Here is a 115,670-nt window from a genome sequence, read left to right on the forward strand (position 1 = left end):
TTTTAATAATTATACTTGATAGATAGATAGATAGATAGATAGATAGATAAAAGATAGAGAGAGAGAGAGAGAGAGAGAGAGAGAGAGAGAGAGAGAGAGAGAGAGAGAGAGAGATCACAAAACTTATTTATATTACAAATTTATTTAATATATACAAACGTTTTGCGTTACTTATGTTATCGACATTTCGTGAACGAGGCATGGAATATAATCCGAAATTATGTTACCCATAGAAAACATTCGTAAATTTGACTACGTAGTTCATGTTTATATTTTTTTGTTTATAGGATGCATTGCTTTCAGAGATCGCCTAAGAGCAGACTATGACAAAACAGAGTGAAAACTATGAACAATTTTGTTGTTTGTTTTATAGATTTAAAAAATGGCTTGTCGTATGCTACATATTTGTAGAGTTGTAAATAATTTGATAAAAATGTTTAATCTGTAAATAATGGTAACGCAAATGAAATATATCATTATATGTAATTAACATATATGTATTTAAAATTAATTTATCAATTTAATTCTAATAAAATTATGAAATTTTTTTCAGGTATATATTATTGTTTAATATTGTTTAATTTATTGCTTGTCAGTCATTCACATTTATTAAAAATAGTCACTTTATTAAATAATGTCAGAAACTCTATGTTCTTTGCGAATAGTAAGTAGAACTTTTATGGATATAGCATTTTGATAATAGTTTATATTTACAGTAGAAAATAGTTTGTATTTCACTGTGCTTTTGTTCTATAAGACCTGAAGATGAATTATGAAAGGATGTGACAAGTATCAGTAATGTAGGAAGATGCAGAGGTAGAGCAAGAAGAGTAGTGAAAAGAGACCTAAATAAGGAGCAAGTTATTGGCATGGGAAAAATTCCAATACAATTTCCTGGTCTGAACACTTCTGTGTTTAGAGGAAAAGAATTAATTCAACAGCTGAAACTGCTTGTAAATCTTGAAAGAAAGCAAAAACTTATGGAATTACCACAAAGTCAGACCAGACCAATGCAAATAAAATTATTGCCATTGGAATATGGTTGGAGGAGTGTTACAATGGATGGCAGAAGCATTGAATCAGATCTTATTGGAAAAGGTTAATATTTATGCTATTATTGGATTATAATGGTTAAATTACACACATACAAAAATCATGTGATACGATGTCTATTTTCAATTTTTTTTTTTTATGTTTCAGTTCTAAATATTAGAATCATATATAATTAATATCTTTGTTTTCTGCAGATACATTTGAAAGTTTTGAAACCTGGATTTTGGAAAACAAAATGATAACTTGTATGACCAGTAATTTAGCACGTAAGACTAGAATCAATTCATTTATAGTAACTGGGAATGGAAATGGATTGGCTGGATTTGCGTTATCAAAAGCCAAAGCATCCCTAAAGACGATTAAAAATAGGGCTGGTCAAAAATTAATGTATATTCCTACATATAAGGAACACTGGTAAGAAAATACTTGTCAATACTATATAATATAAAATTTATTTCTTCTCTTTAATATCATTTTGTATTTTTCAGTGTTACATGATTTCTTTACACAGTTTGAGAATATAAAAATATTTGTAAAGAAAATTCATGAAGGATAATGGGCTTGTTTGTCATCATGCGATAAAAGCATGTTGCGACATAATTGGCATAAAGGATATGTATGCCAAAGTACAAGGAGGAATGTAAAAGCATTCTTTGGTTTATTGCAGTAGGTGTGAATATAAAGTATTTAAAGGCATATTATACTTTTTATTTAATTTATATTAGAAAGAAACATTTTTATTTATAAAAATATATATACATATATATATATATATATATATATATATATATATGTTAGACATAAAGCTAAAAAAAAACGTGGATTGTGTCGATTAATTAATTAATTGTTTTATTTAATTATCAATTTATATATGTATATTATTAACAATGATTTTTTGTTTACTTAAACTTTATAAGGTTGTACATAAGAAACAATCTTTTTTATTTAGTATTTCAAGCATATTTTCATAGAACTTTAATTTAATTATTATGTTATTAAAAATATTGAACAAAATAAAGAATTAAAGCTGGCTTTCTCTGTAGTCTCATGGCAGATTATATCAGTAATCATACTTTAATTATTGCAATATATCATGAAACAAATCAATCTCAAAATAATGGAAATATTTGCAGAAATATCAACAATTTGCAGATGAAAAATGATAGCATTTAGTCAAAGTTAAATCAGAAAATGGGAATTATCCAGTAGTACTTGTTTCACCAACGCAAATCAGAAAACCAGAAGTACCGTCCAATAAGTCTCTCGATTTTATGCAGTATGTAATGGACAAAAGAATGGTGTTAAAAAGAAGAAATTACTACCATTCTTTACTAAACTTCCGTCTTACGAAAGAAAATTGGAATGTTGGATTTGAACGAACGAGAAAAATACAATTGTTAGCGAAATATGGAAAACTGCATTTTCTGACAGAAAAATATCCAGAGGCACAAATATTTTATAAACGAAAACCACGCGAAGATGAAACAATAGAATAAAGAAGCCGTATAATCATTGTACTTTTATGTATAAACGTTTCACAAAATAAAATCTTTATAAATGAAGTGTTACATTAGAAATATTAGTATAAAATTAAATATCCATGAGACATTAAATATCCGTGAGATTTAAAATTTTTTGTCCTTTTTTTTCTTTGGAATTTTTTGTACTTTTTTTTCTAAAGATTCTTTAAGCGAGAACTGCTTCTTTCGCACTATAAAACAATTTGATGTTGAATATTTGATGTTTTTTTAGTAGTTTAAATTTCGTGAAAAAATTCGAGAGAAAATTAGATTTTATCGTATTACTGCACATATCGATTAAATGCTATATCAAATATGTAGTGTAAATATTTTAATTTTTTCGTATACGATCTATTTTTTATTCTATCGATGTTTTCATAGTGATGCACCTTGAGCATTTTACTTCATATATTTGCAATAAAAATATATTAAAGCAAATTATTTTGCAAATTTATTATTCTAATTTTTATTTAGAAAGAATAAGATTTAAAAAGACGTATGAATTTTTTCAGATTTTTTTACATATTTCCATTGAAAAAAACGTATCAGATAAAACTGACTTTTCTGTACATTTTAAATGTGCCAAAAGATATGCTCTTTATTCCACTTACTGCAATAATGTACACTAAAAATGACAGATCTATATTAAAAATGATAGATTAGTAGTATATTTAGTAGTTGGAATAAAAGAGAGCAGAAATGAAAAGTGCATCTAGAGAATTTAAAAGAATAAAAAACAAATCTAAAAATAATACATAAAGATTAGTATTATGTATTTTTTTCATGAGGAATGTGGAGCGCATTTATGCATTTATTTATTTAGATGAGATTTACTTTAGAGCACATTCAGTATTCAACTTTAATTTTATTTTCTCTTTCTTATGATATATAAGTATAACATAATTACCTGCAAATGCTATCATTGTATGCTTACAGTGATACAGAAACAACATTACGAGTACTATATTTACAGATAACATCTGTATAATAAAAAAAGCACCAAAAGTCTAATGGTGAAAAAAGGATAAATATTGTAGACCAACATAAGTATCAACCAATTATTCCACCATTCTGTTTCATTAGAGTTGCAATTTTCTTTTATATCATGAATATTATAAATAAGATAAAGATTTCATTACGTTCCAAATAAATTTATATATTTTATGTATGTAATACTGCGCACACATATTAAAAGGTGATAATATCGCATTTATAATAAGATAAAATCCTGGCAATGTAGCGATTTTTGGATTCTGAAAATAATTTAATTTGATTTATTTTTAAGAAATGCGCACAATACTTGAGAGCAAATTATTTTTGTGCCATGTATTACCTATGTAAAATTCCACACACAGTATCATATTGTCTGCGGTATATGAAAAGCTTCATCGATGAAATAATGTGATAATAAAATTCAGATATAAGCAAAATAATATAGTACTTGTAATGAATAATGTTAATGTGGAATATATAAATATTTTATATTTTAATTTTATGTAATCGAGATGAGATAAGACACTCATGATTACTTTAAAAATGTGTCCACAAATATCATGTAACTTCAATAGCTGCACATTCGTCAAATTAATCCTATTACGTTAAATGAATCACAGCAGCTTGTTTTAATTTAATCTAACCTAACCAATTATATTATATGCTCCTCATTAAAATGTGTAAAACTGTACGTCGCACATTTAATACGATTAATATACTACGTAATAAAATGTAATACACTAATGAAATAATTAAATATTATTTTTGAAAGCATGATACAATCCAGTCAGCATACGCTTGTGTTTACATTCGATATCCAAAGACACTGAGAGGTTAGATTAAATTAGGTTAGGTTAGATCAAACAAATTTATCGTTTAACAGTTGGCAGCCCTACGAGGTAGGCTGTGCAGCACTGCGCGCGCGTACAAAATAAATTTCAAATCGCTTCTAGCATAACCATCTTCACGCGATCGACTTTATTTGAATTGAAAAATTGCACCGAATCGAATTATGATGCGGCGCCGATTTGTCCGAATGTAATTCGGAACATCGCGATGCTGTATAAGCGTCGAATGAGCACGAATTGTCACGTAAATATGATAAATCAAATCTACTCACCGGCTGTTCCACAGGCCGCTCCTCCTCGGGACAGTTCGCTCGCCGCAGGACGTCCCATTCCGATCTTGATGCACACAAATTCACACGATATCATCAACGCGAACGCGCGACACTTTATTCGGCACTCCCGATACTCGCTAGCATCCGATAATCATCATCAAGGGCGCGAATAACGCGACGTAAATTCGCTCCATCTTCGCGATCGCGCTATCACTGAACTGTGAAAAACAGTTGTCGCGCACTTTCACCGACATATTATGAAACTCGCACGATCATCCTTGGACACTCTCGACGCTCGTTCACTCACGATATTCGTTTAAAAACGGTTAAAAGATGCGAAAAATGCGGACGTACGACGATCCGTGTAACTGCGTATGACTCCGATTCACGTATGACGCGTATGACGTACTATGACGCGTATGACGTAGCAGTCACGCGCCAACATGGCGGCCGAATCACTGCGCATTCGTTTCTGCGCATGGCCATTCCTGTGCTCAACGTTCGCGCAACTTTGATTTCTGAATATTGTCTACGGCTTTAATTAATAGCACATAATAATAAATATATAAAGATGGAATCAATTAATCATGGTCATATATGTAGACTTGCCCGAAGAAATAGAGAAAAAATTGAGAGATATTTTTAATTTCTTTTTCTTTTAGTAAAGGATGGAAATGTCTATTCATAGGCTTGTTCTTTTTTTCCTCTTTCGCGCAATTTCGATTCAATATATAACGTAGAAAATTCATAGTATATTATGCTAATGATATGAATTACGAATGATTCGATTGTTTTATCGCGCTTTTCCAAAGTCAAATCTTATAATATTTAGTTTTGCATTTTAAAAGACTGAGAGCGATTCATATACAGAGTTTGAAGAGATATCCAATGCACGACAAATTATACTTGCGTTGATTAGTATTCATCAATACCGAACTGTTAATCGCGAATACGTAAAACACTTTCACACATTTTTTTCGCAAAGAACGATATACGAAATGCAATATTTCGCGCCTCGCGTTTCACTCATGCAGCCATCTTTCTTTGCTGTTTAGTATCGCCATCTGCATTCGCGTTAAACGCCAGAATTACGTAGTCCAGATACTTCGACTGCCGGTAAAGTCATCATTTTGTGCATGTCGGTAAATTGTTAGAATCGCGTCGCGCAAGCATGATTTTTTTATTTGTAACATAACAAAATATGTAATTAAAAATTCATGTAAAACATGTGTTTTTAATCAAATTACATATACTTATTCCGTTACTCTAATACTTGTACGTTAACAGATTTAAGTTACACACATTGCATAAAGCTTCCAAAGAAAAATATCCAGAGGCACAAATATTTTATTATTTAAACGAAAACCATGCGAAGATGAAACAATAGATTAAAGAAGCCGTATAATCATTGTACTTTTATGTATAAACGTTTCACAAAATAAAATCTTTATAAATGAAGTGTTACATTAAAAATATTAGTATAAAATTAAATATCCATGTGAGATTTAAAATTTCTTGTCCTTTTTTTTCTTTAGAATTTTTTTATTTTTTTTTCTAAAGATTCTTTAAGCGAGAACTGCTTCTTTCACAAGACTATTGAACAATTTGAATATTTGATATTTTTTTAGTAGTTTAAATTTCGTGAAAAAATTCGAGAGAAAATTAGATTTTACCGTATTACTGCACATATCGATTAAATGCTATATCAAATATGTAGTGTAAATATTTTAATTTTCTTGTATACGATTTATTTTTTATTCTATCGATGTTTTCATAGTGATGCACCTTGAGCACTTTGCTTCATATGTTTGCACTAAAAATATATTAAAGCAAATTATTTTGCAAATTTATTATTCTAATTTTTATTTAGAAAGACTAAGATTAAAAAAGACGTATGAATTTTTTCAGATATTTCTATTGAAAAAAACGCATCAGATAAAACTGACTTTCCTGTACATTTTAAATGTGCAAAAAGATTTGCTCTTTATTCCACTTACTGCAATAATGTACACTAAAAATGACAGATCTATATTAAAAATGATAGATCTATATTTAGTAGTTGGAAAGAAAGAGAGAAGAAAAGTGCATCTAGAGAATTTAAAAGAATAAAAAACAAATCTAAAAATAATAATACATAAAGATTAATATTATGTATTTTTTTCATGAGGAATGTGAGGCGCACATTTATGTATTTATTTATTTAGATGAGATTTACTTTAGAACACATTCAGTATTCAACTTTAATTTTATTTTCTCTTTCTTATGATATATAAGTATAACATAATTACTTGCAAATGCTATCATTTTTGTGTGCTTACAGTGATACAGAAACAACATTACGAGTACTATATTTACAGATAACATCTGTATAATAAAAAAAGCACCAGTCTAATGGTGAAAAAAGGGTAAATATTGTAGACCAGCATAAATATCAACCAATTATTTCACCGCTCTGTTTCATTAGAGTTGCAATTTTCTTTTATAATATCATAAATATTATAAATAAGATAGAGATTTCCATACGTTTCAAATAAATTTATATATTTTATGTATGTAATACTGCGCACACATATTAAAAGGTGATAATATCGCAGTTATAATAAGATACAATCCTGGCAATGTAGCGATTTTTGGATTCTGAAAATAATTTAATTTGATTTATTTTTGAGAAATGCGCACAATACTTTAGAACAAATTATTTTTGTGCCATGTATTACCTGTGTAAAATTCCACAAACAGTATCATATTGTCTGCGATATATAAAAAGCTTCATCGATGAAATAAATGGTTGAATATGATTGAGATATAAGAAAGTACTTGTAATGTAGTAATATAGTACTTGTAATGAATAACGTTAATGTGGAATACATAAATATTTTATATTTTAATTTCATGTAATCGAGATGAGATAAGACACTCATGATTACTTTAAAAATGTGTCCACAAATATCATGTAACTTCAATAGCTGCACATTCGTCAAATTAATCCTATTACGTTAAATGAATCACAGCAGCTTGTTTTAATTTAATCTAACCTAACCAATTATATTATATGCTCCTCATTAAAATGTGTAAAACTGTACGTCGCACATTTAATGCGATTAATATACTACGTAATAAAATGTAATACACTAATGAAATAATTAAATATTATTTTTGAAAGCATGATACAATCCAGGCAGCATACGCTTGTATTTACATTCGATATCCAAAGACACTGAGAGATTAGGTTGGGTTGGGTTAGATTAGATCAAACAAATTTATCGTTTAACAGTTGGCAGCCCTACAAGATAGGCTGTGCAGCACTGCGCGTATATAAAATAAATTTGAAATCGCTTCTAGCATAACCATCTTCACGCGATCGACTTTATTTGAATTGCACGGCATCGCATCGAATTATGATGCGGCGCCGATTTGTTTGAACGTAATTCGGGACATCGCGATGCTGTATAAGCGTCGAATGAGCACGAATTGTCACGCAAATATGATAATAAATCACATCTACTCACCGTTCACCGGCTGTTCCACAGGCCGCTGTTCCACAGGCCATTCGCTCGCCTCGGGACGTCCCATTCCGATCTTGATGCACACGATATCATCAACGCGAACGCGCGACACTTTATTTGGCATTCCCGATATTCGCTCGCATCCGATAATCATCATCAAGGGCGCAAATAACGCGACGTGACTTCGTTCCATCTTCGCGATGACGCCATCACTGAATATCGTCAAAAATCGCTGTCGCGCGTTTTCATCGACACACTATGAAAGTCGCGCGATCATCCTTGGACACTTTCGACGCTCGTTCACTCACGATATTCGTTTAAAAACGGTTAAAAGACGCGAAAAATGCGGACGTTCGACGATCCGTGTAACTGCGTATGACTCCGAGTCACGTATGACGCGTATGACGTAGCTATGACGCGCCAACATGGCGGCCGAACCACTGCGCATTCGTTTCTGCACATGACCATTCCTGCGCGCAACGTTCGCACAACTTTGATTTCTGAAATATTGTTTACGGCTTTAATTAATATTGGTTACGGCTTTAATTAATAGCACATAATGATAAATATATAAAGATGGAATCAATTAATCATATTGGTCATATATGTAGACTTGCCTGAAGAAAGAGAGTTGTTCTCGATGTTCACTTTTAAAGGAATAAAGAGAATTATATATAAATGTAAATAAATTATCCGAAGACAGAAAAAATTGAAAGATATTTTTAATTTTTTAATAAAAAATGGAAATGTCTATTCATAGACTTGTTCTTCTTTTCCTCTTTTGTGCAATTTCGATTCAATATATAACGTAGAAAATTCATAGTATATTGCATTTATTTTTATATATTCACAACTATAATATTCGCACGATCATTTTTTGACATTTACAATACTCATGTGCCTTGTTCTCGATGTTCACTTTTAAAGGAATAAAGAGAATTATATATAAATGTAAATAAATTGTCCAAAGAGAGAAAAAATTGAGGGATATTTTTAGTTTTTTAGTAAAGGTTGGAAATGTCTATTCATGATAGAAATGCAAAGAAAGAAAATTATTATGTTTAAAATAATAATTTTATATGAAATACAACATTAAAAGTTACATTGTAGAACTTGACTTTCTAAAAGCGTAATAAAACAATCAAATAGTAGACAGAGAAAAGACTAATTGTAAAAGAAAAAAAGTTATTAACTTAACTAAACCATTTAACTAAATTATTACCTTTTTAACTGGAATATTTAACTATTATAAATCTAACATGACATTTATTTAACTTAAATATTTCAATATTTTAATTTAAAAAATAATAATTTAGTTAAACGGTTTAGTTGAGTTAACAAAAACTTTTTTTTCTCAATGAACGTGTGTGTGTGAGACTTTAAAAATATACTTGGATATAAATACATTTATATTATTAAACGATTAATACATCTCGTGAGGTTTAATAAATAATTAATCTGTGTACACTGAGAAAAAAAGTTGTTAACTTAACTAAACCATTTAACTAAATTATTGCCTTTTTAATTGGAATATTTAACTATTATAAATCTAACATGACATTTATTTAACTTGATTATTTCAATATTTCAATTAAAAAAATAATAATTTAGTTAAACGGTTTAGTCGAGTTAACAACTTTTTTCTCAGTGTACGTGTGTGTGTGTGTGTGTGTGTGTGTGTGTGTGGGTGCGTGCGTGCGTGCGTGCGTGCGTGCGTGCGTGCGTGCGTGCGTGTGCGCGCGCGCGCGCGCGTGTGTGTGTGTGTGTGTGTGTGTGTGTGTGTGTGACTTTAAAAATATACTTGTATATAAATACAATTCTCACATACGTCACAGTACGCGTTAAATATTTCGGCAGCGAGCTAACACGTCATTCGACCTTGTGACGTCATTTGGTCTTGTGACGTAGCGCGCTATTGTTTATATACGCGACGACCTCCCCTCATTCGCACGGCGACATTCCAACGGAGAAAGTAGCGATACGGACCGCTCCGTATTATCGAATTCTTTTCCTAAAGGTACGATCGCGATTAGATCGAAATATAATAATTCGACTATTACAAATGACAATTAATTAACTCTTATAATAAATGCAATTGTGGCGACGATAAATTCATCGAAACGCGATCTTTCATTATTGCAAATAAAAATTGAAGCGAAAGGGGCAAAAATTACAAATTTTCTCACAATATTCTCCGATTATCGAACTTTACGAATAATAATTATTTCTTTAACATTGCATAGAATTGCATGAAATTCGATTTCGCCCGATGTTTTAAACTTTCCTAAACTGCATGCATATATATCATATTAATTAAACGATTGCTGTATCATCAATTTACATTACTTTAATATTTTAATCTTATGATTCGCGTTATTATGCATATATTATACATCAACAAATAGAAATAGTTAATTAGTGTAAGAATCGAGTGGTGCATGATTTTGGCTTCGTTTAAAAATCGAGCGAATTATTGTAATTTTTGTGTTCCTCTCTTGCAATAATAATAAAATAATAATAATATTATAAAAATACGTATCTCGTATGATTATTTTGCGATCGGGAGTGCCCTGCAAAGTGGAGATCGTTTCTGTATATGACTGAAATATAATTAACTGAAATATAATTGTTTGTTCGCGAGTGAATACGTGACTGCTACGAGGAAACAACAAAGGATGAAACAACAAAAGAGAAGGACATCTGGAAAAGTATCGGACAGAAAGCAGGGAGAGAGGCTGAAGCAGCCACAGAGACATGCGGTGAATAATTTATAAAAATTATTTATTATTTATTATTTATTATTTATATACACTATTTTTAAAATAGATATATTGCTTATTATTTTATTATCGTTTTATTTTTCGATCATTTAAATATATAATTCGGATTGAAATGCAGTAAAACAATCGAATCGTAGATCTAAATAATCAACTTAACAAAAAGATCCATAAAAGATATATTAGTTCTTTTAATAAATAATATCGTATAATTAATCTATATAAAAATGAAATATTATCTATTTATTTCTAAATATTAAATACTATAAATTTAATAGTTATATATTTTGTAAAATTTAATTAAAAGAATCTTTAAGATTTCCAAAAGAAACGAAGAACTTTTCTCAACGTAGAAAAAGTTAATTATAAACAAATTTATATTTAATTATTATAATTAATTTGTATTTAATTTTATTGGAATTTTATTATTAATTTTATTGCATTGTCAAACTCTACGCGATCTCTGTAATGATAGCTATTCACGAAATAGGTACAGTGAAATAATCAATTATTATCGAAAGGAGGCAATAATATACTTTTAAATCTAATTTAAACTTTTGATAAACGATATAAAATTTTTTTATTATGATGAGAAATCTTTATTAAAGATCACAATTGCAAATAAAAATGGAAATAACTTCACAAAGTATATTAATCGTTTAATAAATAATTAATCTGTGTGTACGCGTACGTGTGTGTGTGAGTGTGTGTGTGACTTTAAAGATGTGTGTTTAATAAATAATTAATCCGTGTGTACGTGTACGTGTACGTGTGTGTGTGTGTGTGTGTGTGTGTGTGTGTGTGTGTGTGTGTATGTGTGTGACTAAAGATATACTTGTATATAAATACACTTGTATATAACATTAAAAATATATATTTCCGTTATGTTTTATCCGATGTAATTATCCGTTTTTTATTCGATCGTTTTATTGCGCGTTCTGAATCAAATTATATTTAGATCAAATGATATCAGAGAGAATATTTATTTATTATATTAGAATTCTAAATGTGTGTGTGTGTGTACACATATATATTAGGATAGAAACGAAATAAAAATAGAAGAATAATCATTGTTCGTAAAGATTGCAACAAAGTAATAATTTATAATTTTGATTCCTATCGATATAATTGAGTATCGTATTTCGAGAGCAATCAACTATTTATTAATAATAAAATTGTATATAACTTATGAATATATTCCACTTATTCCGGACGTTAATATCGCGACAACGACGAATAAACTTTTCAAAAAAGTTCAATTCAACTATTTCATATATGAGACAGTTCTACCAATCACTGATACAAAAAACTCGTCAATTGACCAGTTGGTGAAACTGTTTCAGTCCTGAGTATTTTCTTAAAAGAGCTGTTGGCGCACATACATACGTGTATTGTTTACGCGTGTCACGCGTTCGAACGAACCTTGACATTCTCGCGGGTAAAGTCACTAGATTAAGCCCCAAAAATGGCGTCCGATAGTGCAGATAGTGCACACTTCGTGTAGCTATATATACTAAGTGCAATTTTTTTAACCTTGATCCTGGTTTGTCCTGTGTCCTGTTGTGTGTGAGGTGAGAAAACTCCTTCTGTTGCGCAGAAAAAGAAGAAAATATCAAAAATGTCAGGTTGTTGCGTGGAGAAATGCAACAATCGCAGCCTATATCTATACTATCGGACGCCATTTTTGCTCTAGCTTATCTGATTGAAATCAAAATTGCGGTACTTTGTTAATCTAGTGACTTTACCTACGACTTACGCCTTGCGACATTGAAGCGTCATCTACAATGGCAGTAGATTTAATGGATTAAAGCTGTAACTCGAGAAATTGACCAATCGATCAATCACAATCGAGTATTCTCTTAATGCTTGACTGTGATTGGCCAATTCCTTAAGTTACAACTTTAATCCATTAATTTTACTGCCATTGTAGATGATGTGAAAGGCCATTCTACAATGGCCGTAGTATAAGATTGTAAGGCCCTAGTCGTAAGAAATTGACCAATCACAGTTGATTATTCTTCTGAACTTCAACTGGGATTGGTCAATTTCTTACGACTACGGCCTTACAATCTTATGCTACGGCCATTGTAGAATAGCCTTTACGATACGACCAATGTAGATCCGGCTTAATATACTATATATTGTGCGCATGCGTCTAAAAATTCATGATCCAAGATTGCTGATTATTGCGTGCACATACGTTCAGTGGGGTTATGTGTTTCATTAAAAATGATTAGATTTCATACTTAAATAATATATACACGTATTCAAGTAAAACTTATTTAACTTATTTTCTGACAAACGCTTTTGACACGATAACAAAAAAAATCGAACGAATGAGGTCTAAAATAATCTCATGTGTATACCATGTGAATCATACATTGCTATCTCTTTTTATAAAAAAACGTAATTTACAGCAAAACTGTTATAAGTATTACGGAGTCATGCCGCGCTCCTCTACGCACGTGCTCAATATGCAATTAACAAGGGAAAAACTTAAAAAGAAATCTGTAAAATATCTTGGCAATGTAAACGTATCACTACAAGTTAGTATACTGTGACGAATGATATAATAAAAAATATTCCAAAAATTTCTTGGACTCTATTAAATAAAAGTATATTTTTCCTTAAGTTATAATTCAATATTAATATTAATTAATATATGAATTTATTTGTAGATTCTAGGCAGCGGGGCTCGTGGTGCCCCAAGATGTGTTTACTTAACAGCAGGTCATATTAGTTATATTTTTAATTGCGGGGAGGGAACACAGAGGTTAGCATATGAACATAAATACAAATTAATAAAATTGGAACATATATTTGTAACATCAACATCGTGGAATAACTTAGGTGGCATGCCAGGAATGCTTTTAACAATACAAGAAGCTGGAGTGCCAAAAATTGATGTACATGGCCCTAAAGGGACTGTAGAATTATTTGATGCAGTCAAGAAATTTGTGATGTTACAAGCTCTGAAGATTCAGGAAGCAAAATGTGACGAATCAGAGCCATATACAGATTCAGTAATGTCTGTATCATATGTTCCTATTACTAAATCAAGTGTACAAGAAAAAGAGTCTATAGATAATATAGGAGAAGAAAAGATTGATAATATTAATTATTATAACTATACGATCAATTCTAATGGCAAACGAGTATTTGATAACAGAGTAGAAAAAGAGAAAAAAACACAGAAAGTTGAAGAAAAGTCTGAGAAGACAAGGATATCGAGTGCAATGTCCTATATTTGTAGATTGCACCCTCGAGCAGGCACATTATCCTTGGAGAAGTGTGTAGAGAAAGGTGTACAACCTGGCCCTTTATTTGGTCAACTCAAAGCTGGCAAAGATATTACTCTTCCTGATGGTACAGTCGTTCTCAGTAAAGATGTCTGCTCTCCAACAACGCCAGGCCCTGTTTTCTTAAGTATGTTGACAAACGGTTTTAAAATGATTTATAAATAGTTAGATGATTATGTTAAACATTAATTTCTTATTTTTTTTTAAGTTTTATTTATGCATAGTTGTAGAATGCCCATTGGAAGATTATTTGGAATCCTTTGTAAATCACCCTGCTTTTGTGCAACATCAAGCAACAGCAACAATGTCTAACGAAAATGATAGGCCATATTGCATTATTCATTTCACACCTCAGAGAGTGATAGATGATCCTCGTTACATAGACTGGATGAACAAATTTGATAGCAACACGCGTCACATAGTCGTGAATGAGGACAATGAGTGCATGGGTACTGAAGCGATTCACAGGCATCAGCACAAACTTCATATGTTGCACTCTGAAATATTTCCTTTTTTAAACGAAAAAAGTTTTCAAAAAAAAACACGGGTAAGATATGTGAGATATCTCAAAGTTGTTTGTCTTAATCTCAAATGTATCGCAATATTTTTTCATTGCCATAAATACAAATTTTTTTCTTTCAGGCGAACGATTTGCCCCTCATACATCGTCCCAGAACAAATCATACTATTCACTTACAACCAGAAATAAAATATGATACGATGAATGAAGTATCATTGCATCCAGAAGAATATATAAAGGAGGTTTATGAAATCGAAGGTTTTTCCGAAATGTTGAAAGATCTGCAAACAAACATAAACATCGAAAAAGAAAGATTATCTATTGGAAAGGAATATCCAAAGATCATTATGTTGGGCACTGGTTCTAGCATTCCAAGTAAAGTCAGAAATACGAGCGGTATACTCCTAAGAATGGATCAAAATCACAGTATGTTGCTAGATTGTGGTGAGGGCACGTTCGGACAAATCGCGAAAATCTATGGAAAATATAAGATGGATAAAATCATAAAAACAATCAAGGTATACTAATGCTTCTATATATTTCATAATTTTGCAATGATGGCTTTTATAACACTTGCACGAATTATATTTCAGGCGGTGTACATATCACATCCACATGCTGATCATCATATTGGATTGATTGGTTTTCTGAAAGAAAGGAAAAAGATCACGCAAGATCCTTTGTATCTATTCGCGCCGACATATATTGCTATGTGGTTACGATTATATCATATGCGCTTCGAACCTATTTTGCATCAAATGACACTAATTCCGAACAACGAATTCTTCATGGATGTACATGAACCAACGGAGCACAAATACAAAAGTATGTACAAAACATTAAATGTGCAAGCCGTGAAAACGACATATGTCAAGCATTGTGCTCATTCTTTCGGTATTTCTGTAACACTCAATAATGGAAAAAAAATAGTGTACAGGTATGTTTTTTATAAACTTTTCCATATACAATACATTAACTTCAATTCAACTACACATAATGAATCTTTGATCTATTTTTAATTTTAATTTAATTTGGAATAGGTTTCTTTATCATTACTTTTTATCTTAATGTGATATGTGAATTATGACAATGTTAAATTTTCAGTGGTGATACTATGCCATGTGAGAATCTCGTGAAACTCGGTCAAGACTGCGATTTACTGATTCACGAAGCGACAATGGAAGATGATTTAGCAAAAGAAGCGAAGATGAAGTTACATTCGACTACCTCGCAAGCCATACGGGCAGGTGAACAAATGCGATCGAAATTCACGCTATTAACGCATTTCAGTCAACGTTATTCAGTGATACCTCCCTTGCCGAATGATGACAATGGCTCTAAATTAAACAATGTAGGTATTGCGTATGATAATATGCACATTAGTTTGTCACAATTGCCGCTTTTGCCTTTGATGTATCCGACATTAAAATTGATGTTCATTAAACACTACATGGAAGTGGAAGAACGAGCTGCTAGACGTCGAATAGCAATGAACTTATAATAAATATTTTATGCGATAACACGCGAAAAAATTAAGATCATAATTAACACTTTTGTTTTATTGGCATTCAATATAATATTCTCTGTTGCTGAAAGTTCAATCAAGTCTAACAAATGTTAAATAATATGTATAGCAATGGAGAAATCAAATGAAAATGTTACCTGCACTCTTTTAATTTTTAACATATAAAATAAACTTTTCAAACTAAGATCTGTAGATAAAAAAATGATGCCATTAATATATTTCTTATATTTTCATGAAAGAGAAAATCAATCAGAGAAATCTATCATAGAAAATCTGTTACTAAAGTTGAGTACAATAGATATAATAGTAAATTCTTTACATCATTCTGTATATAGTTCGATAATATATACGATATTTGGGAAAAGAATTACGTCTGATTGAATAAACAATTCAACTCAGCCAAAACTCTGATCAATAAAAAATTTTTTATTATATCCTTTAATTTATTACATCCATTATTCTTAATGCATTTCTACCGTGAAAAAGTAGTAAAAGAGATTGCCGCTTACATAAGTATATAAAGAAGTAGTGTATGTGTATGTGTGTGTGTACGCGCGCGGGCACACAATAATAGTCATCGTGATGGATCAAGACATATATTTCATTGACACATCTTATTCAAAGATATAGAATACTCAACGATCACGGTTTTCATACATTTCGCGCCATAAATACGCGTTCCGTTCTCGTAATATATAAAATTAAGTGGTGCGAGGCGTAGATAATATATTATGATTATAAAACAACAATGTTGAAGAGGCAAACGTATATTTACACGAGATTGATTTCAATGTCTTTCGAAATAATCTATCTGACATATCTATTCTCGTATTTTTCATACAATCCTATTCGATATAGTACTATATAGGAATTTCGTAAAACATGAAACATATAACATTGGCGATCCTCTGCCAATTTGTTATGAAAAGTGAAGAAGATTAAGTCTATCTTACTGCTAAAAACGCGTGATATCCATCGAAGTGTATCGTTCTCAATAAACGTAAAAAAAAAGCGAAGAAAAACGCGAATCTGTATACTACTGTAAATCTTTCCATCACCAAGCCTTAGTTTGGCCTTATTTAATATACGCGGTAGGCTAGTAATAGGTGTGTGAAGCATACGAAGAGAATATAGCAAAACTCTTCTGTGTGCGTTTTATTAAATGCATTTTGCCTAACTTACGATCGTAACGGATGTATCTTGGTAATTAAAACTGTATAAAATATGAAATATTGAATCGATAAAGCGGCAGTGGTCGTGAATATTGGTCAACTTGTTGGATTTGGCTCTCTTTCGAATGTATCTATTTAAAAGATAAATTTGTATTCATTTAAATAATTCGCTTAATTAATAAAATGTATTCATAACTAGTAAAAAACTTGATACCACGCTACGAGCATAAAGAAAAATCTATATATTTTCTTTTTTTTTTTCTTTTTTTCACATTAATGATTTACATCACTTTTCTTATTACAAAATATATTAATATAAAATAAGTTAATATAATAACAATCATTAATTTTTTTATAATAAAACAAAAATTATATGTAATAAAAAATCAGTTACAAATAATACACAAGAAAGATATAATATTGAGCTCGCAACGTGGCAAGTTACCTACAATATACAGATATAAAAGTTTGTGTATTATATAGAAAATAGACCCTAGACAGTTATAAAAGTATTCAAGCCGGTCTTACACTTTTGGAGAAATCGTTTATCGCATCAGTCTTGAATATATTGAGGAAATATTTTACTAAGATTTGAAATAATAAAATTGTATATTGAGATATTGTTAACTTTATGCTGATTGCTCGACGCGGTATGCTCGATTAATTAAGTACGCCACAGGGGAATTAACCCAAACTGCGAATCTTTTGTTATTCGAAGGGATACGGTACTGTGCGAGTTACGACCAAAGCTGAGGAGGCAGTGGAGTACAAATCTTGCTCGTTGCACGTTTTTTATGTTATATATATATTGCCCACATTAGAACTCCCACTTCGTAGCGGACTCGTAGTCCGACTCGCCTAAACGCAACGCGCCGTTCTTGCCCGCGGTGAGGTACCGGCCGTCCACGCACTTGATGCAGATCCGTGACGGCTCACGCAGCTCCAGATAAAATCCATCGGATGGCATGTCCGAATCTACGGTAACTCCTTCGCTATCCGCATGCCAGTATCTCCCGTTTTGTCCTATTTATTATGATGAATAAATAAACGATGGATAAAATCAAATCAAGTAATCTGGAGACAAATGTAACAATATCTTATTCTTTTCATATAATATGCGATAAACTAATAGTTATATTATTTATATTATATTATGGAATATGTTTAAAATTTATAATTTAGTCACCAAGAAAAATGATTAACTCAATTTGATGGTTAATGTGAAAATTAAATGGATTATATGAAAGGAAATTACCTTTAAATCTGATCACGCCGCGTTCGCACCGCTCGACACGTATCGTCTCGTAGATGGCCTTGTTGCACTCAAGCTTGGTACTGGCCGCGCTTTTGGGTCCGACGAAGCCCTGTTCGCATCGCAACACCAGCACAGGTCGATTCATCAGGTAAAAGTAGTACTTGGCAGCATCGGAATCATTGCCATTCAACGAGTCGGCGTTCGCGTAGAGGTGACCGGATCGCTTGGTCGCTAGGAACTTGCCGTTGTTTGCGCGCAACGCGACCGTACCGTCATTTGATTGCCATGCCAAATCGAAGAGTGCATTCGACGAGCGCTTGTGATCGGATGCCTGGATACCACCACCGGCTTCCAGGCTCCAGTAACGATCCTGCATCGTTCGTACATACCATCGTTTCGTCACTCGATCAAACTCTAACTGGAATGTCTCATGGCCAGAGATTTCATCTTGATTGGCCGTCACGTCGACGCCTAACCAGAATCGAAATATCAATTTCTGATTAGTAATCTGAATCTATATTTTTATGACAACGAGAGATTGCATTAGAAAAGTCTACCTTGCTTCACGGAAACGTATCGTTGATTTAACGCCGCGACGAATGACGCCTGCGGTAGAGATTCTTCTAAAGAGAAAAGCTCGTCGCGTGTAACGGTCGTTGATCTTGATTTTAAAACGGCCTTACTTCCAATGGGTGCCAAGTATGCGCCATGAATATCTCTGTGAGAGATATTAAAATGTTTAATCGACACCATCTTGTATAAATAATTGTATCTCATTACATATGCAGGCAATTAAACAGAAGGCTCAACGAAATGATTGCTAATTAACATTAAGACAGCTTTATATACATACCGAAGCGCGAGAAGACCGGCGTGAAATTCCGCAGCGTATAAACAGTCTCGCGTGCAAGCGTCCAACAATTTACCGTCACGTGCGAGATATTTATTATTGCATGTATGTAGCGCGTAATGACCACCTTCAGACTTAGCACGATCCTTGTGACTATCGTCGTCGCTCATGGTCGCTGGACGAAATTCCAACGTGAATAGAGTATCCTCACCCCAGGGCACCGGCGCGTCCACATGAATCTCATCTTGAGTTGCGCTCAAATGCGCAAAACGTTTCCTTCCGGCCGATCGAAGATTCACCTAGTCGATTAAGATTAGTATTAAAATTAATATTATATATATATATATATATATATATATATATATATATAATTACAAATTATTAAAATCTACAGAGTGATATAAAAATTTTTTAGGAACAATCTTTCTTAAATTTTAATTTTAAAAACAATCATTTCGAAATATGTAGAAAAAAATTTTATAAGAATTTATATGATTATTTTTATCTGCCCTACATATCCACAAAAGATTGTTCATCTTTATCGAAACATCCTGTATATATTCTTCAAATTATTGAAAAATGTTTTTCAATAATTTTCAAGTTAGATAAAACAATTTAAAGGTATCCATGCAATACAGTATAATCATAGCACAACAAAGCAATGTCGTAATGACTTGAGACTGTTTAATTAGTTGGTTGAGAAAATAATATATAATTAGAGAAGAATTGTGTATAATACATAGCGCAACGACTAGATTAGGTAAACGGAACCATAGTTTCGTAAACACTTTGTTTGCAAGACTTGAAAATGCAACAGGTATTTTTAAGTTGTACCTGCGGTCTGGCGGCAAGATGTACGAGCCAGTATTCCGCCTCGCCTGGAGCTTTAGCGGTACACTTCAATTCATCTTGGCTCGAGCCTAAGAAATAGCCTCTCTGAATATTCTTCAGCGCCCATCGTCCACTGCCTGGAATTTATCATGGTTGCCGTGAAGAATCGCCAAAATATACATATACATGTAAATTTTAATCATTCGTTACAAAGCCTTGATTTTAAGTTAAATATGGATGCTTAGAATATGACTGTCCGATAAATAGTGCAAAAAATAAAAACAGCTATTACGATGTTTCTCTAGTTATAAGTTTATATAGTTTATTTCTAGATGCATATATAACTACAATATATGTAAAATTGATTCTCATATCGAGACATCCGAAATGTTTCGTCATCCGCTCTGTTATGTCTGATAACATATGTATTATCTTTGATTTAATAATGAATGTTTCGTCATCCGCTCTGTTATGTTTGAGAATATATGTGTAATTTATAATTTGATGAAAAACAAGTTAAATAAGACAATTTTAATATATTATAAGTGATTGATGATTTGTAAAAAGGATTGTAAAAGCTCTCTCATGTATACCATCAGAAGCGAGTTGTATTTGAAAAGCACATCCTGGATCCGATGAGTCCTCGCTTTCGCATGTAACGTTACCAAACTGGTCGACCGCTAAGTATCGATCCAAGTGCGAGCGAAGGAAAACCTGATGCTCGCTGCCCTCCAGAGTCCATAATTGCTTCTTCTTCAAACTCGAACCATTGGCGTTGATCTTGAAACCGAATGTCTCCGCCGTTAGATACTTAAACTTCCCGTTTATCAATCCAACCTGAGAAAAATCGTATCAATTGTAATATAATTCGCTAATTTTATTTCCGCCAAATAAATGGTTTAAAAAATTGATTAAATTTATTAAATATAATTAATAGCAATCCAAATAATAACATCATTTTTCTATCGTTATAATCAAGAATATTTAATGATTAATATCTAATGTGACAATTTCAAAAATGAAGAAATATAAATTAGATATCTAATTAATATAAATTAGATTTAATGATCCAAGTTTTTCAGCAATGCCACTAATGTATTCTCACACAGTTTCGACAAATTAGATAGTTATATCAAGCTAATTTGTATCTAATTAATTAGTATACATACTGTCCATCCCGATTTATCGACACCGTTCTCAGATCCTATATTCTCCGAACCGTTGCTCTGCATCGTAATGACGTAGCTGGACGAACTCGGTCGCTCTTACTCGAGTTACAAAATTAAAATAATTTCTCAACGTCTGAAACAAGCACACATACACTAATTATAAAATGATCATTAAAGGTGTCATTAAATCCGCTTATCTCGAGTTATAGTCAAATATAATTATCTCAAGTAAATAATTGTAAAGCAGTAAAGAAAATTTTTTAAGCTCTTATCATTACACTATAACAACCTTCAATTATATTATCAATTAGAAAAGTGTCAAAGGAGAAATTTCACAAAATTTACATTATTTATATTTTATAAATTCCTCATTGATCTTATAATTGAATATTTAATACAGACAAAATAATTAGACTTAAAATAATTATTTTACATTGCGTTGGATATCTGTTTTCATATTTTACGTATGTATTTAATTAAAGCTTAATTATTAGGCCAATTACATTCATTCCTTCCTCTCATAAAATAAACTTCACTATCTATCGAATATCTTTCCGCAATCTCTGTACAAATTATTTTGAAATGATATACATATGTTATATTAATCGTGACGAGATACATGAACGTTATTATAAGTCACATTTGGTGGGGAAAGCACCGAAGAGCATGGGAGGCTTTATGTGCGCCGATTGAGAAATCCGCCACTGCGCGTATTGATCCTCGAGAGAGAGAGAGAGTTTCATCCCAACGCTATCGCCAGCAAACGTCTACTAACGCGAGACAAAACACCGCTATTATTTGCCGGATAAGCGCTCCCTTCCGCGCTTCTCGCTTTATTTATACACGTCTCATCCCATTGTGATTTCGCCTGTTTTAAGCCACGTTGACCATAATTTTATTTCTTCTTTTAATAATCCCAATTATAACAGTTATTGTTAATGTCGAAATTATAATATCGAAAAACACATTCTGTTTTTTACCACTATGATATTATGTATAGTAAAAAATTATTAGAAAAGAAAAAAAGAGAGAAAAGATCGTCGATGACATTGTCCTCTGTAAATTCTTGTTTCCCGTAAATAAAAGAATTTTCGAGATTTAAAATAAATCAACAAATTTAAATAAATTAATTTTAATAAACTGAATAATTTTAACAAACAGTAGACAAAAAACTTTACTTCATTAAAATGTATGAGAATTAATTGCGAAAGATTTCGATCTCTAGACATTGCGTGTAATTTATTTATAGCATCTTATATCAACGATGGGATAAAATTGCATATGCAAATCTGCTTCACTTTATTAGAATTCATATCTTGGCCTATTTATACATCTATAATCAATCTTATACATATTTTTAGAATCTCTCACCGATCCTTTATTATCAATGCCTATTAAATATTTCTATATTTCGCCAGTAATATAATTATAATATAATTATAATCATTAATTATAATATAATTATAATCATTAATTTAATTAATTAAATGAAAACTATTCGCGCAAAAATGTATCAATTTTTTATTACTTCTTTGCACCTTTATCTAAAGAAATAGAAAGGATTATGTATTCGAAGTTTATAAGAATCTATTCCGAAAAATCTACATTTTTAATTTATATCTTATGATCCATTAAAATTTCGCTCTAATTCAAAGAACGTGTCGAATGAATATGCTGATTCGTTTATATATGCGAGACATCCTATATAGGAACAGGCATCTAACTGCAAGTGGCAGATAAACGTAAACGAGCCGTTCAACTTGATGCGGCGTGTCATTGAACCGGTTTTATTCACGCCAATGCCGTAAATCAGGACTCTGAAACAGGACTCTCCTGTTTCGCATAGCGATCGAAGTTTTTTAATCCATATCGAAATAATTATACGCGAGACGCATAAAAGCGATGTTGCGCCACCGATAAAACGGTGAATTGAAGCATTCCCACGTAACACGTTCAGGAAACACGCAGGAATAACAGAAGAAGAGGTCCTTGAACTCGAGAAAGACATACCTTAGTTTTTATGAGGTACCGTGACCGTGATATTCGTAGCTTGACGAGCAAGAAACACACTGTTTATTTAATTTAATGAGCTCAATTAAACTGCAAAGTAAAATTATGTTATAAAGTTATTACTTAATAAGGAATTATTAAGGAATTATTTTTCATCGTTCATAAGGGAAAAACTATATAAGTTATGCTTGAAAATTGGAAAGTAAAATCACTTTATATAATGATAAATATTTTAATGTGTTTTTAATTTTTCTTAATTTGCTCTCTGCATATCTATCATTAAAAAAATATCTATTACAATTTTACATTTTCTCATTTGCACATTTTTTTGGTTGCACGTTTAACATAAGTAACGATTTAACATAAATTCAAAATAATATCCATCTGGCATAAAAATTCAAACTGCACAGAGTGTGAATAGTGAAAGCACACGTCGCTTTGTCAACACACGGTAGATAAAATCGCTCTTAAATTTTCCAGTCACGAATACGAACGGAAGTACTTTCAACGACAGTGAACAAGGACAACGATGCGTTAAAGCGCAAAGATGCGTCGACACGTTCGATTCAGTCGACTCGATTGAGGAAATCGAGCGAGAACTTTCTTCAAAAAATTTCGTAGCCATTAAATAAAATATTATTCTATTAAAATTATATCAAATTTGCTAAATTTTATATAATATTTTGTACATTTTTTTATGTTTAATTTTTTATGTTTTATTTTAAAATATTATGTAAAATTTAGCAAATTTAGTACAATTTTAATTGAATATTTTATTTACATAATTGCTACAATACATGGCAACGAACATCGCTCGTCATATTTTGAAAAAGCAAAAGGACACCGCAGCTATGAAACAAAACAGTAAATAAATAGTCGCCGACGATAAAGAGATCCAAAAGTACCTACAAGCACGTCGATCGGATTTAGAACGATAAATGTGGCACGATCCTGCCATACTCGAACTTGAGCGGCGCGGCACTTTTACGAGCCGTGTGATGCAAGTATCGGTCCAAGAAAAGCTGCAAGCGGGTCTTTGGCCGAACTTGGTCATCGCCGAGGGCACTGATACCATCATCTCGCTCGATTTACTCGATTATATCTCTATTCGGTCTTCTCTCTACTCTCTCTGTTTTCCAATTAAGGATATTCTTTTTCTTCATTAATGACACATAAGAACCCAATACTAATGTCAATAATTAATTCATTAATTTATTCTTAATTGAAACTTGAAAATTCTTTCATAGAGATGAGAATATTGAAGTGAGAATATTTTTCTATTTAATTAGAAAAATATAAAAATATATAAAAAAGTCATATACAAAAATGCTATTATAAACATATGAAATGTCGCATCAGTTTCTAGATATTAATGATGTAAAAAATACAGAAACATATTAATAAAAAATATATTTTCTAAAAAAAGTGCAACAAAATATAATTATATTCATTTATATAATAATGATTTTTTTATTACTACAAGACTTAACTCGCGGCCTGTTGAAAGGACTGATGTTCCATATGTGAACGCTTAATTAATCGCTTCTGCCTCCGAATCACAAAACGACATGGCTCGCGCGTTCTCGTTCCAAGTTATTGACACTAATTGGAGAAAATTCGCAGTGTTTAAGCTCGAATATGAGTCGTAAGTGATTTACTTATATTTCCGACGTGATTGCAACGATAAAGTCACGCGAGCCTCTCTCTTCATTCGAGCTGGCAACAGAATCCGTTATGCGTCGGAAACGCAAAAGATTACCGTGAGATTTAAAGAAAAAAAAATAAAGAAAATATACGAACGCAACACAACCGCAGGCAAGATCCGTATCACGCCATGTTCGACGCGGTATGATGCGAGAGAGGAACAACAAACGGTACATACAAACGTCCGGTACATCGCACAATCGATATACCGGATGGTTCATTATGTGTAATATACACAAGATGCATCATCGCTGGAGGAAATATTGTCACGTAAAAATTCAGTATTATAAGTATGGCACGAGATCACGATGCTGATGTTCCTCAGAAATATCAAATGTCAATTCAAAAGAAACAACAATATTGAATTAAAGTAAAACAAAAGAAAGATTTTATTGCATTAACTCTTATTATTATTGAAGAAATTAGAAAAATAATAAAGTGTCGCTTCTCTCGGGCAATTTTGACCGAAGAACTTTCAACATATCATATATCGTGCACGTTTTTTCCTTCTTCCTTTGTGCAGAGTCGCTCTAAAGCCGCAGCTGCGACTGCAACGCGAAAAGTCGCGACAAGAAACCAGCGCGACACGTGTATGAGCGCAAAACTGTCGTGCTCGCGTTTCTTGCGAGCGCACGTGCCTATACTGTACCCTTTTTATCGCATTTACTTTATAATCGTGAATATTACCATCGCGATGAGACGATTAAGTAGTGCCCGACTGATCACGATACTTATATATTATCCTAATATATTTTTCTCAGTATATTAGTACAATAGCTCGCACACACACATATACACAAATATATATATATATATATATATATATATATATATATAATTATATACATTTATTTATAATTATATTATATTTATAAATCTATAACACATATACACAAATATATATATATATATATATATATATATATATATAAATTATATAAAATATTAATGAGAGAGAGAGAAAATACTTGCTAAATATAACACTTGCTGAAAAAGCAATTCTGGATCACTTTTAAAAATTATAATATCGTATATTGTTTTATGTCAAGCGGAAGAAAGGTGCAAAGTGCACTGCTTATCCATTGTTATGTCGCACAAGCGCATACATAGATCTTCTATTGCTCGCATTTAAATGTCTATAACTACAATCTCACGTCTGAAATATCATTGTCCATTTATATCATCAGCTTTTTTTATTATATTAGATATATACTGGTTTTTTCCGTTCTTTCGTTCACAATAGTTATCGATATAATACAGACTTTGTTTCAGTCGACGATTAAACGCAGATTGATGTGAAATTTCGCTTTTAATTTATCGCGATTGAGACGTCAAGTTGAAAGATATTTTTACTGTAAATTATACTGTATTTTTACTGTAAATTATACTGTATTTTTACTGTAAATTATATAAATTAAGAATTTAATTTTATGTGATTTTCTCTCTTTTTCTCTCTTATTCTCTCTTTATTTAGAAAATCTTTAATCTTAAAACAAGAAAAGCAAATCGAGAGTGCTTTTTCGTATTCTATATTTTTTTTAATTTTATATCTCTCATGATGTTATTCCATAAGAAATAAATCTCTGAGAGAGATATATACAATTATAAATACAATATATTTTACATCATTGTTGAATCGCAGATATAAAATATGGATGAAGAGACATTGTCAATGTAATTTCTTAAGTAGATTTTCTTAATAGAATTTCGGTTTCGTGGAAAACATTTACTCAGGAATGAAAAGAATGCGCGTGTGAATGCACCTCATGTGTTTTACTTGCAAAGTATGCAGCTATAAATAACAGGTCTCTCTGTCGAGGATTTCTATAATAGCTTTCCCACGCATATAAAATCGTTAACGAATCCCCTGCTTAATCTGCTAATGTATTTAGAGCGTAGGATATTTTTAAACTTTTTCTCGTTCTAAACGGCGAAGGAAAAATTCATCTCTCTTTTAGTTGAGCGATCAGGACTTCGTAATTAAAAATTTGTTTCAAACGCTAATTTTTTGCGATCTATATATGTCAAGTCCCGATGAAATTCCACGAAGATAAAATAAGCTCTACTGCGAATATAAATTTGACACCAGTCAATTAAGTTTTACTGAAATTGTATCGAATTGAAGAGAAGAAATATGTATGGAAAAAATAAAATATACGAGGGAAAGAAAGAGAGAGAGAGAAAGAGATTGATGAGGGAGAAAGTGAGGCGAAACTCCGGATACGTCAAGTTTCTGTATACGATACAGTACGCAAACCAAGTTTTCTGCCTCTTCCTGATTATTTTTCTCCAAAATACCGATGTGTCATACCGTGGCGCCCTTTCGTTTCGACCGGGTCCGACCCCACCCAGACAGCAGGCAGGCAAAACGAAGAGAACTCACACCAGCAACCGATTAGGATGACTCACCACCCGCCGCACTCCCGCGAGAGCGAGTGCTTCCGTACGAAATAAAAGGTACACGCTGTCTCTCCCCCGCTGATGCGTCCCTCACGCGAAGGTCGATAAAAATAGTTGGCATCTCCGAAGCGAAGGCCATGCGTCGACAGCGAATTTTCATGCCGCGCGACGAAGCGCTGCCTCTCGAAGGGCTTCCCGGTCGGTCTCCATGGGAACTGCCCCCGTGACGATCCCTTCAAGGTTGCACGAGCTGTCGCGAGGATTGCCAGTCTTGATTGTCTTGCAATAGTCATGTAGCGACAATGATATTCATATATTTTGGATTTTTTGGATGGTTAACTGAGTTCACCGTCTGTCTCGTTGAAGGATAGAGGGTCTAATAAAGTCATTAATTAGTCGCTTTTATAAATCCTAGATATAATGCAGGATGACACACTCACCTAGAATGTTTCAATGTCTCAGTCCTTTAAATTAATCAAGGATAATACATTCCATATCAAAAGAATTTTGTTTCTTTAATAACTTTGAATTTATTTATCTAGCAGATGCATAATATTTAAATCTTAATTCATTAATTTTATATCTTTTAATCCACTTGGATCTTTGCTTAAGAGGAAGGTAGGAAATATAAGGGAATCAATAATCTTCGAGTTACAAGTAATTAAAATTGAATTAAGAGAGAGAGAGATAGAGAACAAATGGATTTATTCCTCGTATAATTTCCTAGATTTAGGAGTAGATTTAACGAGTACAATGTAAATTATACAAGATCGAGAAAGGAAGCATGTTTCGACTTGGTCGAGCAGCAGTGTATCTACCACACGAATTTACATCGCTACGTCATTCACGGCGTGTGTGAACCGAGAGAAACGCTTTGTCCTCGTCGCACCCTCGCGCGCCCCTTGTCGTCAAGGGGTATTGAACCTTTCACCTACTACATAATTTTAGCTCGAGTATCTCGCATATGTAAAGAGAGTGAAAAATATCGCGATGCCAAAAGTCTTCTAAGAGACATTTAAAAGACTCCCCTAGCAACCTAGAGTCTAAACGACGTCGTGATCGCTTCTCCTAATCTAAAATATCGCGTTGTTGGGTGTGCTCCGATGTGTACGCAGGACAACCGAGAAGGACGAAACAGGACGCACGCGAACGTTATCCGAAACCGGAATCGCAACCGTGTTCCGCCGATAATCACGGGACAGGAAGCTGAGGCTGGCTTCTCTTACCTCTCTCTCTCTCTCTCTCTGACTTTCCGCGAAGAAGTCCTGCTTCCCTCAATCGTTGGCTCCTTGACGCTCCGGTCCGGTCGAGCGTATCGATGGCACACACGCGCGCGCGTCCCGTCCCGGCTCGACACTATTCGATCCGACTGGATTCGGCCGCGCCTCGGTCTCGCCGAAGGATGCGTAGGACTGCGAGAAGATAAAGACGGTGCGCGCGTAAGCAGGGAAGATAAACGCAAGTCGCAGGACGAGACAGAACGACGGGAGCAAGGAACCGGCGTACGCGAGAGGAGCGCGAGAAACGGGGACCGCACAAATCGACGCTCGTCACGCTACTGAGGCCCGCCGCGCAACGTCGGCCGCTCCTAGTCCTAGGCAGGCAGGCCCCGCCGCCTCGCGGCGACGCGGGAGCGCGCAAGGGTAGGGGTTGACGGCTGTCGCATCCCCCCTTCTCCCTCTCTCTTTCTCTTTCTCTTCCTCTCCTTCCTTCTCTTTCTTCTCTCTAGCGATGGCGATGATTCCCTCGTGTATTATCCACGCAGAAAGCACTTTATATTCAAGTTAACATTATTCGTTTCGAATATTTTTATAAGCTTTTGTACGAGTCTATCGCAAACATATTACAAGTAAAATTTAGCATTCCAGTTAAGAATGTAATCCAGTATATTAAGTTGAAGGAATTCCATCTGCCATACCGGAGTAGATAAGATATTCTTGAGAATTCCTCTTGAAAACTTGTGACGAGTTTATTTTGCAAAAATTATTATCAAGAAAATATTCTTATTTCTATTCGTTAGAGATGGCCGTGCGAGGGAAATTAAAGAGAATTTCTTATCTTTCTTAGTAATAGAATGATATTCCGCATACGAAGAAAGATTGATATAAAGAAAAACATTAAATTTAATTTTAATCTTCGATATTTTCGCGTAGTAAACAGATGATCGATTTTTACCGATAAAGAACTAGTCCTGAAGTAGCGATGTATTGTGTATAACTAGTGCACGTACATTGATAAAACCTTTTTATCGTAATAGTAAACTGCAAATGCCATGTCTTGATATCTTTAAAGGAGATATAAAAAGATATCCTGATATCTCTAGAAAATACAGATTGCAATATCTTTTTTCGCTTATAAGACTTTTTCACCCAGTTACACTGAGAGAAAAACTTCTTGAAATAAAAAAATTTTATTTAACTCGAAAAGCTATTATTCGGTGGGTGCTAATCACATTATTTACTTGTATTCAAAACGTCTATTAAATATTTATTTACATATATTAAAAAATTTATATGCTTAAGAAAATATAATTTTTAACTATTTTCATATTTTAATTTTACAAAATACTTATTAAAATGCTTTTACTTGAAAAAATTTTGAATTTTTTAGTTTTAAAAAACCATATATTTAATTTAATCAATTATAGTATGTATTTTGTGAAAATAGTATTTAAAAATGTAAATAAAAAATAATGTACTCGATATAATATGCATATTTAATTAAAATTAAATGCCTTTGATTAAATAAAATAAATGATTCCTTTCATTCAAAGCAAAAGTTTCAAAAAAACAAATTTACTTGATTTAAAATAATTTTTCCCTCAGTGTATAAAATCGCGAATTTTCTTCCTTCCTTCTCTCATTTCTTAAATATAAATCAATCTCAAGTTTCAAAATTAGCTAATATCATCCTCTATCTTGTTCATTTTCACCGAGACATTTTCTAAGAAACACTTCTGCGCCTCGCTTGTCAAATAACAGGCCGATTGTGAACAATCTAACAATTAAAGAACAACAGATTAATCGCAACAAGAGCAAATACCTGTCGTTAAACAATCTGTTTCGAAGGGACCAGGCATCGACCTCCCGCGAACAAGTGGCATGCTTGTTCGGTAGGAAGCGAAACCGGTCTGGGCCCATCGCTCGCAGCTGACTCGGCACGAGAGAGTCGCGTGCAGCAGAGGAGGAAGACAGAGAGGGTTGGACGCGAGTGGTAAACGTGCATCGAACTGTCGACGCGGTTATTGTATAGGGGCGGTGAACCTCGTCCGTGTTTTTCGCGTTGCCGGCCGGCCGTCGCGATAATAATTTCGCGCTATTTTCGCGCACGAATCGCGTCCACGTCCTTCGCGGAATCGATACGAGAAGCCGCGGCGTCAGCGAGCGAGCGAGTGAGCGCGACGTGGACCTTTTTCGGTCAAGAGACAGTCGCATACATATTACATGTCATTACATTATGTCATCCCGTACAGAATCTCTCGTCGGATATCCTTTTCATTACATTTTTAATTAAGTCGTTTAAAAACATGACATGACAGTAATTAATTAAAAAATATAAATATGTTAATTTTGTTATTTTTGGAGTTATTTTTTTAAAACTTTGCATATATTTGTTTATATGCCAAGAGATTATTTTTTTACATATTTCATTATTTTTTTCACGAGTCACCTTATTACTTACATCATGATTTTTAATGTATATCATAAATAGATATTGTAAACACGATATAATTACTGTTATATTATAATAAATAATATAATATATTATAATAAATAATAAAATCATTATGCTGATTGCTACGATACAATACAAAGCGCAGAAAAAACAAGACGTTGTGTGTGAATTTATAAAAAAATGTGCAATAAAGATCTTTCTTCTTGTAATAAATGTTCAGAGCATTTCTATAAATATTATGCTAACTGGACCTATTTAATCTCTCCGATTTCTATAACGGAAGCTTTGTGTTTTCATTTAAGCGCAGAATTTCAATCTCGTCTAAAACCACCATCCTCTCTTCCCTCTATTACTTCATTCTTGTCTGACAGTGAAAACACTCTTGTACAACTAGATTTATTTTTTTCTATTTCTGGCCAGCTTTTCGCCGCTAAAATCTCTACTAATGGAAATAGAAATCTTACTGAACTAAATTGCCGGATGTTTAATCAATTTCACTATCTCCCACTTGTGATGCGATTTCTCGCCAGGTGGACTCTGACAGATCGCGCAATCATGATGCCTTTCGCAAATGGACTCAAACTCGATTGAAATAACCCGTGCCAGTGGTACCCGGTGGATCTAGACGATATCGCGTCTATTGCTACCCAAATGATGACGGGAAAGAGAGGGGAAAGGAGGGCACGCGAGGAAATCTTAAAGGTAGCAGATCCGATCTGTTCCAGATCTATAACCGGATCTCTCAGATCCAATCCATCAGGCAAATCTCCTGTTGACTAGACTGATGAGATTAACCAAACCAGTTTGGTTGAGTTTGACCTGACTCGCTAATACTCGCCTAAATAAGCGCACAGGTTTGCTCTCCAATTAAAGCACGCGAGCGATATCGTATATCACTCGTAATAATGACGAAGAGATTTATATTAACGGTTCTCTTCCCCTCTGCATTTCCTGATATCAGTTTACGATTAAAAATGCACGTGTGCACGTGTGTCTGTGCGTATGCGCATTCAACTATCTTTAATTATACTTGTATCTTACTTAGTTACAAGATTACAACTCTGAGTTAATTGACCTTAATATTAAATATTTTTAAAACGAATTAAAAATTTGTCAATTTTATAATATTGCTAATATTATTAATGATTAAAGAAAGTTATTAAAGATTTGCATATAAATGACATGTATAAGATATATTATTATAGTACACATTACTTTCTTTTTTCATTAAGTAGAATTGATATCATTCATTGATTCCATCGAATTTTTTGGTTTTATGATTCAATCAATCAATCAATGAATCATTCAATCATTCAATTCAATCAATCAATTATTTCATCCGAGAGGTATATCAATGACAATTCGAGATTCCGTTACGAGTTTCGCATCGAGCACAATCGTTCAGGCTGAGCGATCCATTAAAAAAGCTATCCCTAATTAGTACTATAGCTACTACTTAATTTGATTTGGCTCGAGGAGCCAGAGACTTTTCCGAGCGTGTCTAACGAGAACCTCTCATATCCGTCCGAGATCGCTTTCCGGAAACGTGCTGTCTTTTTCAACGAGAGAATCTCTCTTCTTCATTCTTATCGTCTCATGAATCGTAAAATACGCAAAATTTCGTCGCCTGTCTCTTATTCTTTTTTAATTTTCTCTTTTTATTTATTTTTTTATTTTTTTATTTTCTAGTCACGTTCTAGAGTTATTTTTTAAACTCTTTATGAGGTAACTAAGGAAACATTGATAAGCTTCAATTATGTTTCGTTTGGCAAATTGCTTTAAATTTCATCATCATGCTTTGACGAGCTCGATAAGCACAAGCCTGCAATTAAAAATTATTAAGTAAATATTTATCGCAATCACAATTCGATAAATGAAATCCAAGATCATTTTTATTTGCAATCATTTACAATGCATATCATTATGCAATTGCTGTCGAGGCTATTGATAATGACATACATCTTAGATAATGTTTTAGTATTATTCATTGCAAGTTCAATACACATTATTCAGAAATCTTACCTTGCAATTCAATTAATGAGCTTGGAGAATTGAGTCCGATTTCCCTACAAACAATACAATATCATTGTTGGCATAATTTATGCTTGTGCTTCAACTTCGAGCAAAAGAAAGGATGCATTAAAAATGCAAATGGAGATATTATTTCGTAATAAAATAAGAGATATATTCTCTTACTTTGCACGTTTAATTTGCATTTTTAATCGTGGACAAAAAAATGATAGTTATTATCCTGATTTTTGAGAGAAGTTCTCTTTGCAGAAAGAAATTTTTGCCCGCTTGTGCAATAAATCATTAATAATTTTTTAATTCTACAGTTATACTACAACTCTAATTAAACGCCCGAAAATGCCACACCCTACGGACCTACTTCGATTTTCCTGCAGCATCTTTCCCACACCCGAAATCCCGGAAAGCAGTATCAATGTTCTCCCTTTTCCCTTACCTTGTTCTATCATATCTTTCATAAGAGCTACTTCTTTGTTACAATAAAATATCTGTCACTAAGATTCTTAATTTTAGAAAAAGATGAAAATTTAACAAAGAAAATTTAAATTATCAGATGTACAATTATACCCTATCTATATACGACAATAGTAAATTAATGTAAGAATTTAATTAATGAATTTATTAATTAATTAAATGTCTCAGAAATTGATCCGAAAATTGCTTTGGAAAATTATTTGAGTCATTGTTATAACTGAATGGAAAAGTGACAAGTGAATTCTCTATACAAAGGTAAATTCTATATAAGATATTCCTACACAATGCGGGATATTCAGGAAAGTGAGAAAATCATCTGTTAAATCGCGCTATTTCATGCATTTATAGACTTTAAATGACCAAAATATCATCGCGCATGTTCGCTTTGAGACTGCGATGAATTTTTCACTTTCCGCGAATTCAATATCACGCTGAGCGCTTTGCATTCTTGTTGCGTCCCGACTCTGTACCCGGCGCAAACGCGTTGCTGATGAACGCGAGTTCGCTGACCGGCTGGCGCGGCGGATGGTGGAGAGAACGCGCGCCGCGCCACGAGAAAGCCCCGCGAAAGAGTAGACCGTGACCGTGGCCGTGACCGTGACCGTGGCCGAGTTGTTGCAATCGCAATAGACATCGCCACCAACCAGACGGCCGCGGCGACGTTACCGAAAAAATATATAAATTCTCATACATATGCATATATAATTATTAATAAATCAAACTATGATCGGTATTCATATTCCCTTTTTATATTTAAGATCGTTTTCAGTGAGGTCTGAAAATGTTACACGACCATTTCATTGGCTGAATGAAGGTCTTGAGGCGAGATCCAAGACTACTGAGGATGATCTTAAATATAAGAACGGATTACATATAAATATTGATGAGAAACTCTAATCACATTAAAGATATATATATATATATATATATATATATATATATATATATATATATTTACACAGATACATACTCAGGAATACATGGTTAAATGTAAAAGTATTTGCTTCGAAATACGTTACATCAGAGAGAGATTATGTTTCGTATTAATTAGCAATATTATATAGGAATGAAAGTATATTTAATGATTTTTTGGAACTATCATTAGCAGAGTAGCATGAACGATCTGAGAGTTCTCTTTCTATTTCTTGCTTTTGTAAAATAAAGAATAAATTTTTTCTATTTATTTTTTTAAATCATTTATTTTTAGATTGCTTTTAGAAACGTTTATGCTACTGCGAAAAATAAATAATGTGTGGAACAAATGCTAGATATAAACTTAATTCTAATATAATGCAAGATATTTGAATTATCAGAGTTTAATATCAACAATTCTAATTCATTTCAAATGCCAAGAAGTATTTATATTGCATCCGGTAATGATTGGCACAATTCTGATAAATATCATATTTCTTTATAAAAATTTATACTAATTTTGAATAGTACGCTTTGCACTATTAGCTTTATTATTATTGAATTTTGAAAATATATCTCGATAACACAATATTCACGTGTTTCAATAATTTATATAAAGATAGAAAGAAATATACGTAAAATAATTAAGCGTAATGTCGGATAAAGAGAGGCGAAGAGATTATTGATGTAGATTGTATATTTGTTATACAGTAATCGCATTCGCCGCATACAATATATATATATTGCGTCACATAATACAAATGAATACGCGTGATATACAAAGTACGATGAAGTACACACAAATCCTAAGCTTAATCCAAAGCTTAATTAATTCCAAATAACTTTAGAAGATTCTCTTTCTTTTTTCTTTCTATCTCTCTCTCGTTACGTATGAAATTCAAAAAATGTACAAAAAAGAGCGATAAAAGAAAACCAAGGATCCACTTATTCGATGATAAAAAAAAGATGCTATTGGAGCTAAAAGGAAACAATCAAAATGACTACTTCATATATGTAGTGGAAAAATATGTTTTAGATTGAAATATGTTTGGAAAAATGCGAAATGTGATTCTATTTTATCTGCACAAATACATATGTCATCAATATATATTTTGTGTAACTTTCCAATGAGGTAACTATTCTCAATCTATTTGTTTTTCGTGAAGCTCGTAGTAAAGGTACAAAATGTCTATACTAATATATATTTTTCTCTTTGTCATCGCTCATTATCGTACAAATACGTGGCATTTCTACATGATTGATCAGTATGATTATCGAAAAAACACCACAGGTTCTAATACAGTATGGTTATATAAATATACAAATTTTTTTACACAATGATTAATTATTGATCGTGTGCGCGTTTCTACATTAGGTAATTAAGGTTTTTCAATGATTGATTGGTGATAAACGCATTCTATTTTTCATGAAGGGTATAGTTGTCGGAACTTCAATTTGCACACACATATACAAGATTTATGTTAATATTATTCCTGATAATAATTCTGATGAAAATTTTCCCACAAGAAGTATGTAAACAGAATACCTTATACCCGAATAATTATTTGTTTCTAAAACATTCAATATTTTTATTATCAATAAGTGCATCTGTAAGATACTTGATTTGAGCCAATAGCTAAATCAATATATTCTCGTCCATTATGGCAACATATAGAAATAATTATATTACAAAATAGATATAAGTGATAGTATCATTTTATCGGACAACGATCAAAAATTGACTACTTATGGCACTACCTATCGATAGGTTTTTTTTTACATCTTTGACCAGAGAAGTCAATCAATTTCATATATGTAAATAGAACATATAAATAGGAAAAAATATTAATCTTTAATATAAATTATATAAAATCATGTAAAGTCATCAATATAGAGTAATTGCTCTATATCTCATTATTATTATAAATAGTAGTATTGCCATAATTATGAGCAAAAATTTATGTCATCTGTTTGCATGATAGATGATAGATTTGGTGAGATCAGTAACTAATTAAAATAAACTATGATATTATGCAGTTAAATATAATCTAATTTCTTAATATTCAAAATTTATATATATATATATATATATATATATATATATTATAAATTATATAATTTACATATATTATAAATTTATATAATTTATGAACATATGATTTATTAGGAATATTCTGATTTAGAAGAATAGAAGCATTGTAACTATTCTATTCTCTTAATCTTTCTTTCACACATTTTTAGATAATATCTTGATCTTTCCTTCATACTTTTTTAGATAATAGATATTTAACATATAATTTTATATAACACTATATATAGGATGTTAAATATATAAATTTATAATCAAGCAAATTCTGATCGTCGTCCGAAAATCATGTACAAATATTTTATCTAAATATTTTAGAGCATTTTCTTTACTCTTAATTAGTATTATACATATATAGTGGCTCAATTGTTGGCTTTAACATTCACTATAAATTTCACTCATGCATCTAATACTCATCATTCCTGGAAACACTGGTTGTCGTGCGTCGCTTAAATCATTAAATCATTACTACTGGTGTCTGCTTTTCTAGTGACTAAAGATTATGTGTACGTATACTTTGCAATTCTTGAGTACTACTTTTTACGATTGAATATTCAATCAATTACAAAGAAAACGCTTAATAAATATTGATTATATTCTTTCTCTTTCTTTTGTTACTTAAAATATCTTATTAATTTTTATGGCAACGCCGAAACCGCAACTAAAGAATATTATAAATCATTCATCCAAATATGTTTTGGCATTTCATGTTCTTATTATTATTTGCAAAGTGTATAAGGCTAGGAATTGTAGATTATCGTCTTCCTCTTATTTGTATCCAAACAGAATAAAAGACGACTTATTCTTTCCAATCCTTCTTAATTTCGAACGCCCATTCCCACTTGAGATGTTCGTGTTTGTCATCGTCTGTGAAAAGAGAACTGACGCTGTAAGACCCTCGCGCTACAACGCCGGATGGCGCATCCTCAGGTGGAGTGATATAAGATTGAAGTTCTGTTTTAGGGGGATACGAGCCTACCATATGTGTCATCTTGTCAACTGAAACAAAAAAGATTACAGATATAAAATCTGTTCAATCATGTTTTTTATATAGAGATTATCGTATATTCTATTTACCCGTTACTCCTAATTTGCAGTTGGAGCATTAACAAGAAATCGAATTTATGGTAATTAAAAATATGACATCAATCGATATTCAAACACAAAATGAATAAAGATAAAAACATACCAGGCATACCAAGACGATATGTCTTCTGAACATATTTCAATCCATGCACAATCTCACGCTGTACGATAAAATCAATTCTGATTTTGTAGCTTACACCTTCCTTGATGACAAATATCTGTTTTTTCAATTGTGCTAAATCACCAGTCAAGTCTAACTCCATATCTGGTCGATCGGCGACACACAGTGCCAATTTTTTTACTATTACTTTTCTAGGATCATCAGGGTCTAAAAAAGCATGCATTTACAAGTATTATTATTATTATGCAAATATATTAAATAGCTCTGCATATTTTAAATGTATTTGCTACATGATTATTATTTTTACTAATGAATAAATAGAGGTAAATAAAAAATGTATTTTAATATTTTATATACAATGACACTATATGATGCAAATATAAAGTTGTATAAAATTTACAAAAATTATAATATTATAAGATCAGATCTTTATGGAATACAAGCACTTTATATATTAATAATAATGAAAAGTATAATGAATAATTAATATTTTAATAAGTGATGATAAAAGCAAATCCTAAATACATTTAATTATATATATATATATATATATATATATATATATATATATATATATTTTTTATTATACATATATAAAAGAAAAGAAACTCACCCACTACGATACCACCAGACTTCGCTTCTCCCAGAAGCGTCTCCTTATATTTGCGCAAACTTTCATCCTCCTTGTCCGCCTCCAGAATCTGCTCGATACTCTTCTCCGGCGGAGGCTTATAATTGGACTCCAATTCCTCTTCCAACGCATCTACATGATCACCCGTAGGGTCAGACATCGCTATATTCAAACCGGGAAAAACATATATATATAAACAAACTTGTGTGAAGAGACAGGAAAAACGTGTTATCACGCGATAAAGAATTTTCTCACTGATGAAAAGTCCAAGAATTTGGCAGGCGGCGCCAAATTTCGGAAGAAAAGCGGGACAGAAAAGCGTGCACGTACCGCGTATATCGGCGGAATATTTTTAGAACGTTCCAAGAGATCGATCAGGCAGCCGCGCGTAATGACAGAAACTAATGAGATCCTTTAATCGGTCGTGCTCTTACCTGCACTTTTTGCACTTGGAGTGAAATACTACATACGTATAAGATTTCAAAAAGTACGATTGAACGATCGAATCTCGAGATCCATTCACCGAATATGAACAACGCCAATCTGTTTATTTCAATTACATCTGTTTTTTTTGCATTTTTCTTATTTATAAAATAATATAGGTACATTCGGGACGAGAGAAAGCAAATAAAATATAGAAAATACGATTAAAAGGAATACAGCTTATGCTTTTTCTACACCTCTCTTTGACATCCTATTATCTTTTCTTCATAAAATCCAAGCGTATTTATTTTAAGCTCGAAAGGTGCAAAGTGCGATATAAGAACATGTATATCTATGAGTAGGCCTCAAAATTGTTTTATTTTTCCGTCTACTTTTTTCCGACTGCCCTGCTTGTTTTCCATTCAATATAGCCAATAATAAAGTGTGAAGCCGGTACGTCAAGGAAGCATAAATTTCCATAAATACTCGAGAGAGAAGTCAATCGTGACATTTTATTTACCAGCGAACGGACTTATTTTCGCGAATCTACCAGTCGTAGCTGAATGAATTGGGCGAAATTTTGCCGGCTTGCTCAATTATTATGTTTTTTTTTTTATCCGAGCGCAGATAAAAAGCACGAGTTAAGAATTCGAGAGACAGAGTTACGTCGCTGGAGAAAAAGGAAAGCGGTCGAACAAATAACTTCGGTTTCGCTGGAGAAGACGCGGCGAGAAACACTCGATCGGGAGTTGAATTGGAGATATTCGCATTTTCAAACACTCACCGTGTCGCTCTTGGGGTGTCTTGACAGGCGGCTTGAGTGACGATACGACCGGTCCTCACGTCCGCGAAAATACGCACCGAATTATCAGCAGACTGCTAATCTCGTTTGCCTTTACCCCTCCGCTTCGTGCTTCGCCGAGCGGAAGGCACGGACAACATGGCGGCTCCTCCAAAAGGGCGGGTACTTCCTGCGACCGCGTAAGCCTGCCTCGCATGGAGGTTATGCGAGCTTCAAGCTTACGTTTGACACTAAACACGTGTTTAGTTATCTCTAATACAGCCAATATCGCCGTAATTTGTCCGATCTAAATTATTTCACGTGAACGTGCTAAATACATCGAATAACTTTAGGGTTTCTTCGAGAATGTTTATATCGATTTTCGTATACATATTAGTATACTTTTTTATTGGCGTAATTTTTTGACATTTCGCGTAATTTTAATAAAAAAAATTGACAGCTATTCATAATTATTTATTTAACATTGAGTCTTCTCTTGGTTTTCTTTTTAGATTTGAATTTTATTTTTATTTTGATAAAGTAACTGGATTATTTTATAAGTTACTGTATTTTGCACAAACATGAAAAGTTGATTTTTCAAATTGTTAATATAAAGTTAAATTATTCATGATAATTATATTAAGAAGTTCAATATATCTAACAAGATGTTAATAAAAAAGTTTATACCTAAGTTTATATCTAATCATTTTTAATCTATACTATATTACTAAAAATCTTCAGAAATGAGTTTAATCTTTTTGTAATATACTTTGACAATATTCCAAAAGTGCTTCTATCCCTGTTTTGTTCCTAAAATTTGGTTGACAATTATGTAATTTTTGATGCAATAATTCGGGATAAATCTTTGCGACACTCTTTAAAGCATCTAAAAAAATAGCAAAAACTATATATTAAAAAATTTATACTAAAATTATTGAGATCTATATTAAATTAAAAAAACTAATTTATATTTATATTAAATTATTTAATTTATATTTATGTTATATTAATATTTATATTAAATTAAAATATATATATGTTACATTAAAAAAAGGAGTATAGATGTAGAAAAAAAAATAAATAGCAGAAGTTTATTACCTAACATTGTCTCTTGGAAACGGGATTCTGGATCATCCAAATGAATAATCATTGTCGTGTATAGAGCATCAATATGACTTCTACTGCCGATAATATCATATTCTTTAGACGCACTGTTCCATATATCAACGAGTGCTTCCACAGCAGCATAGCGAACATCATCGCAACCATCGTCGAGTCTTTTCAATACCACTGGATATGTGCGATGAATATGTTCATCGTTCAAACAGGCTAATCTCTGTCCAACTGTTATTAATAAACAAATAGCACGCATAGAGTACAGTCTAGTTTTCTTCGCTTTATCGTCTACCAAACTGACTAAAACAGGCGTGACTTTATCAAAGATAGATGGAAACTCGTCTACTGTAATGTAAATTTTAGCTTTTTCATTTGAAGACGAGTCGTCTATTTTCTCGCCGGAATTAATTATCCTGTTCTCCAGGATGGCACAGAGGCAACAAACTGCGGCTGTACGAATAGCTTCAGCCGCTCTGCCAGCACTCCAAATGAGTCCAGGCACAACCAATTCCTCGATAATCGTATTCACGAATTTATGTGGATCCTCAATATATTGATTTAAATTCTGATTATTAAGAAAATATTCTGAAAGCAGAATAAAGTGTCGCAGTTTCAATTCAGGATCGGCGTCTTTGCTCATAGTTTTCTTGAGAATAGGTAATGCGAGATCCATATTATGTGCTATGGCGATTCCAGCATGACTTAAGCAAGCGCTAAAAATTTGCGATTCTGCACTGTAAATCGACCATGAGGCACAGTCATCATGAATCGACGTTAACAGCGGTTTTACATGATTGCGAAAAAGATCTTCCTTATCCTTTAACGAGTTTATATCGATGAGCACTTCCAAGAGTCTGTCTGCTTCCTCGCGAATGAAAGACTCTACACTCATCGCGTACACGGTGAATATTACGGTGAATAATGCTTGAGTAATTGATATGCAGTCCTGCACATTCAATATATTATGTCTAAAAATAAAGTACAAGAAAAATGAAATTATATTTAAAACAAACGAACTCATAAAAAGTCATACCTGTTTACAAACTACAAGCAGAGAATCACAGGAAGATAATATTTGACGTTGATAGTTACTCTTTCTGCTTTGGCAAACATATGGTTGCTGTAAAAAGGAAGCAACTTTGTTTAACTGTAACGAAAGAGCTCGCCGTTCGCTGCCACTGATAATCGCCGAGAAGACACGTAGGTGTCCGACTGTTAGACATTCCTCCAAAGTGGGAAGCATCAAATGACAATAAATTTTAGGCTCTACAAAATAGCCCAGATATCGCGCAGCGGTTTCCACACAGCCCACGACTCTTTTGTCTTCGTCATTGCAAGCACTGTAACAAAGAGTATAACTACAATATATACAGTAATTACAATCTTCTTCATTATAACACGGCCAATCATATTTTTTAAAAGTTATATAAATAAAATGTAATTTTGGAGTAACAAATAATTGGTCTTTATATTTTACAATTTTCAATTTTTAATGAAAAATGTTGCAAATGTTGTATTTACCGATACATAGGTGGCAAGAGCTTTTCAATATATTGTGTAACATCCTCTTCAACATTTAATATCAATATGCAGAGTAATTGTGCAGAGCGTACACGTATATCTGGCAACCAATCTCCAAGCTCGACACTGATACCATTAATTAGCTTACATAAATTCTGCTGTGCAATTATACGACATCCTAAATTTGGCCTAGAAACTAGCAATTATAATCTTGTATATAGTATACTTTTTAATCTATAATTTATATATATATATATATATATATATATATATATATATAATCTAAACTGTTTACATATTCTCGTGATTTCTCTTAAATAACTTACTTTCTGGAGGATAATGTTCCGGATCTTCTGTAAGAAAATCCATCTTATCTTTTAATTTTCTGTCGTTTTCATTTTCTTCCATGTATAATCTTCCTGCAGCATCCCACAAATTTGCTGCTTTCACACGAATCTCTTCAAGTTCATCATGCAATCCTGTCAGGATCAATGGAAGAAGTTTGTGCCACCAACCATATCTATCAGGTAATTGCGTCAACCAGTAGCCAGATACCTCAATTATAGCTATAAAGATTCATAATAAGATTATAGAAATTTGCATAAAATAAAAAAAAAATTTGAATAAAAGTAAAATAAAAAAAGAAAATTATATGAAAAATCTATTATACCTTCTCTGACAATTCCATTTTGATCAAAAAGCCTCTGTGCCAAAGGAGTCGCTACTTCTTCCATCGACTTACTATTTCCATGTTGAATAACATCACCTATCGCTTTAACAGCGGCAAGCCGAACTCTGTAATGCTGGTGCGTAAAATTACTTAAGATGGGTTTTATTAAATGCTCCGATTGCGAGTAGAAATGTCTTGGCAGAGTCTTTGCATACTCCGATATACATCTGCAACTCTCCTTTTTTACATTTGGATAATTATCCATAACGGTGCGTGCCAATATTCCTGTCACATCTTGGATGTATGGCACTAATAAATCTTTGTATTTTGCGATTATCATACGCAGAAGAGACACGCACTTCAAACGTACTTCCTCTGACGGCTCGAGCTGCTCCTGTGCGCCTAATCGTCTGGACATTATCGGTATAACATAAATTATGTGCTTGTCGTTGGGTGGCAGAGCTTCGAGAAAAATCTTCAGTATTCCTACAGTCAGATCTCGACATGTCTCAGTATTATCATTCAAGATTCTGACTAGAAATCTATCTATACTCTCCCATATTTTGGCCAAATCGTCGAGTCTGCTCGACATCTCTTCCCGAGATATATTTTTCATTATTTCTTCTAATGCTTGTCTGCGACGATTTTTTTCGTCCGCTTGCAACGAAACGATAATCTTGCTTAATTCAAGATCCAATTCCATGTTTTAATCAGATTCTTTTTCTGAAATCAAAATGACAGTATAATACAAAAAGCATAGAAGTTCGAACTTACAGAGTATATAAGAAATAATTAATATCCGATCTAAATACTGTGTTTCCATGACAACACTCCTGTGGATTGATGATATACGTTCTTTTGATCTCTTTTGATCGCATAATTGCTATTATAAATTCATATATATTTTGCAAATACTCGCTTTACTTTAATATACAATTTCTTTTATTTATCTGAAAAAAATTCTTATATCTTGAAATATATTTATTATGTCTTAATTTTTAAAATACAATGATTTTATATATAATCATACAGTAAAACTAAAACTATTAAACTAGATCACTGGTAAGCACAGAATACACATCTATATATATGATTTTACAGGATTCTAAAATGCATTACAGTATGATAATACTGTACCAATTACTGTAACAATTATATCTTACATCCGACTATATTCATAGCTGGTTTTTTACAATCTACAACTATAGATTATATAAGGGAAAAATGACTATCAAAAAAATATAATTAAATCATTCGGCCGATTATTATCATTAATAAACACAAGAGACTAGTTTACATATTCATTTGTTTCAGGTCAAGGAAATATAAAAATAGTGTAGAAAATTAAAAGACGGATATGTATTCTGGACATGGTCCCCGGCATCGACTTTTATGTGACTTTCATTGTCATTTAATCATAATTAAAATATAATTTTTGATGGTTGAATACTTAGTTTCTAATCCTCCAAAGTTACATTTTTAAATAGATACGACATTGATTCTTTATTATGTATACGTCGAATTGCTTCTGCTAAGAGAATACTAATGTCGACAGTCTTGATTTTTGGGCATTGCATCTTCTGCACGTCATGAGGAACCGTATTGGTTACAACCACCTGAAAACATTTAATGGATTGTTTTCCATCTCAATCTTCCAAATGTTAAAAAACTATGCCTCTAATTTTAATATTGTTACCTCATCGATTGGAGACTCTTCAATGAGTCTAGGCGCATCTGAACTGAGTAAACCATGTGTAGCTAAGACATATATTTTATATGCTCCTCTCTCCTTAAGCACTTCGGCAGCTGCTACGTACGATTGTACATCATCTATCATGTCATCCTAAAAATCATTTTTCAGGTATAAATCATACCCGATTATATGTATAACTGAATCTATATCATTATCTTACTCACCACCATAATAGCAATACGTCCTCCTACATCTCCGACAACACTTATAGGCGGCTTTTCTTTCGCTGGATGCAAAGGCACACCTACACCAACATCCATAGTACGTGAGGCTAACGCTAGTGCGGGTGGTGAATAGCGACCGTCATTCATATCCGATTCGGCTTCTCTCTGTTCTCCATGAATTACTGCAATGCCCAAACGAAGTCTTTCTGCATAACTAGTAGCTTTCTTTGCACTACCTGGATTTCTTGCAACGATCACAGAATTATGATAATCAGGAATCTGACAAAAAAAGGATATATTTTATATCTGACAAAAAAAGATATATTTTATTATTTTTACTTTAATGAAAAAAGCATAATGTAAAACATTTGTAACAAATTGTTTTCAAAGTTATGAAAAAAGAAAAAAGTTACGTCTGTGGGTCTTTAGTCCCAATTCATTCAAATAAATTTGCTATTACAATTCAAAATTAAGTAATAGATTAGGATTTATATAACAATATATGTAGAAGAACATACGGATTCTTGAATGTATTGCAATAGGAATGGGCTAGCCCTCAAATTATCCACAGGAACATCAAAAAATCCTTGAATTTCCTTTTGATGGAGATCCATGGTGATAATATGAGTTAGACCACTTGTGCACAACATTTTTGCTAAAAGTTTAGAAACTATGCAGCCACGTTTGCGCATTTTGCACTGCTTGGAATAAGGTAGATATGGAATTACTCCAACAATATTTTTGGCCGATGATGTTTTACAAGCATAGGCCATAATAAGAAGCTCCATTATGTTATTGTTTACATCCTTTGTACCAGTTTGAATCAAAAATAAGTCTTTGCCACGTACAGAATCTCCTATTTCTACCATTGTCTCACGATTTGATTTGTAATATACAGCACATCCACCAGGCTTCACACCTAGACGACTTTAAATATACAAATCATTTTAATTTACATTACATAGAAAAAATTCAAATGATATAATAGATATGATATAATAATAATATAATGATAAAGTACTAAGTTAATTTAAATAACTAAACAAATAATAATTTTTTTAACAATATAGAGAATATATTATTATATATTTAAATTATAAAATAAATAATACAATTACTATACACACACACACACACACACACACACACACACACACACACACACACACACACACACACACACACGCACGCACGCAATAATATAAACTTGTATTTATATTTTAAATCAGTTATTTTTCAAAATATTTAAAAATTATTAGGTCTCTTCTTTTTAATTACACATTCTATATTTCTGTTCAGTTTTCTTCTTTTCTCTTTTTCAATTTGTTATATATTAATCTAATAATTTTGTGAGAGATATAAAAAACAAACTGATTGTATACAATTTGAATACTTGTTCTTGTTATCACAAGAATATATGAAAATTATATCTTGATGATATCTTTAGAGGCAATTTATTATATAACTCACTTTGCAATAAGATTGGCAAGCTCTGGGTGAGAGTTTCCTGCGATAAGAACAATGTCTGATGAAATTGGCTTCTCCATTATTTTAACAATTGTTGACTAGTTGTATAACAATACTGAGGCCTCCAGAGAACTATGGTGAAATCTATAAGAAATAAAGAGATTAATTTTATTTTTCCCTCTTATAAAAAAATTAATTTTACCTTTTTATTTTAAATTAGTGAAATTTTATGAATTTAATTTTACAAATTAAATTCATAATTCCATATTTTAAAAAAAAATAGAAAAATATAAACAAAGATTACATAGGAAAAATTCAAATATAATGATAATCTAAATTTAAAAAAAGGACATTTAATATGGATTTAAAAAAAGAATATAGTATCTTCGATATTTGTACGAATAAATTTATAGGAAAAACGCAAAGTAAAATCGTGAAACATGCATATATATCTATATATATGAAATGTGATTAAGTCTCACTATCTAAACAAACAATCGATCAAACTCCGTTTGATTCGCGCACAATATGTATTTGCGAAATAAATTCCACTTTGCCAATATTATGTATGTAAATTCAATTATGATATCTTACATCTATTTACCTTAGTCAGTCCAGCCACAACTCAATCACAAGAAATAACTTCGCCACTTTACAAAGCTGACCGAAGAAACATGCGACGTCTCTTCTGATTATCCTTGATAACTGTTGATAACTTGGGTTGTGAACATGAACTCCTCTTTGTACACATAACATAGTTTATCCATCCGAAGCATTTTTGAATTAAACATCTAGGTATATTTGTTTATCACATGACTGTCGATAGAAAAAGTCTTTTTTTCTTCATAGATTATATTTAATAGATCACACTTTATAACTTTTTTTAAATTAATATTATTATTTTCCTTTCTTCTTATTAATTTATCATATTTTTTGATTATCATACATAATTACGTATATTTCTGAATTAACAAGAATTAAGAATTTTTTGTTCTGATTGGTCAATCAAACATAACTATATATTTCAAGAAAATTTTGGAACGCAAGGAATGCTTGAAAATTGATCGAACGTTTCACATCTAGATATTCGTTATACATCGTGACTATTCGTTTGACAATTTGTAAAGCCATAGAGTAAAGCCCGTATCAGATTATGCGTTTATTACATCTAGATATTTTTAAGTCGATGATTTAGTAAAAGGAAGTTTGCGAAGACTTTGTCGGCAGTCATTGGGATGATTACAAGTAACTGTCAGATTTAAACCAAGTAGGTTTTTTTATCGAAGAAAAAATTATTGTAATATATAGATAACAAAATACTAAGGATATACCATAAAAATATCTTTTTATATAAAGCAAAAATGTGTTACACGATCTAAAAAATTTATATATTATATGATATAATATGATGATACATATCATAATTGTCAATATCATATGACAATGTCAACGATAATATATGTGTAATCTTTAAAAATTGCAAACTATATTTTTCATCTCATATGAATATAATTTCATGATAGTATAATTTTAGCTTATATTAAAAATTTATATTAAATTTTGAAAACAATATTAATTGTTAAGGCTGTCCTTGAAGAGATTTGTTCTTTAATAAAAATTCATTTAATATTATGGATTCCAAATTTGTTAATTAACGTTATGTTTACTTGTATGCAAAAATAAATGAAGAGAATATGCATACGACACGGACTGACACTTCTGAAAGGCGATTCGAGATACAATGTAAGTTAGAGTCAGAAATTGCTGCTCTGGAAACTCTGAAGGAGGCGGAGGAACGTAGTCGACGATTAACGAGTGGAGTGGTGGGAATACTCTCTTCCCTGGAAGAACGCTTAGCTACACTGCGCCGTACCATACTTCCTGTTTATAATGAGACTGCAAATCTCCAAGCTCAGCAACACAGTATGCATTTGTTTCATTATTCTTCCTTGAATTATAGAATGTTCTAAAATTCTGCCAACTTTCTACTGCAAATTCTTTGATTTTAATATTACAGATATAGAAAAAACTTTAAGCATATTAGATCATGCTATTGGATACTATGGTGTATGTCAAGAAGTAGAAGCTGTAGTACGTGCAGAGCCAAGTGGGCCCAGTGGTTTGGATGGCTTTCTTGAGGCTATGAATCGTCTCTATAATGCTCAACGATACTTCCAGAAAAATAATCCCAGCTCTGTCGAATTACAAAACGTTACAGGGCTCTTCTCAATCGGCCTAGAATCGCTTTATGCCGAATTTCACGATATCCTTAATCGTCAAAGTAGGCCAATTCTTCCTATTGTACTTTTGGATTTGATTGGTTCGGATGAGGATACCAGCGGCGAAGATGCACCACAGTCTCTCTGTCAATTACCTGAAAGCGTTATGAGTGATCTATTTAAAATCGCTGAATGGCTTGAAGAAAGAGGCCAACGTAGACATACAAAAATATATGCTTCTGTACGTTCCGTCATTGTCTTGAGGTCCTTGCTACTGCTAAAAGAGCATCAGAGAAGCGCCAGTGGCGGTAGCACCCACGCCGGAAGTCCTATGCCTGTAAATAGAATATACATTTACATAAAAATATATATCTTTAAAAAATGTTTATTTTAATTTAATCTTACAGAGAGCGAAGTTCGCGAACAGGCATTCCCTGGACGGTCAGGAGAACGCCGGGCGCAGAGCATCGCGACGACTGCAGCATGCTTTGGATAAGGCCAACAGAATGTTGTTGAAAGCGTCGCAAACGACGAGGCTGAATCTGGCCCTGAATTCCGTATCCAGGAAGCCGACGCAGCTTTCACCATATTCTATGGAGGATGCGGCACCTGATGAACAAGAGATGGAGAATTATCTCTTGTTAGCAGCCGGTCTGCATAAACTTATACAAGCCGAACGCACGCTGGTCGCAAGGATTTTACCGCCCTCCTTGCAGGCGCAAGTGCTCGAGGCTACTGTTCGCGACGCGATGGACCTAGTGGCTCACGATGGAGATAGCATAGCTACGCGTGCCAAACGATGCATCACGAGACGCGATTTCTCTGCCGTTCTTGTGGTCTTCCCAATCTTAAAACATCTCGGCGAATTAAAGCCCGATCTTGAAAGAACGGTTGAGGGTTGCGATTACGCGCTCCGCTCAAAATTCGCATCCGTACTTGATACATTACATACAACCGTACGTTTCACATTAATTTCTTTCCTTTTTTTCAATTTAAATTTATCATCTTGTATTATAAGATTTAAATTTCTAAAACTTGAATTAATATAGTTATTCATCTAAAGGAATTTCCTAATTAAACATAAATAACGGTTTTTTCAACGCATATATTTATACACTATATTTCTGAAATCATGCAGTTTTGCTAAAAAAAAATTATTCCAATAGCGTAAAATGGATTATTTATTCTTAAAAAATATTAATATATAATAACAAACTATGAATTAATGTATAATGTAAGAAAAGTATTAAATGGAAACCGATTTCTTCTCAATTTTGTTATTTTAATCACATTTTCGCTCGACTGTTTAAACTAATACTATCAGATTGATAGCAAAGCTTTTTCGTTTTGATGATATTAATTTTATTGTGAAAAAAAAGTCTCATTAATATAAAAAAGGATATACGCGTAACTAACATGAAAATTAAATATTTAATTTTGCAGGGTGCTAAAGCTTTGGAGGAATTTGCAGAGAGCGTGAGAAACGAATCCGGCGCGGGTTTACCAAAAGACGGTACTGTGGCAGAAGGAACTAGTAATGTCTTAATCTTTTTAGAACAATTGGCCGAATATGCAGACATGGCTGGTGCTGTCTTGCGACGCAATCTTTTCATCGATCAGACTGCGTTACACTCGAAAGATCCGGAAAATGTACATAGAATGGTTCTCGGTGTATATATCAGTAAGTTCGTACGATTCTTCCGTGTCATTATTTATTCTACATAAAACTTAATTTGAAGCAGCTATAAAAGAATATTGTTAGTTAATTTTGATGAAATTTGTTTCATCTTTTTACAGAGAAGGTACTCGCTCAGTTGAATCTAGCACTAGTAAATAAAAGCGACGCATCTTACTCAGATCTTGCTTTACGAGCTTTATTCCGGCTGAATAATCACAATTACGTGGTTAACGCTCTCTGCCGAAGTTCCCTCATGGAACTATTGTTACTGGCCGAGCCAAGTGCAGAACAGACGTATAACGATCTACTTTTCAAAGATAAGAACAATTATGTCACTACGACATTCGCCAAAGCGCGATCGTATCTCGCAGATGAGCCAGGTTCGTGTTCTCATGTTAAAAAAAAATTGAGAGAAGTTATAAAAATAAGATTCTAGACATTTCTTTAGCGACATTACATATAGAAAGAAATAACAAACATACAAATACGTTGAGCTCATATTCACATAATGTCATGTATTATATTAATATTATCTACTTTCTGAAACAATGATTGAAGTGTTTAACAATTAGTGGATTTCTAGACTTAATCACATTAATTCTTGTATGTGTTTTTCCTTTGCATCAGATCTTGCCGCCAAAATGTTGAAAGAAAAATTTTTGGGTTTCACGAGAGAACTTGAGGAAGTAGCCAAGTGTCAGCGTTCTTATTCGGTACCTGACAGATGTTTGCGCGAGGAGTTAAGGAAGGAACTGCAAGAAGCTATTGTTCCACTATATACTGTGTTCCATAATAAATATCGTGGCACATCATTCTCAAAAAATCCAGCAAAATATATAAAATATACGCCTGATCAGGTATCTGCACTGATCAACACATTCTTTGATAGTGCCGCATAATAATAGTATACATAATAATAGTATTGTACCGAAGATTATATTTCTTGATAAAAGAAATTAATTAAACTATTTAATGAACATCCATTTTTTAATATATAAAGCATTGGTATTTATGTAGATAGAATCGCTTCCGATTTCAATAATTTTATGTGTTAAGATCTGAATGATGTTATAAAAGTTTTAGCCCGCGTTGTTTATTAATAAGTTATCAACAATAAGAGTTTAATGAATAGAATATAATTATTTTATCATCATACAATGGTTACATAACGTAAATCCAAACCAATTTTTAGCTTCAATAAAAAATAAGTTTAGGTCAGGTTTTATTTTCTGAAAGTGGAGCCCTCCCGTAGGGTAGGAGGGTATTCATACATCAATTATTAATTATAATATTAATTAGATACTTTATACTGTACAGCAGTTAATCCAATTTGACTTCTCTTACATTCTCTTTTTACTTTTTAGAAGATCTAGTCGATTTGCATTTATTGTCTTATTATCAAACTGTTTAGACTGGAAGCTTTGTTCGTGCGAGACAGCACAAAAACTCCTCGATTAATTTCTCTAGGATGCTGGAGGTCACATAAGAATGAATTTATGTATAACGAATTTATGATTTCCTGTATGAAAGCCTCTTGTTTTGCTCGTTGGAAATTTTTCCACTTTGGAAGATGAAGCGAAGTTTATTCTCAACAAAAGAGTCAAGATTAGATATAAAGTGAACTTTGTGCGTGGACACAGTGAGTTACGCTTCCGTCCTACGAGAGATTTTACTTCTGGAAAGTATAACTTTATCCAAATATATTTTTGATTTAAGTCAAATTTTACACATACACAAACACATACAAGCATACATAAGCATATATAGTGAAAATTACAACTTTTAATTATTCCATTTTTGTTGATAACTTGATCAATAGAAAACAAGCGTGGGCTAAAACTTTTATAACATTACAGAATGTGTATCTTGATCAAATGTGAAAATTATATATACAGGGTGGGCCATTTTAAGTGATCCACTCCAATAACTTTTTTATATTTGAATGTACAACAAAATGTTTCAAATAAAAGTTGCTTGACTTCGAGGGGGACAGAAGATGGGTGGCAAAAATTTGACCTTGGATAATCATTTGAGGGTCACATAAAAGTTATCTTCAATTTCTTAAATGGAACCCCCTATTTTTCATTGCATATTCTTATAGCTTATCTCGAGAGCTTTCCAAAACACTATAATTAAGTACTTTTTGAGTTATAAGGCTTGAAATAATTTCTTAATTTTACATAAACCATAAAATATCTAGTAAACCATTCATTTTTCGATTATCTTACTTTGATACTTTTATGTACAAAATAATGAGAGGAATCAATTGGTGTAAAGAAAACACATAGTTGTTTCTAAGAAAAAATATGTAATTTGCAATTAACAATTCCATATTTTTTCTTAAAAACAACTGTATGTTTTCTTTACACCAATTGATTCCTTTCATTATTTTGTATATAAAAGTATGAAGGTAAGACAATCGAAAAATGAATGGTTTATGTAAAATTAAGAAATTATTTCAAGCCTTATAACTCAAAAAGTACTTAATGAAAAGATACTTAATTATAGTGTTTTGGAAAGCTTTCGAGATAAGCTACAAGAATATGCAATGAAAAATAGGGGGTTCCATTTAAGAAATTGAAAGTAACCTTTATGTGATCCTCAAATGATTATCCAAGGTCAAATTTTTGCCACCCATCTTCTGTCCCCCTCGAAGTCAAGCAACTTTTATTTGAAACATTTTGTTGTACATTCAAATATAAAAAAGTTATTGGAGTAGATCACTTAAAATGGCCCACCCTGTATATGTAATAATAAAATATAATAATTATAATATTAATATATTTAATATATATTATATAATAAAATATTATATAATATTAATAAAATTATTAATATATGTGTGAAAATTAAGTCGGAAGTGGCTTTATCTGCATAATTACCAAGGCATATTTCATTACAATAGTTTTATGATTCTTTTCATATGGACCAAATCTCTTTTCTTTATTTCTTGTTTTCAAACAGATTGCACAGAGATTAATAAATGAGTGTGCGAGCAGTTAGTTGGTAAAGAGTAGGTCTTAATTCAGCTCTCCCCTTTTCTCTTCGCGCCGTCTTTTTTATATATATTTATAATATATATATAAAAAACAAGTAACGTTCGATTTAGATTCGATCAGCGCGACTTTTATATATATTTATGTATATGACTCATATTATCACACATTTATACGTATATACATTATGTATAAAATCGCATATTATGTGGTAATAAGAGTAGGAATACATTTGAAGTTCAGCATTTATATACAATTGTTATGTTATAGCATATTCTTTCTTTCTTGTTACATATACACTCGTACTTTTTGTATTCTTTCTCTCCTTCACACTGATAATTTTTCACTCTCTCACATCATCCTCTCACACATATTCTTTCATACAGAACATTCACACAATTCTCTGCTTCAATAGCTATATCTTGTTTTCGAGATAATAACAGCAATATTCTTTTTAATTCCGGTCTGATAACACGACAGTTCCTGTAAAAAAATGCATATCGCATGTAATCACAGGTCATATCGTGTATGATACATTTGCAAATGAAGCAGAAAAATCTGCAAATTTTATAATTTTATACTTATATCACATACATCTAAAGAACTCTTGTACAATAGTTAGCTATCCCTTAAATTATGGTATGTAACGTTTATAGTAATTATAATGTTTATGTATAATTGTTAACCAATTTAGTGGAAGAAGGAAGCCATGTTATGCGGCCGCTGCGCTATTGATTCCGCTTGGAAAATGTATAGCTATTAGACATTTTTTTAAATTCATATCTAACATCATTTTTGTATCTCATTATGAACTTATATCAAATCAAAAATATCGTCAAACTATTATACGAACAGAATTTAAATATGGGACATGTACACTTAACATTGAGTGACATCTGATTACACATCTAATGTCTTCAATTAGATTTTATATACAAATTCTTAAAGAAATCTGGGATTTTAAACGAATAAACTTTGTTGATGTGAGATTTTCAACAGCTAACTCTCTTTACAAAAGCAATCTTGTCAAAAGCTCTGAAGCTTTTAACATATTGTTAATGAATATTTGAATAAAAAGAAAACTATAGTTGCTCTAAGTACTTGGAGAAATGTATGCGTGTGAAATTACTCTCTTTTCTCTGTTATTCACATTTATAATGAACATCTAGATGAATATCGTCCAAACAGATTTGCCATGTACTCTATGCATATCTCTAAAAAATATTTTCTCTCTCTTCAAATTTATATCTTGATACATATATTGCAATTTTTTCGCAATAAGGAAAAACTACTGTTTTCTTTTCTTTTTTTAAATATGTTAATTATATATGTCCTACCTAAAATGTACAATGGCAAATAGCATAAAATGGTTTTCCTCTTTGATTAAACTGATCAGTATACAATCAATGTTTGGACGCTTATACAATTATATAGTAATATTTGCTTCTTTTACCATTCATACATAATTATTAATTATAATATTAATTAGATATTCTAGTATACTGTACAGCAGTTAATTCAATTATTTTGGCTTCTTTTACACTCTTTTTGCTTAGAACATCCAGTCGATTTGCATTTATAGCCCTATTATCAGACTGTCTAGACTGGAAGCTTTGTTCGTGTGAGACAGCACAAAAACTTCTCGATTAATTTCTCATAGGATGTTGGAGGCCACATAAAAATGAATTTATATATTCCAAATTTATTTTCTTGCGTGAAACCCTCTTGTTTTGCTCGCTGGAAATTTTGTACCGAACTAGTATTTGTGCGTTTATGCTGGCAGATGTTTGCAGCCTGTTGACGCTGGCATAGGCTGGTACAACTGGGGTTCCAAATGTCGGTAACTTGTCCGATTGATTCGATTCGAGTTTGGTACACTGGAGATGAGACAATGAAACACTTTAACACATTCCAGTACCAACGTGCAAAGAGGGATACATTTAATATTATAGAAGGAAACATCTGCGCTTTGGCTTCACTTGCAGAACAGGGCACAATACAGCGCGTATCGCTTCATCAAACACAGTCTTCAAACCTTTCTGCGTCAGAGCAGAGCATTCCAAGTATTTGACAGCACCAATCTCTTTCGCCATAGCTAAACCCTATGAATAAAACATATACTTTAAAATATCAGTATTATAAACATTTCTAATAAGTTATTGCACATTAATTGCAATTTTATTGTTCATATATTATTTTTATAATTATTATATTTATAACACAATTTATTTTGTTATATAAATAAAAGAAATAAATGTTTTTTTATTATTTATGTATATCTTCTAATTTTTTGATATATATTTTCTTATTATCTATGATGTATATTTTTTGATCGCTTGATCGTATTAAGCTTTTATATCATTGGCATTATATAATTGCCAAAGGAAAACAAACCTGAGGGTATGTGATGGGAGCTAGCTTCTTGTCCTTAAGACGTTCAATAGTCTCTTTATCTTCACGCAGATCCAATTTGGTGCCAACCAAAATAATTGGAGTGGCAGGACAATGGTGACGTACTTCAGGATACCATTTGGCGCGAACGTTTTCGAAGCTCGCCGGATTCACCAGTGAAAAGCAAATCAGAAAGACATCAGTTTGCGGATAAGACAATGGCCGCAGTCTGTCATAATCTTCTTGTCCCGCTGTATCCCATAAACCGAGATTAATCGGCTTCCCATCAACCATTACATTTGCGGAATAATTGTCGAACACCGTTGGAATGTACTCCCCAGGAAATGCATTGGTGGTATAACTTATCAGCAAGCATGTTTTACCAACAGCACTAGAGAACAGAGAAAATAAATAATAATTCAATCTAATATTCTTCCAATTAGATGATTAAACCGGTTTGGTTTTTCACGGTAGAAGAAAAAAGAAAAAAAAACATGCAATAAATGTACTCATTAATAGATGAATCATTGTGCGAAATGTAAGATTCGTAAGACTATTCCGCGAAAAATGGGATATTGGAAGGATTTGTCAGCGAGAGGATCTCGATTCATATTCGAAACGTTACGAAGGACCGATTAGCTTCTAATTAGAAAAGCTAAACATCAAATCGAGGCCACGATTTTACGCGCTACGTCGAGCAAAGCGTGCGACAAAAAAATATGACGTCCTCGCGAAAACACGCGTGCACACGTCAACGTCGTTTCACGGTCCCGCACGGGCGTGGTGGGCACTCGCGTGCTGGATATTGCGTTCGCACTCGGGAATGATATCGAGGCCATCGCGAGCCCTGGAGCGCTTCGGCGTCCAAGAGGTAACAACCGGATTCGCTCGACGATCGTTCCTGCGGGCTCGAGCGGCGGCGGCGCGGATCCTTTCGCGAGGTTCTCCCCGCTCCGACCGAGCTTCAATTTTGACGAAACGACGTTTCTCGGGACGATTTTGCGTTTTACGTACCCGTCACCGACGACCACGCACTTGATAGCTTGCATCCTGGATACCTGGAGTCGTCCGTAATGCACACGGGAGCACGTAAAATCGCGCAACGATGATACACCGATGTAGCCGATTTCAGCGGGAGGGAAAGAGAAGCCCGAGTGAGAAGAGAGGGAGGAGGAGGAAGGGAGGGAGGAAGGAGGGAGGGAGGGACGATATAGGCGGGAGAGGAAGAGACAAACGGCGCGATACGTACAACGCGACACAGGAAGAGGGCAGTGGCGGCAGCGGAGGAGGAGGAGGAAGAGGATGAAGAGAAGAGAGAGGAGCGCGGCAGAGGGGAACGAAGGTGCGGTAAAGAGAAGAGGGCGAAGGAAGGAAGCGAGAGCGAGATGACTCGCGTGACGGATACGACTGAGAGGTTAGAGCGTGACAGAGATATGCGAGAGCAACGCGATGAACCCCCGTGACTGATTGGTCGGCCGACTGGTCAAGCTAACTGGCTGCCTTTGGAGCGGTCCGGAGGCGCACACCATGAAGAGAAATGCCATCGACGGTCGCAGCGGGAGGTAAAGTATACACACACACACATACACACGCATAAGATATAAAATAGTCGCGCGATCTCTCCTCGAGACCTCGAGATTTTCTCTTTATGATTCTCTATACGTGATGACAAAGCGCGATACGTGCGAAGCTGCAAACGAGTACCGATATTCGAGCATCGATACTTTTATGCTGTTCATGATGTCGATATCGCGAACATTTTGTTCATCGATCTCGATATCGAAATGCATTAACCAATCGGAACTCTTGATGAATATCTGCGCGCTGATTGAAGTGACATTTTTTCAGTATCGAAATTTGACACTCTTGTCATTTCTCTAGGTTATGTTTTATTAATAATTAATAAAATATTAATATAAGTATATGTAAAGAGAGAAAGATAGATTTCTTCATGAATGTGCGGCTCATAAATTATAATGCCACGGAAATTACGTATTATGTTTGCAACTGCGACAACGCTAGGTTTATGTATCATAATATTTCAGGTATATGAAAAACCATAAATTACAAATTAATTAAACTTTATGACTGTGTAAGTCTAGTGACTAATTAATTTTGGAAATTTTCAGTTACGTTTAATTCTTTACGATCGCACGAGATTGTCTTCTTCAGGTAATTCACATTATACTTTTTTTTTCAACAATTTGAAAGTTAATTTTTATAATCACTTAATCATATCTAGATGATGATATACCTGTTGTATTATGGTGGACTCCATTTGGTAATAACAATCTAGTGAAAACTTGCGGAAATGCTAAATGTTACTTTACACACAATAGAGCATTTGAAAACAACATACGCTTGAAAGTACAAGTTCTCTTTTACATTTCTTAAATGCAATATCTTCTAAAGCAAAAGTCTGAATATTATATGTGTATTTATTAATTTTTATAGAGTATTTTATTTTATGGAAGTAATCTTCATATTCATGATTTGCCTAATTGGAGGAGTAGCTCTGTATCATGGGGTTTACTTCATGAAGAATCTCCTAGAAATAATCCTATACTCATCCATGAGAAAACACTTAATCTTTTTAATTATTCTTCAACCTTTAGCAGATTTAGCGATGTACCACTTACGCTTCTTGATTTATTCAGTTTAAAAGATTTAATAGGTAAATAAAGAGAAAAATTTATAAATTTATAATAAACAAAAATAATTTCCAAGCTTCCATTTTTTGCTACTAAAAATGTAAGAACAAGATATATTTTTATAGGAAAATCATATTATGTGTCTACCAAAGAGAAGTCTGCATTGATACATGCAAAAAATTATGCACCAGTATTATACATTCAATCTGACTGTGATACCGCTAGCGACAGGGATCGTTATGTCTTAGAATTAATGAAATACATTCGTATTGATTCCTATGGTACATGTATAAATAATGCTCGTCTTGAAGACAGGTATACATATACATTATTTTTCATACAATTTTTATATTGTGAATTGTTAAATTAATAATTATCAGACAAAATATATCAATTTAGGTTCAAGAATAACTATTTCGATATTTTAAATAATCGTGAATTCTTATCTTTTGTGGCCAAATACAAATTTACTATAGCTTTCGAAAATGCGATATGTAATGATTATATCACAGAAAAATTGTGGAGGCCACTTATTGTTGGCTCTGTACCTATATATTATGGGTCACCATCCTTTAAGGTATTCTATATTAAAAGTGTATGTGTGTGTGTGTGTATCATAACTCTAAGATTGATACAAATTTTTCTAATTTTACAATTTAAATTTTTCTAATTTTAAAAATTTAATCCATCTCAGACATCTGATTTTGTAGGATTGGCTCCCAAATAATAAATCCGCCATCTCGATATTAGATTTTACTAGCCCAAAAGCACTTTCTGATTTTTTACACAAACTTGTGAAAAATGATTCTGCATATGAGGAATATTTAGCTCATAAATTAAATAAACGCGAGTATCGCGTTACAAATAGTGCATTACTACGTGCACTTGAAAGAAGATCGATGACCTTACCTTATGAGTTTGGAAATTATATGGAAGAATTTGAATGTTTTATTTGCGAGCAAATACAGAATAATTGCGAATCAAAGATACGTAAGGTAACAAGAAAACAATACGATTGTCCTCTACCGAGAGATCCTATAACAGGTGGAATCAGTAAACGCAATTGGTGGATAGATCAATGGAATATCGAGAAATGCGGAGCTAAGCTGTTAGCTCACTATATAACTAATAATATCAGCATTAATACAAAACATTTTAATGAACAAAAGATGAATATGTACGATAATAATGAATGTTGAGATACATATGAAACAAGGAAACAGTTTTGCAAACAATTTTGATAATATAAATACTCGATTATTTTATGAACTATATTAGGAATATGAGTATAAAATGAATGCGTATATAAATGTTTAAAGTATTTCTTTTCGTTATATATGATATTATAGAAATTTTATATATTTATACATTTATTCTGTACAAAATAATGTGATAAAAATTGTGAAATGCATTTTACAAAATGTATACTTTATCATGTACATAAGAAAAAAAAAAGAAAAAATATTGTATTTTAAAATAGTATATATTTACAACGTTTTCAAACTTTAAACGATATTATTACGTTTAGTTTATATATAATTTATGAGAAATATCAGAATTTCTCTGCCATAATTTAACATATTAATAATTTAATTCCGTCTCGTTTTTTATGCCATGTAAGAAATAAGATAATTTAAAAAAATGTTAAGTTTCTTTTATATATTAAGTTAGACTTTCTCTCAATTCGTTGATTTTATTTGCAAAACTGGAGCAGGTACTTTCATTAACTCACACAAATGATTTCTGATCGGACGTAAATCTGCAATTGGTTGTTCCCAATCTGTGGCATTCAATATTGTAAGTATATTTGTCAAATCTTCCTCTGTTATATCTATCTCCTCTCCATAAAGAGTTAATGCTTCATAAATACGAATAGCCGTTGTCTTTCTCAAGCTTGTATATTTATGACACAAAAATATACTCAATTGACAAAATGCTCTTTCTGCAACCGGACCTCGTACCTAGAGATATGATATTTAATACAAATTATTTAATTATTTTGATAAAGTCATTTATTATAAACTAAATAAGTTCTTAGTTGTTAAATAATTAAATAAAATAATGAATCATTATATGAAATATCCTTTTACAAACCTGTAGTAACTGACAGAAAACATTTATACTACTAATAAGTAGTTTTATATTGCCAGAATATTTTATTTCATGTTTTAATAATACTAATATGCGTTCTGCGATTGTATTATTTGCGTCATCCAAAACAGATTGAATACAACCTGAACTCAATAAACGATCTAAAAATGCGAACATCGATGTTATCATCCTTTCATTTTTATGATTTTCCTCAAATATGTTTAATATTTTCTCGCATAGATCTTTCAAACCAGTCTCGTCAATCTCTTGTAGATAAGTAAACAAAGAAACACTTGAGTATTTTACCTGATAGAAGAGAAATATTTAATTATAAACAAATTGATTGACACTATTATTAAAATTAAATTAAAATGTTGATACTCTCTCCTCTTTATCAAATAAATAAGCTTTCATAGATGTTATACTTAATAAATAAATTGAATAGAGAGTATTATTTACATTAAATATACCAATTATAAGATTTATTATGATTATTTATATTAATTATACTAAAGATTATATTTATATTAAATATACCAATGATTCGCTTATGCCGCCGACGCTGAATATAATTCCGCGTAACAAATTTATTTTATACGGTGGGAAACTTAACATCTTAATAAATCGTGGAAATGTTGCAGACTCCATTCTCCATTCAATAGTCTCCTTACATTCGTTATAGGGAAATATACCTTTTAACTCGTCGTGATATGGAATATTCGGAAGTGGTGGATCGCTATAAAGAGATGTAATAGTAATTAATTTTGCGAATTAAAATGCTTTACATATTAATATTACACATAATTGGCAAGATTAATTACATATATACATATACATTTTTTTTACCTGTATATAAGCGCGCTAAATACAATACCAGCTTGAGCTCGAATTCCATCTATTCTTTCGACGGCCTGCTGTGCGATACCACCGATGATACTAGCTATCAAGTTTTCATTCAAGATGGACGATAGTTTTGCCTGCGATACTAAGTTTGTCAATATCTATAATAATATAGACATTTAGTAAATTAATTTAGTAATTAATTTATTAATTTAGTAATTAATTCCAATATATATTGTGTTGACGATATATTATGATCTCAAATTATTTTTCCATAATAGAATATTTCACGCACATGTAATCCATTCATAGCTGCTTCTCGCACCCAAGCGCCTATATCTCCACGACTATCTATTGTATATTCCTTAAGAGCTAGCAGGTAACAATCATACAAATCTGATACAAACAATCGCCATTTATCTGAAAAAATTTGTCCATTGTTTAAAATATTTTCATTCTCAGTAAAAACTATGGATATTGCTAGAAAATCATATATATCAGTAAAAGATTGTCATAATTTGAGAAAGTTTTATCTTTTTCTATAATTTATATTCCAAATGCATTAATTTCTTTGAAGAACAAGCCTTTTGTGTTATGACAGAAATATAATGACAAGTTGTACTATATCTCGAAATAAATAAATATATTTACCTGCTTCATCAATTCCTAATGTTTGCAATATCATGGTTAAAGAGTGTAAAGCTTCTTTTCTACTCTCCGCCCATTTCAACGTATTCTCGGATATGTGAGTACACGCGATTAATGCCTCTATGATGTCTTTTACTCTTTCACGAATTATAAATAATGGAAAATGTCCTTTTAAGTAATAAAATAAATAAATATTATATACCTGATAGAAGTAAATTTAATATTTTGCGTTTATTCTCTCATTTACCTATTGCCTGTGCAAATCCTATTCTAATCTGATTGCTTGATTGCAGAGACTCTAAATAACGATTAATCACAGCACTTCGAGCATTATAGTCAATGTCTATATAATATTCTACAAAAAAATTTGTGTGCGCTTCAGCTGCTTTTAATTTAACTGCCGATACCTCATGACTTAAGCATTCTTCCAATAATTTCTCCCAGTCATCTACATTATCCATAATGTGAATATTAGTATATTAAATATAAAAATTCAACTTTATAAGGAAAATCTTGTTTCATAATTATTAATACATACCTACAATATCTGTGAAATGAATTGGAAAATGAACAATGGAACATTTTTTTATTAGCACAGCACAAGCTTGTTTCATCAATTCTCCACCAAGCCCTTTAAATTGTCCTCTACTTCTGAACGTTCTTACTATATCCTGTATATCAGCTACAGCTGTGGATCCTGAATAAAATTGCTTTGTTTTGCTATAGATATTTAGAGAAAAATAGAAAACTAATTTGCATACATATAATCCTATAAATTCTCACCAATAATATTTTCAATTTTATCATTAAAATGATTGTGCAAAGCTTCGAGAATCTCCGTGGTAGCTAATACCGCACCATGTCTAACGTTTAAATCGATAGAATTTAGCATGTCCAACAGAGTTGGTAGTACCGTATTTACCATATAATGTGGATCAGCTGCTGTCAGGTTGAAAAGCGACTGTAACAAATTATTAATAACATATGCAGAACTAAACGTTAGTAATATTCAGTAAATTGTACATTTAAATTAATATTATTAATAAATAAATTAATATTATTAATAAATAATTTTCAGACTTACTCTAGCTGAAAGCTCTCTAATTGCAGTGTCCCAATGAGTAACCTTTTTTGCAACTAGATGATCTATCAAAGGCTTCGTATATTCTTCGTATTGCGCGATTTGGACACTAATAAAGATAATATTACAAGTATTGATTACATATAAGAGTCAGACTATTTAATATGTTAAAATATTTGATGAATTTTATACCTGATCTTAAGATACGTATGACTCCTTACACCAACTTCAAAATAATCAGCAACAGTCAATATATCTATACCATGTGGAAAGTTGCCCTGCCTGCCAACATTTTCTTGAAATGCGGCGGATGCTGCCCTCCTGCAGTTTATCTATCGATGCAATATCGCATAATACATAAATAATATAAATGTCATGCAAATAGTGATTATTGTATGATGATTTGTACTTCTCTGTCAAAGCATGTCACCACTAATAGCATTGCCGCAATTTCTTTGACATAAGGCTCGAAAACATGTGGATCATAGGCTCTTGGAAAAGACCAGCATATATAACAAGCAGCGTCTCTAATCAGATAGCCAATGGATCCGTAAGCTCTAGGCTCGTCAAAGACTAAGGCTTGCAAAACTACGGGAATAACATCGCTCAAACGATGAGGCAATAATAGGCCACGTCTCCCTGAAATAAAAACATAATAATGTTAGTGATGAATAAAAATCATTATACATATCTAAATGATATCTTTACCGAGTTCCGCAAGTGCTAAACAACCACCGTGCCATGCAGAATCTGATTCACGCCCGGAAAATAGATTCAACACAAAGCCTAATACATCATCGGCTAAGTCTACCGGCAATCTCGCTGTTATCTTGCCGATACCTTTTGCTGCCGACCATCTATATCATTATATCTAATTTAATATTTTATTTCTAATAAATATTATAATTATAGTATGTAAACTAGCATATACATACCTTATAGTAATCACTTTATCTCGAAGACTTTGTATAAGTTGTTCTATTATATCTTCGATAGCCGGGGGAACTTCTTGATCTTCATTATCATTTGAAATAGTTTTTGTAATATCAGTAACATTATCAATATTATCAATATTATTTACTTGAATATTAGGCATAATATTTATTGGCCGACTCATTTTCTGATAGCGCCAGGATGCTACTTTTGTTTTTAATAATACCAAACCTACCAGATATTGTTAATTAATTTTTATTATAAGAAATAAACATATATTATAAATAAAATTTGAGTTTTTCTGCATACCTATGCGTTGAATAACTTTTGTTTCAAACTTTCTAATAAGATCTGCTGGATTGTCATTTAATCGAAGTTTCAATATATTATCAAGAAGCATTTGACTATATGGCTTAACATCTTCTCTGGCACTATGTTTTAATATGGAAGCTATTACAGCTAGAGGTCCATGTCTTAAAGGATCATTTTCTATACACTGAAAAAAAATATTGCAATAATATTTCAAAAGTATATATTACTTTTTTACAATGATTATATTTTTTGTATAGAAATATCTATATTATAATATATTGTATATATTGTTATTCAATCTCTAATACTAATAATATTTAACATCATTAAAAGAGCATTACCTTTAAACACCACATGATCATCTCTTCCAAATATAATTTCTTGACATCTGATCTTGTCAAAAAATTTGCTATTAAAAACACAGCTGCTACAGCACATGCATCTCTTGATAAACAATATTGTTTACATATTTTTAAAATTCTGAAAAATAGATTGACAGATAAGATTGACATATCTTACTATCTATTTTAATAAGTTTTGTTTCATATATTTTATACAGATATGACAATATTATTACCTGACAATAATAGTTTGCTCTGGATCTACATTCTCTGAAGTCTCTAAGCGACATAAAGGAAATGGTATTTTGGAAATAATAGATAACCATATGAGCAGAACATATCTGGTTTCCCATGTCTCTACATCATTTGGATCTTGCTTCTCAAGCATTCTTAACACAGGTAATAGATCCACTACCTCGTGTGGAAGATAAGTAACAATCTTCTTATACGTTTTCACAGACATAATAATAAATAAATATTTAAATGTATTATGCTTGATGGTTTCCCCACAATCATTGTCCTTGATAATTGACAGCAAGGGGCCCAAAATCCTTTCGAGATAAGGATCCAGTAGCTGATGCTGATCCTGATACTGGGACAAAATAAAATTGAAACGATCTCTATTTCTCTCGACGAGACTTGGTGGTAAATCCGGTTTCTTCAATTCCGTCATCAGAGCGATCACTTCATCCATCTCTTTGAATGCGCTAAAGCCGCATCCAACTCTCTCGGGGTCCGGGCAATCCTTCAACGCCATTGTATGCAAAAATTATCTTTGTCAAATTCTCGAATTTGCTATCCACACACGTTCATATATATACACGATTTTCGTGTAAATTATAAAAAGAATTGCGTTACAAGTCGTTTACGATCATAGCATAACCAATATATGCATTAATTTTGACTTTTGACAACTACGCACTTCCTCGTCTCGAACAAACGAATATCTAGAAATACCACTTTACCTTCATTTTAGACTGTTGTCCAATTTACTTCTTGGAATCAGAGAGAAGACTGAAGGCCGCAGCACATAGGGCCTATCCAGACAAACTTGCATAGGTGCATATGCATAAGGGTGCGTTTTCACTTGACGCTAAAAAGTAGCGTCAACCATTGGTTGAACAATGAAGCAACTACTTACTTCTTTGTTCAACCAATGGTTGACGCTACTTTTTAGCGTCAAGTGAAAACGCACCCTAACATAAGACCATATGGACCAATGAGCATCGAGTATTATGTTATATAAGTCAATATGGCGACTTAATACTCGATGCTCATTGCTCCATATGATCTTATGTTATGCATATGCACTTATGCAAGTTTGTCTGAATAGGCCCATACTTTTGCATAAGCGCATAACCATAAGGAAATTGATTGGTCCCCAAGTATATGCATAAAGGTGCGGCCTCATTGACGCTAAAAAGTAGCGTCAACCATTGGTTGAACAAGGAGGTAAGTATAGTTGCTTCATTGTTCAACCAATGGTTGACGCTACTTTTTAGCGTCAATGAGGCCGCATCTTAAGAAAACCAATCAATTTTCTTAAGCGGCCTTTTCATTGACGCTAAAAAGTAGCGTCAACTATTGGTTGAACAAAGAAGTAAGTAGTTGCTTCTTTGTTCAACCAATTGTTGACGCTACTTTTTAGCGTCAATGAAATTGTACCTTTAGCTTATAGTTATGCGCTTATGCAAAAGTGGGCGTGTTCCAAAATTCACTGTCAGCGTTGAAAATAGATAGTTCACGTTACGTATATTATATATTTTCAGCGCAGTGAATTTTGGAACATAGGCTTGTGTGTGTGTGTGTGTGTGTGTGAACGTGATTGGCTTTTATCTTTAGAACCAATGAATCAACGTTGCATGTTGGCAAGACAACCTAACTTAACATTATTTATGCCATTCTACTACCTTACTACGTTCTACGTTTTACTAGCAAAATCTAATTAAAGAAATTAAGAAAATTCACGTTAATTGAATTGAATCTGATTAAATTGTGATATACAGGAAGGATTTGTTAATAGTATTTCTTCTTGAATGAGAGGAAATTAATTTACTAGTGCAAAAGCGTATATATATAAAACTTAGCTTCTATTTATATAAATACTTCAACATTTTTATCCATATAATATAGCAGGATGGACATTCTAAAGGCAGTGATATTGCAGAAACGTAAAGAATTAGAAGACAGTCATGTTTTGGTATGTTACATGTTATATTTTATGCAATTTAATGATTATAATTACATGATGTGATCGTGCGTCAATATTATAACAAAGTATTTTTTTTATAGGACAATAATAGAAAATATTTTAAAAGGAGTCGCTTAATATCAAAGCAACAGGAAGTGCACGAAATTGATAAAGGAAATAATGAAACTGCTCCATCAAATGATAGCCGACAGTCAGAGGAATCAGTAACAGACAGTAGTTCCGAACATTTGCTATCTAGACAAGAAGTAATTAGACGGTTACGTGAACGAGGAGAACCTATATTATTATTTGGTGAATCTGAGATAGAAGCATTTAAGAGATTAAGGAAATGTGAAATTTTGGAGCCAGAAGTGAATAAGGTAAAGCATATTTCTTTATATACATATATAAATCATGTTTCTCTCTCTCTCTATATATATATATATATATATACATATATATATATATATATAAAATTTCTATTAATTAAAGTCTTCTCAAAGAATACATTTTTATTATAATAATTCATTAATAGGGCTTCAGAAATGATTTTCAAGAAGCAATGGAACAAGTGGATCAAGCATATCTCAATGAGATTTTGACATCTTCCAAATCTCAAAGTCTTGATGGAAAAGGAGATGTAAATGTACCTGATGAAGGTGTTACTTATGAAGATATAGAAAAAATGTCCACTAAATTAAATAAAGGAGACAAGGACTTCGATATGAGCGTAATTACTCTGTTTGTACAGTATCTTGTTCAGATGTGGGGCATTCAATTAAACAGTAGATCAACCGCCGAAAAGATGAGCTCAAAGGGGAAAATGAATAGTGCAACATATGCTCAAACAAGGGAATATTTAAAGCCACTTTTGCGAAAGTTAAAAAATAAATCTCTTCCAGAAGATATAACCGACAGTTTAACAGAAATTGTTAAACACTTACTAGAACGTAATTATATATTGGTATGTATCTGATTATATATGTGTATGTTGTAATATATAATGCATCAGTCAATGGTACAAGTATAATAATATAGCAAGTAAGCCCTTGTACAATAATAATATGATTATTTTATAATATATAAAAAACACGAACTGTTTTTATTTCAGGCTAGCGACGCCTATTTACAAATGGCTATAGGTAATTCTCCATGGCCAATTGGTGTAACAATGGTTGGTATCCATGCACGTACTGGTAGAGAGAAGATCTTCTCAAAAAATGTCGCTCATGTTATGAACGATGAGACTCAAAGGAAATATATTCAAGCACTTAAGAGACTGATGACCAAGTGTCAAGAATATTATCCTACAGACCCTTCGCGTTGTGTAGAATATTCAAAAAATTAAGTTTTTTTTTAAGTTTTTTATATGTAAAATAAAAAGGCATTGTAAATTTGTTGTACATGTTTGTAGATGTAACTATATTATTATTATTTTATTATTAGGAACATCTAGATTAACATAGATTAATATAGATTAATATAGAAACATTTAAGAGATAAATCTATTAGTTTGTAATTTTTGAGTAATTAATGGAATGATGTGTATATATATTAATTTTACATATTTTTTGTGATAAATAAACCACTGAGTTTTATAAAATATGAAATTATATTTACATAAAAATAAAACTGAAAATTATATACATTTCATGACATCATACTATTATTATAGTCTATAAAGCTGCTAAATAAAATATTTAAGTACAAAGAAATGGCTTGATCAAAAGATGCGAAGTAATATTGTTTATTTACTAACTCTAAAAATTATTTCAAAATATTAACTATTGATTTAATTGAGCACTATTTATTTAATTGAGAAGCTAATTCATTTGCTTTATTTGCAGCAGCCTCAACAGCATTCATCATAGATCCTCTGCATTGAATTAAATCATAATTATTTAAAAATTACATGATTAAATAAATAAAATAATTTATAAAGTACCTGACTCCTCCTTTTTCCATAGCATGAACACCAGCAATGGAATTACCTCCAGGCGAACAGACTTCATCCTTTAACTGACCAGGATGTCGTCCAGTCTCTAGTACCATTTTTCCAGCACCTACCAGCACTTGTGCTGCAAATTTAGTTGCTATTGGCCTTGGCACACCCATCCTCACACCTCCATCTGCCAATGATTCTATAATGAGGTATGCCTAAATACAAATTAAAAATTGTACATAATACAAATTATTTATATGCATCTCTAATTCAGCAATACTATAATAACTTACAAATGCTGGACCACAACCTGATAAACTACCAATGGCGTTTATAGTATTTTCTGGAACACTTTGGCTTATACCAATATAGGAAAATAATGTATCTACTAGTTCTAAATCTTTCGGCTCAGCATTTTTACTGCAATAAACTAAAAATTACATTTGTATTAACACAAATTAATCTGCATTTGATACACTTATTTTCTGACATACCTGTAATTCCCTCTCCAACCATCATAGGTGTATTTGGCATAGATCTAATTATCCTTGGTGAAGTTACAACAGCAGACAGTTTCTAGAAAAATTTTATATATTAATTGTTATAAAGATTGAAATAATATTACACATGTTATATAAAATATTTTGCTTACAGTATGCAAAATTTCAAGAGATACTCCAACGAGCACTGAAATAAATAGCTTATTCTCAAACTTTTCAGCTTTTTTTTCTACAATAGTGTTAAGCGCATCGTCAAGCATATGTGGTTTTACTGTCAAAAATATGATATTACAGTTGTTTGCAACTTCGTTATTTTTCAATGTTGGATGCGCACCTAATTCCCTCCAAAAGCTGTGCGTTCTATCCGTACGACCGGAAACCCAAACGTTATCTGGATTCAATATACCTGTTGAAGCATGTATGTATTATTGTTTTTGTATTATCTTAATTTTTCATTTATCTTGACAGAGAGGGAGAAGAAAGTGCAATTACCTTTGTGAATTAATCCAGCGCCTATAGCACTAGCCATATTTCCGCCTCCAATAAATCCAACTTTAATCGATTTTAAATACTGTTCCATCGTAAAATTATTTGTATAAATTATCGAATATATTAAATAACTTAATGCTGAAACAATAAATGATTCCACTAAATGCCACGCGATCGTATATACATGTATATATAATTATATATATATATATAAGATCACACACGCTACGAATTAATCTAGACCATGAATCATATGATATAGATAGTTACGTAATATTGATAAGTCGGCTTTTTAAATTTATGATCTTTGCGATGTGCTTTCAAATGACAACGTCATGACATTTTTGGCGATTAAAAATCAGTACAACAAATTAAGCATTAGAAAAAAGAAATAAATATCACATATTACAAATTCATGACAAAATCACATATTACATATTATACACAATTATATGAATTCTTCGACTAATTTAATTATAAGAATACATTAAGAATTTTTTACAACGTGGATTTTATATTTTAACATAAATTAAATTTCGTTTACAAAATTTGCATACACAGATAATACTGCTAAAGATTGTAATTTAAGCGCATATTTTACATATGTATTTAATGTAATGAATATTTATGTAACAAACGTCCCGACTGATTTCTTAATTACATTTATTTTACATGGAAAACACATTCGCACATGTTCATTCTTCAAAAAAGTACATACATGTCAAACTCGCATTACATAATTTCAGACCATTCAAAATTGCACTACAGCAAGTATACAATTGATGTCGTCAATTAATAAGAAGAAAAAACGCATTGCATTCTCCAACTTCTTTTAAATTATACAATAGAATCTTTTTTTCTTTCAGTCTCTTAGCTTTCAGAAGAAAACTTTTTAATTAGACTGTATTGAAAAAAGACAAAGACACTCGACTTCGCTCTCTTTTTCGGAGAAATTCGCCTTATATATATATATATATATATATATATATATATATATATATATATATATATAAAGCTCAATGTGTATAAAATAGTGTATATTGATGTATACACTATTGTAGTATATATGATGTATAATACCTAGAATTAGCTATAATATGTGTCATATGTACGTGTGTGTGTGTACATACATGTAATAAATGACAGAAGTCTGCGGAAACACAATTAATTTTTCTTTTAACGATGGGTAATTGCATCAGGAGCATGTTAAGGAGGCTGAAAAGGAATCGCGGCATGGAAAAGTACGCATTATTTATGACATAAAGACACATGCGTATGCTGCTGTGAGCGTGACATCTTGTTTACATTTTTTTCTCATAATTGCAGGACCATTATTTTGCTTATTGTTGGATTAGATAATGCTGGAAAGTCTTTGATACTGAATCACATTAGCGGCGGTAAATTTAAAAAAAATATAAAATAGACAATCTCTTAATTGCTATATATTGTCAATTTTTTACATAATGTATATTTTTTTTATAGATCCAGATCGAAACGTACTGCCTACAATGGGATTTCGAACGGTATCTTTAAAACATAATTCATATTCAGTGAAAATATATGATCTTGGTGGCAGTTCTCAGATTAGAGCATTGTGGCCTAAATATTATAATGATGTAAGCAACATGTGTACATTTGATAAACGGGTGATAATGGAATCATATATGTAAATGTTGTGATTATTAATAATTAATCAATTGCTCTATCCATCAATGGTAAAAGAAATTTTAATACATTACATCTGTGCATTCTTATTTGACATCTTTTAGATACATGGTCTAATATATGTGGTGGATGCTAGTGATATTTCTCGTCTTGCAGAAAATAAAGTCGTGTTTAATGAATTAATAACACATGAGCATATTTCAACGAAACCATTATTATTGTAAGAAATCTGAATTTGTCGTTACTCTTTCACCTGTGCACATTTGTTTCATATTCACTTTTGATATATACTTATAATTATTCACTTTTTATATACTACTTACTTATTCTTTAATCTTGGAAAAAACAGCTTACATCATTTATATGCGTATGTGATTAAGAATGTTGATGAATGTTGTTGAAAGATGAATTCAGTTTCAATCAAATTTTTATAATGTATGCGTAGACTTGCAAACAAACAAGATTTGAATGGAGCTATTGATGAACTAGATCTGGTTGAAAATTTAGATGTGGAGCATGCAGCCAATGCCATGAAATGTCCGACAAGAGTAGAAACATGTTCTTGTATTTATGATAAGGAACAATCAAAGAGTAATACTGTGGGCATAAAGAATGGATATAAGTAAGTTTATAATCATAGAAAAGAAAGTTTATATATATATATATATATATATATATATATATATACACACATAAAATAAGAATTTTACGATATGTACTTCTCTATTTTGATGATCAGAATTTATCTCATGCAGATGGCTGTTGGATATCATAATAAAGAATTATGCTGCTTTGAATAATAGAACCAAGCAATCAGAAAGTTGTCAACATAAAAGTCTTCTAGAATCCCAATCTATTGCATCAAATACACCATCAAGAATTTCTATACACTCAAATCCCTTTAAACCCATTAAAGATCTTTTGGCAACAAAGGTATAAATTTTATATTAATCCATATAATCATCCTTTATCTATTTTCTTCATCTTAGAAATATATTTCAATATAATATTATCAATGTAATATAATATAATATTATCTATCTCTTTATTTACCATTAATGTATCACTTTCTACAATTTCAGGATGAAGTTTTAATAAATGAAACGTGCAATGGTATGTATTATATAATAAGAATAAATGGTAAAGAAGCTATACATACTCATTTTTTAGATTTATGTAAAAATAATGTTTTAGGTACAAGTGAAAGGAAAAACTTTATAAAAGCTTTTGTGCGAAGAAATAAGACTGCTCCTCTTCCAATTGAACAATCTATTGAATGCGAAAGTCTCTCGCGAAATCTTACGCCTAATGTGGAAACTCTCGCTGGAGAGAAAAGCACACAAACTACAACTACAATATTAGATCCATTAAATTTAAATATTGATTATAGTCCAAGCTATACTAGTACAAATCTAGTCCGTCCATATACAGCACCGGAGAGATCACAACGATTATTAAATAAAATGATAATTAATATTCCTGGACAAGTGCCTCAATGACAGATCTGTAGATTTTATATTCAATTCAAAAGGGACCACACACACATGTGCGCACGCCGCAGATATACTACAATGTCATGATCATAGTCACAGTTACATTTATAAGAATATGAGAATTACATTACTATAAAAAGCATAACATAAAAAGCATAATAGTTACATAATAGCTTTTAGATAAGTAATATTTCCAACATTACTATTTTTATGGTATCGCCTAATTATATATTAACATCTTTTGTATAAAATAATTTATACTATATTTATACTATAATTCAGGTCATCATTTTTGAATTTAGAGAATACAAAAGTTTTATGCAAATATTATGTGTAATAATTTATATATTACTAATATAAAATATAATTTTTTATAAGTTTATAAGTTTGTGTAATATAATAATAATAATGTACATATTATCACAAAAAATATATTTATGAAATATACTTTTTATTATTCAAAAGATATTTTTCTAAACTGATATATCTTATAAGTTGTGTGTGTTAAAATATTTAATGATAGGGCAATCTGACAATTGATATCAAATCAAGTTTGATTATGGTTATTATCTTGCATAACTAATAAATGTTGAATATTACTTTTATATATGAGAATATTACTTTTATATTGTATTGTAATCTTTTTTTTATTGTGATTAAACAAGCAATTAAACAAATAATTGTTGCATATATGATCATGGTATTAAAATAAAAATCAGAAATCCATAAAGAAAAAAGTAGCTATTTAGTAGTTATTTCTTTGGAATCATTTTATATTATTACAATAATTGTGTATTTTATTTAATTTATTCTGTAAATCTGTATACAAGTTTGTGTATAGAAAGATATAAATATATATGTATATATACGATACAAAGCACACATTGAAGTATCCGCTAAAGCTAGTGTATAAAGATGCTGAAAATTGCTTTAATACTCCGGTAACATTATTTCGAAAATTGCAATCTCAAAACGGACTCATGTGGCATATAACAGTGGCTATTCTTAGCACACATTTATCACAATACACAATGTAAGAGACATTGCACAATTTCATTTTGCCCAACATCTTGTACATCTTATATTTTTGAGCATTCAATCACTTTATATTATTTAAATAAGATGTTTACATTGCAAAATGTATGTCTGTGGTAAATTGCAAACATCTTATTGTACAATAAGGAACAATGAGAACGCGATTCTCAAAAATTATATATATATATAAAATTTATATATATTATATATAAAAAATTATATATAATATATATACTGCACATTATATATATGTATATATTTAAAAAATGTCATGCACATTATATACGCATACATATTTTAATTTTTAACTATAGTTATCAAACAATTGCAAGTAGATATAAGGCATATAAATTCGATTATTCTTACTATGAAAGACTTTGTATCACGTTTCGCAAATTTCGTTACCGTTTCTCCTGCGAATACAGCAATTTTTGCTAATATTAATTGATCCTTTTGCTTTTTAAATTCTTATCTATTATATTCATTAAACTAGCGACACAACATTGCAACACTGCTAGCAATTTCAGTGTTTGCAAGCAAGATAATACATCCTTAATTAGTCTAATCACAATGCAATTTATCTTTTAACATTTTTGTAACATTTGAATATTCGTTGTAATTATTAGTAAATTACAACTATTTTATCTTAAGAAAATTATAAATTTTATTTTATTTTATCTTAGAAAAATTATAAATTTATATATTTTTTATATCAGGAAAATAGTTATGCATTGTGAAGATGAATATTGAACATTATTTTGCCAATGATAGGCTATTACTTATTGCAGAGATCATACATACTGTTATAAAGCTTAATATAAAATATATAAGCTTAATATAATTTTATTATATATGTATATATATAATAAAAAAAATAAAATTGTCTTGTATCATATATACATATATATGATTAAAGTGATCATACATTGTATAACGAAATATTCTATTTATGTTTATATATAACATCGATACTATTACAATGAAAAGTATGAAATATCTATTGTAAATTTTTCGAATGTTTCACATTAAGAATTATTGACGAAAAATATTGATTAAAAATAGCTGTGTATCATATATATTTTAATGTAACTGATGAATCTTTTATTTGTACTTATTTATTATATATCTGAATATATGAAATAATAGATTAAATATGACACTATTTTAGAAGCAAGTTTGTTTAGAATCGAAATTCTTGTATATATATGTGTATGTATATATATGCATGATTATACAACTCTGTTTTTCAAAACCCTTATATAAAATATATCTCAAATATGTTAGCATAGAAATAATGCACGGAATCTGCTTTTACTGATGCATTGTCATATTATTAAATATGTTTGACTTGAAGTTTATGGCAAAATGTTGGTATATGGATGTCAACAGAGTTAGTAAATCATAACAAATGCCATTATATATATATATATATATATATATATATATATATATTATACATATATATGTATATATATATATATATTATACATATATATGTATATAATGACACTATATATACATATATGTATGATATAAAGTAAATGTATGTATATATATATCTCTTCATTATATTTTATATATCTTGTCTATTATAAATGCATATAAATGCAATTCATTCTAAATACGTATTTCAAAAAACCAGTTGTTTTTAATGTAACCAGTTGTGTTTAATGTAAAAATATAATAATGTTGTTTAAATATATACTAATAAAAAATAAAAATATAAAAAAATTATAAATGTGGCAGTAATTGTATTTATCTGTTACACAAGAAAGGAACATAATACACAAAAAAATGCGATCAATGATGTAATATGAAAAATGTAATTAAAGAAAAGAAACAAAAAAAAGAATGTATTATTCTGACATATAAAAATGTATCACTGGCACAGATACAAGTACATGAATTTTTTTATATAGCTTCTTATACGATTGACTATACAACTCCATTCATTGGAGATGTAAATTTTACCAAGCGTGTCAGCATAGAAGTGATGCACGGAATCTGTTTTTGTTGATGCATAGTTAGATTATCGGGCGTGTTTGATTCAAAATCTATGGCAACACGCTGACATACAAATGTTAACAAAGTTAACAAATCGTATCGAATGCCATTTTCGCGTAATTCCAAGCACAAAGCTTGTATAAACCATGATCCGCGGCTAGTGTTTCTCCAGGAATAGTAACCTATTAATTTTAAAAATTGTCCTTGAATCATTAGAGATATTTAAGATTGATATTTCAATCAGTAATTACATTAGAAACCTCAAATTTGATTGATTTGTAATATATATAATAGAAGGAAAGTAAAAAAAGTGTGATAAATAAATGTAAATAGTTCTTTAGTAACCTAATACTCTTTTATAGATAATATAATACCTGGTATGGTTGAATAGGCAATCATAAAGTCAGCTTGAGAAGGAATACGATATGTCGCGGTTGGTAATCCATCTGTTTCTGTTCGTTCCTTGAAAACTATGCCCGGATCTAGTCTGTCACCCTGACAAGCTTGAATGAAAAATAGTTTAGGTTTTCCAGCGAGAGTCGGACATCTATCGGCAGTGAAGTGATGCCAGAGAGAATCTGCTTTATATGAAGTGTCATGAGCGTAGAGTTGACCGAGTTCGCCGTGGCTTAATACGGCTATTATCAAGCAATCATGTTCAGAATGATCCATGTCTGCAACTGCAAAAACAATAATTTATAATTATTTTATAAAATATTTTTATCATATTGTTAATCAATTTGTATTTGTCATATTGTGTTTTTATACATCTTTTGAGGTTTTCTTCATTTTAATAAACATTCTTTAGAGAATATAATAATTTTTTATAAATAAAATATCTAGTGTGTAAATAAACATGCAAATGAACAAGTATGACTCACCTCTTTCTAACTGTTTTACTATATCTCTATGAGTAGAATTATGGAGATCATTTACTTCAAATCCAAGATTTTTTAGTGTATTAATAAGATTATCGCAGTCTACATTTGTACCAGCGCGAGATTTGAGATGCGAGATAGTGAAAAATTCATGATTAAAGATTAAAGCTATACCACGTTTAGGATGATTCATTTTATAATGTGTAGCATAACGTTCAGTTGGTGATGTTTGTAATGATGCAGCAGGAGTTATATTGTTTCTGCAAAAACAATTTTAATGTGTTTTAAATTTTTTGGATTAGATATAAACTATATATTTTGTGGAATTATATCCTAAATAATTTATATATAGTGTCTACTATATATGATTCAATCTTAAATTTTGCAGTGTATTTTTATTAATTTTAGTTGTATATTTTATTAAATATATAGAATTATTAATAATATTTCATCAATTTCAATAAAATTTTGTATATAATTTGTAAATTAATATAATTCTCAGAATCAATATTTGAATAAGATAAAATATATCTATAATCTTAAAATTTGTAATGTCATTATTAAAATTTTTTCACAATACTAATAAAATCTTACAAATAAATCATTACTTGATTAAATATACTAATATATTGATATCATTTTATGATTATATGTATATTTATTGTATATTATTACAATTAATTCATATAGTCTTCAAAAGCTAGCGCAAATTTCTGAGAATAATTTTCTAATTCTTTATAACTTCTTATAAAAATTTTGGTAAGTATGTGTAATAAATTGCAGTTTATCAATTTTATTGCCATTTAGAGATATGATAGGGGAAGCTGTTTTGAATAATTCTCCTGCAAAAATTAAGTTGAGAACATTGGTTTAGAAAATATAATAGAATATTCTTGGTTCAATACAATTGAGTTTTGATTTCAGAGACATCCAATATATTGATTTTATTGATTATCTTATCAACCATATTGACTAAATTATACCTTGTCTCTCAATGATCTTTATCACTAGTAATAATCTTTGCTTTAACAATAAACATTTTTTTCACATCATTACCACAATACTTTCGATATTAATCGTTATATTAAACATATCACATTGCATTAAATATTAAAAGATTGTAAAATTATAGAAAAACTAAACATGCTCACACACAGAAACGTAATACGACGTAATTAATGACAATATGCGAGCATCTCTATTATGACAGTTTAGAATATAGTAAACAAATATGCATGTATCGCGTGAGAATTTGATGCAGATTCTTCTCATACCTGCTGATTCCTAATGATCCGAATGCATCGCCAACATCGTCGCTATCTCGTTGTTGTTTCTCGCCATTATTGATATTATTGGGCTCGGTAGAACACATGGCGTTGCGTCTTGTGTTCGATTACAGGGGAAAAAACTTTGTTGCGCAGTTTTGTGACCGTTGTGTTCGCAAATAAACTCGAAAATAACTTTACGCAGCAGCGTAAAAGCACGTCCGTAAAGGAAAACGCGCGATAATACTTGTTGATAACTGTATGATTCACAATCACAGACAGCCTCATATGATGCCGTAAAGGTGACTATACTATACATGGCAGATGGCAGTATCAAGCATCGAGCGTCTGCGCAGAAAACCATTATCAGTACCATTGCGCAGGATTCCGAATGAATTAGATTCGAATTTCTACGACGAATAACAAACATGTAAATTACACGAGATAGAAAGAATTAGATATTCTAATATATAATACTTATTAAAATTAATATTTATTAACATTATACGTACTACTATTATTAGTAAATTAAATATATTATAAAACATTACTACATCAATGATAAACATTTTTTAATTTAATCTGTGTGTTTTAAAATCTAATCAAACACTAAAGAATTAATTTTCATGAACTTTTCTTGCATACTTTTTATATAAACACAGTAATATACAGAGTTCTATTTTATATATCTCTTATTATATGCATTTAGCACGGAATAGAACCACAAATCGTGGACATAGCATGTTACCCTTTGAGAAGTTTTCTGGTCATGTAGTTCAATGTCCACGTTTTGTGAACATAGAGGCGCTTCAAATACGGGTTCCATCTTCCACCTAAATCGGGAGCATGGCCGCTCTGAGGCTTCTCTAACCATAAGATAGATTTTGGATAATGTAGTGAAAATATAGAAGAATTATTTTCTGTTTTTAATTTTATCTGATTATTGTTTATTTAAAAACGAAATCAAGATTAAATTAGAGAACATGTCTATGCTTGCAGAACGTCGACAAAAGCAAAAATGGAGCCTTAATCCACGAGGAAAATGGTGGTCCGAAGGTATATGAGCATTTAAAAATATTTCTAAAATTTCAGAATGAAAATATTCTCGATTTATTTGCATATTATGATTTTTTTGCATGTTGAATGTTACATGTATTTATTTACATGTTTACATACATTATATACGAATGTTTAATCTTGATCCACAACTCTTTGCTAACATGTTATTATTGAAACAGATTCGAATAAGTTTGGTCAGAGAATGTTAGAGAAAATGGGTTGGACAAAAGGAAAAGGGCTTGGTGTCAACGAGCAAGGCATTACAGAATATATTAATGTTTCACATAAGAATGATACAGCAGGTAATTAAAAAAAAAAAAAAATATATATATATATATATATATATTTTTTATATAAAAACTATTTCATTGATATTATGGTTAATTAAAATTTTATTCTTTTTTTAAGGTATAGGATATGACAAGAATGTAGACATATGGGTGGAACATCAGGAGAAATTTAACAATTTGTTGAAACAACTTCATGAGAATGGAAATCAAAACACTACTCAGAAATTAGAAACAGAAGATGATAGATCAATGGAGCTTAAGTCTAAACAAAGTCATGCTCGTGTGCAGTAAGTATTTAAATCATTATTATAATGTAGCTTCTCTATAAATATAATATGTAATTATAAGACATATGAATTTGAATTTATATATAAAAATTCTATTGTCTTACCTAGAGATATTTGCATATTATGATAATTTTATACTTATAAAAATATAAATTTGTTTCCAGTTACAAGAAATTTACACAAAGTAAAGACATAAATAAGTATAAACCTAAGGACTTAGCAAATATACTTGGCCAAAAAGAATTAATGAATACAATTCAAGTAAAGACAGAAAAAGATGATGATAGTTATGAAAAAAAATCTATTAGCATCGAAAAAAGTAATAATGGAATTGTCACAATTAATAGTGGTAACATGACTGATTATTTTGGGCATAAGTTAAACTATGACAAAAACTTTTCATGTAATATGATTGATAATCAAGCAACTAACTCTGAAAATGAAAACAAGCAATATGCTGGTTTTGGATTTGTATCAAAAACAGAGAATATGTTGTCTAATGAAGTGTCAAGAGATTTTAACGAGAAGAATAATTATGCTTTTGATAATCCTTGTTTAGGATTTAATAGTCCCACAAAAGTTATATTATCTAATGCTGATAGTACTTGCAAAAAGTCTGCAAAAAAGAGGAAAAAGGAACATGAAAATGATACTTTGCATGCCACTAAAGCGGAACACAATGCTCGAAAGAAATTAAAAACTGAAATTATTAATGGAGACTGTAAAAATGGTTTGACAAATCCAGCTCTTAATTTAGATATAAATCCTGAGGAGGAGTGTAATGGTAGAGAATTTGAAGTATCCAGAGCACAATTTGGTCTAGAAAATTGTGGTTTAGATTTGACAGATGAAAAAAACGACAAGAAATGTGTAACATTTAATGATCATATTATATTATATGAGTATAATGTAGATTCCACCAAAAAGAAAAAAGGAAAAGCGACATTGGATAAATTTGAAGTTGAAAATAAGAAACACAAAAAAAAGCGGAAACAGGAAAACATAACACCTGAGTCAAATGGGTTTATTAATGAGGCATTAGACATAGAAACAGTCTGTGAGGAAGTTAATGATAATCAATTGAATGAACATAAAAGTAAAAAAATTAAGAGAAGGAAGATATGTAAAATATCTAATCTAGAAACGATACAAGAGTCACCAGAAGGAGAAAAAGAAATAATTGAGATTAAGGTAGAATCAGAAGATGCATTGGATACCAGTATTGTTAAAAAAGAGGAAACAGATATTATAGATAAAAAGTTAAAAAAAAAGAAAAAAAAGAAGACTAAAGTTGAAAACATTATTGTAGTTAATACAAATGAGAAATTAGATGAAACCAAAGAGATAATTGAAGGTAAAAAAACTAAGAGATGTAAAAGTAAACAAGAAGAAATTGTAAATTCTAAGAAATATAAGAAAGAAAAGAAAAAAAATAAGGAAAGTTATAAGATTGAAAAATGTGCTATTAAAGTTGAAATAAGCAATGACGAACAAAATATTGAGATATTAGATCAGACAAATTTAAAGCAGCATCAAAATTATTCGACCATGGATGAAAACAAGGATACAACAGAAATAGAAGTAATGCCAGTTGTTGAAATTAAAAATGAAAAAGAAGAAATGGCATCCGTAAAAGATAAACAAAAAAAGAAAAAGAGTATTTATAATGAAGATTGTTTCAAGAATGAATGTGATATAAAGAAGGAAATTTCTGACAAAGAAAATATTGGCAAAGAGCAAGAGTCAGATTTCAAAAAATTAGAAAAAAAAAATAAAAAACACAAAAAATCAAGAGAAAAAAATGTATCTGATATTGACGATTCTATCGACTCTAATCTAGAAATTGTGAATGCAAACACTATCAAGCAGGAAAAAATAGAAGAATCCACTCGTACATCTTTAAAGAAAAGTAGTATAGTCGATTCTATCGAAAATATAATGCATAGTCCATGGAGTGCAAAAGCAAGGATGTCTAAAAAGATGTTAACACTTTTTCAAAATAATGAACTTTTAGATTTTCCTGGTTCTAACATTCGTGATATAAAAGGATATGGTGTAGATATTGAATGCTAATTATAGATTTTATAGAATTTGTACAATAATTTTGACAATGAGACTCGATGATAGATGTTACTTGCTAATAAAGATTATGTGTTTTTTGTGTTAATACAACAACATATATATATATATATATATATATATATATATATATATATATATATAAATTTACTTATAAATGCAAATTTTTTTAAAAAAGTGTGTATTTAAGTAATATATATTTAAGTAATATAATTTTAATATTGTATGTGTATGATATATATTTTTGTATCAATTTAAATAATAGAAAATTATTTCTACATATATAATTAATTATATTATTTAATGTTTAGGAGTGTACTTAACATACTTAACCAACATATATAAATAATATATAGTGTACAAGATTTATATTAAAAGAAGAATAATTTTATTAATCAATTTTTAACTTGCAATTGTAACTTTGCATAATATATCACTGTACAAACTAATTAGAATTATTTTTGTGTTATTATTTTAATGTATTATCTCTTGTTCTATATTATCATATATATGACTGACATCTTCTATACTTAAAATTCTATTACGAATTTGAGATACAGCTTTCAATTCCAAATCACTTAATTCTATCATAGTGTGTGGTATATAAATTTCTTCTACTGAAAGCACGCTATATTCCAGATCTTCTAATAGACTTCGAACTTTATTTAAGAGTTTTGGTTCACATTTAAACTATAATAAAAAAATATATTAGTGTGAATATATTAAAATTGTAACTTTCATATTAGAAAATACTTTTTTATAGTTTTGTTAAAATATTTAAATATTTGATACAAGTACAAATAAAGTTTATATATATGTATATAAACTCCATTATTTAAATATTTTAAAAATAAGTTACATACATATATATGTGTACATATAATATACCTGGAAATATTTAACATCATTGTCTTCAAATTCTTCTACATCTTCTGCACCAACATTAATGGCATTCTCCATGGCATGTTCCAAATCACCTTTCTTTTCAACTATGATATTACCAACATGAGTAAACATACTCTTCATAGAATCTTCTGTGACTTTCCCACTATTAATTGTGAATAATAATGAATATAAAAGATATGTTTAGAAATGTTACATTAATCTATTTAGCATTATAAAATTTATATTAGTTTTTATATTAAATATATATAGACTAAGAATGTGTATATACACATACAAGATTAATCAAATAATGTTTTCCTAACATATACACTATTTTAAAACATTTTGAATATATAAATTATATATAAAAAATATATATAATAATTATCATACCAAGTTTTTTTTAGTTTTGTATGAAGTAACGTCATAAGTGCTTTTACATTATCTGTTGTATAACGTACAAGTGCGACATAACCACTTGGACCATGAATTTCTATTACACCTGTTCGATTCTTGTTTTTGCGTGCTTCCATTTTCTCAAGGAAAGTATTTATTGATGCAACAGGCATATTTACTTTTTTAGCTTGTTCAATGAGTTTTGCTAATTTTATATTATGACTAGGCCTTGTGATACCAGTCTCTAAAACACATAAATGGATTTTTGGAACTTACACAAATATTTAAGATATACCATATATGAAATATATTAGTTTTGCATCTAAATATATTACATAACATATGCAATAAGAAGAATAATATATTTTTTATCATAACATTTAGATAACATTTATATATTAGAAGAATATGTTTATATCTCTTAATCATAAATAATATGTATATTTTATATGTTAGAACTTATTATCCAGCACATATATATAACTATCATAATAAAAATACCTTGTATAGCAATCTGCATTTTTAGTTTGAGCTTATAAAACACCACCATTCTTTCGTGATCATTTTCTGCTTTTATATGTCTTATGTTCGACCATTTGTTATGACCGGCAAATCTTTTATTACCTTTAGATAAAAAATAAATATATCTATTAAACAATAATTTATTCAATATTTCTGTCATTTTTAAGGAAGGTTATCATTTCATGTTACAATAGATATTTAAAACCATTCTGTCAATATTCACGGGTCGAATCATGTCTAGATAGGAAACACATTCCTGGATTGAATATAACTAGAGACCCTCTATATGTCCATCATGAAAATGTGTAAACACCAAAAAGGAAGGTGCCATTTCTGTCGCCTTCTGATTTATTCTATTTCTCAGGCAATTAACAATGAAATGAAGAGAAATATGTATGTTTTCTTGATATTATTATAAGTTGATCTTACTCGAAACATTTATAACTCTAGCGTTGACTTTAATTGACTCTCACAATCAGTTTAAAAAAAGAGACGAATCGTTAGTCAATAACAATTTCGATTAAGCCAAGTATTTCCAGCCACAAAAATTGAAATTAAATTGAAATATATAAATATGTAAAAATATATTGTGATAATAATATATAATATAATTTATTGAAAACTATTAATATCATATAGGATCATGATAGGATATATATATATATCATATGTCAAAATTCGATATATTACATAATGTCAAATTGACACATCTACAGTATCTAAAGCAATTTTTAAAAAACCCGCGAAATGTAGCTTTGACTGTTCTTGACCACTTAAATGTTAGGAATAATTGTGAAATTTTTGATTTGCATTCTAGAAACGATATTAATTGCTACAAATAGAACACACAAGTGCAAGTACATACATATGACAGAGATCTTTCAAATTTCGACTCACGTCGCGCTTACGTCTGAGCTTTTGAATCTCCCGCCCCCTCGCTCCCCTCACGGATATTGACAGTTGATGCGCCGTCTATACATTTCATACGTCTATGCTTGAGTTAATCATTGCCGGTATGGCGCGAGAATCAGAAGCAACGGTGCGGCGGATTCCATCCACATAGGAGCCGTGTCAAAGGAACCAGCGAGTACAAAATTAACGCGATTAGGTCGACGGTGGACTCGCTCGGGGGTAAGTAAAAAGAATGGCATCGAATGAGTCGACTAAATTTAGAAGGCCGAGGGTGAAGGCGCTTAACGAACCGAGAGAGGGTCGATACTTAGCTAGCGCAATCTTCATCTTAACGTTCCACTCGATGCCCGCGATGCCGGGATTATTTCATCCTTGTTAGTCGAAAATTAAATAAAAACGATGGAATGACTTTTAAGTATGTTACAAATAGAATGCACTCCTAAGGGGTGTAATAGATTTTGAAAAGTTTTCTATGTATTAACGTATCGCATATATTGCGATTCTCGCGTATCGTTAAAGATATCGATCGATATATTTTTTTCTCGATATCTTGTAAAGAGATCTATGATCAGTTATTCATTGTAACGATTATTTGAACGCATTTACATAAATATGTACATATATTCAAGTCTTCTTTATTCATGCTAATGATGTTAATTTGACGATATTTACGATCTAACAATAAACACATCTGTGGATTAAAATTATCTATTAAATAATAATGGAGATTTTCATAAGACAAATTTGTCCCTGAAATCTATTTCCTCAGAATTTTAGACCTCTTCCCTCTTCCCTCTTCCCCTTTTGCCCTCATCATCAACTGATGCGCCATCTATATGTTTTATAGGTCTATGTTTGATTTAATTACAACTGGTATGGCGCGGGAATCAGAAGTGAAAAGCAACGGCGGACTCCATCCATATACGAGCTGTGTCAAAGGAATCAGCGAGTACAAAATTAACGCGATTAGGCCGACGATGGACTCGCTTGGGGGTAAGTAACAGTTTGTTAATTATAAATGTCAATGGTTCACGGGAGCTCTATTTAGAGAAAATATTATATCGACTATTGCATTTTTAACGGTACTCGCATAACACGATGTGATTGTTCATTGATTCTGAATGATGAATAATTAGATATTTTAATCGGTCCAAATTATAATAAAGAAAACACTGAATATATAATAATTTCATTACGAATATTTTTCTATGCATATATTCGAATTATAATGATTTAATACCATTAGCAAATTGCGTGGCAGATTTGTGTAGATTTCCGTCATCATGAAGGATTTAATTAATAGTCAAGAGTGTATGCATATAATCCGATCAATCATTCTCCATCTTATCAGACCGTTAGTCATTCGAGATGGAGTACAAGTGCTCAACTCTGATTACAAGTCGAGCATTTATTTTCAAGGACTTATCACTTAATGGAACAAAAATAACTAAATCGAAATAAATAATCATTCATTAATAATGCTTACACAAATATACAAATATGACTATTTAAAATAAATAAAATTGCTAATAGAGTGAGTCAATGATTATTGATTTTTATCTTTGATTTCTTTTAATCAATGTGTTTTATACGAATCTGTCGGTATTGAAGAACCATTATTAAATATAATTGAAATAAAAAATATTTTGATTTTTACGAAGTTGGAGTAGGCAAGAGAGATATAAAAAATCAAAAAAAGATTTTAAATAATCGATGATTATAATATGTAGGTTTTTTAAATATTTTTGAAACATTTTCTGTATAAGAAAAAAAATGATCATCTTAAAAATTACTCATCTTAATTCACAATTATTTCATTAAGTGATAAGTACTCATCATAATAAACCAAAAAGTGTTAGTATACAAAAATCTAAAAATTAACAATTTTTGAATTGTATAAGAAAAATTTTATTTTATTATAATGAATATTCAAAGCGTTCTAAGTCATTCAATATGTTTTCTTATTCAGATTAACGTACATTTAAAAATGTCAAGTTTTTTTGTTCTTTGATAAGAGTTTTAAATTTGATATTTTAATTCATCTAAGATATTAATTGAATTTGAATGTATTATATTTTAATTAGCCCCGCAAAAATCTATCTAAATTTAATGAACGCGAAGAAACTATTCAATTTATATAGATAAATTTATCTCGCGACCAAATCCTTTCATGAAATTTATTATTCAAATTTAAATATTATATGAGTTTTACAAGATATTTGAGATAAGTGTTTTAGTAACATACTTCATACGGAAATTGTTAGTTTTTAGACTTGTGTATATTAACACTTTCTTGTTCCATTTCGCTGTATATCATTTAATGAGTATTATATATATATATATATATATATATATATATATATATATATTCAAAATTTGAACTGTTACTTTTGAAACATCTTTTATAGAGAAAAAAAATTTTTTTACAATCAAAAATTGTGATAATACAGACTCTACATTTTTTATATAGAATATAAACTGATTTCGATACATATATTTTAAACCTACAATTAGTAATTTTTTATCAAATATTTTTTAATACGTTCATACTGAAAAAAAACGTAATATAGAACTTACAGAAAAATTGATCTTTTTTTATCAATAATTGAATAATAATTTTGACCTAAATTATTCTATTTCGCGCAGATTGACACGTTGTTTTTCATTGGAATAAAAAACTTCTGGTTTAATGACCGTGGTGCGAGTCTCTTCGTCTTCTCGCTCTGATTTTTGTCGGATCCTTCCGTCCGTTTTCTTCCCTTATGTGTGTACATCAATGTCGGTGCGTATAGGTGTACACGTCGTGTTCAATTTTATGAAGGAGAACGTGTGGGGGTGCCGACGGGGGTGGCGACGTTTAATAAAGGGCGTGGGCATGTGTACGTGTGTATATGCTAGGGGCGCTAGTTAGCACGGCGCTTGGCGCCGACGACGACGTCGCCGTCTGGACGCGTATAGTCTCCTCTCGACGTTCTGCACCGACGACCTCGTCTTTTAAAGCACACACTGACGCGCAAACGATGCTTCTTTAAACAGCGAGCCAATGTAATACGAAATAGAGTAACTTGGCGTTTAGGTGACGCGTATATCGATACACTGTGAGCATTACTGAAAGCTGAAAAAGTAAGAAATTTAATAAATACTTATCAGCAAGATGTCGTGCACACGAATCTGGGTTGGATTATGATATAATACGATTACTGTATAGCAGAATAAATAATGAAGTTTCTCTTGTTTACGTCTTGAGCTTATAATGTGTATAATAAATAAAATTTAAAAATAGGCTCACTCCCTGAGATGAAAATAAATCATGAGAAAAGTATTTTAAAATCATGTATTTGAATCTTCACGCGATAAGATACGATTTTACTAAACATATTTGTTACATTTTTTTTATTATAATATCGTAATTTGTGATTATATAAAATTATATTTTTCGAAATTTTATTTTTTCATAATTGATCCTTTTTCGTTCATTTATCTCAATTTTTTTCGAGCAATGGATTGATTTCTCTATAATTTTTAAAAACGTTTATCCATATAAATTATTCAGTTCCTGGATTACGATAAAAATTCAATATTAATTGAAGTTTCGTTCCATTATAATTATGAATGTTTGCTCGATCACTTGATATATCTATATTTTCACTTGAGTAGGTATCTGATATACTATTGCATACTTCTCTTTATTAGCCGTCAGTGGTAAAGAGAGAAGGTCGGTCGGTTTGCACGTAATCCAAGTTAACATTCGGGGGGATTAGAACTTCCTCCCACCCGTTCTCATTCGTATATTCTACCCCGCTTTGCCCGACCCTTCACCGCAGTTCACCGTATTTAGTCAGCAGTAAAAGCTTTAATGAAAAGGATCTTGGTTTCACGAGGCACTAAAATCGGTTATATTGGCAGTGAGAAGAGAGGTTCGAAGGCCCTTTATTGAATAAATGCGTTTCCTTCTCCCCTTTCCCCTCTGATAGTGTCTTTTCGCCCTTCTCCCTTCCTATCTCGCGTTTTGAACTATCAGAATTTTGGATTAAAAATATTTCGAAATAACGCACTATAACTGTTCGAAAAGAATATCTAATTGAAAATTCGCAGTTATCATATGTTATAATATATAGAGAAAGAAACAACATCTGCAACAACGTGTCATCTTCTATTTTTACAAAATTTAAGCACACCCTTTGATCGCAAAGTGTTAACTTTTTAAAGATTCGTGACAAGATAAATGCGTCAAATTGCGATTTGTCAGCTAGTTTCTAATATAATTGCTCGCGCCGGTATTATCGCACATCGTGTCGTTTGCGAGGATGTACAATTATGATTATACAGAAATGATAACGTTACAAATCGGTGGATATGTCAGCAACGGCGCATCGACGATATAGCTCAGACATCGAACGCTCATTATCGTGAACGACAGCGACAACGTCGTCTGTCGATTGTAGTTCTTCACGTTTTATCCTCCACACATGTGCTTATGGATTTAACGACATGTTCTCATCGTTTATTAAATTAACGATCAGTCGTGAAGCTCACCTTTATTGGATGCTTTTGATAGAGGGGCAGGAATGTAGTATGAGCAGGAGACAATGGTGGATTTAAACCTGATGCGAAACAATATTTAAAATTCGATAGAAACATTGTTCGCTATTATTCGTTTTTACAATTATTCTTTAATAATTTTTTGAACATAACAATAAAAAATGATATGTGTGTGTTGACGCGTACGCGCATACGTCTTTATATAATTATAATTTCTTTTATAAATTAATATTCGTAAATAAATGTAATTTTAGATTCAATTTTAGATTCAATTTTTAGATTTCATTTCAATAATCAGAGGTCAGATTCTAAATATATGACCTCTATAATATTAGCACACGATTTCTTACCAGATTTTCTACATAGCTAGTAGAATTCTAATTTTTCCTTAAACAATTTTAAGCAATTTTAAAGTTCCTGATATATTTAAAAAATAATTTTAGTGATTAAATATAAAAAAATTAGAGATATAAAATTAATGTTAGATATTAAAATTAGATTATTTTTTGATAATTTTATGAAAAGTTTTATGATATGTTAATTAGGACTCCAAGAAAATGATAGAAAAAAATTATAACTTGCAAAAATCTGGAAAAAATTATAAGAATTTTTTTTTTTAATTTATTTAAAACTTTAGAATTTTTAGAAAACATACTGTATCAAATATAACAAAATTCCAAAAATGGAATTAATTTCATATAGAGAAAAGTATTTGTTATAAATCCATAGGAAAGCGGATTAGATTCGAGGTATTATTTTGCGACATCATACGTTTTAAAGATTTTATGGCAATAGTTCTAAAAGTATGTGTGCCATAGTGTCAACGATATAGAACGAGATGTAGTTCCTGCATTGAAATTAAATCAATTCTTATCTAATTGACAAAAAATAAAATATTAAAATTAAATGTAAAAATGTAAAAATAAAATACAATAAGAGAAATAGAGAAAGAGAGCACAAGTATTATAAATAGAATATCTGTCACAAATTTCAAAAATATTATCCATGTAAAAAAACTATGTATTAAAACTAATTAATCAATATTTTGACTATTTACGATTCGCTTCATTCTTTATAAGAGTAACTGTTTATATGGAATAATTTTTTCATTTATATTATTAAACTATTTATTAGAAAATATTCAAGATAACAGAATAGATCGTTAAATTTTTTAATTATTTAAGCCGTAAATAAATTTTTTTTAATAGACATTTCGTGTATCCTACTGAAAGAAATGTGTGTGTATGAAATGTGTCAGTTATATCATAAAGTAGAAAGATTAGATTCAGAATCGAGATTCCGTTATACTCTTGATACTTTACTTCACTTGCCAAAACATTAATGTCACCGGAATGGTCGGAACATATCTTCTCTTTTTATGCTCACTTGCAATTTTGGAGATTCGTCAAAAAAGCGACGTAAATTCGTTCCACGTATCAAACGCGAAGACACGATCTGGTAAACCGGTGAGTATTTCAAACGCGACGTACAAGAAACGGGCGACTAGCTAGCTCAAAGACGGACAGCTCTCGCGTGGTAAAAAAGAGGAAGACCTTCTCTAGGAGAGGAGAGTATTTCATCGTTCTTTCGTGGATTTTTTGCGGCAGATTCTTGCCAAGTCTTGGCCGGGTATTACCTCCTTTGAATCTACCTCGAACAAGGCTTGATCTTTAAGACGCTCGGAGGTTAGTAATTTGTGGATTATACGAGCGAGGGACGCGAAGGGGGACAGGGAACGAGATAGAGCATGAAGAAGCTCGGGGCAGTAGAAAGGAAAAGAAATAGCGTCGCGATGGTGAACTCGGACGAACGGTAGCACCCTCGTCTCTGTAATTTTCTGACCTCCTCTCTTCATCGCGCACCCCCTCTCCGCACCCCCTCTCTGTCCTGTTTTCACCCTCGCCTCTTCTTAGTCATCGCGATTCAGCCGCGACTTTTCATTGGGATAACTGTGGCAATATGTTATTTGTACGGAAGGTATATCTTAATTTCGATGGCAATTTACGCTACATTCTGCACGTCATCTTTGATGATCTCCGGTTCTGAATAGATCCAATAATGCTGGAAAGATTACAAAGAACGTACGAAGATTCTCGTTTTCTGAATGTGTTACAATAAATTAGTTTTTCTTCTGTCGGTATTTTGAAAAGAGATGAATTGCAGTGAGTTTATATTATAAAAATTTCGCTGATACTGTATCTTCTTGCGACAGAAAATTACAGTACTGGGTATATAGTAATATTAATATATGATAACACACAATTGGCGAGTTGGCGTAAAATACGGTTAAAGTTTTTCAATTATTTAAAAATGTCTTCTTCTGTGCGAGAAATACGGTATTTTTTATTTAATCAAAATTGAAATGCGATATTGCTTGTAAACTGTTTTTCTCCGAAATAACGTCCATAAAGAAGTCGTTTTCTCGTTCAAATTGACGAGGGACTTTAGATGTGTCGGAGAGATTTCGTTTATCACTTTTACAATCAGTGAATTTATGGATTATTCGGTACACAACGACGGGGAGGAACAATGGTACTCGCGGGAATAGCGATAGGCGTAGGAAATGTATAGATAACTCCCAGCCTTATAAATATTGCGATAATTAATGTATCGGAAACGATATATGCATACCCGTTCCTCATTAATTTCAATATACATTATTAACGACGAAATACGCGCGTTGTTTCCCATTAATTCCTTAGCGGCCTAAGACACTGGAATATTTAAACATTAACTTTCTTTTACTCTCTAGTAAATATATCATCTTTACTTATATTTAATATTTAATTTCCACGTTATTTATTTGTAAGTGCTGGCAGTTATCTGCAACTATCAAGCCGGCGATCACTAAGTACATCAATGACATTATCGTAAAAAAGGCGACCTCACACGCACACACACACACAACATACGCAGACAGGCCATCTTGGCGCGAGTGCTCGCAACAGCAGGAAAGAACAATCTTCTGGAAACATATACATTACGCCTTGTTAAAGAGTATAGCGGTCATTTCTCCCCGAGATATCCTGTAGGCGGTACGACTGGTAAATAGGTTGCATTTAGAGGCACTCAACGCGCAGCGTGTGGCCCGTCCGAAACACGCGAGAAAAGCCGCGTGGCGCGCGGATTGACATTATCGGTGTTCTCTCTTCGGTGTTCCTTCCGAGTCGCAGAAACCCTCTCGAATAGGGTGCCTCCTCCTGCGTCCCATAAGTAGCGCAGGGGCAATTGATTCTTTTATTGATAAAGAAACATAATGTCAAGTTGATGTCACGATTGAAATGTAATTGTAGTCGCATATGTATGCTTGCAACGTAATAAATGATGCATAATTATAATGAAAAATTTTATCTCATTTTTATTTTACTTTTATAGGTTTCAGTTTCTTTCTTTTTTCCTTTTCATTGATAATTTTTTAGAGTTTTCTCGTTTAATTTTAATTAATTGAAATCCTATTTCTAGGAGATTTTAATTTCATCCATTTTATTATTCAGCTATTATATATGCATATAATAGTTGAACTATTCTTACATATGACGAATAAAATAATTTATGAAATACGATTTTATTTAAAAGTCTTATTCCGGAACATCAATATTCTTGTTCATGTACTAGCAAAGCGTTTGATACTTAATTATTTTAACGGTGATGATTTAAATTATTTATCAAAAAATCAATTAATCTATCCATTGTAAATTTTGTATTTTCAATGTCTATTCCAGAATCCTTAAAAAATCGATTTTTTAATCAATACAATTCAAAATTAAATTGTGGAGGCTAAATTAAATAAATTTTCGATTATATTTTTGGTTTGCGTTGAAAAAAAAAAGATTTTCCAAAAAATTCAGTATAGCCCACGATAATTCTTTATATCACAAAAAAATATCGCGAAATACGGTAGCGGGTTGCAGGTTCGTACTGTGCGCGAATGGCCGGGTACGAAAGCTACAGGCACAAATGCATCAGTTGGTATTGATTGCAGCAACGCCGGGGGCAGACGCTCTCTCACACCGACATCACCTCGTACACGCATGTCGTGCGTCGCGCGCGCGCGCACAAAATGCATCGATGTAGAGAGTAAGAGAAGAAGAGAGGGAGAGAAAGAGAGAGAGGAATAGAGATAGAGGAGGGTGGGAGGAAAGGGGTGGTAGAAGACGGCAGGGACAGGGATATATAGGGTGTGCAGTAGGGCCGATGTTCCGTGCGGAGGTCACGGAACGTCAGTGATTGACGATGCACGCATGTCATTCGCACACGCACACACACACACATACACGCACCTCATACGGACGGACGTACGGACGTTATTCTCGCCCTCGTTCTCGCAGAGTGCGCGGGATCAAGGACGAGCACGTCCGCAGGAGTAGACACCGAGGGAAAAGCCCAACAGGCACAGGCAGTCACATACGTCGAGCGTTACTGACCTACTTCAAGCTTTCGATCCTCTTTAACGTCCTTCTCGCTCCTCGCTCTTTCTCTCGCGTGGCCTCTTTGCATAGTTGCACGTTGTATGCCCGGTTTAAAAATAATTATTCGTGATACCACATTATATATATACACATATAATCTTTCTCTTTTTTAATATAACTAAAGAACCCCTGTACCATTGTAAAAGATTATCTTATTTTTTAAGCAGTTGCAACTATCAGAGAAAAATAGTTAGAATAAATGTAATTTAAACAGAATTTTAGTTCGATAAATCTTCTCTTTCTCTCTCTCTCTTTCTCTCTTGTAAAAATATATTTTTTTCGTATTATAATCAAATTTATGTGCGAACACGGATTTCTCCCATTAAATAAATTTAATGGGAGAAATCTAATAAAATTGTACATACATTTATAAAATTTCCGGAATATTAATAATTATTGCTTTTGAGATTATTACTGTTTAAATAAATTGTGTGTTCGGATAAGTGTGACTGGCTAATTTAATCTGACAGAATTTGCTATGGGTTTGCAATTTTGGTCCATCTATAATTAATACTCGCTTGTACGGATGCTATCATCTCTCCATGAGATTCTATTAAGTCTAACGGACATACAGACTAACGGATGTTCGTGTATGTGTATCTCTCGCATAGGGCGATCTACAGAGCTGAACATCGTACGGTTGTAATAGCTCCGGTCCTATTGACTGCAATGTAATACGCTCGACATTAGGCTAAATTGACATATCCATAAATCTCAATATGTTATTTGAACTTACAATGTAGTTGGCTATTTATGGTATTGTATATAATAATACCATCATGATACAATATTTAAATAATTTGATATAATCCCTCTTTCTTTCTTTTCTTTGATAAATTGTATATATTTGTCTACATAAACTTTACATTTCTTTTAAAATATTTTATTTCAAATTATTTAAATTTAGTTGCAACTAATTTTTTCAACATAAATGCCGATTAAAGATATATGCGTTGTTCTTCATCTTTGTTTTTTCTTATTGAGTCCTTTCTTTTTTTATGAGATTAACAAATGTTTAATCATTACAGAATAATAAAAACGTGAAATGCGTTTTATTTCTTAATTTGTCTTCTTTTATTTCTTAAATTCTCTTTTAACGTAAATAATAGCAAACTTAACAAAGTAGGAATCTGTTATCATTTATATTGTTTCAAAATACAATCGTTTTATAACATGTTCCACGAAGGATAATATCTTGTAGTGATCACGCAAGATTGGTATTGTTTGCTTATTTCGCATTGAATCACACGTAATCTGTACTAGACAGGTCGCCGCTCGATTATTAATTCAGTGTTAACGAAGTGGATAATCACAATACACATCAATGATTATTTCAATGCTATAATAATGATTATAGTAATTAGTTAGATAGAGTTGAATTAGAGACTTGCGCTACGTGATATTCAATACCGATTCACTAATCTTTGTACCAATAATTTCGTTCAATAATCCACGTCAGTGGATTATTTCGATGCTATAATAATGATTATAGTAATTAATTAGGTAGAGTTGAATTAGAGACTTGCGCCATGTGATATTCAATACCGATTCGTTAATTTTTGTACTAATAATTTTGTTTTATGATTTGAACTAAAATTATTTTTTTAAATAATAATTTTTTTATGACCTTCATTATACAATAAAGAATTGAATTCAACTTTTAATTTGTCCAAGTTGGGTCTTATGATATTTATAAATCTTAATATTTTAATAAATATAAAATATTTGTAACACGCTTTATCTTTTATCTGAAAATAATATTGTCGTATACTAAAAGTGTATTCTTTAATAAAATTAGTTTAAAGTGTGCCATCTTTCAATAATCAATATATATATATATATATATATATATATATATATATTCATTAATTTTATTTATTTATTTATTTATTTATAGTGATTATTGAAGGGAACACATTCTGAAATAATTAACGCAAGTACACACACATACACACATGCACGTGCGTTCGCATCACACGTATATTTAGATTTTGTTAGACAATAAATGAATTTTTATTTTACTAGACTAGTTTAACCATGTGTGTACATTGTTGGAAAAACGAAATATTGCAGGTCAATTTTCTATCAATTTTTTGTTGAAAATAGCCTAATAATTTAAAATACACTTTTTTTTAAATTATTCATTTTATACTATTAAATTGAGAGCCTTCCATGTTATTTACATTTTTCGCAATCGAGTAAACGATACAATCGGGATTACGAAACATCGCGGTAATTTGTAGATATTAATTCGCTTTTCGTTGTATCTCAACGGCGCAAGTAGCGATAAAGTCGTTATAATTACCGTTGCTGGGAACTTTGTTTCTCTGAATATTCAAAAGGTATGAACAGTCACTGGTAAAGCGCGCTGCTCCATGGCTCGTGCTAAGAGAGTTCTTTAATTAACCTTCTGAAATAAATCGGATTGTTTAAGCGGTCACTACCTTTAGCGCCTAAAAACAGACAGAAAAACAGAAGCGAATTTGTATTTTCATTTTTTCATTCTACCGACTTTCTCCTTTATATTCGATTAAACTTGCATATTTCTTTGCATCAGTACACGATTCGAATTTTATCCAATACGTATATATCCGTACGAGTTTGGCGAAAAAAGAGATAAGGGAGGAGACGCGTATTTCGGTTTTCCGGCGAATGAAAACGTAGTGTCATCTGTTGCTCTCCGCGTTGGATCGCCAACAAGTGGTATCAGCCGAAATTTAAGGGGTCGAGAAAACTCGAGTCGACTACCCCTGGCGTTGTACCATTACCGCCCCACACCCGAGCGCCGCACCATCGGTTCCCTGCCCTCTCTCGTTCCGCGTTGCAGCCACGTCGTGTAGGGAAGGATCTTTGAACGCGCTTCCGGGCTTTAATTGTGTTCCGGAAAGAGCTTCGCCGAGATCCTCTCTGAGTGGACATCCGGTCTAGTAATAGCTCGCGAAAAAGAAAAAGGTGTACTTGGTTGAGCGACTGCAGTTTCGATAGAGATAATCGCGTCTAAGATTATTACGTGATCGTCAAATATCGACAATATCATTCTGGAAATAATATTATTGTATTAGTATGTACATGAGTATATATAACATTTATATGAATTTTAGATATATGCAAATCAGTTTCGTGTTGATTAATAATCAGGCAGAATTTCTTTATATAATACAATAATAAATAGATATATAAATTGATTGTACAATATACGGTTGATGATGAAGTACTAATATCATGGAAATAAATTATATGGGGATAGGTCGGATGATGAATGGAACGAAATGAATTATGTGTGTTTCATGTTTTTACAAATTAACGATGTTCAATAAACATAATAATTATAGCAATGATAAACAGAAATTTCAATAACAAAATATATAGTATGTAGCATTAAAATAAGCATCAAAACGCAACAAATACCTTTTTTACTTATTTAAAAATTATATAATTATAGTATAATGAATTTTTTAATAAATTCATATACAATTTATTTTAGAAAAAATTAATATTAATTAATTTAGAATCTATTAGTATTATTATATTTACTAACCATTCATTGAATAAAAAAAGCATTTAATAAAATGCTTTTTTTATTCAAAAAATTCGACATTGGTCGCTAATGTATTAATCTCTCTCCCAAGCTCTGTCTATTTTATAACTTAAAGACTTATTTGGCGAAATTTATTCCATTATCCTCAAAATTATATTATTCTCAAATCTCGTTTTTTAAAAATACAAAGTGGTTAAAGAAACTTTGCGAGGGATGAAATTGCGGAAAGGAGAACGAGGCTATACTGTCTCAATCTTATTTGATCTGCTAGCGAAGCTTTCGAATCCTATGACTAGTCGCAAGATATATTGCGCGAACGCTGACACTCGCGCGATGCATATAAAACTTGTGCGAAATTCAACGACGTTAATCATAACGTCACGACCACCCGCCACGACAAACTATCGAGGTGCATACGTACGCAGGTTTGCACCCTTGACAAATCCTCTTGTCCACAGAGTATTCCTGCGGTTTATCTGCATGCAAACGTGCACATACACATACACATTTGCATATATAGGCTTACGTGCACAAATGTATTCGCGAGCTGAAGTATAGCCGTGTCGTTAACGCAAACAGGGCCGATCGATAAACTTCTTTCATTTTAATCTTTAGTTCAATTTCAACGTCGTGATAAATTTTTAAAAAAATTCGATTTTTAAAAAAATTTCGATTATATATTATAACAAAAATAAATACAAATTATAATAAAAATAAATATAAATAGTAATAAAGATAACTCTTCTTCCTATCAGCATATTTTAATATTGTCGCGAAATAGTTTTAATTAAATTTATATGTCGTATTTAAGTTCTCAGTCAGTAACCTTGTTAAAAGATTACTTTCTCGAGTTCAAAATTAAAAAGTTTTATTTTTTTTCCTGATTTATGTTTTCTGCAAATCTAATATAACAATGTCATTCAGCAAAATATCGAATTATAATAATTTGATATAATCGCATATGTTTCTAATTTTGATTACATAATATATATTTTACTCTTAAAAATTTTATAATTTATTTTATATATTTGCTCCCCTAATTTTGGTAACATAATATATATATTCCACGCTCAAATATTTTATAATGACTGCAGCATTATAAACATTTGCATCGCTCAGCTATGAATGACAATGGGTTCATATCACTATAGTGGAATAGAAAGGTGATGTTAGCCTGCGCGGAATATTCTGCCATGAGAATGTAGGTCAGTTTATCTGCGTGGAATATTCCGCTTATTGATGTGAAAATTTTCTATGTTACTATCTGAAATAAAAACAATAATAATATGTATAATAATACGTGATTGAAAACATTAATTTAAAATATTTGGTCCAAATTTTATCTTTCTGTAATTACGTTAATTTTTGGAAGAATATTTTTATACATGTTTATAAAGTATACTGTGTACATGTGCACATTATATATGTAATGTTATTATTACATTAATGCAATGTTATAAATATTTTTATAAGTTTTAAATGTTGACGGCTTGTGCTTTAAATGTTGTTTGCTTTGTGTGACAGGATATATTGCTCCGTTTCTTGTGTAAAAATATTTGATGTTGACGTTGATATGACAGTGACATTACGTATAATGTATGTAGATTTATAGTAGATAGTTAGACGTGACAAAATTTCAACAGATTTATAAACTCCACAAACAATTGTCATTGTTGGGATGAGAAACAATTATCATTGACAAATTCAATTCTTTTTCAAGTATCAGTTCGCGTATGCAATATTAATATCTCTTTATGTTACCCCGTCTGCCGAAAATTTAATTTCTCGTGGAAACATTTCAAGTTGTGATGAAAAAAAAAATTATTCTTTTCAAAGCATAAGAGCAAATAAAAATTGCACCCTGACCACCTTACTTATTATCGCCGCGAAATAGCAGAACTATTTGCCCTGTCTGTTATAACAAAAGTAGAATTTAGATCTAATAGAGAGAACGTTCATAAATGGTGGATCGAAGCGACAACCAATAGTCCTCCTCTTGCGGTTGATAGCAAGCTGCAAAATAATCATGGACGTAATGCTCGAGGAAAGGGGGAAACGAGGAAGGTGTGGATGGCACTTGTTCCGAGAGCGGTCTGAGTGGTCGAGCGAAAGGAATGGGAGATCGGAATGATCTAACGCGAAGGGGCGGAAGGTAGTGGTGGACGACGAAGATGGTCGTGCGAGTCGGCGGAGGGAGAAAAATCTTCGGACGGGTTGTAGGAAAGGATGAAAAGGCGAGCGCGATTCTCCGTTCCCGGGAGGGAGAGAGGTCGGGGATCGAGAGGGATGAACGCCAAGGGTGGGAAGGCAACGCGGCGCGAAGGGAGGCAGAATGAACGAATTACTCGCGCGGCGCAGGCGCCATTTTGCAAACACGGACGGCCATCTTGTAATGGGTATGTGGGTGCGAGGGGGTGGTGGGAAGATAATATAACCATTCCTGATATCGAACAACGCTTCAGTACTTACCGAGACAGAGACAGAGACCTACGACGTCATCAGGAGCTGCTCCTGTGCGGCGAGCGAGATCGCGGTTTTCTCGCATCTTTCTTTCATCATCGTCCCCTTGATTTCTCTCAATCATCACTCACAGACTTGACGTGGACGGTCTTACATCTCGTATATCGCCGACGTGCTCGCTCGTTAACGATCCATTTCTTTTTTTTTCCTTCTCTCTTTTTTTCTTTGGTGCTTTCAAGTGACTCGCGTCAGCGACTGCTTTCAGAAATCTTCAAGTTGAACATCACGAGCAAATCCTTCAATTTCAACGTCAATTCAGAATTATAAAACATTTTTCAAGCTTCGCGCATGACGAATGCACTTCACTTCACGGGTCACGATTTTCCGAAAGTGTTCGTAACGTGTATTATTTATTGCATCAAGGATGCTGCGCGTATCTGCTGCAAATTAGGTCACGTCACTCGCGAACAGTCGATATCGTGCAATTATGTAATTAATTGAGGTGAAAACGGCATGACGTTGCTTTGATATCCATCTATTTTATGTTCGTCGACAAAATGATAATTAATTTCAGTAACAGACACATTATATGCGAAATTAAATCTCTTTCGAGTAGTTAATTTATTTATAAGCGCTTGTAGAAATTACACACGTACCTGTTGCACGTTGCATTTTTAATAAACCGGGATTCGCGACGGGTTGAAAGTAATGTACAATGTTGACGGTAATGCCCGTACGTTTTCATCTAGCTTCTGTGTTTGTACGTACATGTAAGTATACGATGAATTTCGTCGGAATAAAATGGCATAGTGTGCAAAATGCATCGCCGGTGACAGTGCGCGGCTATAATATCGATTTTTCAAACGCGACGACGGCGACATCACGACCAGGATTTTCGATGCACACACACGAACATCTACTTTGTCGCGAGTTAAAATTCACGAGTCGCAATTTGTCATCTATCGTTCGATTCGCGTAAATCCGAAAGTAATTCAGGAGAATGGATTCCCAACGAGCCTGTGCTAATTAGGAATCCATCTCGTAAGTTACATCTCTCGTGTCGCTACCTGTTGCGCGTTACTTTCCTGCAGGAATATCGTATCGATTCAATAGACACTTTTTTCCCACATACGAACACGCCATTTACAAAGGGCTTTTCAATCCGATTTGTAATTCCCATGGAAATATTCGTGTTATTCATTCAATAAAGAAATATAATTTTAAAGAGTATATATTCAATCATGAATTATTAAATATATAAAATAAATTATATATTGTTATCCAATTTATTTATATTTATTGGAATTAAAATTGATTAAGAGATCGCTCCGTAAGCTGTATATATTGTTTTCTATTTTATTTCTATTTTATTTATCCGTATATTCGGGGAATAATAGAAATATTTGTCGAAACAAGTTTAAAACTAATGATTATATAAGTTTTTAAACATAAGTAATGTGCAATAATAATAATTTGATTTAAATTGTGTATAGAAATCTGAGATATAAAATATATATCGGCAAAAATATATAAATAGAAGTACATATATATCAGTAAATATTGATCATTATTAAATAGTATCGCGAAACATAGTAGAAAAACAGTTTTATCTGTACAAATACAAACAAACACATCAATAAACATATTATTACGAATAGTTTTGTCTATGAATCGACAGAGAAATATACGAAAGAAAGAAAGAAAGAAAGAATATTGTATATTTAATATTATTCCGTACACAACTTAATTTCTCTCTCTCGTATTTATAGGACGTTTCAGCGTACGTTACAACAGTAGAACTCAATTATATCAAAGCATAACGTAGAATGCGTATCTCGTCCTCGTGTGTCATTAATATGTAGTCCGTACATGCTGCTGCGGTGGCGGCGACGACGACGCAAGTGCGGCATGTCGGCAAAATTAATTCTACATTGTAGACGGATACTAAGTGCCTACCTGTTGCACTGTGCGTGATAGGACGATCGCATTTTGAGCAGATCAGAAGCGCGGACGATGAAAGACACCCGGCGAATGAAAAATTTTACGCGGCTTTCCTATAAGATTGACGCGAGCATCTTAATCTTAGCTTCGCGATTTGTTGCTCGCGATTGCTGAGAGATTTCTGAGATTCTCATTCGCGGGATATATCGCGACAAATGTAAGCAGATGAGAAAGATTTCGCAGTCTCATTTTTTAAAAAGACGCTTTTGGAGATTGCACGTTTGACAAAATCTTGCTGCTCGCTTATCAAAATTTAGATCCAAGAAAATCGTTTTTCCTCCGTATTTACTGAAGTCAATATTTGACAGGAAATGTTGCGATTCTATTTAGCGTACCGTACACTTGATATTTGTTCAGGTTTTTTGAAAACCCCTTTTTTTCTAATACATTTCCGAGCATATATTTACATATAGAATATTTATAGCGAGAATTGAATTTTTCTCTTTGATTTCAAGCCACGTTCGTTTTCTTGTTTGATTACACTCGGTGCTCTAGCTTTATAAGGAAGAATGTGTCTATTTATTCGCAGCCGGTAAATATACGTCAGCAAGTAACTCTCAAATACGTCAAGAAACGTTGGTGAGAGAAACTTCGAGATGACTTACTCCGTCTGACTTACGTGATGGAGACGCATACTGGCACACCTGTTGCACGTTAATTCAAGATAAGGGAAGAGAAGAAAAAAAAAAAGAAAGATCGCATTGTGCATCTCGGTCGGACATTTAAACAATTTCCTTCGACTTACGCCCTTACGTTACCTGTTGAATTGTACCGTAGAATCGACAAATTTGAGCAAACATCACCACGAACTCTGCTTTCCGTCAATCTTTGCAGTTTAGTTTATTTATCAAGCAACCGACAGTTTTGTAAACTGTTGCTCGGAGCTATTGACGTTGGCAAGTTTAAATAATAGTGTGATGCTATTGTTCAATTATTATTTACGTGGCAAAGATAAATTGTTCAATATAATTCAATCTCTTTGTGTATGTATCTACCATTCAATCTCTTTGTGTATGTATCTACCACATATGATAAATATATTACATTACAACAATTACTGCAAAAGTTTATAAAAGCCTTCGAGCAAAAGTTTATATTAGATGCAAATTAATATAAATAAATATTTAAAGCAGATCATTTCTTTTATTGAAAATAAATTATTCATCACGTAGATGCGTGTTTTTATAAATTATAAGTCTTATAATCTAATTTTTATATTTAAATAATTTAAAATAGCGCTTTAAAAATATTATTAAAAACAATAGGTATTTTGAATGTTTTTTGTTGGTTCGTTAAGTGATTAAATTTTAATCAACATTGACGAGAATTATTTATACCACGAACAAATCTAAGACAATGAGACATGACAAACTGGCGTTTCCGGATTTATCGCGATTCAGAATCGATCGTTCCTAACAATGTGAAAAGTAAATTTTGCCGATCGTAAAATAATCAATTGCTATTTTATTATAAGCAGCATCAAATGTTCCACTTCTGCGTGGAGAGACCACGACATTTTGGTGAGTGCTAAAAAATGCATGCACATATTAGATTTAAGATTTCAGATATAAATACACATAAGTTTGGAGTAGAGAATTTTATGAAAAAGAGTTCACCCATTTACAAAATTCTCTAAAAAAAAGGAAAAGATGCTTATTTTATTTCTTTATAAAAGATGTGTATACAAAATTTATAGAATTTTCTCAAATAAATGTAATAAATTACTTTATCGTATTAGGCGGGATTTATGAAGCTAAATGTGCTCGAAATTTAAAAGAGTTAAAAATGATCAAAGCGGAACGAGCGCGAGACCGTAATGTGCCATGCAAAAGTAACCAAAATGGAACGTGACCTCATACGTGATTTTTACGAATGACATTACAAGTGACCTCTTTTGCATAATGTATGTCATACATTACTGCTAAAACTCTCAGTGCTATGGTGATCTAGCCTAAAGCTGAAAGCTTTAAGCGTGGAAAGAATAAAAATCGCGAAATACGGAAGAATAAGGATATACAAGTGCATGATATTCTTCCCGCGCGTATTGTAGAATCCTTATTCGTATCTTGCTCCCAATAAAAGTAAGAAAAACATCTTTTTCAACCGTGGTTGATACAAAGAAATGCAACAGGATAAAATACGAAATATATACTTAATCTTTTATAAGTAATATATACTTAATATTTTATACGAAATATATACTTAATGTTTTATAAGTAATATATACTTAATGTTTTATACGAAATATATACTTAATGTTTTATAAGTATATTATTTTACAAACGTTTCTTGCTTTCAAAATTTCAACTAAATTTTAAGTTTCGTGAAAAATTTTAAATATGTGTATTTATAATAATAATTTATATATTAACGAAGTTAGAAAATAATTACTTGGGCTTGTAAGTTATGTATGTGCGTGTGGATTAAATTCTATAAAATAATGAACAATTAATGGTATGTTAAATTAAAAATAGTTTAGATCAATGAGAGACAAATTTCGCATCCCCATGTACTTTTACAGTCAATTTTCGAAAGGGGCTTAAGACACGGATGCCGCTAACTAAACGGCGATAAAGTTTTAATTGCAACAGAATCATGATTGCCAGGGCCATTTCGTATACGTCGTATACCAAAGGAACGATTACCAGCCATACCTTACTTTACGTCGGCTTGGTCGTTTGACGAAGCTTTGCTGAGAAAATTCATTATATGATTAGATAATTAAGTTAATTGACGAAGAGTAATGGAAGACGAGCGTCTTATCAGTCGTAAACTTTATGCTGAAACCGCATCTTAGAAAGTTATTACTTTGTCCCTGAATATTCTCTTCACATTCTTCGGATCAATTTTATTTCTTCAACGATTAGCAAAAACTTTTCATAAGATGTCTCTTTCAAAATTATGTTTAGCGTATTAATATACATTAGAATTAGTTATTATAATATAATTAGTAATTATATTAGTAAATTATATTTAAATGTACATGTATGTCGTGTGCAACCCGCATAATTGAATTTCTATAAATGAAAAAAATAAAAAAATAAAAAAAATAAATGCATATACAAAATAGAAAAAGTTCGAAATGATGGCACAATTTAGCAGTCTTATTTAAGCGAAGTCAAAAATATATATTGTCTTTATAAGTACATAATGGAATAAATGTTTTCTTTGCACGTTTTTGAATTAATTCACTGTTATTTATTTATTTAATTTACTGCACTAATTGTATTTTTCTATTCTAGATTTCTAATAACTTTCTAAGACGTGCAGTTTCAGCATAAGTTACGACTAATAAGACGCTCGTCTCTCTTCTTCATCAATTAACTTAGTATTTTTCTATTCTAGATTTTTAAATTACTGAGTTTATAAAATTTTTATATATCTACACGCGATGTTACTGTTTACAATTTTATTTTACATTTATAAATCCAAAAACTTACATAATGAAGATATAAAATGAAGATATAATGTAGATAATAAGTAGAAATATTATTAAATTGTAAACTAGTATATAAAAATGTAAATTTGAGTATTTTTAATTTTTTAGCACAAGAAAAACATAGAGTAACTTTACAGAAACGTTTGTAATTCTATGCGCACCTAATATAAAAAATAACTCAAATGCACTTTGTCGATAAAACGATTTCGGGATCCTATTAACGAACATTGTATATACTCAAATTAGAAAATGCACCAAAATTACAGATTAAATTCAACGATTAGATTCAGCGGTCACGTTTCTCTGATGAACTCAAATGTAGCTTTCGCTGCACAATTTCGCACGATTTAAATTCAGATCGTGCGCGATTAGATTAAGCATTTATTCTGAATTAGACGACTAGAAATTAGTTCGCCTACTTGATATTTTTAATCGATTTCGATTGTTTCGGGGAGGCTTGGGCGATACGGAACCATTTGTCGATTGTTCTGCCTTAATAACGGCGATGTAATATATAGCGAATGCACACGACATATATAACCGGATAATAGTGCCAGGTTAATTCCGCTTGGCGGCAACATGAATCCGTTTTTTTCCATCTATTTTGATCGAATTGCAATCGGCTCGATTATGGACGCATTCAGATACCAGCACGATTTCTCTTCGTGAGAATTATTCCTCTTTCTCTTTTTCTCTCTTTCACTTCCTTTCTCTGTCGCGTTCATTTTCATTTGCGTCCGCACACGGAAATCGTGCCGTTCGATTAAACTCGATACCCGCGATGCATCAATCGACACGAGAGTAAATCGCATACAGCGCTAATTTATTAGACACCCGATTTTATTCGCGTTCTGTGTAAAATACGACGTGTGTCTTTGAATTCCGAAAGATGAGTTTTAGTAATAATTTGACGTTTTTAAATAATTCTGATTTCGAATGTACTCAGAAAAAATAAGTGTCAAATCAAAACTTACATATAAACTAACGCGTTTATTGTTTCGTATATACGCAATAATTTATAATCTTCTTAGAAGAATTTAATAATTTTCAATTTCAATACAAACAATATTATAGTCTTATTTTAATATTGTAATTGTCACCTCAAGAATATATAATTATTTAATTTTGCTTTAAGAAAATTATAATCTTTGATTTAAAAATGTTATTTTCTATCTAACATTGTTTCTTTTCCATTCAAGAAAATTAAATCTTAAATCATAAGAATATATTTTTCTTGATTGAACTATATAAAATGGCTTCATTCAAGTAAGCAATTATTCAAGCAATTATATTTTTCTTTAATTAACGCGACATAATCTCATTTCAAGATTTCCATGTTAAAACTAAATATATCTTCAAAACAAGAATGTTCCTCTTTTCTGTGTATGTTTTAACAATATAGAGTGTCTTAATTCTATAAATATAACTTTATACCGTGCAAGCTCTTTATGGAAACATAGTTTTACCCGTATTTGATAAAGGATAATGCTTTTCATTGCCGTGCTGCGATGCCAAGCTTGCGTTCTCGACGCAAATGTATGCATCACAATAACGTGCTAGCGCATATATATCGCTCGCTGGCACCCGTATGCCTGCCAAATACACCCCCGGACATATACCGCTATTCAGAATATATGACATCATTATTCCCTCTGCGTGACTCATCTTTATCTCTCAAATTAGGGCGAACCGCATTGAGTGCATACTAGAGCAGTTAAAAAACGGTGCACCACTGGCAAAAGGTGATGCCCCTTTTATCGCGAGAAAAGTAGGACAACGAGCATTAAAATTCTATATTTTATGATTGTATGATATGTTGCTTGCCTGTAAAATACTTCTCAAGATTAATTACGTAATTTTTTAAAGCTTAATTTCAATATTATGAAACTAAAAATTTTTTTGTTGACAAGAGTTGAAATTATAAGCGATTGAAATGATTCCTGTTTGCAAATCGCGAATAATGAACGCGATGTCCCTATATTTTCTCTCATACTGAATATGAGATAAAAGTTAAATATCAAACTCGAATCGATGAAAATTAAATATTGTCTCCTTCATGAGAATTATTACATCGTAAAAGTTATATATTCATTCCTCAAAGTACAATACATTGTATGCATTATGAGTGTATTCAATAGAATATGAATTACTGGCAATGCAAACAGCAGTGTGCCATTTTGGGAGAGATTGACGTAGATTGGAGTAACGAAAATTACCGAGGCAAACTGTGCGCGAGACTGTATATTAGGAATGAGTCGAATATATACATTGTGAAATCAGGACGCGGCTTAAATGGCCGGTGGAAGATTGCATACAACGGAAGATGAAGAATACGTGTGTCGGTGGTGTTCTTATCCGAATGAAACTGCATATACGGACATATTCGACAAAAAAAAAAAAAGAAATACAGCAACGGGAATAGTGTGGTGGAACACAAAAGATACAATAGGCGGTGAAAACTTTTCTGAAGGAGAAAAAGAACGGGGGAGAGAGGAGGTAGTGTGTTGAAGGATACGATATTGAAACGCACAGGCTCGCCGAAAGAATTCAGGTCAATGGAAAAAGGCCCGGGAGGAGTAGTATGGCAATACTCTTTTTACCGCTTTGAAGTTTTCTTCGGAGTTTCTAATCCCTTTTCTCTATTCGATCACTTCAACATTTTCGACTTTTAATGTCGCGGAAAGTCTCGGCGAAACACTATTGCGTTTTCTATTCGTTGTCGCTCGCACGAAGAATATAACTGAAGAATATTACTTCATGTCCCATTGATTTTCTGATCGTATCTTTTTCGTAATAAATAATTAATAAGAGGAAATCTCATGTAATATATGTATGCATCTTTTCTGCATTAATTAAGATTTAAAAAAAGTATTGAGCGGGATTATATTATATATATTATATTATATGTAATCACATTCTTTCCACTTCTGTTTAAAATGTTTTGTGCGTGTTTTGAATATAGAGATAAATATGAAAATTATATATATATTTTTATAACGTTTATACATGTATAAATATCTATGTAATGCATAGTCAAAGATATATTGAAGATTCGTGTACATCATTTTCATGTATTCATGGGACTAGATAAACTTTAATGCATACCGGTGTTTTGCATTGCCGAAGTTATCATACACGTGTAAGAAATTACACCTGACAGCGTATACATATTTATAGGGATCGCTTCGTGGACGCGTTATACGTGCCGCCGCTGTGCCTGTTGAATTTGCCTGCCTAACCAATTTCCAGAGCTTTTTACCTGTTGCTCCAATATAAACCATATTCAAATATCTTCGTACGTTATCTCTTTTCGATGATAAATATTGAACAATATATATATATATATATATATATATTTATATGTATATTTATATATATTATATGTGCGTGTATGTTGTTTTTCTTGTATAAGAGAGAATGAAAGTAGGTAAAATTGTAGGTGTAGTCTTTCAAAGTTTTAACGATGATCCTTCTGAGCACTCAAAATGACAAAAATAAAAGTGATAGAGATCTAAAAAGAGATATGCCATGTTAATTTTATTTTATGAAAATTGATAAGTAATTTTTTAAAATTAAAAATTTTTAAAAATATTTTTTTTCAAAAATTTTTCTTAAGCAGAAATATTTTTTATATTTCTTTAAATTTTTAATTTTAAAAATTTATTAAATTTTCATATATATATATAACAAAAATGTGAAATTAACATATCATATCTTTTTTTGGATCTTTACCACTTTATATTTAATTGGTGGAATTTTTTAAAAATGTCTTAAAGGAAACTCAAATTTTTTTGAAGAATTATAACTCTATCAATCACATCAAAATTTCAGAAATGAAGTACTGCCGTCATAAGAAGTTATTAAAGCTCGATTCTTATTTTAACCGATAATGCATTATCGATGTTCGATATAAGATTTCCGAAACTGAATACCGCTTTGCAAGAATCTCGATGCTCGATAATGTCACCTTATCGTGTTACGTTTGATTTGACGCTAAAACGAAAAAAAATATATTCAAGGAAGCAAGAGCTATTTTTGATTAATCCTCTGACCATCTTCTATTTTCTCCTTACGTTGTGGTCATTATACTCGAAATATTTATAAATATACCAATAGAAGAATTGATTTCTTTATTTGATAATTTTTTCTAAATGTAGAGAGATCTAAAATTGTAAGTACAACTTTATTTTTAACAGAGTAGTTAAAAATAACGTTACTTTTAAAGAAAATTTTATTATATCATTTTTAATTTTATTATATCATTTTATATTTTTATATCATTTTAATTTTATTATATCATTTTTAATTTTTATTACACTATTTTATTAATATATGTAACTATTTATTCAATATTTTAAAAGCTTTAATGAAGATGATCTGAAAAATCCAATTCCAGGAAAATTATCTTGATTATTCAATCCTTGAAATATTTCGAGTACCAGAAAAGAGAGTCTCGACAGTTTAATAGTCTACCATCATCTTCTAAAGCATGCCGTAAATAACAGAGTTAATGCGTTTTCAAGCAGTGGCTTTGCCAAAATTTCGAGATCAATAAGCACTATAAGAAATGTTACAGAATCCGTTTCGAATTCCGGTACTTTCCAGGATCTTTTAAAGTATCAGCATTTAAATGTGCAAAAAATTTAAATGCACTTAATACATGAAATATAACAGTAAAAGATATGCTCGATTTTTTTGAGATTGCTTCTGTTGAAATATTTTCTTGTAGAAAAAATATTTTAGTATAATCATATATTAATATATATATATAAATTATTAATAAGTATATCTTTTTTTCTTATATTTTTACTTGATTCTACTCTAGTCTCTACTTAAATAAAAAAATGTTATATTCCGTTAAAATAAAGAACTACGATGTAATAAAATTGGTCTAGAGTTACATTATATACATGCAGTATATAATTTCAGACAAAACGTGTGTCGGTCGGCTTTTAGAAGCAGTTTGCATACATGTTATGAACGGACTGTTGAGGGAGGAGGCAAGAAAAAGGACTCGTGCGGGGGTTGCGCGAATCAAGTTAAACTTTAATCAGGCATAAATGACGGCGTGAACGTAACTTTTAACAGACCAATAAAAACGGGAAATGAAAATCGTCAACGCGAGTATCGTGTACCGGCGCTGATAATGGTGCAATGCAACGGATGGCCGTTTTTACTGGTCGCGTTATCGTTATGTCGCTTCGTGCCGCGCGGAAGGCCGACAAAGGCGCCGCACCGACAGATTTATGGATTCTACCGCTGACTGGAGAGCCTTTCCAGCGACGCTGAATAATTTTTGTTGGACGCGGTTCTTTCGCGGGAATTCCGGCTAGCTGGCGACCGAAACACGACGACCGAACGAATGACCGATCGATCGTTCCGCGTCGTCGCTTTGCTATAAGGAGTCTAATGAAAGCAGAAGGGGACAAGGGTGAGTGGGAGGGTAATATGACATGTTGATGAACTATAACTTTACAGATATCGATTATTAATACCGAGACATAGTTTACAACATATCTTCGATTACATGTTCGCGTCATATTAATTATTACACGACGTAGCCGAAACTTTGGTAGAGACAGAGAGCATATGAACTGCATATTGTACTCATTATTTATTTTATACATTTGTCATTATGTATTTTTATGTATTTTTATTTAATCGAAGGTAAATCTTTAGCCGTTATAATGATTTTAAAATAAAAGAAATGATTTCTCAATTATTTTTTCTTGCTTTGATGTTACATATTTTTATAATTAAATGAATATGAATATATTAAAAAATGTATGAATATATTATTCTCATAATTTACTTGGAAAATAAGTTATATAAGTACAGAGAAAGAGAGAATAAATTAACTTTTTTTAACATTTCTTATTAAAATTTTATACAACTTTATGTGAAAGAAAGAAGGATAAGATGTTATATATAACATTTTTTTCTTCATTATTAATTTAATATTTTTTACGCGATTTCATTATTTGTTTTATTAATTTAGATAGTTCTATTTATCAGGAATTTTTTTTGTATTCTAATATGTATATTTTATATATAGTTAGTTAAAATAATATTAATATTGATCTAATATTTGATAATATTAAATGTATGTAGCGAGTATATAAAAATCTTTTTAAAAATCTTTAATAACTTTTCGTATCTCAACAATTATTGTGAATTTTATTAAACAAAGGACTCTCTTATCTGTTGGCAAATGAGTGCATATTATACTTTTAATAGCATTTCGTGACCGTACAATAATCGCGACCGTTACGCTACTTTGTAGAACGATTTTGTTTCACATTGCATGCATATCATAGATGATCTAAATGGTCGATACAACAGCCTTGTAAACGTATAATTAACGGCAGTGGTGAATATTTTGATACGTTCTCTTAAAACGATGCTTCCCTGAAGTTTTAATAGCGAAAATTTTAAAGTTGTTACATGATATGATTTATATTAATGAATAATTATAATCAAAGATCAAATACGTAATATAATTTAAAATTATTTATTTTCAATAATGTTTTAATGTAATAAAATTTAACGAAAAAGAAACAATATATATTTTCTCTCTCTCAATAATAAATATATATTAAAACAATAATAAAACAATAATAAAAAATATATATCATCAACAGAAATTTAATGAAATTCGCTGAGCAGAAATATGATATTTCGCTCTTATCATAGATTGTTATATTAATATCATTTTATCGATATAATATTCATCTATGATTGATTCAGAAAATACATAAAACTACAATATGAATATCGATAATCTTTATATATTTTTATTTTTTTTGTCTACGTTTGTATTTTCTGTAGTCTCAATTTTATTGTCTTATCTGCCTAGAGAGAAGAAAACTTTTACTTTTCTAGATAGTCGCATATCGTTATCCAGGGAATTCGATTAAATGACACATTTATCTAGAAAGTCTAAGAAAACTGCAGTTCGTATTTGAAAACTTTATCTGTCAGAGTAGCATGGTATTAATTTGCAGCATCTTCGGTACCTACTACTTAGATCCTTTTGCTGCTCCTCACCTTGTCTTTTCCTCTCTCTGTCTCTTCTCTTCTCTTTGGTTGCAACTCTTTGTGCTCGCAAGCTTAGCCAAGGTAGATGGTAGTCAAAGGTATATCACTTAAAACTTACATCCTAGCAAAGTCCGTAACTTACATTTGAAGGCAGGGATAGAGTGGACCAACAGAAGACCAAAGGCTTGTGGTATCCTCGGGGGTTGCTTCGCGGATATAGCAGATAGACGAACAAGAGAGAGAGAGAGAGAGAGAGAGAGAGCATGGTCGTCCCTCTTTAATTTGAAACACAGCATGCACTCGTCGCCTTTGAAGCAGTCTCGCTTAGTGTCGTGTAAGTAATCAGTTGAGCCTTCGTCCGGCGTTGCTGTTACAGCGTTCTGCTACTTGCATCCGCATTGCCTCGGGACTAGTGTTCCATAGACTTCTTTTTTTTCTGACGGAAAGAAGATGGAAATCTGTAAAAAAACTGGCCATCTTCTCCTCTATTAGATATTCTGTAAATTCTGTGCTGCATAGATAGTATGTCACGTATATTGTATTATCTGTAAACAAGAAATAGAGTGATTGAGTTTATGATTGAATCTTTTTATAAATTTGAGAAGGAGATCATCACTCTCTCACATATCTAGATTCTTAATTATATATAATTGAAATTAATTATAATCATGAAATTTTCGTCATCTAATATTATTGTAGAAGTTTACTTCATTTAAGTTTGAAAACAACAATAACGTCAGCACATACATATTAATTGAACATTATGCTAATCATATATAACTTAATCATTAATGGAATATGCAACGATAGCGCACGCAATCCTGGTGATAAAATAACGATTCTAGTAGCAAGAGCGATCGCTTTCGAGCATCGCTATTTCTTTCCAACGCGACACGATACTGATGTTAACCTGGGATTTTTCCGCGAGTTGTGTTTTCGCAAAAAAAAAAGCACTAGTCTCCGCGGACCAGGACGTTCATCGATCTTCCGTGAATCACCGGACCAACTTATAGCCACGGTATTCCCTCTAGTCTAACGCAGGTCTGACCTTTACCACTGCGCCCAGCGAGACGCGTCTCTGGAAATCCCAACGGGGCGTAAGGGGGCAAGAAGGAGGAGATGGTGGAGGGTGCGCAAGAGGGAGGGATCCGGTCTACTGGTTTCTTGGAACAAGTAAGGGGAAGGACGCGGCCTCTTGGCCGTCGTTCCGCTTTAATTTGCGACATCGTGTCGCACCCGTGTCTTTGAAGTAGTTTTGTCCTTCGCCGCACCGTCGCAGGGAAAGAGGCGAACGACGGTGCCGACGCGACGATAAGCCACTTGTCTGACAAAACTCCGGTCTGCGTTACTCGGTCTTGCCTCGACTACTGCGTATATCTCGATTACGAGCACACTGTACAATTTACAAAACTGGAAAAATTAATAATTAATAGGAAAAATTAATAATTAATTATTTACCGGAAATTTGAGACTGCCCTATAAATTAGAGCACGCGAGAAACGTGAAACTTGCACTTTAGAATGACGTGAATATATTGCAGAAGTAGAGGGTAATTGAAACGGAGCGATCACACATGCGTTTATGGAGAGAATAATCGAACTGCAAGGATTAATGATGAATTCATGTAGTAAAACAAGCTCGGTTGGCTTCCACGCTTGCAGATCGATAGATTGCGCGCGAGAGGAAGCGAATTAATCCGCGAGAATAGGACGTACAAATCCGTCACAATGTCGGGGGATTGCACTGATGAGCCTCCAGCTGACAATGCAAGAATTGCAAGAATTTTAGCTGTTCTGCTTGCATTTGCTTAATATCGAATTTTCCCCTCGCGAGAATGACTATCAATCATCTTGATGAATGTTACGACTATATCGGATACTACCGCATTTATAAGGTGAAAAAAGGACAAATAGGGAGTGTAATATAAAATGATACAAAATTTCGAAAATATTTATATACATTGAAATTTGGGCTAATTCAATATTTGCAAAAATTTGAATCAATTTCAAGCGATTTCAACGCGAACCGTGGATGATTGCTAGAAAAAGTAGCGACGTCGCGAACAGAATCGTCGAATGATTGCATTGTCGTCGGATACGTGCGCGTCATTGATTTATGACCTCGTAAAGATATTCGATCAAGTAAGATGCGTCTTGATGCATCGATGTTATTCGACAGAACCGGATGATTCTCGAGCCCGACCAAACTCAATTCACTCGGAATTCAAATTAAGGCTCGAGTCTCTCACTCCTCTTTCGTCACGTATTTCCGCTCTTCCCGTATTTCACTTATTCCTCTCCTCCCCCCCTCTCTCTCTCTCTCTCTCCTCCTTTCTTTCTCTCTTCCTTTTCTTTCCCGTCTGTTTTACTCACGCTCCTTCCTCCGGCGAATTTCATTACAGTGCGTGTCTCAACCGAAATGTATCCGCGTCCCCGTCGTATGTATGCACGTATAATTCTTGGTCGTTTTCCCGACGCATCCATGTGGATGCCTGCATCGCTCACAATACGCTCCCTTTACGGGTGCATTGTGAGAGTTACAGACCACGTTCGCTCGAGGGAAGAATATTTAGAGGAACAGGTGAGGTAGAGAGAGAGTATAAATCAATGTTGGGGAGCGGGTGAAGTGCATGCGGGGTTGATTTTGAATGGACTGGCTGCGGATCTCTCAAACGGTATAAATTGAAATTTATTTTAAACGTCGCTCAGTTGACAGTTTATGGCAACACTCTCGTATTGTAAGGAAATTCCGATACTGCACCGGACATGTTTGTTCAGACGCGTGCAATTAAAGTATTACTCTATAATCTTTTTTTTCTTTTTTTTTTTTCGTGAAACATGTATGTTTCTTTTATTATCCTATTGTTCGTTTTGAATTTTTTTTAGTTTAACATTCTTGCGTAATCATTCCGCGATTAATTTTAAAGTCGATTAAATCTACTTTCGTTTATATAATACAGAATCTATTTCAATCGCGATTATCTTCAAAATTGTTTCATATATGTTCGCAATTTTCAATGTTGAACGTATTGCAATACACTGAGGGAAAAATTTTTTTAAATCAAATAAATTTGTTTTCTTGAAACTTTTGCTTTAAATGCAAGGAATTGTCTATTTCATTTAAGCAAAAGCATTTAATTTTAGTTAAATATGCATTATATTAAGTACATTATTTTCATTTATATATTTTTTATATTTAAATACTATTTTCGTAAAATATATACTGTAATTTATTAAATTAAATATATTAGTTTTTTAAAATTAAAAAATTAAAAATTTTTGGAAATAAAAAATGCATTTTAATAAATATTTTGTAAAATAAAAATAAAAATATTTAATTAAAAATTATATTTTTTTAAACATATGTAAATGAATACTTAACTTAAGCAAACAGACGTTTTGAATACAGGTAAATACGTGATTAGTACCCACCGAATAAATAGCTTTCTTGAATTACTAACTAAAATTTTTTTATTTCAAAATAATTTTTTCCTCAGTG

General features: G+C 31.6%; 16 protein-coding genes across 25 annotated transcripts; 7 read left to right on the plus strand and 9 right to left on the minus strand.

Moving 5' to 3' along the window:
* The first annotated feature begins 561 nt into the window (after positions 1-561).
* LOC112637188 (28S ribosomal protein S5, mitochondrial-like) lies at positions 562-2,516 on the plus strand. The gene is made up of 5 exons (XM_025406387.1): positions 562-664; positions 758-1,098; positions 1,248-1,467; positions 1,542-1,723; positions 2,187-2,516. The coding sequence occupies exons 2-4, from the start codon at positions 870-872 to the stop codon at positions 1,549-1,551; spliced, it is 459 nt and encodes a 152-aa protein (XP_025262172.1). The 5' UTR covers positions 562-664; positions 758-869; the 3' UTR covers positions 1,552-1,723; positions 2,187-2,516.
* An 8,025-nt stretch (positions 2,517-10,541) lies between these two features.
* Positions 10,542-16,881, plus strand: LOC105250213 (ribonuclease Z, mitochondrial). The gene is made up of 7 exons (XM_025406379.1): positions 10,542-10,951; positions 13,387-13,515; positions 13,648-14,395; positions 14,493-14,815; positions 14,911-15,306; positions 15,382-15,725; positions 15,893-16,881. The coding sequence occupies exons 1-7, from the start codon at positions 10,868-10,870 to the stop codon at positions 16,287-16,289; spliced, it is 2,421 nt and encodes an 806-aa protein (XP_025262164.1). The 5' UTR covers positions 10,542-10,867; the 3' UTR covers positions 16,290-16,881.
* Positions 16,882-17,888: 1,007 nt separating this feature from the next.
* LOC105250214 (protein singed) lies at positions 17,889-29,280 on the minus strand. Of its 2 annotated transcripts, none has more exons than XM_025406383.1 (8): positions 28,935-29,280; positions 21,591-21,725; positions 21,015-21,258; positions 20,425-20,558; positions 19,594-19,889; positions 19,298-19,458; positions 18,741-19,211; positions 17,889-18,508 (listed from the first exon to the last, which is right to left on the minus strand). In XM_025406383.1, exons 2-8 carry the CDS (start codon positions 21,651-21,653, stop codon positions 18,303-18,305), a joined length of 1,575 nt encoding a protein of 524 aa, XP_025262168.1. In that variant the 5' UTR covers positions 21,654-21,725; positions 28,935-29,280; the 3' UTR covers positions 17,889-18,302. The 2 variants fall into 2 exon arrangements, with proteins under 2 accessions (XP_025262168.1, XP_011254489.2); XM_011256187.3 differs by having other exon boundaries at positions 21,591-21,723; positions 28,931-29,280.
* Positions 29,281-37,089: 7,809 nt separating this feature from the next.
* LOC105250215 (rho GDP-dissociation inhibitor 1) lies at positions 37,090-40,256 on the minus strand. Of its 4 annotated transcripts, none has more exons than XM_011256189.3 (5): positions 38,973-39,178; positions 38,700-38,879; positions 38,069-38,293; positions 37,957-37,965; positions 37,090-37,878 (listed from the first exon to the last, which is right to left on the minus strand). In XM_011256189.3, exons 2-5 carry the CDS (start codon positions 38,875-38,877, stop codon positions 37,679-37,681), a joined length of 612 nt encoding a protein of 203 aa, XP_011254491.1. In that variant the 5' UTR covers positions 38,878-38,879; positions 38,973-39,178; the 3' UTR covers positions 37,090-37,678. The 4 variants fall into 4 exon arrangements, with proteins under 4 accessions (XP_011254491.1, XP_011254493.1, XP_011254490.1 ...); XM_011256191.3 differs by having other exon boundaries at positions 37,091-37,878; positions 39,048-39,177; XM_011256188.3 differs by lacking the exon at positions 38,973-39,178 and adding an exon at positions 39,925-40,256 and having other exon boundaries at positions 37,094-37,878.
* A 356-nt stretch (positions 40,257-40,612) lies between these two features.
* LOC105250216 (dynein assembly factor 5, axonemal) lies at positions 40,613-44,140 on the minus strand. 2 transcript variants are annotated; one of them, XM_011256194.3, is made up of 7 exons: positions 44,041-44,140; positions 43,229-43,951; positions 42,885-43,124; positions 42,559-42,754; positions 42,071-42,377; positions 41,020-41,983; positions 40,613-40,807 (listed from the first exon to the last, which is right to left on the minus strand). In XM_011256194.3, the coding sequence occupies exons 2-7, from the start codon at positions 43,929-43,931 to the stop codon at positions 40,671-40,673; spliced, it is 2,547 nt and encodes an 848-aa protein (XP_011254496.2). In that variant the 5' UTR covers positions 43,932-43,951; positions 44,041-44,140; the 3' UTR covers positions 40,613-40,670. The 2 variants fall into 2 exon arrangements, with proteins under 2 accessions (XP_011254496.2, XP_011254495.2); XM_011256193.3 differs by having other exon boundaries at positions 43,229-44,140.
* A 432-nt stretch (positions 44,141-44,572) lies between these two features.
* On the minus strand, positions 44,573-47,372 carry LOC105250217 (phosphoribosyl pyrophosphate synthase-associated protein 2). Of its 3 annotated transcripts, none has more exons than XM_011256196.3 (6): positions 47,217-47,372; positions 46,616-46,756; positions 45,664-46,072; positions 45,146-45,424; positions 44,925-45,071; positions 44,573-44,844 (listed from the first exon to the last, which is right to left on the minus strand). In XM_011256196.3, the coding sequence occupies exons 2-6, from the start codon at positions 46,690-46,692 to the stop codon at positions 44,686-44,688; spliced, it is 1,071 nt and encodes a 356-aa protein (XP_011254498.1). In that variant the 5' UTR covers positions 46,693-46,756; positions 47,217-47,372; the 3' UTR covers positions 44,573-44,685. The 3 variants fall into 3 exon arrangements, with proteins under 3 accessions (XP_011254498.1, XP_025262171.1, XP_011254499.1); XM_025406386.1 differs by having other exon boundaries at positions 47,207-47,356; XM_011256197.3 differs by lacking the exon at positions 47,217-47,372 and adding an exon at positions 47,095-47,178.
* A 389-nt stretch (positions 47,373-47,761) lies between these two features.
* Positions 47,762-51,685, plus strand: LOC105250218 (exocyst complex component 7). 2 transcript variants are annotated; one of them, XM_011256198.3, is made up of 7 exons: positions 47,762-47,879; positions 48,302-48,535; positions 48,630-49,168; positions 49,239-49,787; positions 50,275-50,512; positions 50,629-50,889; positions 51,137-51,685. In XM_011256198.3, the coding sequence occupies exons 2-7, from the start codon at positions 48,307-48,309 to the stop codon at positions 51,406-51,408; spliced, it is 2,088 nt and encodes a 695-aa protein (XP_011254500.1). In that variant the 5' UTR covers positions 47,762-47,879; positions 48,302-48,306; the 3' UTR covers positions 51,409-51,685. The 2 variants fall into 2 exon arrangements, with proteins under 2 accessions (XP_011254500.1, XP_025262163.1); XM_025406378.1 differs by lacking the exon at positions 47,762-47,879 and having other exon boundaries at positions 48,278-48,535.
* A 2,092-nt stretch (positions 51,686-53,777) lies between these two features.
* LOC105250220 (ras-related protein Rac1) lies at positions 53,778-57,513 on the minus strand. The gene is made up of 3 exons (XM_011256200.3): positions 56,911-57,513; positions 55,900-56,287; positions 53,778-55,607 (listed from the first exon to the last, which is right to left on the minus strand). Exons 1-3 carry the CDS (start codon positions 56,943-56,945, stop codon positions 55,452-55,454), a joined length of 579 nt encoding a protein of 192 aa, XP_011254502.1. The 5' UTR covers positions 56,946-57,513; the 3' UTR covers positions 53,778-55,451.
* A 210-nt stretch (positions 57,514-57,723) lies between these two features.
* On the plus strand, positions 57,724-59,859 carry LOC105250219 (alpha-(1,3)-fucosyltransferase 10). Its single transcript, XM_011256199.3, has 7 exons — positions 57,724-57,941; positions 58,026-58,068; positions 58,139-58,263; positions 58,351-58,570; positions 58,673-58,862; positions 58,947-59,124; positions 59,258-59,859. The coding sequence occupies exons 1-7, from the start codon at positions 57,873-57,875 to the stop codon at positions 59,744-59,746; spliced, it is 1,314 nt and encodes a 437-aa protein (XP_011254501.1). The 5' UTR covers positions 57,724-57,872; the 3' UTR covers positions 59,747-59,859.
* Positions 59,860-60,157: 298 nt separating this feature from the next.
* On the minus strand, positions 60,158-65,754 carry LOC105250221 (tubulin-specific chaperone D). The gene is made up of 17 exons (XM_011256201.3): positions 65,030-65,754; positions 64,794-64,932; positions 64,450-64,636; positions 64,143-64,371; positions 63,916-64,064; positions 63,617-63,846; positions 63,400-63,539; positions 63,211-63,316; positions 62,910-63,087; positions 62,665-62,823; positions 62,374-62,574; positions 62,130-62,294; positions 61,774-61,898; positions 61,485-61,639; positions 61,176-61,374; positions 60,642-60,944; positions 60,158-60,508 (listed from the first exon to the last, which is right to left on the minus strand). The coding sequence occupies exons 1-17, from the start codon at positions 65,548-65,550 to the stop codon at positions 60,227-60,229; spliced, it is 3,468 nt and encodes a 1,155-aa protein (XP_011254503.2). The 5' UTR covers positions 65,551-65,754; the 3' UTR covers positions 60,158-60,226.
* Positions 65,755-66,915: 1,161 nt separating this feature from the next.
* LOC105250222 (pre-mRNA-splicing factor 18) lies at positions 66,916-68,476 on the plus strand. Its single transcript, XM_011256202.3, has 4 exons — positions 66,916-66,993; positions 67,086-67,364; positions 67,520-67,948; positions 68,096-68,476. The coding sequence occupies exons 1-4, from the start codon at positions 66,931-66,933 to the stop codon at positions 68,330-68,332; spliced, it is 1,008 nt and encodes a 335-aa protein (XP_011254504.1). The 5' UTR covers positions 66,916-66,930; the 3' UTR covers positions 68,333-68,476.
* A 153-nt stretch (positions 68,477-68,629) lies between these two features.
* Positions 68,630-70,111, minus strand: LOC105250223 (pyrroline-5-carboxylate reductase 2). The gene is made up of 6 exons (XM_011256203.3): positions 69,919-70,111; positions 69,579-69,832; positions 69,421-69,502; positions 69,220-69,356; positions 68,930-69,141; positions 68,630-68,860 (listed from the first exon to the last, which is right to left on the minus strand). The coding sequence occupies exons 1-6, from the start codon at positions 70,004-70,006 to the stop codon at positions 68,788-68,790; spliced, it is 846 nt and encodes a 281-aa protein (XP_011254505.2). The 5' UTR covers positions 70,007-70,111; the 3' UTR covers positions 68,630-68,787.
* Positions 70,112-71,040: 929 nt separating this feature from the next.
* LOC105250224 (ADP-ribosylation factor-like protein 13B) lies at positions 71,041-73,291 on the plus strand. The gene is made up of 8 exons (XM_011256204.3): positions 71,041-71,156; positions 71,242-71,312; positions 71,398-71,531; positions 71,685-71,800; positions 72,026-72,202; positions 72,336-72,513; positions 72,663-72,693; positions 72,775-73,291. The coding sequence occupies exons 1-8, from the start codon at positions 71,098-71,100 to the stop codon at positions 73,077-73,079; spliced, it is 1,071 nt and encodes a 356-aa protein (XP_011254506.1). The 5' UTR covers positions 71,041-71,097; the 3' UTR covers positions 73,080-73,291.
* Positions 73,292-75,831: 2,540 nt separating this feature from the next.
* On the minus strand, positions 75,832-78,566 carry LOC105250225 (caspase-1). The gene is made up of 4 exons (XM_011256205.3): positions 78,265-78,566; positions 76,994-77,250; positions 76,487-76,792; positions 75,832-76,294 (listed from the first exon to the last, which is right to left on the minus strand). The coding sequence occupies exons 1-4, from the start codon at positions 78,360-78,362 to the stop codon at positions 76,044-76,046; spliced, it is 912 nt and encodes a 303-aa protein (XP_011254507.1). The 5' UTR covers positions 78,363-78,566; the 3' UTR covers positions 75,832-76,043.
* A 517-nt stretch (positions 78,567-79,083) lies between these two features.
* Positions 79,084-82,059, plus strand: LOC105250226. Of its 2 annotated transcripts, XM_025406374.1 has the most exons (5): positions 79,086-79,148; positions 79,255-79,311; positions 79,494-79,616; positions 79,723-79,891; positions 80,056-82,059. In XM_025406374.1, the coding sequence occupies exons 3-5, from the start codon at positions 79,517-79,519 to the stop codon at positions 81,962-81,964; spliced, it is 2,178 nt and encodes a 725-aa protein (XP_025262159.1). In that variant the 5' UTR covers positions 79,086-79,148; positions 79,255-79,311; positions 79,494-79,516; the 3' UTR covers positions 81,965-82,059. The 2 variants fall into 2 exon arrangements, with proteins under 2 accessions (XP_011254508.1, XP_025262159.1); XM_011256206.3 differs by having other exon boundaries at positions 79,084-79,311.
* A 306-nt stretch (positions 82,060-82,365) lies between these two features.
* Positions 82,366-83,984, minus strand: LOC105250227 (translational activator of cytochrome c oxidase 1). The gene is made up of 4 exons (XM_025406384.1): positions 83,753-83,984; positions 83,249-83,495; positions 82,859-83,018; positions 82,366-82,660 (listed from the first exon to the last, which is right to left on the minus strand). The coding sequence occupies exons 1-4, from the start codon at positions 83,931-83,933 to the stop codon at positions 82,445-82,447; spliced, it is 804 nt and encodes a 267-aa protein (XP_025262169.1). The 5' UTR covers positions 83,934-83,984; the 3' UTR covers positions 82,366-82,444.
* Positions 83,985-115,670: the final 31,686 nt, after the last annotated feature.

This window comes from Camponotus floridanus, unplaced genomic scaffold, assembly GCF_003227725.1.
Source record: "Camponotus floridanus strain SB8 unplaced genomic scaffold, Cflo_v7.5 scaffold140, whole genome shotgun sequence".
NCBI lineage: Eukaryota > Metazoa > Arthropoda > Insecta > Hymenoptera > Formicidae > Camponotus > Camponotus floridanus.

Coding starts and splice junctions, on each gene's coding strand:
- LOC112637188 (XM_025406387.1), top strand. CDS start 870: ATGGGAAAAATTCCAATACAATTTCCTGGTCTGAACACTTCTGTGTTT. Junction 1,099..1,247: donor ATCAGATCTTATTGGAAAAG/GTTAATATTTAT, acceptor TGTTTTCTGCAG/ATACATTTGAAAGTTTTGAA.
- LOC105250213 (XM_025406379.1), top strand. CDS start 10,868: ATGAAACAACAAAAGAGAAGGACATCTGGAAAAGTATCGGACAGAAAG. Junction 10,952..13,386: donor AGCAGCCACAGAGACATGCG/GTGAATAATTTA, acceptor CGTAATTTACAG/CAAAACTGTTATAAGTATTA. Junction 14,396..14,492: donor GCCAGGCCCTGTTTTCTTAA/GTATGTTGACAA, acceptor ATTTATGCATAG/TTGTAGAATGCCCATTGGAA.
- LOC105250214 (XM_025406383.1), bottom strand. CDS start 21,653: ATGCAGAGCAACGGTTCGGAGAATATAGGATCTGAGAACGGTGTCGAT. Junction 21,259..21,590: donor TCGATAAATCGGGATGGACA/GTATGTATACTA, acceptor GATTTTTCTCAG/GTTGGATTGATAAACGGGAA. Junction 19,890..20,424: donor ATCTTGCCGCCAGACCGCAG/GTACAACTTAAA, acceptor TTAATCGACTAG/GTGAATCTTCGATCGGCCGG.
- LOC105250215 (XM_011256189.3), bottom strand. CDS start 38,877: ATGTCTGACCCTACGGGTGATCATGTAGATGCGTTGGAAGAGGAATTG. Junction 38,294..38,699: donor GTCTGGTGGTATCGTAGTGG/GTGAGTTTCTTT, acceptor ATGCTTTTTTAG/ACCCTGATGATCCTAGAAAA.
- LOC105250216 (XM_011256194.3), bottom strand. CDS start 43,931: ATGGAATTGGATCTTGAATTAAGCAAGATTATCGTTTCGTTGCAAGCG. Junction 42,755..42,884: donor GGAACATTATCCTCCAGAAA/GTAAGTTATTTA, acceptor TATAATTGCTAG/TTTCTAGGCCAAATTTAGGA. Junction 41,984..42,070: donor TGCTTGTAGTTTGTAAACAG/GTATGACTTTTT, acceptor TTGAATGTGCAG/GACTGCATATCAATTACTCA.
- LOC105250217 (XM_011256196.3), bottom strand. CDS start 46,692: ATGGAGAAGCCAATTTCATCAGACATTGTTCTTATCGCAGGAAACTCT. Junction 45,072..45,145: donor GACGTATTGCTATTATGGTG/GTGAGTAAGATA, acceptor AATGATTTTTAG/GATGACATGATAGATGATGT. Junction 44,845..44,924: donor AAGAGTCTCCAATCGATGAG/GTAACAATATTA, acceptor AAATGTTTTCAG/GTGGTTGTAACCAATACGGT.
- LOC105250218 (XM_011256198.3), top strand. CDS start 48,307: ATGCATACGACACGGACTGACACTTCTGAAAGGCGATTCGAGATACAA. Junction 48,536..48,629: donor TCTCCAAGCTCAGCAACACA/GTATGCATTTGT, acceptor TTAATATTACAG/ATATAGAAAAAACTTTAAGC. Junction 49,169..49,238: donor ACGCCGGAAGTCCTATGCCT/GTAAATAGAATA, acceptor TTAATCTTACAG/AGAGCGAAGTTCGCGAACAG.
- LOC105250220 (XM_011256200.3), bottom strand. CDS start 56,945: ATGCAAGCTATCAAGTGCGTGGTCGTCGGTGACGG. Junction 56,288..56,910: donor TGCGTGGTCGTCGGTGACGG/GTACGTAAAACG, acceptor TCTGTTCTCTAG/TGCTGTTGGTAAAACATGCT. Junction 55,608..55,899: donor CTCCCATCACATACCCTCAG/GTTTGTTTTCCT, acceptor TTTTATTCATAG/GGTTTAGCTATGGCGAAAGA.
- LOC105250219 (XM_011256199.3), top strand. CDS start 57,873: ATGCCACGGAAATTACGTATTATGTTTGCAACTGCGACAACGCTAGGT. Junction 57,942..58,025: donor TATGTATCATAATATTTCAG/GTATATGAAAAA, acceptor GGAAATTTTCAG/TTACGTTTAATTCTTTACGA. Junction 58,863..58,946: donor AATGCTCGTCTTGAAGACAG/GTATACATATAC, acceptor ATATCAATTTAG/GTTCAAGAATAACTATTTCG.
- LOC105250221 (XM_011256201.3), bottom strand. CDS start 65,550: ATGGCGTTGAAGGATTGCCCGGACCCCGAGAGAGTTGGATGCGGCTTT. Junction 64,372..64,449: donor AAAAGTTATTCAACGCATAG/GTATGCAGAAAA, acceptor AATATCTGGTAG/GTTTGGTATTATTAAAAACA. Junction 63,088..63,210: donor TTAGAGAGCTTTCAGCTAGA/GTAAGTCTGAAA, acceptor AATTTGTTACAG/TCGCTTTTCAACCTGACAGC.
- LOC105250222 (XM_011256202.3), top strand. CDS start 66,931: ATGGACATTCTAAAGGCAGTGATATTGCAGAAACGTAAAGAATTAGAA. Junction 67,365..67,519: donor TGGAGCCAGAAGTGAATAAG/GTAAAGCATATT, acceptor ATTCATTAATAG/GGCTTCAGAAATGATTTTCA. Junction 67,949..68,095: donor TAGAACGTAATTATATATTG/GTATGTATCTGA, acceptor TTTTTATTTCAG/GCTAGCGACGCCTATTTACA.
- LOC105250223 (XM_011256203.3), bottom strand. CDS start 70,006: ATGGAACAGTATTTAAAATCGATTAAAGTTGGATTTATTGGAGGCGGA. Junction 69,833..69,918: donor CGCTGGATTAATTCACAAAG/GTAATTGCACTT, acceptor ATGCTTCAACAG/GTATATTGAATCCAGATAAC. Junction 68,861..68,929: donor ATGGAAAAAGGAGGAGTCAG/GTACTTTATAAA, acceptor AATTCAATGCAG/AGGATCTATGATGAATGCTG.
- LOC105250224 (XM_011256204.3), top strand. CDS start 71,098: ATGGGTAATTGCATCAGGAGCATGTTAAGGAGGCTGAAAAGGAATCGC. Junction 71,157..71,241: donor AGGAATCGCGGCATGGAAAA/GTACGCATTATT, acceptor TCATAATTGCAG/GACCATTATTTTGCTTATTG. Junction 71,532..71,684: donor GGCCTAAATATTATAATGAT/GTAAGCAACATG, acceptor GACATCTTTTAG/ATACATGGTCTAATATATGT.
- LOC105250225 (XM_011256205.3), bottom strand. CDS start 78,362: ATGTGTTCTACCGAGCCCAATAATATCAATAATGGCGAGAAACAACAA. Junction 77,251..78,264: donor GGATCATTAGGAATCAGCAG/GTATGAGAAGAA, acceptor TTGTTTTTGCAG/AAACAATATAACTCCTGCTG. Junction 76,295..76,486: donor TGCCTATTCAACCATACCAG/GTATTATATTAT, acceptor TAAAATTAATAG/GTTACTATTCCTGGAGAAAC.
- LOC105250226 (XM_011256206.3), top strand. CDS start 79,239: ATGTCTATGCTTGCAGAACGTCGACAAAAGCAAAAATGGAGCCTTAAT. Junction 79,312..79,493: donor AGGAAAATGGTGGTCCGAAG/GTATATGAGCAT, acceptor TTATTGAAACAG/ATTCGAATAAGTTTGGTCAG. Junction 79,617..79,722: donor ACATAAGAATGATACAGCAG/GTAATTAAAAAA, acceptor TCTTTTTTTAAG/GTATAGGATATGACAAGAAT.
- LOC105250227 (XM_025406384.1), bottom strand. CDS start 83,933: ATGACAGAAATATTGAATAAATTATTGTTTAATAGATATATTTATTTT. Junction 83,496..83,752: donor AATGCAGATTGCTATACAAG/GTATTTTTATTA, acceptor TATGTGTTTTAG/AGACTGGTATCACAAGGCCT. Junction 83,019..83,248: donor ACAAAACTAAAAAAAACTTG/GTATGATAATTA, acceptor CACAATTAATAG/TGGGAAAGTCACAGAAGATT.